The sequence below is a fragment of the Prunus avium genome, chromosome 1, assembly GCF_965620075.1.
Source record: "Prunus avium chromosome 1, drPruAviu1.hap1.1, whole genome shotgun sequence".
Lineage (NCBI taxonomy): Eukaryota > Viridiplantae > Streptophyta > Magnoliopsida > Rosales > Rosaceae > Prunus > Prunus avium.
The window spans coordinates 13387108-13509003 of record NC_142284.1 but is presented as its reverse complement, the minus strand read 5'-3'; the positions used below and the strand labels follow the sequence as shown (position 1 = coordinate 13509003).

Here is a 121896-nt window from a genome sequence, read left to right as displayed (position 1 = left end):
AATAAGCTTATATTCAAACACCAAAAAAAAAAAAGGCTATATAATAATTATAATTCGTTGGGCCTTTGATCTGAAACGTGAATATCAGAAGGTGTTCATCTTCTCTAACAGAGAGAAAGAGAGAAAAAATCGCATGTAAAAAGTCTTAATTGAATACCACATGACTTATTTATTCCAAAATAGGTTTTTAAAATCTCAATTGCATACATCCCAAAATAGTCTTCATGGAATATAGATGATTATATACAAGCGATAGTCTAAACTAAATGGAAGGGATTTCTCACACACACAACTAAGATGCCATGAGGTTTCAAATCTCTTGTCTGCAAATCAAGTCTGTTTTTCATTCGGCTAAAAAACGTTTAATAATAGCCTTTTTAACGTCTCTAAAGTTAACAAAATTATCAAATTGCATTTTTTTTATTTTCAAAGTTTAACATAGGTGCTTACAAATAGCCCATATCGTAAGCTTCCGTCCAAAAATATGTTAAATTTTGACGTGGCACACAGATGGTACTCGCATATCCAATAAAATCAAAACATGTACTAAAAGACAAAACTATAAGTCATATTTTTAGAATTTTTTTTATTTAATTCACATATATGAGTTTCACTTAATGTGTCACATCAACAATCTAACAGATTTTTGAACACAAACTTATAGCATGGACTATTTGTGAGCACCATTAATCTTCAGATCACGAATTACAAAAAAAAAAGAAAAAGACGTAACATGGTAGTTTCGTTAACTTCAAAAACATTTTATGATAAAAAGCCCTTAATAATAATTTTCGTTCTGATATGCATGTTCAAAATGCTTCTTTCATATTTTGTATTCTGTTTTATTTTTATTTGTATAGAATTTTTGTGAGACATAAATTTGTGCTTTCGGATATTAAAATTGATTTGAACTTGCCAAAATTGAAAATTATAGGATCGGATTCGGAATTTTCAATCCAACTTACACTCCTAAACCAGTTGAGCTATTCTAAACCAAGATATTAAGCTGGGTTAATTAATGAAAAAGTTGGGTATAAATAGAGGCCACCGATGTATTTTCAGAGATTCAATGACCGAAATTAAAGAAAGAGAGTGGCAGTTGAAGTGGACTGTGTAAGAAAGAAGCTCAATTTCTCAAACAATGCGAAGGTAAATCAACTACCATTTTCTCGCTCCGATTCAGAACTTTCCCGATAACAAAATACAAGTAGTCATAATTTTCTCTGATTGATTTGATGCAGACCGGGGCTTTATAATCGGCAGCATGCGAAGCAAGCAGGAGCGGTGAAGGGCATGGTTGGGAGGCTATTGATCGCTGTTGTGGTTGTCATCTGCACCATTTCGTTCCTGGTTTTGTGGACGAGCAATGGCGGTGGTCCATCCGGCTTTCGCTCTGAGGTTAGTCTGAAGCTGGGTTTAGAATCATTCTGTTCAATTTTAGTTAGTATAGATTGGTGCATTAGTTCAGTGTTCGCTTTCTATTTGTTTGCCCGAATTAGTGATAACGATGAAAAGGTGCTTTGTCTTGAATCATGATTTACTTCAACTATGCTAATTACTAGATAAATGCTACTGATTCTTGGATACATTGGAATTAGGAATTTTATCTCAATAAATCAGTATCTTCGGAGAGGTTAGTGGTTATGTATATCAGGTTGAAGCAGTGATTTAGTGCTAATTAAGATTTTAGGATGCAGTCAAATGACCCCTGGAAATTAAATTCCTTTGCTTTTCTGTTGCCGCCTATTGACTGAACATTATCTTTGATATGAATGAGATTGCTGAAAATTCAAAATTTGTAATGTCAAGGTAATGGTATTGATAATAACCGAAAATTGATATTTTGTCTATGATCAGTGAAGAAGATATGATGACTGGTTATTGGGAAAAAAAAAATTGGTGTAAAACATAAAGCAATCAAGCATAAAGTACTCATACCATATCCAATATTACATTTTTTAAAAAGAAAAAAAAAAGACATTCGAAATTACCCTTCTGAGATGCTTTTGATGATAATAAATCAACATCTCAACGTCACTAGGAGTTTCCTGTGGTGTATTTTGTAATGGCCCAGTTAAAATAAGGTTGTAAGAAGGAAGCTAAGGTGGAGTTTAATGTTTTTGTACAATAATCTCTTGCTAAAAAAAAATGTAAAAGCGGAACTGCTTGTTATGTATTTGTTGAAACTTTGACTCTGAATTTTCTTACCATGTATATGCAGTTGAACTTGGATAAACTTTGGAGAGGTGCTGATTCTGGTGGTTGGAGACCATCATCAGCTCCACGATCTAATTGGCCTCGTATGTGTTTCCTTTTTTCTCAATGAATTGTGCTTTGGTTTTTGTAAAATTCATTTTAAAGTTGTTCTGGGGCTTCTACTTTGTCTTTGTGGCAGCTCCACCAAGGGAGACTAACGGCTACCTACGAGTGCGCTGTAATGGTGGTCTCAATCAACAACGTACCGCGGTCCGTAACTTTCTCTTTTTCTGTATGATCTGTAATTGCATATTTTCACCCATGTTCTTACGAGGGAAATATTTACCTTCTGTCACTCTCTTGGATGTTTTAGATATGTAATGCTGTTCTTGCATCAAGAATCATGAATGCTACACTTGTGCTGCCTGAATTGGATGCAAACTCTTTTTGGCATGATGGCAGGTATCTATTTTCAATGGTTGTCTGACCCTTATTTCACATATATACATTTTTTTCACCTATTCAAATTTCAATTTTTATATAGAATTATTAACTTTTATTTTCTGATTGAGGCTATTCAACCAAGAGAGACGAGGTAGGGTAGATAGAATTGTGACAAACATGTAGCTACATGATAGATGTGTCACACAGAAGAATTGGAAGATGTTTTCAGATAGAACTTGTTGCTGTAAGACATTACTTCTCTTCTTCTTTCATCACAGGTACTTAAAACCTACATAATAAGAGATTTCATTGGCATGGCCTTAAATTTTCAAGTTTATTCATTAGCTGATCTAGGACGACTCTTCTCTTGGGTACTTGATTAAGGGTTTCAATTGTTACAGACCAATCTTGAGTTTCTCTATTTAACAATTTTCTGATTTTGTTGACACATGTGGATCCTCCAATTGAGGATTCTCTGAGTCTGCAATTTTTATACTTACAGGTTTAGTTAAGAATTAGGATAAGTAAGTTTAAGGAAGGTCAACTTTGTTGCTTTGGATATCTTTTTCTCATTGATAGGAAAGTAATATGTTAATAAAAACAACTGCGAGGAAAGTTACAGCTTTAAGATAACTGCATGAATGCATTTTTCTGTAGATCTTTTTGCATATTTTCATAGGAATATCTCCCTCCATATTTTAATTAATCTTATATTTGCTTCGGAAAATAAAGGAATTTGTTTTGTGGAACTTTGAGTAATGTGTCCACTGCTCTCATTGATTAGTTGAATGCTTGTTTCTGTAAACTCTATAAAATATTAAATGCTTTTAACTGCAGCATGTTATCTTTAACATGTGCAGTGGTTTCCACGGTATCTATGATGTTGAGCATTTTATCATGTCATTGAGGTATGATGTAAAAATTGTAGAAAAAATACCAGAAATTCGCAAAAATGGGAAGGCAAAGAAGATAAAAGCTGTACAGGTAAAGCATACGTATTTGTTTTGATCACATTCAGAAATAAAATTTGAGTTGTTCAATAGGTTTGAAATGTTTACTCCTTCCTCTAAACCTTGTCTCAGCTTCGTCCCCCTAGAGATGCTCCTATCAGTTGGTATACTACGGATGCTCTTGCAAAAATGAAGGAGCATGGTGCTATTTATCTTACTCCCTTTTCACATCGTTTGGCAGAAGAAATTGACAACCCTGAGTATCAACGGTTGAGGTGCAGAGTGAACTATCATGCTCTGAGATTTAAGACAAATATAATCAAGCTAAGTCAGTCAATAGTTGATAAGCTTCGCTCACAAGGTCACTTCATGTCCATACATCTTCGTTTTGAAATGGATATGCTGGCATTTGCTGGGTAAGTTCTTATCTAATTATCTTTTTTAAATTCACGTTTGCATCTGCCTGGTGGTGGAGGGTCAGATGTAGAACAAATGGTTGACATTGTTGCATATGGGGAAATATCTGCTTAAAAGACAAGAATGTGATAGGAGTGAAAAATCCAACCAAGCCTCACACAGAGTCACATGTAGAAAGACACTTGTGTATACTTTGGGTTAAATTAAATCAAAGATTTGATGTGGAACAAGGAGAGAAATAAGGTAACTAATGCTGTAGTTTCAAGCATAACTAATGCCGTGAGTGACGTAGGATGTAGATCAGTGTGATACTAATTGATGTAGAACAAGGAGAGAAATAAGGTAAAATAAAAACTCGGATAGTAATTTAGCACAACAGCTTGAACTTAATTTGTTAACTTTAGTATCAATTGGCCAAAACTAAGATTCCCAGCACAAGTGTGGCCTGTCTATATAGTCTCACTAATATGAGTTAATTTCTTGGTGAAATCCTTATATAAAATGAGGAATGACTGGACTGTTCTCCTTTATATCATGTCAAGAATTCTCCTATTTCATAGCCACTAGCTATGTAAAGGGTACAATCTGTTTGTTTCATGACTGGAATAGTTCATGATTAAGATTTTGAAAAGTAATGTTATCTGAGGACTTCTTAAAATCTGGTATGATTATTCTGCAGCTGTTTTGATATTTTCAACCCCAAAGAGCAAGAGATTTTGAAGAAGTATCGGAAAGAAAATTTTGCACCAAAGAAGCTTGTGTATGAGGAAAGAAGAGCCATTGGAAAATGCCCATTAATTCCAGAAGAGGTAACATTATCTGTCTTGTTAGTGTTTTTTTATTTGTCGTTGGAAAGTGTTGTTTTATACTGCCGGTGAATGGTGACATTACCCTGGATGGCTGTTACCTTGCATCAGTATCTTGTTATGTTTTGCTTACCAAGTGATAACACTCATTTCCTATATAAAACACTAACAAAGTTATGTCCCTCTTTCTATGCAGGTTGGTCTTATTTTACGTGCAATGGGGTTTAGCAATTCTACCAAGATATACCTAGCTGCTGGTGAACTATTTGGTGGAGAGAGATTCATGAAACCGTTCCGGGCTTTGTTCCCTCACCTTGAGAACCACAGTTCTGTAGATCCCACAGACGAGCTAGCAGAAAATACCCAGGGATTGTTAGGGTCTGCGGTGGACTACATGGTTTGCCTCCTCTCTGATATTTTTATGCCTACATATGATGGCCCTAGCAACTTTGCCAACAATCTCCTTGGACACCGCCTATATTATGGCTTCCGGACCACAATTAGACCCGATAGGAAAGCTCTTGCTCCAATCTTCGTGGATCTAGAGAAGGGATGGACAACGGGTTTTGAAGAAGCTGTTAGGCAAGCCATGCTCAATACTAACCTTGGCGGGCCCCACAAGCGGATTCCGCCTGATTCTTTCTATACAAATTCTTGGCCCGAATGTTTCTGCCAAACATCTCCAAAGAATCCAGCACATAAATGTCCACCAGATAATGTTTTGGAAATTCTTAATAGCCAGTTGGGTGAAGCCACTGATGACCTGGAATCCGTGCCCCAATCAAATTCAACAATATATATGGCAGAAAGATGAGAAAGTAGTCTCAGGATTTATAGTGGGTGATTGTTCCACGCCAATACTGATGAATCCCTGTCTGTGTAATTGACAAGGTATGGCTTTCCATAATAATACTCTGCCTTCAGGTAATCATTATATCTGTACTTCTGTTGTGTTTAAATTTTTATTTTTTAAAAAAAATAAAGAAATTTCCTTGCTTGTCCTCTTTCACAAACAATCCCATATTGTTTTATTCATAATTTGGATATTTATGGATATTTCGTGTTCCTCTTGATCATACAAGTTGATGGTTTTTCAGTGACCCTGTTCTTGTGGTGATTTGAGACAGGATCCATGTTGGTTATTGGAGGCAGGTTCATGTTATCTTGGGGTTCACGCTATGGTGATTCAGTATATCGAAAAAGAAGTTGACACTGCTGGAGGACGCATGAGCCAAGCCATGTTGATAGTTGCAGATTTGTCACGCTGTGATCTAAAAATTTACTTCTGATTAGTGATATTGTATTATATTTGATTGACTTCCTTGTATGTTTCTGCCATGTCACATGTGTGACTAATCATATAAGATTTTCAGTCTTACCTTATAAAAATGCTACATTAAAAGTTAAATTACTAGGTAAGCTCATTCCGGTTTTGATCCATTTTGAAAAGCTCTAGCTTTGACTTTTGAGTGAACTCGTAAATGAACTGTTGTTTTGTTACATACTGATGTGCGATTCGAATCAAGGATTGGGAAAAAATAAAAATAGATTAGCAGACCTAGCCTCCAGTTTACCCTGTGTCTTCTGCAATATCAACATATATTTTGCTTCATTTTATTCTTCCCCAGAAGATCATTCTTGTTATTGAAAACATATGTTTGCTATTGTTGCTGCCTGTTTGCTTCGCTGTGGTTTGTGTTCCTTTGGGCGTACTTTTGGCGCTTTGTTGCTAACTCTTGTCTGGCCTCTCTTTTGGGTGGTTGTTGCTTTTAGGCCAGCTGGTCTTGTCAGTGGTTCTAATGCTGCCTGTTTTAGTTTTGTTGCTTTTCTTCGTGGATTTTATTTCTGCTTCTTATCGTTCAGCTCCCTTGTCCTGAGCCTATTCTCTTCTCTTCGTTTTGTTTTGGTCGGGGCCTAGGTGTTGGTGTATTATTATTGCCTTTTCTCAATATTTCGACATAATCCAAAACATAAGCTTTGTAAAACCTCAGTAAATAAATACTTATTTTTTTAGTGTTCCGGGTATTCACGTATTAAAATATGAGTAAACGAAATTCATGTCATGCACATAGGATATCCGAAAAATTACTCCAGAATACCCTTCCCCGGTTCAAATTCAATTCCTCGTAACAGGAGGAAAGATGGTACATTAATACTTAAATAGGCTCGTCTGCAAATACATTTGAAAATTGCCCAGCGTTAAAGCTGTGCTGTCTATTTCTGTAAGAACGTAAAGTATTTAGTAATGAACTAGCATGATCTTCGTTTTCTTCTATTTTCCTTTCTCTAATGAGATTCAGACAAGGCATCTCATGTTTTTATCAAATTCGTCTACTAGTTATTCTTATTCCCTTGTCCTCCCCAATATTCTTTTGTTCTACCCATTATCGATATAGCCACATCAGAATCAAAGTCCTACTAGCTTGACTACCAGTCGAGTCCAAGCCTAAAAATTCAATAGGTTGAAGGATTTATAGCCATATGAACAAATAAACAATGTGCAAAGTACAAACAGGGCCAAACTAAAACGAATTATATAAAATAATTAAATAACTGCAATCCATTTGTCAAACCAACGAATCAACATGTATGACTAGTGTTCCGAAACAATAACCCTCAGTAAACAAATTCACCATTCCAGAATTGGTGGGAAAGCGAAATAAATAAAAGATGAAGTCTATTCTATCAAAGATATCAATTCAAGGCATTAGTAGTTGTTACTCTAAGAGCATATACATCCGGTCATTTACAAACATGGACATTCGAATCACGAAATGGAGAAAAAAGGAAAAGGAATGACAGTGTAAGGTAAATTAGCCTGGGGATTGTACACGCAACTTGTTGGCAACGTACAGCAGATGTCTGATGTTTGTTGGAGGATAGTTCTGCAGTAGTTTGAGATTAGAGGTAAAATCACCTGCTAGTAAGCGCCTCCGAATGAGAATCAACATTGCACAGCATACTCGAAGAAGGGTTTCCTACAATTGTTAGTCAGCTACGTCGTTAGCCTAAATACAAACAAACAGAAGACAAAGCCAAAAGCAAACCCGAAAGTGCAGAGCACTACTTTTCTGGACACAACAAAGGCTTACTTAGTCCTCAGAACCTCAAACCATAGGCAAAAAATTCTATCTGATTAGTTTTAATATCTGAACTGAGTTGCATATTACCGACAATCTAAAGGGTGGTGTAACACACCCTGAAAGCAAAAGTAAAGTCAAGTCAGAAAGCGTATAACACTACCTGAGGACCTTCCGGGTCACTTAAAAGTGTGTCCCAAATGTGAAGGCTGTCTGCGAAATTGAATTCCTGGGTTAAGAGAAGGGTGATCCACCTAAATGCATAAAATTGGGGATTGACCTGACATTTTAAAGTAGAACCCAGTCAGACATTTATACCAAGTATTTTTGTGACCTAAATAGTATTTTAAAAAGAATTAGCAAATCATGAATGCTAAGCTAACGAGAACTGCATGTAGAGATGTAAAATATACAGTGGTTAGCACAGGCAGGTTCCTGTTGTGCCCCTGCCTGCCTCAATTGGGCTTGTGTTGTACTAGGCCACATGTCCAATGAGTTTTCTGTTTATTTATTTTTAAGGTCAGATTGAGTTAAAATTGGGGCACATCAGAAAATTTGGTCATTACAGTTTGCAAAAGCCAAACTTGAAGTCTAGTCTAGTGTGAATTTTTAAAGATCTAGTGAGTGTGCTACAGTGCTCCTCACATAATGCTCTATCTCTCTTGTCATAATGTTACTTTTATCTTCATTTGATTTATGATCTACACTTCTTTTGTCTGAATTTATAGTTAACATTGTTATCATTATTCGGACAAAATTTGTTTCAGAATATGTTTAACCAGGTTCTTTTTACTCACCATCATCAAAACTCAGTTCAATATTATTTTACAGTTATTTTACTCAACCATCAGGTTGTAATATAAAAAAAGATATATGTTAAAAATGTCTTACTTTGGTTGTGATCTCAAGATGACGCCATAGCTCTTCATCATGTTCCTTCAAAAGCTGTGACAATTTTGTTATAGTGGAACGAATTCCCACAACACTATTATCAAGTTGCTGACAGAAATGATCCCGGAAGCCACTCAATAATTCAACAAAACAAAAGAATGTGTCTGCTTCAGCAGAGGCCTACAAAACTTGACATTAGGAAACAATGAGCAAAATTAACCAATAACAATAAATAAAATGGCAGTGAAGAAGTGTTATGCACAAAAAGCATAATGACTAAACTGATTTATATCACTGTGTCCATTACTGTTATCCCTTTTCAAGAATTAACACAATTTCTTGTTCAAAGCCAACATCTAAATCAATCACTAAACATTTTATTTTGTTATAGATAAAACATAGGCAATGCTGAATAGTTTTCGTAACAAATTTCTCTCAATTCTTTTTTCAGGTGACTTAAATTGTACCACTTGTGAGTTGTGGTCAAGATTTGCCCCATCTTTTTCTGCATGTTATGATTAACACCCCCTATTGGTCATAATTAAGCCTACACATCCTAAGAAGCATGATCATATGGTGATATTGACCAGAAGAACATGCAATTCAAATAAAGTTAAGGACAATCAGAAAGTCAACACCAGCTCCCTACTACAGCAGAGCACCTAAATTTTGAACCTCACATTCAGATAACATATAAGAACATCTTATGGTCCGAATACAAACATCAAAATCTGAAGACAGCTTCTAGATTAAATTTTTATAGAAAAAGTTGAAATAGAATACAAAAAATATATGGCATTCTTACCGCATCTTCCTCATTTGGATCAGTTTTGAATACATAGAACAGTGGTGCCAAAAGTTCGTTCATCCCTTGAACATATCTTATACCGGGATTTAGCTTGGCAAATACAATCAGGATGTTCTTCAAAGCGTCCTGAAATTGTTATATACATTTAAGTCAGCCAAATTTCTAGTATTTGGCAAATCTTACAGATTGCTTGTACCGTAGTTTGAACCAAGGATCAAGCGCAAACCTGATTGGATTTAGCATCTGAAGAGTCCCCAGAGAAAAAGTGCAAGTCTGGATGAGTACGCTTTACATCTCGGTCAATCTGCTCTATGATCTCTGTGTCCTACATGATCAAAAGTTTGAGTTAGATATTTCATAAGAAGGTTTTGCGCCAGAAACTGCTACCACCATTCTATAATGGTACAACAGGACAAGGAACTAATATTTTCAAAGGGGAGAATTCTTCTTTCTAAGAGTGAAGATGTTGTATTGCATCACAACTGTGTCTTGTGTTTATCTGGCTGAAGGAGGGTTCCAGAGCCAAAAAGTAAATAAAAAATCACAGTACATCGGAACTAATTAGGTAAGGCATGACTTTTAAGGATGCATTGCGAAATATGATCTTTGATAAATTCCAATGGTAAAAGAAGAGTTGGTGTTGAAGAGCAACGTAGTTTGAAACAGGATTTATTTAGTTTATGGGGGTCCACTTTTTATTTTATTTTTTTCTCTTTAAAAAAATCTTAGTTGAGTTAAGGAAGAATTTAACAAAGCATCAACTATGGGCCTTAAATAAGTTAAGCAAGTAATTTCACCCAGCAATTACCTGGAAGAACTGATTCCAGACGCTGGACTGCCCAAGACTCAATGGATGCTCGCCATGAGTTATTTCTGATCTTGATAGCAACCCTTTGCTTTGACCTTTTGATTCATCAGTGTCACAATTTGTACAGTTATCCATCTTCCTTGTGATTTCTGACTGACTAGCCAAAGGAAACATTCAGAAACTCATACTTTAACAGAAGTTAAGAAATGCAAAAATGCACGAATCACATAAGCATATTGTGCCAACCTTTCATTTTTCACTTTATCTTAACTTTTCATTTAAACCCTACGAAGCTGGCTAAAGCTGTCGACCAACATGCAATATGAAACACTACAAGGAGAAGTGAAGATAACTGCATCGCTAAACTGGATGAAAAGGCTGGAACATCTACTGAAAAATTTTGTGGGTTACCCTCCGCTCAATTTTCAGGAATAAAAATTAATGAGCTATTCTTTCCTATACAAAATGTCTGCTAACACTCTTTGCACTATCAGCATTACCAGCCGATCATTCAATGGCATCAATTTATTTGCTCTTCAAAATCTCCATAGATTTGAACAATTGTGACTAAAACTTGTAGCAAATTTTGAGAACAGTGTTAGCCCATTAAAGAAAATAGTTAGCAGAAGTCCTTCAAATCAAAACAAACTGTGCTGTTCTTATACCCTGTATAATTAGTCTAGTTTTTTCAGTTTCATCTTCAAATCCCAAACATGAACATAAAAATGGAAAGAGAAAACAGTAAACATGACTTACAGGATTCATCAAAAGCTCATCTTTAAAATGCTTGTACTGTGACCTCTTTTTAGCTAACTCAGATGACCAAAGCCCCCGATCTGGTGGTAGATATCCAAGTAAAAGCTGCAAGCAATAATTATCAACGCTTAAAATTAAACCAAGTCCCTCGAATGCAACAAGAAAACTCAAAATTGCACACTTTATTCACACTGTCAAGCTCTATTGGCTAGTCTAGTAACTTTTGAGGTCCTCAAATTATCATTCTATCCATAATAAGCTAAAACTATTACCGCATTTTCTCTAGAAACAAACACAACATTAACACAAAATGAAATCAAATACAAAAACGAATCATAATCACCTTCCACACAGTAGAACGTATGCCGGCACCATCTGGTATGCCCTGGGACGCAATTCTCCGCAATTCGCGCAAATTAATCGTCTTTCTTGATAGCTACAAACAACAAATTAAAAAAATTAAAAAAAAAACCAGCATTCAACATCTCTACATGCAGAGAGAGAGAGAGAGAGAGAAAGAAAAGCTAACCTCGACCAAGAGCTGAGCCTGTCTGGAGATGTCTTCGGGGGAAGGAGTGGTGTTGTTCTTGTCTTCGTGATCGGGGAGTGAATCTGTGGATTGGGGCTGCGGAGGAGGCTTGTCTTCCCTGGTGGGTTTGGGAGGGGGCACAGGGATTGGTGGGTCAACCATGGACGGTGGCTCGTAGTCAGAGGTAGAAGAAGAACTGGTGATTGTGGTGGTGGCGGTGGGCTTGGAGGTGTAGGGTTGAACGCGATCGTCGTCGAGAGAAGGAGAAGGCGTGGAAGACCAGAGCGAGCTGTTGAGCCATTCTGGCACTCGTTTCTTCACCATTTGAGGTGAGTGAAACATGAAATTCTAGAAATCGATTGAATCTCTGGGGTTTCTGTGTGTTTCTTAGCTGACGCAGTTTCTTCCTCTTCTTCTTCTTCTTTCTTAATTTCTCGCCACGAGTCTCCGAGGAAGACAGGCTCGACAGAGACGGTGAGAGAGAGATAGAGAGATATTGATTGAGCTGAGGTGTGTGCTTTGACTTCTTGACAGACCAATCGTAAGATGCCGCGTTGCTGCCGCTAGTTTTCATTACATGTTTTGTTCAGTTGAGTGTTTTTTTTTAAATTTTTTATCCTTAATTATAAACTTAATTAAACTAAGAGTATGATTGCAATTTTCTTAAATACATGTGTGACGTGTCTAAGTTAAAATTAGCAAAACTATACGGACCAAAAGTATAATTCATGTTAACTACTTGATGTGATTAACACACTTAAGAATGTTGTTGAAGAATTTTATTTCTAATGTGATGATTAAACTCTAATTATAGATCACCATTTGGTTTAATGACATTAATCTCCACTCCGTTTGTTGAATGCCTGCATTTTTAAAATATATAAAAAAAACTATTCATCTAGTTTGGCTTAACCAAGTTGGCTAGAGCGATTGTGCTCCCCACTTTGCACTTGAGTTCGAATCCCCTCCATATAGTTTAGATTAAATTAAAGTAGAATATCATTTGTATATATAAAAAAAAAAAAAAACTCTAAATATTAGATTGGTAAGAACATGTTTGATAACATTATTGGGCTGGTTCTTTATTTCAATTTTTTTTTTTTTTATAAAAGATGGGAGAGGAAGGTTTTCTACACACTGAGACCACATGCTCAGCAAGTCAAAGATATTTTCTCTTGGCTAGGCCCTGTTATCTCTTTTTCAAATTTCAATTAAGAATACAAAAGGAAAATGAGAGTTTTGTTTTGTTGATGCAGAGAATAGAAATTATTACAAAGCAAAGCCTCTAGAAGACGGAGGCCAAAGATGTCAAAATAGAAAGGAGAGTTGATGATAAATGCAGGGGACCCAGATTCTTTCCTGAACTTACCTAAGCTTCTAACTTGACCATTGATAAACATCGAGCAATCACTATATAACTAGGCACGGTACGTAAATTTCAAATGAGGCAATCAAAATGCGAGTGAAAAAGAAAATTCTATGAGTTATAAGTGCAGAAACAAAATGTAATTAGATGAATTAGAACAAGCTGCTAGCAGAGCCCATTAAACATGTGCACAATCCAAAGCGCTGATGAGATGTCCGAAGAGTAACGATGTCGCGTAATGGTTTCATCCTCTAAATTGAAATTGTTTATTTCAGTCGGTCTACGAAAATCCATGTAATATATGGAATTGGGTTGGCACTGAGGAAAGTTTGAAGCTAAAACCGAGATACTACAATCTTCACTCAGGAACATAACCTCATCTCCAATACTTTTCATTTCAACTTGCTGCACGGATCCACCCGTCTCATTGAACACCAACTTGTAAACCATGAATCTCTCACCACGATCACCATGATCATCTTTCGGCAATCTTCGAACGTGCAACAAGTCTCCCTTGGTTGATTCCACGAGATAAGCTTCATCAGCCGAACCTGAGAATGAACGTTCTCTCTGGTTAAAATACTTTGTTTTCATTGACCACCTATTGATATCAAGGGAAAGAATTGTTCCGCACTCTAAAACTGCCAAGACTTGACTTTTATGAAATATAGCATCCATAACACCCGGGTACTCTCTGGATAATTGAATCCAATATTTTCTTCCTCCTTTGGTGAAAGCCAACTCAGAAAGATGTCTGTGAAGTGCTACAACCATGTAACTGTCTGGATTCAATGTGGGATCCTCAGATAAGATAATCTTCGGGAAGCCCTTCCGTACAATCTCCTTAGAGTACTTTCGGAGCGCATCCAAACATTGACTCACACCCGTGTGGCGGTAACAGAAATCCAAGCGAGCGAAACGAGAAATTATACAATGATACCGTATCACCACGTCAGCCTGTGATACTTCCATTTAAAATATGCCACGTATTATTATTATTATTAAATAATTAAATCTTTTTTATACAGCTGGACTTTCAATATGTTTTTATCTTTAAAATAAAATTGAGAAAATAAGAATATCCAAAAGACAGAAGAACCACTACCCTGGCTCCCTTGACTGACGCGCCCTCCCTATCATTTTCTTCCTCCGTCCATATCTCTATTCCATAAACAACGACCATATCTCTATTTCATTGGATCGACGTGCAGAGAGCATCATAACGCCTCTTTTTTTGGGCTGATTTTTCTCCACAATATTACCAAAGGGATTACGATTCTCCTTCTCCTCCTCCTCCATCACTCACTTCCTGATACATATTAAGACAAAAAAACACGAACCCAGTTTACAGTTTACTTTTTTTTCTTGAGCTATGCTTGAAAATGAAAACCCAAGTTGAAGATTTAGATTTTTTTCGAACTGGGTTTAAGTGGTGGATACTCCTGACATACTTAGAATATATGATATTGGTTTTGTTTTCTGCTCCCATGGTTTAAGAGATCTTGCAGATTTTTATGGAGAGAGAGAGGGAGGGGCGGCAAGCAGTGGGAGTAGGGAAATTGGGTTGGGTTGGGGTGGGAGGGAGGTGGTTACGGCGTCTTTTGTTTTTTGTCTTTCTAAAATTTTATTCTAAATGTAAATAATGAATTTTAAATACAGCTTGTAAAAGAAATAAAATTTATTTAAAAATAATTGACACTATTTTGAATGGAAGTATTATCAGTTGACGTGATGATACGGTACTATTCTATAATTTCTCGTGTCTTTTTTCCTAATTTGTTGGCATGTGATTCTTGATTTAACAGGCCCATACGTGGTTAACTCATGTTAGAGAAAAGAAAAAGAAAATCAGAACATAGAAAGACCGACTCGTCTTCTTTGATTCATGGAGTCTGTTTCTGTTTTTAGGTTTTTGAAATCTTCCTCAAACATTTTTCTTATTCTATATGTTTGCCCTCCATATTTTGACTTGTAAAAGGCCAAAAAAAAAAACATTCCCATTGCAATACAAACGTTTGATATTAATCACACCAAAACAAAATAATCCAAGTAGTAATGGGAAGCTTTGTTCTGCTTCCTCTTTCAATCCAAAAATATTTAACTTTTTACTATAATTGTTATTTTCCTTGGGCGCACATTGTAGTATTGGCAAGGGTCCCCTTGGGTGCACTCAATACCATGAATGCCCCAATAATTGGAATATAATTTCCCTTTATGATGTATTTAACATTTGTTGACCTATTGCCGGGTATAGCTCAGTTGGTTGAGCTCTTCCACCACATCCACATATGTCATGTAGGTAGATGTTCAAAAACCCAAGACACCCAATTAATATTTGTGTGTAAAACCCCATCCGCAATCACTTGTACTCAAAAAGAAAAAAAAAGCGAAAGAAATAGCAAACATTAGGATGATTACAAAAGAAAGTATAATTAATTTTAAGGTAAATGTTATGACATTCCGCCTCCCAAAAGTAAAAGATTGATCTAGCGAATGTTTCTTGTGATAAATTTCGTTGGTCATGCATAAGTAGAGTAAGGAAACTATGGGCAGCGGACTGACCTCAGCCAATTCAATGGCAATTTTTGTTTTCCACCTTTGCTCGAATTGGGGCAGATTAAATTTCACTCCATTTCTTTCAATTTAGCTAACACATCTTAACTGGAGATTTAAACAAAAGTAGAAAATATTCATTCCTCTTTTCATCAATAACACTTTTCAATTGAATAAAAGAGATGAAAACACTTATCGATCGAATAATAACAAAAGAAAATGATGTTAGTTAATGTTTGGTTTAGTGGCACACAATTTCAACTTTATTCATGAAAGAGATTGGTTAAAATCAAACAAAATGAAGGCGTTAACATTGATACTAGTTACACCTGCTAAAAATAATGTCATCACAGAAACCAATAACATCAAAACGATATCATCATAATATAATACATAATTAGGATCAATTCTTGTTCATATATAGCCTGTAGACAATTCTACATACCAGTACGGCTTTATTCGATCACTATATAAATAGGCACAGTACGTATATTTCAAATGAGGCAATCAAAATGCGAGGAAAAAGAAAATTCTGTAAGTGCAGAAACAAAATGTAATTAGATGAACCAGAACAAGCTGCTAGCAGAGCCCATTAAACATGTCCACAATCCAAAGCGCTGGTGAGATGTCCGAAGAGTAACGATATCGTGTAATGGTTTCATCCTCTAAATTGAAATTGCTTATTTCAGTCGGCCAACGAAAATCCATGTAATATATGGAATTGGGTTGGCACTGAGGGAAGTTTGAAGCCAAAACCGAGATACTACCATTTTCACTCAGGAACATAACCTCATCTCCAATACTTTTCATTTCAACTTGCTGCACGGATCCACCCGTCTCATTGAACACCAACTTGTAAACCATGAATCTCTCACCACGATCACCACAATCATCTTTCGGCAATCTTCGAACGTGCAACAAGTCTCCCTTGGTTGATTGCACGAGATAAGCTTCATCAGCCGAACTTTCGAACGGAAGTTCTCCCAGGTTAAAATACTTTGTTTTCATTGACCACCTATTGATATCAAGGGAAATAATGTTTCCGCGCTCTAAAACTGCAAAGACTAGACTTTTATGAAATATAACATCCATAATACACTGGCACTGTGTGCAAAATTGAGTCCAATATTTTCTTCCTCCTTTGTTGAAAGCCAACCTAGATTGATCTCTGTAAAGTGCTACAACCATGTAACTGTCTGGATTCAATGTGGGATCCTCAGATAAGATAACCTTCGGGATGCCCTTCGGTTTAATCCCCTTAAAGTACTTTCGGAGCACATCCAAACATTGACTCTCAGACGTGTGGCGGCGGTAACAGAAATCTAAGTGAGGGAGACGAATGGGTGCCGCTGCTTTTCTGAAAGGGTTCACCAGAGTTATAGTCCATAGTTCTTGTTTGCGCAGTTCTAGTTGTTGGTTCCAAAAAAATTTCGATTTGGGGACTATCATTTGTTTTTCCAATACATCCATTGTGGCTAACCAACCATGGCCATGGCACATACTAATCATATTACAGGGTACCGATAACTCAATGTCGGAGGTTTCTCCTCCAGGAAAGCTGTACAGTTTTAGCTTTCCTTTGGATCCTGTTGCGGTTGGAACCAGGAGCATAGGAAGAAGCTCACGCTGCCAACGCTGCCTTACGCGATTGTATTCTTTTGCAGCAACACGCCATTGCTTGCAAACGGCAGCAACCCGAATATGGTCAGTGCGTTCCCGCAAGTTATCCAGAATTAAAAAAAGAATGGGAAGACTTGCCCATTGATCTGACACTCGAGTGTCATTCTTATTATTCCTTGGTCTTGTGATGAGAGCGTATGAATATTGAACCCAAAACGCGTATAAATATTGAACCCAAAACCAACCTGTCCAAGACATGGCTGGCTAGCAATCAAACCTGGACTTCTTCAGCGCTAGTGAGGGTTTCTGCAAGTGTGTGTAATTGTGAGAGTAGGAATTGTATAGAATTTGATAATGGGTACACGCCTTTATATACAGCACAAGCCCTTACCTTGGGCTAGAAGGAATAGGATTCCTATGTGATCCTTGATTTAACAGGCCCATGTGGTTAGCTCATGTTAGAGATAAGAAAAAAAATCAGAACATAGAAAGACCGACTCGTCTTCTTCGATTCATGGAGTCTGTTTCTGTTTTTAGGTTTTTGAAATCCTCCTCAAACATTTTTCTTATTCTATATGTTTGCCCTCCATATTTTGACTTGTAAAAGGCCCAAAAAAAAAAAAAAAAAAAACATTCCCATTGCAATACAAACGTTTGATATTAATCACACCAAAACAAAATAATCCAAGTAGTAATGGGAAGCTTTGTTCTGTTCCGCTTTCAATCCAAAAATATTTAACTTTTTACTATAATTGTTATTTTCCTTGGGTGCACATTGTAGTGTTGGCAAGGGTCCCCTTCGGTGCACTCAATACCATGAATGCCCCACTAATTGGAATATAATTTCCCTTTATGATGTATTTAACATTTGTTGACCTATTGTCAGGTATAGCTCAGTTGGTTGAGCTCTTCCACCACCTCCACTTATGTCCTGTGGGTAGATGTTCAAAAACCCGAGACACCCAGTTAATATTTGTGTGTAAAATCCCATCCGCAATCGCTTGTACTCAAAAAGAAAAAAAAGCAAAAGAAATAGCAAACATAAGCGTGATTACAAAAGAAAGTATAATTAATTTTAAGGTAAATGCTATGACATTCCGCCTCCCGAAAATAAAAGATTGATCTAGCGAATGTTTCTTGTGATAAATTTCGCTGGTCATGCATAAGTAGAGTGGGGAAACTATGGGCAGCAGACTGACCTCAGCCACTTCAATAGCAATTTTTGTTTTCCACCTTTGCTCGAATTGGGGCAGATTAATACATAAGGATCAAATTCTTGTTCATATATGGCCTCTAGAAAATTCTACATACTAGTACGGCTTTAATCAGATTCATATGCACAAAGATAGACAGCATTTCTCTCATAGTAATCATCGCAATCTGTACAACAATCAGAAAAAGAACCCTCACACCTGAAATTAGTAATATGAGAAGCAAGAGTATATATTTCATCGTCGCCCCCGTCAAAACCTCTACAATCACTGAAATTCAAAACCACAAGCTCCTTGCAGCCCTGTAGTAACATGACAATATTATCCCGTCCGATGTCTGCCCGCCTCAAGCTCAAGTGCTTGAAATCAGGCACCAACTTGACAATTGCCAGTGCCTCAGCATTGCCAATATAGGCATTAGCCACATGTAAACGCCAAAACTTCTTGCAGTGAATGCTGATCTCTGAAAGGGTTTTCTTCAGATCAAGACTGCTCCCCACGGACAACTCCTCCAAATGTTTCCATTTTGCAATTAGTTGAGGAATTATTCTTGGTCTCTGGTGCACTAAATATATGGGCAAAGACAGAGCCGTCAGGCGAGGGCACCTGCAAACAATAGTTTAACCCTGCCATTTTAGGGTGACTGAACTGATATTATATATATGGATAAAGAAGATGAATGAATTCTTACATCAGAAGAAACTCTTAAGAGTCAAAATACATAAAAGCTAAAACCCAAAAACATGCACTAATGAAACACATTGAAAAACTTTTGAGAAAGCTTACACATCTGCAACATATTTCAATGCTTCGAAGGTACAGCAGCCAGGTAGCCTGAGAAAAGTAGCATGCCCTCTGCTACGATTGACGACAAACTTTATAAATACAGTGATAGAGAAACGACGCTCATCAATTTCATATTTACATCGAAATCTATTCATAAAGGTTCCAAAAATATTGGTTTGAATTTCATCCTCTGAACTCCAAAGATCATGAGTTGGAAGGTCAAAACCATCAGGGCCAGTTTCATGTTCAGGAAAAATGAGACATTGCCAGCATGAAGGATTGAGGGATGCTGTGTACCATGACTCTTGCATACAAAGAGAACATCCAAGAGTAGTGACTCCATCCCCACTCTTCCAAAAACATTCACCAAACAGTCCACGTTTAAATCCTCCCATCTTCGTTGATCCTCCATCTACAAGATATCAAATTATCAATATACAGAACCAAGTGAAAAGAAACAAAAAAACCGAAACCATTGCTAATATGGAAAACAAAAAGGGTGGGGCAGGGACAAGCGTATTGAACCAAAAATGGTAAATGTATCACCTTAAATGCAAGATAACTGGAGAAAGGCAATGCTAAGTTAAAGCAAAGTAGTTCCTATATTATAGATTCAGGAAGACAAGCCATGTTTAACAAAAGCAAAACGAAACGCAAAAACAAGCAGGATTACAAAAGAAAGTATACACAATTTTAATTATTTTTAAGTTATTATATATAGGGACCAACTACTAAGGTAAATGCTATGGCCTTCCACCTTGCGAAAGCAAGATTTTTTATTTATTTTTTTCCTTTGCTCAGGATTGGGGCATATTGAATTTCCAAACTACATTCAACAAAATTTTACTCCATTTCTTTCAATTTAACTGTTGTTTTCTCCATCTAAACTCCTACTTCATCAATATGAAATGCAACTGGGAAAAACATTTCATCTGAGAAGAAAAGACTAAGGTGCAAAGACCTCAGAACAGTGAAATGCAACAGAAACGGAACGATTCAGACAAAGAAAGCATTTTTAAACGATAATATCAGTAACGAGAGATTAAACTTACGTGGGTTGGGTCCTGCTTGCTCCAACAGAGTCGGAGAACTAAACCAAATTTAGTTTTAGAAGAAAGAAGAAAGAGTTGACCGCAGAAGATTGTTGAAGTGGAAGATTAAACGAGAATGGGTGGAGAGGAGTTGTGGGCTATAACCCACTTTTAAATTTGTTTGCTATGGGACGACCCGGGCTATATAGCCCAAGCTAGCCGAACATATGGGTATCTGACGCAGCATGACAAACTAAGTGTCCATTTGGCATCAGTTGCTTATTTGGAATGATAAGTGATTTTTTCAAAAAATTTGGAAGCCCAATCCGTTTGGTAAATTATGAGAAAATCACTTATTGTTAAAAATTGATGCGAGAAAAAGTTATAAGGGAAAGCAACTAATGAGGTATTTTCATTTTTTGATTATGCAGGAATAAGTTTTGAAGAGGCGTCGAGTTTAATGATTATGCAGGAATCAGTACAAACAACATTTTTAACAAAAAGTTTACCAAACACCAAATTGCTTTCTGTCACAGTTGATTTCTCTCATAGCAAATCTGACAGTGATTATTTTCACAACACAGCAATGCCAAACTAGCCCTAAGAGCACTTCTACCCATTTGCCAGAGTAAAGAGCAAGGGGAGGTAAGGGCAGATACTATTCACTTGAATAGTGGTAGCCCTTGCAAAAAGTAAGGTGTGTTTCCACCCATTGTCATGGCAAAGGGCAAATACTATTCACTTTTTGTTTTTGTTTTTACCTAAACAATTAATTCGGAGAATATTTTCGGATAAGATTTGGGTTCCTAGGTATTTATAGATAAAAATTCTAGAATTTTTTGGTAATTTTTTAAAATCTTTTTAGGCTAAAAGAAGGGCAGCCGTTGGATTTGAGGGAAAAAATGATCGGAGAGACCAGAACATGCCATGTGGTGTGTTAACATTAGTGGATGTCAGGTCTGAGGCCAGCTGCCTTTAGGCTCCAACTCATGCTGATTTCGCCTGCAGTCTGGCCCTGTCTCGTGGGACCCACGGCTTGCCCGGTGTCACGGGACGAGCGTGCGACGCGGCGCGGCGGAAGCAAATCACAGATTTCGCTCGCACAAACGCTCCCGTGCGGCCCAGGATCCCTTCGAATCCCAGTCAGCCTTCTCCCCACTTCATGACTCTCACAACTCCGCGAGAGGTTCACCATCATGTGTCGTCTCCCATAGGCGCCAAGCCCCATAGCTAGACAACGAGTCACACTTCCTTGTGACAACACAATCACCCCGCATCCGGCAACGAACCCTCGACGCCCATACATCAAGCGTTGCATAAGACACGTCAACTGCATCGACCACGTCGCATGCCAAACTCGTGGCTCGCTCATGTCCAAGTCGAGACATGGCGATCCAACACACCATCGGTTTACCCACACTTCTGTCGGTCATCCGTTAGCAACCACGATAGCCCACATCCTCAAGCTATCCACGCAAGCTGTCACGCTCGCATGTCGCCCAAGCCTTGGCGACATATGTATTCCGAATGTCCCACATAACCATCTATGCTTTGCATGGGGTCGCAACCCATGCGTACCGGCATCCGAATATCTTCCTTCCATCTTGGACAAGGCCGAACCCAAGCCAAGTCCATCGAGTCTCGTCAAATGTCTCGCTAGCCGACGGCATAGCGAATGCCATACGTTGACCTCACTCTTTCCAACGATGCGCAATACGAACGGCCCCGCGTGTTCGTACTGTCCTCGGGAAGTCCTTTCCCTCGGAGACATAGATTATCCTTCAACAATCTCATGCCCGCCCTTATGACTACCTCCAATGTCATAAGGATGCTCGCTTAGTGCCACAAGGGTGTAAGCACCAGGGGTGGTGGAGAGCATGACACCATGTCACCCCCTATATAGCATTTTATGCATTTAGCCTTCTGCCAGGAGGGAACATCACCTATGCACGAGGAGTCATAATTGGGCATAACTTCTTCGTACGAACTCCGAATGGCGAACCGTCAGTTGCATAGCGTGTATCTCGTCATTACGAACATCTTTCGTGTTCTGAGTTTCTTCAGGTTCCTCCCGTAACCTTCCGAAATACCCAAAATACCCCTCACACGCACAACCCGGCCAACACCAACCATTCTAGCTCTTAAGTCCTTGCCCCTTCCACACTTGGACTACCTCATAAGCGCATGGATGTCCCAACGGAGTCACGAAAGCACACGCTCAAGTGCGATCCGTGACATTCTCCCCCACTGATAGTGTCGACGCCCTCGTCGACGTGCCCACTGCACTGCCGCATAACAACACCATATAGGAATATCCTCTTCTCTTCGCTCCATGGACCACAATGCACCACTGTGTTCACCCTTTTGAACTTCTCTTTCAAAGTCCTACGTCTTTCCCTCTTTGGGCCGAGACCTCCGTCTCTTGTCGCACTCGACCACTGAACAACCACATAGCTCGCTGGTCAAGTACATCCATATTTTCCCCATTCAAAGAGATGCACCCCACCTGGGTGTGACTCGTAAGCCAACCGTGTGTCCTCCACGGCACCTCCATTTGTTTGTGCTCCTGTACTGCCACTTCCTGGCATTCGAGGTTCTCCCCCTACTTGTCTCGTTGGCACACCCCCACCTCGAGGTGCCACCACAGCAAAGCCCCGCAACACTTAGGCCCTCTGCCATCGAGTGCGGACATACCCCATGTCCTCGGAACCCATGCCTTTAGTGAGACTTCCGGATCCACCTCTCTGGAACACTCTCTTCCAAATCTCAGTTAGCAACCATATGTCGAACCTTGTGCCCCACCCATCTGTTCTCAACAATTGTAGGAACAACCACTTAAGTGACTCCTTCATTAAAGCCTAGTCCGTCAGCGACTTACTCCCTCAATAGAGCCTAGTCCGTCAGCGACATACTCCTTTCGAAGACTGCACCATTTCGGTCTTGAGCTCCTACCAGTTTTCCCCCCGAACAAGGTCCCGCACCTCCTTGTCCAACAATCGTCACCAACTCCCTTGCGCATACGCGCTGCCATACCTCAATGGCGTTCGTGGGTCTCCCCCACTTATCTCGTCAACGCACCCTCACGTCAACGTGCCTCCGAAGCTTAGCTCCATAACACTTAGGCATTCACAATTCACCATGGTAAGACATCCTCCCTACTACGAGTAGAACCACCTAACCAACGCCCACACTTGGACTTGGCAGAACCTACTTCCGCAGCATCCACAAGGGAACAAGTAAGACATCCTCCCCAAAGCTACTCCAACTCTTTGCATGCCCATAAGTGCGGACATCCTACGTCCTTAGCCACCATCCTCACAAGAAAACTCTGGGATCCACCTTTGGAACACACCAGCATTCCGAATATTAGTTAGCAACCTTGTGTCGAACATTATGCGTAACCCACACGTCCTCCACAATTGTAAGAGCAACCACTTAAGTGACTCCTTCATTAAAGCCTAGCCCGTCAGCGACTCACTCCCTCAATGGAGCCCAGTCCGTCAGCGACTTACTCCCTTCGAAGACTGCACCATTTCGGTCTTCAGCTCCCACAACTCTTCCCTGAACAAAGGTCTTGCACCTTCCATCCAACACACGTCACCAACTCGGTTTACCACAACCTTCAATGGTATGCTATGGTTCGAGTATAAGCCAATCTTTGACACTCTCACCAAACTCGCGCTCCCATCCTCCCCACATCCTGAACTGAACAAGAAACATCACTTCGTCACAAGCCAGAACCCCTGCCTACCCGACTTCCGGGCGCTTGGTGCACGGATTAGAAAACTAGGCAACCGAGCAGCAAAACCAACCATCATCCCCCATCTTAGAGTCATCCTGCTTGATGTCTTCTCACAACTTCGAGACAAACTTTTGGATACCTTCACCCTTCCATAGGATCCAGCACCAGGACGGGTTTCCAACAACCGTCACACAACCTGATTCCAACAATCATCCACAGTGACGTTGGGGTCTTCTTCCAACTTCGCAAGTCCACTACCCATCACAGGCAATGACATGCTACCTTGCTATCAAAGTTCCTCCATCACCAATCTCTTCTAGGTACGAGTCCCTCACACAGAAACCACCTTTAGAATCAATCGGCTCTGATACCACTTGTCACGGGATCAGAGCTTCACTGTTTGTACCCAAGGTGCGAATCGTTTGAGCAGAAGCCACCATCTAAATCGATCGGCTCTGATACCACTTGTCACGGGACGAGCGTGCGACGCGGCGCGGCGGAAGCAAATCACAGATTTCGCTCGCACAAACGCTCCCGTGCGGCCCAGGATCCCTTCGAATCCCAGTCAGCCTTCTCCCCACTTCATGACTCTCACAACTCCGCGAGAGGTTCACCATCATGTGTCGTCTCCCATAGGCGCCAAGCCCCATAGCTAGACAACGAGTCACACTTCCTTGTGACAACACAATCACCCCGCATCCGGCAACGAACCCTCGACGCCCATACATCAAGCGTTGCATAAGACACGTCAACTGCATCGACCACGTCGCATGCCAAACTCGTGGCTCGCTCATGTCCAAGTCGAGACATGGCGATCCAACACACCATCGGTTTACCCACACTTCTGTCGGTCATCCGTTAGCAACCACGATAGCCCACATCCTCAAGCTATCCACGCAAGCTGTCACGCTCGCATGTCGCCCAAGCCTTGGCGACATATGTATTCCGAATGTCCCACATAACCATCTATGCTTTGCATGGGGTCGCAACCCATGCGTACCGGCATCCGAATATCTTCCTTCCATCTTGGACAAGGCCGAACCCAAGCCAAGTCCATCGAGTCTCGTCAAATGTCTCGCTAGCCGACGGCATAGCGAATGCCATACGTTGACCTCACTCTTTCCAACGATGCGCAATACGAACGGCCCCGCGTGTTCGTACTGTCCTCGGGAAGTCCTTTCCCTCGGAGACATAGATTATCCTTCAACAATCTCATGCCCGCCCTTATGACTACCTCCAATGTCATAAGGATGCTCGCTTAGTGCCACAAGGGTGTAAGCACCAGGGGTGGTGGAGAGCATGACACCATGTCACCCCCTATATAGCATTTTATGCATTTAGCCTTCTGCCAGGAGGGAACATCACCTATGCACGAGGAGTCATAATTGGGCATAACTTCTTCGTACGAACTCCGAATGGCGAACCGTCAGTTGCATAGCGTGTATCTCGTCATTACGAACATCTTTCGTGTTCTGAGTTTCTTCAGGTTCCTCCCGTAACCTTCCGAAATACCCAAAATACCCCTCACACGCACAACCCGGCCAACACCAACCATTCTAGCTCTTAAGTCCTTGCCCCTTCCACACTTGGACTACCTCATAAGCGCATGGATGTCCCAACGGAGTCACGAAAGCACACGCTCAAGTGCGATCCGTGACACCGGGCAAGCTTGGCCCGCTGGAAGCTCACGCCTGGGCTTGGGCCTTATCCTGCCAGGTCTGGGGGCAACGAGTGGAGTTACTCTAAGAGTCATTTTATAGTAAGGATTTTATTTATGAATCTTAGGTGAGGTACTATCGCTTAACTGTTGAATTAGACTAATCAATATGATCCAAAGGCTAACCAATTTGACCCAACGGTTAAGAGATAGGGCCTCACTTAAGGGCCATAGATAAGGCCCTCACTATAGAATTCTTAGACAAAATAATGGAAAGCTATAGCTTAAAACAAACAACTCTAAGAAAGAAGGAACCTCAAGTTTATTGTTAATTTAAATATCCTAGAAATCTTAGGAATCGAAAAGGAAATAAAATAGGAAAATTAACAAAGTTTCCAAAATATAAAACATAAAAAACACTTTTCGGCTGCTAAACGATCTCGAATGCCCGATAAATCCCATACGTTATGGCAATGCAATGAGTTTTGCTCGTGAAATCATTCCCTTAGAAACGAGGGGTTATGGGCTCGAATTTGAGTTCGGGGCCTAAACCTGCAGTTTACTGGGTTTGCTTTTGCATGAGCGTGTCTCCAACTCCTCTTCAATTGCCTTCACCATCTATTCTACATCAGTATCCACTCATGAGTTCTATAGTGAGGGCATTATCTAAGGCACTTAGATTATGACCTATCTTTTAATGGTTAGATCAAATTGGTTAGCCGTTTGATTAAACTAACTTATCTATTAACTGTTTGATCAAATTGATTAGTTTGATTCAACAATTAAGAGATAAGACCTCATCTAAATGTTTTCGATAAGGCCTCACTATAGAATGACTCAGAGGCCTCAAGCTCTTCACCCGGCAATGGCTACCCTCCTCTCCCCTCCCTGTGGCCTCATCTTCATGGTCCACAGCTACGGCAACGACATCAATTGGACCTTCCAAGCCACCCCAATTTACCTCGCCCAACAGGGTTTCGCCTGATTCGCTCTCGACCTCGAAGGCCACGGTCAATCCCATGGCCTCAAGGCCTTTGTCCCCGACGTCCATCTCGTGGTCCAATACTGCCTTGCTTTCTTCAACCTGGTCAAGCAGCAAGAACCCTAATTTCTAAATGTCCCTTGTTTTCTCTACGGCGAGTCCATGGGCGACGCCATTTGCCTTCTGATCCACTTCGCGGAGCCGAAAGCTTTTCAAGGTGCGATTTTGGTGGCACCCATGTGTAAAATTTCTGATAAGGTGAAACCCAGTTGGCCAATTTTTTAAATTCTAACGTTCATGGCCAGATTCTTTCCCAGCTTTGCCATTGTGCCCACTGCGGACCTCATATACAAGTCTGTGAAGGTGGGTATATCTTCAAGTCCTCCTTCTTCTCTACCTCCGCTCCTGCTCTTTCACTGGAAAAAGCTTGTGGATGCGGGATTGCAGAGAGAGGGTCTGGGGTGGGGAAGACGTTGATTGCTAGGGTTTTTTATTTTATTTTTTGTTTGTTTAAGTTGTCTAAGCAACAAGAGGGAGACATGAATCGAACAATGTTGGGGACAAGGTGAGAGAGTCAGTATCAGATCCGGTGGACTCCATTCTTTTTTGTCAGGGGAGGAAACCTTGTTTGATTGTCAACAGTTTTTCAGGCAAGAGTCGTCTTTTGAAACCTACCCTTTCGCTTTTTTAGTTTTTAAAGATTTAATTATTTTTAACGGAAAATTGGATGAAATTACATCGAAACTAATAGCAAGGGCTAAATTGACAATTTAAAATAGTTTGATGGTTAAATTGGCTGAAAAAAAAAATTCATGGTGGACATTTCAACAAGCGTTATAGTTCAGAGGGGTTTTAGGCAGTTTACCCTAGAAAATTAGAAAATTAGAAATAAAAAAGAAAAAAAATTAAAAGACTGCAACCTTCCGCCTCTGCTCTCTCTGCATCCCTCTCTCTCTTTGCTCTCTCTCTCTCTCTCTCTCTCTCTCCCTCCCTTTTTTCCCTCTCTCTTTGCTCTCAGCCTTATGCTTGGTACAGAGAACCCACCGCCATTGTTAGCATCCGATTGGGTCATAATGGCGGCTGGGAGGCGTTTGACAAAGAAGACACTCCACTTCTAGCCAGACCTCACAAGTTCTCATCCTAATCTTTGAACCTTTGGGGTTGTTTTCTATTTCAGCTGGGATTGAATTCGATTCCCACGCTGACCCATTTTGCCCCTTTAAGCCTTTTCGCTGATGTTGTTGATCTTGGAGCTATGGGGGTTGTGATGGTTGAGGATGTAATAATTGTTCTGCAAAATAGGCCAGCTTCTACGTGCTTTTGGAGACTTCTCTGTTTTCTTTTATGGTCTTGGTCTGGCTGTTTTCTTCAATGGCCTTGTGTGTGGTGTGGGTTTCATTGCTTTGTTGTATGGATTATTTGGATCTCTTGGTTGCTTTGTTTTGGTGAAAGGACCAAAGACATAATCAATGCCAATTTTGGGCAAAGCTTGGTGAGCACTCTGGTGCAGATGGATCTCTGTACCAAAGACATAATCAGCCGCCATTATGACCCAATCGGATGCTAACAATAGCGGTGGGTTCTCTGTACCCAAGCATAAGGCAGAGAGAGAGAGAGAGAGAGAGAGAGGCGGACGGTTGCAGATTTTGTCTTTTAATTATTTTTCTTTTTCATTTCTAATTTTCTATGAATTTTAAACTGTTTATTGGATATGTGGGTTCTACTTAAATTCCACATCAGGAATTTAGCAGAATTTTTTACTGAAACTAACGGTAAGACAATTTTGATGTGTGAGGTGTAACATAAAAGACCAATAATGTCATAAAACAAACATAAAGGACTAAAGGTGGTAATTTGACAAATCTCATAAACCATTTGTAATAAAAATCCTAACAAAGAAAGTGCAAACACATGGATGGAGGGAAATTAAACTACACTTCAAATTAGGAGTAATTTTCCAATGTGATTAAATTCACACATGGATGGAGGGAAATTAAAGTAGAGGTTATTATTAATCAGAGTCAAAATTTCGAAAATCTAGATTTCAAAGTAAAATTACAAGGATCAGCTTCAATGGACGCAAAAAATGAGACAGTGCGAGAGCATACTACTACTCTGTTTTAATCAGATTCATATCCAAAAAAATAGACAGGATTTCGATCAAGGTAATCATCAGAATCAGAAGAATATTTAGAAGAGGAACCCTCACACCTGAAATTAGTAATATGAGAAGCGAGCTTATATATTTCATCATCGCCCTCGTCAAAACCTCTACAATCACTGACATCTAAAGCCACAAGCTCCTTGCAGCCCTGTAGTATTGTGACAAGATTATCCCGTTCAATGTCTGCCTGCCTCAAGCTCAAGTGCTTAATATTAGGCACCAACTTGACAATTGCCAATGCCTCAGCATTACATATATAGGCATTACCCACATGTAAACGCCAAAAATTCTTGCAGTGAATGCCGATCTCTGACAGGGTTTTCTCGATACCAACGCTGCTCCCCAAGAACAACTCCTCCAAATGTTTCCACTTTCCAATTAGTTCAGCAATCATTTTGTCAACGTACAGAGTCTTCAGGCGAGGACACCTGCAAACAAAAGTTTAACCCTGTCATTTTAGGGTGACTGAAAAAATATTAAAGAGATAAAGAACATGATTAAATACTTACATCAGAAGAAACTCTTAAAAGTCAAAATACATAAAGCTAAAACCCAAAAAAATGCACTAATGATACACATTCAAATACTTTAGAAAAAGCTTACACATCTGCAACATATTTCATTGCTTCCAAGGAACAAAATCCAGGTAGCCTGACAACAGTAGCTTGCCCTCTGCTACAATTGACAACCACCTTTAGAAATGCAGTGACAGAGAAACGATCCTCATCAATTCGATATATACATCGAAACCTATCCATAAAGGTTCCAAGTTCACCCTCAGAACTCCAAAGATCGTGAGTTGGAAGGTCAAAGCCATCAAAGCCACCAGGAAAAATGAGACATTCCCAGCATGAAGGACTCAGGGATGCTGTGTACCATGACTTGCACACAAAGGGAACATCCAAGAGTAGTGACTGCATCCCTACTCTTCCAAAAACATTCACCAAACAGTCCACATTTAAGTCCTCCCATCTTCGTTCAGTCTCCATCTACAAGAAAGGACATGATATCAAATCATTAATATACAGAATCAAATGGGAAATTAAAACACCCAAGTTATTGCTAATATGCATGAAAAACAGTCGGGTAGGGAGAAAGAAAACTAATGAACCGAAGATGGAAAGAGAATCAGCTCACCTTAAACGTAAGATAAATAGAGAAAGACAACGAAAAGCGAAAGGAACGGGAATTCCTACAAAAAATAGAAGCAGGAAGGCAAGCCATATTTACCAAAAACAAAAAGAAACGCAAAAACAAGCAGGATAACAAAAACTTGGGTTTGTTAGAAATGAAAAAGTGCAATTAGTGTACAATAACTTGTATTTTGTAGTTAACATATATAGGACCAAAGGTAAAACTAACCTTTGCCTCCCAAAAGGAAGATTGATCCAGCAAATGTTTCTGGTGATAATCTATAAATTTCATTGGTCAAAGTGAGTAAACTATCAAGTAGGGAAACTATCAATACCCAATTCAAAATAACTGGTCCAATAATATTTGGGATCGGCAGCAGACTTAATTGAGTGAGCCAATTCAAAAACAAATTTTTCTTCTTTTCTTTCCTGAAGATTGGGGCAGATTGAACTTCCAACCCACCGTCAACAAAATTTCACCCCATTTTTAAAATTTAACTACTTTTTTCTCTATCTAAAGTCCTGATTCATCAATCAAAAAGGAATTTCATATGGGAAAAAACATTTTATCTGAAAACAACCAACTACAGACATCCTTTTTTTAAAAACAAAAAACAAAAAACAAAATTAAGGTGCAAAAAATCAGAACTGTTCAATGAAACAGAACAGGAATGAATGCTAAACAGAAAGCATATTTAAACGACGATAATGAGCAGCAATAAGTAACGAGAGATGAAACTTACTTGGGTCCTACTTGCTCCGAGAGAGTGGCTGAACCAAACAAAATTTACAAGAAAGAAAAACTGACCGCAGAAGAATGAAGAGAATGGAGCGGTACTTAACTGTAGAGGATTCATGGGCCAAAACCCAATTTGAAATTTGTTTGGTATGGGCTAATCTCGGCTATTGCCCAAGCTTTCCAAACATGCGGGTATGGCCCACTAGATTCGGCAAGAGGGTTTTGCATTGCTTCTATGGATAAATGTCAGTTTTCTATGACTGTTGTATATTGTTGGCTTTATAATGTGTTATTGAGTTCACAGATTATGGTAAATTTCACATTATTATTCGAAAATTTATGCGCATGCCACGAGAAGTTACCATAGCATAATGTTTCTCACAATTTTTCTTACAATGAAAACACCCAATAGGACCCCAAAATACAGCACAATGATCGAATATATATATATAAATAAGTTTGATACAGGAGCAAGCAGTGTTCTTTGTATTAAAAGTTGAAACGAATGCCCCTAGTACCAACTTTCAGAGCAAATAGAACAAAACAACTTCTAAATGAACAATTCTGCACCACGATCAATCAGAATTGCCTCCACCATAGTAGTACCCATCAGAGCCATCATACTCATCATGGTCATAATCATCGTCAGAATCATAATAATCATTGGAATCAGAATCAGAATCATAGTAGAGTCTAGGTCTAGAACCCTGACAGCTGAAATTAGAAATATGAGAAGCAAGCTTTGATATTTCCTCATCTTCCTCATCAAAACCAATACAACCACTAACATCCAAACATACAAGCTTCTTACAGCCCCGTAAGATTGTTATAAGACTGCTCCGAGGAATACTTGCCCTTCTCAAGCTTAAGTGCTCAATATTAGGCACCAATTTGACGATCGACAACGCCGCATCTTCACCTACTGAAGCACCACGTATATCTAAACGACGAAAGTTGTTGCAGTGAAGGCTGATCGGTGAAAGGAGTTCAGCAATATTTATGCGACCTTTCAATGACAATGACTCCAAATTTTCCCACTTTTGAATCAGTTCTATTATCATGCTGGGTTCCAGAAACACTAGTTCACTAGGCAAAGACAAAGCCTTGAGGCCAGGACACCTGCCAACAATATAAAAATAAACGCAGATCCAAAAATATGCACTAATATTGAAACACATTGTAAAACTTTTTGAGAAAGCTTACACATCTGCAACATATTTGAATGCTTCGAGGGTACAGCATCCAGGTAGCTTGAGAAAAGTAGCCTGCCCTTTACTACGATGGATGACGAGCTTCATAAATCCGGTGACAGTGAAAAACATCTCATCAATTGTATATTCATCTACAAATCTTTTCATCCAATCATAGTAGTACTCGGTTAAAATTTCCGTGAAGTCGAGACTTAGCCAGCAGCAAGGACTGAGACTCGCTTTGTACCATGACTTGCACACAAAAGGGATATTCAGGAGCAGTGACTCCATACCGACCTTTGCAAAAACAGTTGCCAAACAGTCCATGTCTAACTCCTCCCATTTTACAAGACGATTCTCCATTTACAATAAGTAATGAAATGCAGAGAAATAGTTTGACTCCATATACCACATTTATACGGTCAGGATAGCACAATTTTTGACACATATTAATTAAGACACATTCTAGCCATTAGATTGAGCCACTTTCAATGGCTGTGATTGAATTTTATATTGAGTGAGTATTGCATTTAAAAAGTTAATCAATATGGGGAAAAGCACTAATAAAAAGTTGTTCACTATTTTCATTCTCTCTCCCACGCATAGGAAATGAAAGGACTCAACCACCACGCATGCACTACATCCAAGAGATGAGAGAAAGGCAATATGAGTATAATACAAATGGAATTCCCAGATAATTAACAACAAGAAAGACTAATAAAACCTTTGTGCTTCCCTCATTTCCCAAGAGAGAGGACCCTAATATGCAACGTTTAGCTTTCTCGGTCTGAAAAGTGCATTGTTGGAACTGAACGCCACCCATCGAATAGAAACATTAAACTAAAAAGCCCATACAAAATGAGCACTTAAGAAGAAACAATATCAATATTATATAAAACAAAACAATCTTGACCCAAAAAAACCAACAACAAAACAATTGAATACATATATAGGGGTCGCCACGAAATAAATAAAGAGATATTTAGTCATATACCAACTCTTAGCACTAAAATTATAAATAAATCATACACCATTTAATTTATATAAAAAAAATCCAAAAAATGATAGCTGACCATATTGAATTTAATTTTGATTATTAAATTACTTTGATGCCCTATTGAGTGTTTTGGGCTTTTTTATAAGGTTTTGGGGTTGGGTTTGTTTTAAGACATCAATGGTAGTTTTGTAATTTAAAAGAAGTTAAAAGCCCTTTTGTTATGTTGTAAATGAACTTTGGGTGTGTTTCTAAAGTCCATTTCATATAAGGTTTTTTTAAAAAAAATTTAGACTTCTATATTGGGTATAATAGTGAATCTCCCATAAATAAAAGCTTCATCAAGACCCATGAGTGTTCTTCGTATCAAAAAGTTTACATAGCAAATACAAGAAAACAACCTATAATAATTAGAGTCATAGTAAAAACTATCTCCGTCTGTGTCGTAATCAAAGTAATCAAAGCTATCTGTGTCGTAATCAACATCAGCATCAAAATCAAACGGCCTAGCTAGAACCCTTACACCTAAAATTAGAAATATGAGAAGCTAGCATTGATATTTCATGGTCACCCTCATCAAAACCAGTACCACTGACATCCAAAAACACAAGCTCACAACATCCCTGCAGTAATGTGATGAGATCACACCGACGAATGATTGCCCTCCTCAAGCTTAAGTATTCAATATTAGGTACGAACTTGACAATCGACAATGCCTCATCTTTACATAATGAAGCACGAAAGACGTCTAACCTACGAAAGTTCTTGCAGTGAAGGCTGATCTGTGAAAGAATTTCAGTAATATCTGTGTTGTTTCCCAAAGACAATGACTCCAAATGTTTCAACTTTTCAGTCAGTTCCATAATTATGCTTGATTCCCGTAACACGAAATTTCTAGGCAAAGACAAAGCCTTGAGGCTAGGACACCTGCAAACAGCAGTTCATCATAAATATTGAATAGTATAAATTGAAGTAAATGCCAAAGGGAAAACAAAAATAAAAATACACACATCCAGCAAAACAAACCATTGAAATGCCAATAATAAAAATAAAATAAAATAACTTACGTATTTGCGACTAATCTCAGTAGTCTGTTTGAACATTCAGGTAGGCTCAGAGAAGTAGCATTTCCACGGCTACGACTAACAACAAGCTTTACAAAACCAGTCATGGAGAAACGGTACTTACTAATTCGATACTGACGTATGAATTTTCTATAAAAGGGAGTAGCGATCCAAGGTTGATTTTTTGCGAAATAAGAAAACCGAGTAACCATAAAACCATCATGAAAGTCCGGTAAAATGAGACATTGCCAGAATGAAGGATCGAGGCTTGCTTTGTACCATGACTTGCACACAAAAGGGACACCCAAAAGCAGCGACTCCATTCCAACTCTTCCCAACACAATCAACAAACAGTCCACGTCTAAGTCCTCCCATCTTCTTTGATCCATCTACAACAAATCAAAACATAAATATTAGTCCAGCTATAAATATGATGAGGACATCTTTGTCAAACCCATTAGGGTTTACAAAAGAAAGAGATGGAAGAGGAAGTCATTTATTTTGGTCTTTACATCTGGCAATTTTTTTATTCTTGGGATTAGTTTTTAACTTGTTCTCTAAGTTTTCCAAATTTTAATAGGATTTCTAAGTTTCCTATTTTATTTTGGTTAGTATTTATGTTTTAGCAAGGGAATTTTTATCCTATTGTCTCTAGGCTCTCACGTAATTCATTATGGAGTTGAGTTGTTGAGATATAAGAAAAGTTTATTTCTAGAGATTGGAGACTACTTGGTGTGAAGCCAAACCCCTGGAGTGATTCCAAACCTATCCTTTTTGTTCTATTTTCTATTTTCCATTGTTTTCGCTTATGCTAAATTACCCAAATACTCAATTCACCCATATCCTACATCAAAATATATCAACACAGAACTAGATACATACATAAGCAAAATGCAAAAAACACAAAGAAATATTAAATATCAGTAGAAAAAACTAATAATCTAAATTAAGAGAGAGCTGAGAAAAGAATCACTGCAGATAAAGCAATGAAATAAGAAGCGACTGTAAACCATATTGACTACATATAAATAGAAGACTTACCTTTTCGCTTGTCATAGAAGTTGTGGAAATACCAAGAACATATACAAGAGCTCTTCTTCTCAATATGATCTCTCTAATTCTAGATGGGGTGAATACTTTAGTGTAGGTCGCGTGATTTTGGTTGAGTAGGGGCTCTTGTATTTATATGCATCCGTCTAGAAATCTTACCCATCAAGAAACTCTTTAGCTTTCCTTATTACATTAATGAAACCTTAATCCACAAGAAAGTTTCCAATCCTTATATGATTAGGAGAGTGGTACAAGACAATACAGCGACAGCGCCAACCATGCTAACCCTTTGTGGGAAATTCTTTTACTGTAATACATACCTTATTAACTTTTACCCTTCCCGAGTTACTGTATTCAAATGTAGGAAAAAAGCTATAATGGCTCTTTTGCCTCCCGCTTGACTTCCATTAATAATACCGGTAATGTTCATAATTAATAATACCCATTCGTTTCTTCATAAATAAATAAAAAAATTACCGAATCGTTTTTCTCGTGTGTTCCTCTCGTTTTAATTAAGTTCTATTCTGTTTATTGAAATTTTGGTCCTCTCCATTTCTATATCAATTACAATTCTTGATAGAAAAAGTGGGTGATATCAAAGATGGATTATCAAAAAAAATGTTCATGGCTTTATCAAATTGACAGAAAATAATATTTATATTAGGCTTTTTATCACAAATGGTCCTTGGTGTTTACGAAATTATCACGAATGGTCATTGAGGTTTTTTTGTGACACTAATAGTCCTTAACGTTTGGACTTTTTATCACAAATGGTCATTGCCGTCAAAAATTCTGTTAAGTATATGATGTGGAAGATAAATGGAGCCCACATGTCCAATCACATCGTGACATGTGGATTAAATAAATAAATAAATAAATAAATATTTATGAAAATCCATTAAAAAACCATTTAGCCTTTCTCTCTCTCTCTCTCTCTACTCTCCAAGTTAAGCAGAGTAGATCAAGAGCATAGCAGATCAAGATCAGTCTAGCATATTAATATAAATAATTAGTTCTAATTTGGATTATACACTAGTGCTTATTCAAAACTATTCTCATTCAATTATCATTACAGGTATCTCTAAAATTACTTGACTACTTGAGTTCATTTTTTCTTTTTTCAAAGGTTTAGAATATTGAATCTTTGGTTGCGGACATCAATGGCCGATCGTTTATGCACCCCGGCGAGCTTCTTGACTCAGTCCAATGCTTTGCTTAATTAGAAAGAACATAACCTTTAAGGTCCATCTCTCAATTTTTTTTTAATCCTAGTTTCATTTTTCTTTTAATATAAATTTTGGACAAGCACTGATCACATTATGTTGATTATTTTGCAGAAACGAAATATGTGCTCGAATGTATCGCTGGTCACGATGTCACGAGAGAGAGAGAGAGAGAGAGAGAGAGAGAGAGAGAGAGAGAGAGAGAGAGAGAGAGAGAGAGAGAGAGAGAGAGAGAGAGAGAGAGAGAGAGAGAGAGAGAGAGAGAGAGAGAGAGAGAGAGAGAGAGAGAGAGAGAGAGAGAGAGAGGCTAAATAGTTTTTTAATGGATTTTCATCAAAAAAAAATTTATTTATTTATTTAATCCACATGTCACGATGTGATTGGACATGTGGGCTTCACTTATCTTCCACATCATGCACTTAACAGAATTTTTGACGGCAGAGACCATTTGTGATAAAAAGTCCAAAACGTTAAGGACTATTAGTGTCACAAAAAAACCTCAAGGACCATTCGTGATAATTTTGTAAACGTCAAGGACCATTTGTGATAAAAAGCCTTTATATTAAGAAATATAAAATTAAAGTATATATAGCGGTAACCATTTATTTTTCAAAAATCAAAATGCAGGAAGATAATATTACAAGCACACTCACTAATTAAAATTCAGTTAATTAGAATTATATCCATCGTTTACCATTTCGTCACAACTGTTTCCCGAGTCATCCTCAAAAGCATAATCACAAGAGCCCTTAAAGCAGAAATTACCAATGCGAAATCTCCTCATCAATCCGGACTAAAACCTATACAATCACTGCCTTCCAGCAGCAGAAGCTTTTTGCAGCGCAGCAGTAACGCCATAAGATCATCCCGACCAATTTCTACCCTCCTAAAGATCAACTGTTTAATCTTAGGCAGGAAGTTAACGATTGCCATTGCCTCTCCAGTACAAAAAACATCATTAGACACACATAAGCCACAAAAATCCTTGCAGTGAATGCTGATCTGTGAGAGGATTTCTTCGAAATCATCGCCGCTTTCCAACATTAACCACTCCAAATGTTTCCACTTACCAATCAGCTTTGGGATTACATGTGGTTCGTCCCCATGAAATGCCAGAACCTTGAGATCACCACACCTGCAAACAAAATTTTACAATGACTCAGTTATATGGTGGATACATTTGAAAAGGAAAATTAACAAAATGCTCAAGCAGAAACTTACACATCCGAAACATATTTCAAGTCTGCTTCTGAAGCAAATGGAGGTAGGCTGATAACAGTAGCATGTCCCTTGCTACGACTGACGACAAACTTAATAAAAGCACTAGTCGAAAACTTCCAGTCATCAATTCTATATTCATTGACAAATCTTCCAAAAAAGGAGACGTTGGGAAAAATGAGACGTTGCCAGCAACAAGGATCGAGGCTTGCTTTGTACCACGACTTGCATACAAAAGGCACATCCAAAAGCAGTGACTCCATACCAACTCTTCCAAAAATATTCGTCAAACAGTCAGTGTTGAACTCTTCTCATCTTCTCTGAAACAAATTAAATTAAATTATAAAAAAGATTCAAATATGTAGGGATTTCAAAGGAAAATCAGAAAGAAAACTAATTATTCCAAAGAAACCGAGCCGAAATTACCTCAGCAATTCTTTTCCTCTTCGGCTCACGACTCTCTCCCCGATTCTCTTTTCCCCCAAACACTCCAATTTCATACATTTTAAAACCCTAGATTGAGACTCCAGAAATCCGGGGTAGCTAGGGTTTATGTATAGTTTGGACTTCGGTTGGTTGTTGTTGGGCCGTTGGTTTTTTTTGTTGCTTTTGTAGGGCTCACCAATATTGTGAATGAAGGAACTCGACTGAAAACGGAACGGGCCTAGATTTCTCCAATTTGATCTTATTGAGCTTACTTTGTGTACATTCTAGGGGATATTTGAGGGACACTATTGTAGGGCCCATCACACATTATATTTCAATGATCCGAACTGTCTAATTTTTAGATATTTCCTCAAAGATCATATCTGCAAAAAATCACTTGAATCCGAAATCATTTGACCACTTAATTAGATTATTGTTATTTTAGTTTTTTCTTGAAGCATCGTGTTCATCTATTTTGTTGCTAACAATTAGATGCCTTAATGATTTTCAATTTTTCTGTTTTTTTTCAAAGGACTATGAATGAAAACTTGAAAAATATACGGTTTGGATTGTTGAAGAAAGAAAAAAAAATCGTACGGTACCCTAAATGGTGTCCCTCAAATAAAATTATTTAAGGGATCCCTCAATGCAAGTGCTCAATTCTCATTCTACCAAAAAAATAAAAATAAAAAACTTCCTTATTGTATTTTAATTTGACATATAGGGTGTAATGTAAAACTCTATTATAGGTCAAATTTCCACATAATCAAATTCAAATTTAATGTTTGATATTTGATCGGAGATATTCTAAGAATTGAAATATGAAATAGAAATGAGATGGGAAAAAAACAAAGAGAAGACAATTCCAAAACATCAAAATGCAGGAAGATGGTATTACAAGCACATGCACTGATACATCAGACTTCTTTCATATTCATATATAATATTTAAAAAGTTGCATTGATGCTAACCATTGCAGATGCTCTTAACATAACTAAGGAGAGCTTATTTAAGTGTATCAGAAAGTGGTATACACATAACTTTGGTACCATGAGACCTATAAATAAATAGTTTACCGTCACTCACTTTTGGTAATTCAATTTTTCACCCACCCATGTATCTTTATTACTTGTTTCAAGTTTTTATTTTTGTTATCCTCTCCTTTGGTTGATCTCAATCCTTTTTCTTGATTTCGTTGCCATCGATGGCATATACCTCCTCAAACACACTTCTCCCTAATTTGATACAGCACACCCACATTGTGGTTTCTCAAACCTCTCAAGACACTCATGCACCTTAACATCACTCCTCCAGAGTACCTCAAGATAATTTTTTATACAAAAACGTATTCATATAAATCTCCTCAAAACAAAAACAAAAACAAAAACGGTATTCATATATGTTTGATATTTCGACAAAAAAAAAACACAAAAGTTTGATATTTGTTGTTTCTGGTATTTGAGAGACCATGACAAAACCTACGCGGCACAGTCTGCCATTAGCCTGCAGCACTGCAGACTGAATGTTACCTTATATGGTATTGACCGCTTTTCTCCCCACGCAAAAACGCATGCCTACCCCTTGCTTGATTTTAATGCAGAGGATGAGATCTTTGCTGCAGCACTAGATAAAAACAAAGCTGCTGTCTCACCATGATTCCTATTATATTCCAAAAGCAACGGTAACTTTTCTCATTCTTATCCTCAGATATTCGAATTCGAGCATGCATTATTTACCCTCAGCTCTCAGCTAGGTAAAACTCTTTACCCTATATAAAAGTAAGCCCTCCTGTTCATGATTTCTCATATTTTGTTTACTCTTCCTTTCTCTAGGTTTTTCCTAGCTAGCTACCTACTGTCTTCCTCTTTCTTTTTTGCTTATATTAGTTTCCCTCCTCTTCCTAGTCTACTTCCACTCCATCCTCACCGTGAACGACAAGGCTAAACACTTAGTCATCATCATGCTAGGCCTGTTTTTGGCACATTTCATTCTTTCCGATAGTATTGCAGAGAGTCCTGGTGATGTTTATGTCGGGCGTGCATTAATGGTGGGTGTTACTTTATGGCAGTGCGTTGCAACTTTTTGGCTGTGGGTTGCATGGTGGTGGCTTCTACTTATTTCATATCATCTTCCATACGTTTCCACCACTTGGGTAGTTCTATTCTGCCTGTGGACATTTTATTGGGTCAGATTGCTTGCCATACTTCCATATTCCATTTGGCTTCCGATGTGCCTAATCTGTAATATTCCCAGTTTCATCATGCTAGTGGCTGCTAGGCTATGGTTCATACGCGTATCCAACGCTATGTGGGCCAAACTCATGAGAGGAAACTAGGTATATATATTTTCTTCCCTTTCTTTTTTCTTGTTTCTTTCTTGAATTTAAAAAGAAAAAAAGGCAAGCTTTTTAATGTTTATTTTATTCATGGCAGTCTCCAAGGTTGTTGTTGGATCGAAGGAGAAGAAGAATCGTATCAAAACAACAACAGAAGAAGGAGGGAAAGAAGTGGGTGCAAGTTCTTTTGTGGGTTTTTTTCTCTTGTATGCACTGCTATTTAGGAGTCTATTTAGTTATTTAGTTTTGTTTTTGGGATCCAAATTCGAACTACATTCAATTTATACTACTACATATTCATGTTGGAATGGAACTTTTAATACAAAGAACTCTGTTACACTGATCCAAGGTCAAGGTGTATACCAGAAAACAACCTCTAATCATCATCAGAACTCTCTCCATATATCAGAGATCAATCTGTCATGGTTATCTTCAGAATCATAGAGTTCGGAACCCTCACAGCTGAAATAAGCAATATGAGAAGCAAGCTTTAATATTTCATCATCATCCTCTTCAAAACCTAGACAATCACTGGCATCCAAATACACAAGCTCCTTACAGCCTTGAAGTAATGTGATAAAATTTATACGACGAATTCTTGAACAGCTCAAGATTAAATACCGAATATGGGGCACCAATTTGATGATTGAAGATGCCTCATCTTCACCTATTAAACAATCACGCAATTCCAAACCACGAAAGTTCTTGCAGTGAAGGCTGATCTGTGAAAGGATTTCAGCAATATTTCTGTTATTTCCCAAAGACAGTGACTCCAAATGTTTCAACTTTTCAGTCCGCTCCATTATTATGCTTGATTTCTGGAACAATATTGATGTTGCCGGTCATTGCTCATCTCTCTCTATATTTTTCTGACGTGTTTCTGTTATATATATATGGGAGCTTTAGTTTTAAACCATAATATAGTTTACTAATTTAGTAGAAAGAAATACAATTTAGTCTAATTAGCAAAAGGCCAAAAACCAAAATGTAACAAAATGTAACAATTTAGTCTGTTATATATATATATATATATATAATTTTTTAGCTGCAGTAAAAATAAAGGTAAAAATGAAAGAACAGAACAATTGAATGCGAAGGTCGTGACTCGAACCCAAGCCACTCTGAGATACCAAAGGAACTAGATACCAGCTCAACAGGACACAGGCTTTTGTTCCTGTGCTGCACGCTTGATTATATATACGTTATCTACAATATTAATATATTATTGTATTATAAAGGCAGTGATCGAGAAATGACTCGCGTCAATTTGATATTCATGCACAAATCTTTGCAAAAAGGGATCATAACACCAATATTCAGTGTCCAAGGTATAACCAAAATAGCTGGTTGTAATGTTTGGAAAAATGAGACATTGCCAGCATGAAGGATCGAGGCTTGCTCTGTACCACAACTTGCATACAAAAGACACATCCAAAAGCAGTGACTCCATACCAGCTCTTCCAAAAATATTCACCAAACAGTCTATGTTTAAGTCTTCCCATCTTCCTTGATCCATCTGAAAGAAATAAAATATGTCTATATAAATGACAAAACGCAAAAGATTTGGCTTCATCAAGGATCAAGGACTTCTAATCTCAGCAATTGGATTGCATGTATGATATATTAAAAAATTATTTAACCCACTGATATATCTATTATAGAAAATGATTTATTCTCATCTGTTTATGTCTTTCCATTTTTAACATTGATGAATTGTTATGCAGACCAAAAATAGGTTAATGTATTCATTTGGTTCGTTCTCTGGAAATATCTATAGCTGTACTGTTTCTGCTCATGTTCACATATATCTTATTATCCATATTACTAAAAAGAATGAGAGATCAGCAAACATTAACTACCATCTAAAAAGAAAATTACACGACGTACCAAAAAGTCAAGTGTGGACCCTATTAGACAACCCAAGAAAGAGGATCACCATTTCTAGAACCCTCACAGCTGAACTTATCAATATGAGAAGCAAGCTTTAATATTACAACATCACCCTCATCAAAACCAGAGCAATCCCTCGCATGAAACAAATCATCAATTAAGCAAATTCCTTCCAAGAAAGAGTAAACAAACCTATTGATTGAGTGCTTGAGTTTGATCTGCAACTGTAATAAAACAAGTTATCACACCCTATGTGGGTGAGTGGGAGATGTAATAAAACAAGTTATCACACCCTATGTGGGTGAGTGGGAGATGTAATAAAACAATGATTATGCACTAATCCTTGTTTTATGGCACTACACAAATTAAGGCACTTAGCCTTGTTTTATGGCACTACACTAATCCTTGTTTTAAGGCACTAAACCTTGTTTTAAGGCACTACCAACTTAAGCACTAGTGTATGTTTTATGCTCTCTTGAGATGAGCTAAGACAACTCCTATAAATAGATGGAGTGTGTGCAAGTGAAGAGATGATGAGAAGCATTAGTGCATACTCTCTAAGTTGGTGTGTGTGAGACAAGAAGTGTGAGTGCATATCAAAGAGTTGTAGTGAGTTTTACACCCACAAAGAGAGAAACCTCATATCTCCCTAAACACTCTCCTTTAGGCAATTCACCAAGAGCCTTGGTCTTGGGTACGTGGAATCAATGGAGTAACTTTCATAGCCAATCCAACGACCTTGGAGACGAGGAACGTGTAGAATCTTGTTGGCGTGTTCGTGACGTGGAAGCATCTCGGCGGGCTAGTAATTGCAAGCGGTTTTTCACTTGGAATCTTCCGCAAGGTATGCAGTACCTTATTCCGAATATATATTAACGATTATTAACAGTGGTATCAGAGCTTGTATGCTTGCTTTTCGCCATGTTATGATGCATGAGAATGTGTTTTTTTTCTTCCACAAGAACTACCATGAAAGCATGAACCAAGAAACTTCGTTTTTTGTTTGATTGTTTTTTGATGTTTTATTTCCATGAAGTATGTTCCTCTATGTGATGAGAACTTACCTTTAAATTTTCGTACAATTTAAAGAAGTGGTTTAGGAGAAAAATTGAAACCAAAGAGCATGAAAAACAGTTTGTTTTCGAGTTTTTTAGAGCATGTTTGTATGCTGTTAAATTGTTTTTCAATGCTGTTTCTTTGCCTTAGCATATTCTCTGTTGCATGAGCTTTCCAATGATATATCGTATGCGTCATTTGGATGCATAACGAAGGAGATAAAGGTCTCCAAAGATGGCCAAATGATCATGAAAATCTGGAAATTTTTTTCTGGAAATTTCAGCATATGAACAGTGTTCTTCGTGAACAGTGTTCTTCGTGAACAGTGTTCTTTGTGAACACATCCTCTTTGAAGGCGCGTGAGAGCACGTATGCCCTTTGTAGAGCTTCATCTTAGACATACGGAATCCAATCGTGGACTCCTCCCGTCTATTTTCTAAAAATCATTTGGCTAAAGTATCACTTGGAATAAATGAATAATTGTTTGTTTATGAAGTTGCAACATAATGACATGTCATTTAGAAACTAAATATGTTATTAAGTTGTTCATATTTAGCATGCCAAATATGGACTTAAGATTGGTTGAGTTAATTTATGGGTCATACTAGTGGAATTGACTACCCAAAAATGTGTGATGTCTAGGCAAGTTATTTAGGAAACACCTTTGGTGTTTAAGAGGAAATGGTATTTAAGCGAGTTCATCTCCACCACTACTCCCGAAACTTACCTGGTCACATTTTTTCGGTGGACTTTCATTGGTTAACCTATTAAATGGATTCCCAATTTTAGATCTATGAGAGGCCCATGCGCTTTTATGAAACTGCGCAAACATTTGTTTGGTTGGAAACTTTGTGTTTTCTAAGTAGAAATTTGTTTAAAAGTAATTGAAAATGTTTATTTAGACTTGCTTTTTTGGGTGATGATTATAAGCATAGCAAATTTTCGAGTCCAAATTTGTAAGGAAGGATAATTCTTTTCAATTTATTTTTGAAACAAATAGAAATGTGCAAAACACTAATACTAAAGTCAATCCTTGTGTGTTATAGATAATGGCCACCAAAAATGTTGTTGCTGACCTAAATAAGGGAGACAAACTTGAGGGTACCAACTATGATATTTGGCATAGGAAAATTCAATATCTCTTGAATGAGCAGGAGTTATTGGAAACATTAACCAATTCAATGGTCGAACCTGAGGTTGGGCAAACGGCCCAACATCGCCGTGATCTTGAAGCTTATCAGACTTGGTTCAAAAAGGATCGTTGTGCGCGCTTTACTATGCTAAGCAGCATGCACAATGATCTTATTGGGGGATATGAAAGCTACCCTACTGCCAAGGCTTTATGGGATCAACTAAAGTTTGATTTTGGTGGTACGTCCACCACTCGACTTAGAAGTTTGGTCCTGAAGTTTGAGGTATACCGCAAAAATCCTAAGCACACGATTCATGAGCACTTAAGGGTGCTTTCTAGCATGATACGTGACTTAAAGGCTGCTGGAAATACCCTCACTGATGAGCAGCAAGTGCAGGCAGTCATCAGATCCCTGCCAGATTCATGGGGCTCCATGAAACAAATCATGACACATAATGAGAATATCAAGAATTTTTCTGATATTTCTCGTCATGTTGAGCTAGAATCGGAGCGCCAAGAGGCGACCAATGCTACTGTCCTTTTCGCCCAGGGTGGCACGTCTAAGACTAAAGGGTCTAAGCGTAAAGGAAAAGGAAAGACAGATAAGCAGGATGGGGCAAACAAACTTGCACCAAAGGATGACAACAAAACCAAGCGCCGTCGGGGCAAGCGTGGTGGGAAGAAAGACTTGTCCAAAGTCAAATGCTATAACTGTGATAAGAAGGGTCACTTCGCTCGTGATTGTACTGAGCCGAAGAAGGTATCTTTCTTGACTAAACCTTCCCACATATATGTATGTGAACATGTTTTAGTTGCTAATACGTCCTCTGGGTGGATTGTAGATACGGGAGCAACCAAACATGTGACTCGAGATCGAGAAGGTTTTTTGGATTATCGACGAATTCCAAAGGGCACCTCTGGTGTGTTCATGGGTGATGGAAGCCGTATAGAAGCTTTGGGAGTTGGTTCATATCAACTTCAGATGCGCAATGGGCGCACATTGCTCCTCAATAATGTGCTCTACGTTCCTGGAATTCAGCATAATCTATTTTCAGTTTTAGAGTGTTTGCGTGATGGATATTGTTTTAAGTTTTCTTCTTTTGGTTTGGATGTGTTATTGGATGGTACAATTGTTGGTCATGGTTTTTTAAGGAGTAACTTCTTTTATTTGGATTTGAATGATTCTGATTACTCATCTTCTTATATAGCTTATGCTGATGTACATGTTGATTCTGCAACTTGGCATGCTAGACTAGGACATATAGGACGTGACAGGATGACAAGGTTAGCTAGAGAAGGTCTTTTAGGCTCACTCGCTAAAGTTGACCTACCTATATGTGAATGTTGTCTGGCTGGTAAAGCTATAAGAAAGCCTTTTGGTAAGGCTAAGAGAGCTACTCAACCGCTAGAGTTAGTTCACTCGGACATTTGTGGACCTATGAGTGTGAAGGCACGCCATGGCGCCTCTTATTTTCTCACATTTATTGATGATTACACGCGATATGGTTATGTCTATCTGATCGCTCACCGCTATGAAGCCTTGGATTGTTTCAAGCGTTTTATAGCTGAGGTTGAGAATCAGATAGAGAAGAGTTTAAAGGCTCTTCGCACAGACCGCGGACGCGAGTACTTATCTGAACAGTTTAAAGAACTATGTGAAAATAAGGGGATACGCAGACAACTTACTGTTCCTTATACACCGCAACAAAATGGTGTTGCGGAAAGAAGGAATAGAACTTTATTAGACATGGTTAGGTCTATGATGGCGCAAGCTAATCTCCCAATTTCGTTTTGGGGAGATGCAATATTAACTGCTGCCTACATTCTTAACCGAGTGCCTTCCCAATCAGTCACTTCAACCCCTTACGAATTATGGAAAGGCGAAAAGCCCAATTTGGGGCATTTGCGCCCTTGGGGATCAGCTGGTTTTGTTCATAATACTTTCCACAAGCATGGAAAGCTTGGCCCTCGAGGTAAAAAACATATCTTCATAAGGTATTGCGAGCACTCGAAAGGCTATGTGATGTATGGTGAACATGCTGATGGAGGAATGACTGAAATAGATTCCCGAAATGTGAATTTCATAGAGAATGATTTTCCTAGCATTGGTGATGCCCAAAAGAATCTTGACCTCCATGAGTTGGAAGGAAGTGAAGATATTTCACAATCTTTAAGCGAGGATGGGGAATTGACTCCTAATCCAGTAATCGCTAAAGAAAGTGACAATGATCTGCAACCTAGTGGGAGTATACCAAAGGATGGTACACCGCTAGAAACTCAAGATTTAATGGTGCGCAAGAGCAAACGAGGAAATATTCCCCGTCGATTTTTTGAAATTGAAGGGGAAACTTTCTTGTGTACTCCAATAGATGAAGAAGAGCCTGCTTCTTATAAGGAAGCGCTATCATCTTTAGCTAGTAAAGAGTGGATGACTGCTATGCAAGATGAGATAAGCTCAATGGACAAAAACAAGGTCTGGGAGTTAGTTGACCTTCCGCCTGGGCGCAAGACCGTTGGAAACAAATGGGTCTTGAAAATCAAACGCAAAGCGGACGGTTCAATTGACAAGTACAAGGCACGTCTTGTGGCGAAAGGCTATACTCAAAGAGAGGGTATAGACTATGATGATACTTTCTCCCCTGTGGTGAGATTTGCATCTATTCGCCTAATCCTCGCTATTGTCGCACAAAAGGATTTGAACCTTTTTCAAATGGATGTTAAGACTGCATTTCTCAATGGAGATCTAGACGAAGAGATCTATATGGATCAACCAATGGGTTTTGAGGTCAAAGGACAAGAGCGCAAAGTTTGCCGTCTCAAACGTTCTATTTATGGCCTCAAACAAGCGTCTAGACAGTGGAACATTAGATTTCATACCTCAATCATCTCCTTTGGTTTTGAGATGGTTGAAGAAGACCACTGTGTGTATCTAAAACGATCCAAGGAAAATGTTCAGATTCTTTCATTGTATGTTGATGACATTCTCATAGCAGGAAATGACATGGATTCCATTGTCGCCACTAAAAAGTGGTTGTCCGCAAAGTTTGAAATGAAGGACATGGGTGAAGCAAATTATGTGCTAGGAGTGAAAATCATAAGAGACCGTTCAAAAGGACTTCTTGGTTTGTCTCAAGAGACTTACATTAAGAAGATACTTGAACGTTTTCGTATGCATCACTCCAAACCCATAGACACACCAATGGAAAAAGGATGTGTCCTAACCCTTGACCAATGTCCTAAAAATGATGAGGAAAGAAACCAAATGACCAAAGTTCCTTATGCATCTGCGATAGGAAGTCTAATGTACGCTATGTTGTGTACACGGCCAGACATCTGTCATGCAGTTGGTATGGTGAGCCGTTATCAAAGTAATCCTGGACCTGCTCATTGGAAAGCAGTAAAGAGAATTTTTCGATATCTGCAAGGCACCGCTAATCTTGTCTTATGCTACCATGGTGGCGATTTGAGACTTAGAGGTTACAGCGATGCAGATTGGGCCAATGACAGAGATGAACGCAAATCCACCTCTGGTTATGCTTTTATACTTGGAGGTGGAGCTATCTCTTGGTGTAGCAAGAAACAGTCTTGCATAGCCCTATCCACAATGGAGTCGGAATATGTTGCTTGCTCAGCAGCAGTTCAGGAAGCTGTTTGGTTAAGAAGATTCTTGCAACGACTAAACTATACAGCCAAAACCTGTGAGGCAGTACTTGTTTACTCAGATAGTACATCTGCTTTGGCATATGTAAAGGATCCGAAATACCATGGAAATCCAAACACATAGATGTCAGATATCACTATATCAGACAGAGGGTAGCACAAGGAGAGGTTATATTAAAGCATATCTCAAGTGGCAATATGGTTGCTGATCCTCTCACTAAACCCATTGCTAGAGATGTGTTCCTTTCTCATATTAGGAGTATGGGACTACGAAGGTTTTAGTATACCTATTTTGTAATTGACTTTATTATTAATGCAATGTTAATCGTTTTTTCCATGGTACTTGTTCTAGAATGATTGATATGGTTTTTGCACAAAGATTTGTCACCAGGCTTGAGTCAGCCCACTCACATGGGAGATTCACCTTGGCGCTGAGATAGCGAGCAAGATGAGACATTTGTGTTATGTTCTAAGAAGCTTAGACAACATATTATGACATATATGTATATCTGCGCCCAAGTAGGCAGCAAGATAAAACACTTCTCTAAATGTCGCCTTAGTTGGAGCTAAGATGAGACCTTGAAAAAGGAAAGAGGTCGATCATAGAAAATTGCCATAAAATCTATGAAGCCTGTATTGAGCCGAATGTGAGATTCCAGACAGGCACCGAGAGGGTGACTGAGACTAGAACTCAAGTTAGACATTTGTGTAATGTCTAGACTAAGATTCGTATGACGTATGTCCAATTCTTGGACAAGTGACATGCTCATTTTATGAGAATACGTCATAGCATACATTTTATACTGTATGTGCTAGATGCGATCGACAGTGGGAGCGATGAATGAATCCCTGTTTCATCACTATGTGAGCCACTTGGATCATTAATTAAGATCCTAAAAATGTACCCTTAGTTGACTTTAGCCTATGTCATGAAGAGGATGCTTGATGTTGCTACTTTAGCTTGTTTCCCTAGGATCAATTATAAGGTCTCAAGGGGCATGTCTAAGAAAGCAGTTAAGTCTAGTTGGATTGATATTAGCGCTTAAGGAAGACTGTTCGACAATACACCATGTTTTTGTGACTCATAGCTGGCCAGCGTCTATGTCATATTTGTTGATGACATGTCATGAGTACAATACATATTTGGGGTGAAGCACTGCTTTTATGAGGGGTTAAGAGTGCTGATACCGGTGTAGTCTGAATAAGTCTGGGGTATGTACGAGATGATTTCAAATGATGCACTTTTATTAGTTTGGTGATGACTTAATAAAATGTGCTCTTGTAGCTGTACGTTTTTTCTCGCAAGGTCGCACGACCCATTTCCTGTATGAGAAGAAGAGTGTATACAAGAGGTTTAAGATGATTATGAGGTTATCACACCCTATGTGGGTGAGTGGGAGATGTAATAAAACAAGTTATCACACCCTATGTGGGTGAGTGGGAGATGTAATAAAACAAGTTATCACACCCTATGTGGGTGAGTGGGAGATGTAATAAAACAATGATTATGCACTAATCCTTGTTTTATGGCACTACACAAATTAAGGCACTTAGCCTTGTTTTATGGCACTACACTAATCCTTGTTTTAAGGCACTAAACCTTGTTTTAAGGCACTACCAACTTAAGCACTAGTGTATGTTTTATGCTCTCTTGAGATGAGCTAAGACAACTCCTATAAATAGATGGAGTGTGTGCAAGTGAAGAGATGATGAGAAGCATTAGTGCATACTCTCTAAGTTGGTGTGTGTGAGACAAGAAGTGTGAGTGCATATCAAAGAGTTGTAGTGAGTTTTACACCCACAAAGAGAGAAACCTCATATCTCCCTAAACACTCTCCTTTAGGCAATTCACCAAGAGCCTTGGTCTTGGGTACGTGGAATCAATGGAGTAACTTTCATAGCCAATCCAACGACCTTGGAGACGAGGAACGTGTAGAATCTTGTTGGCGTGTTCGTGACGTGGAAGCATCTCGGCGGGCTAGTAATTGCAAGCGGTTTTTCACTTGGAATCTTCCGCAAGGTATGCAGTACCTTATTCCGAATATATATTAACGATTATTAACAGCAACGAACAGCGGAGAAAAGACCAAAGGGTAAGAAATCCAAGTAGAGGTTTATTTATTTATTTTTGGGTCGAAAATATCGAAGTAAAATCCAACGTGGCAAGATGAAATCATGACGTGTGAGATTTTTATTGTGTCTAATTAAAATGTTTGTAGCCAAATCAATTAATAACGTGAATATTTAATTTATTTTTCTTAACAATGTTAGACTTTCGGACTTAACAAGAGCTAAAGTGAAAAATGTGACTTGGATTGTTTCTACGTAGACAGAGTCACAGAGGAGGATGAAGAAAGATGGGTTATTGGGGGAGTTAGCCATGGACTGTTGAACGAATGGGTTTAAAAGAGTTGGAATTAAGTCCAGTCTCTTTTGTGGAGGAGCCGTTGTACATAGGAACTCACTGCCAGGACATGCTTTGGTTTAACAGAAGAACTCGGCGATTGTTTTGCTAGGTACTATAAAGACAAAATTAAAGACAAAATTATGTATAAAAAAACTCAATCATGACTTGCAGACAAAGGGACTTATTATATCCAGGAGCATATACTTCACAGGAAGATAGTACGTACTAGTAATACATAGTAATACATAGGGCTTCTTTCATATTCCTATTGGGGTGCCTCATGGCTAACGCAAGGTAAACAACAGTAAACTCTCCAAAGAAAATTCAGTCCGGAACGCCTAATCAGAAGAATAAAATCCATAATCATGTGCGGAAATCGGGCCTTCCTCATAGAAATCATCATCATACTCGCTAGAGCCCTTGCAGCTGAAATTAGTAATATGAGAAGCAAGCTTTAAAATTTCCCCATCATCCTCACTAAAACCAATACAATCACTGACATCCAGAACCTGAAGCTCCGTGCAACCTTGCAGTAACTTCATAAGAGCATCCCGATGAATATGTGCATCCCTCAAGATCAAATGCTTAATCTTAGGCAGGAAGTTGACAATTGCATTAGCCTCATCATTAACAATATCAGCATTAGACACACGTAAGCCCCAAAAGTCTTTGCAGTGAATGCTGATCTGTGAGAGGATTTTTACCAAATCATAGCTACTTCCCAACGTCAACCACTCCAAACGTTTCCACTTACCAATCAGCTCTGTTATTACACCTGATTCGTCATCAACTAATTCGCCAGGCAATTCAACATCCTTGAGGTCACCACACCTGCAAAAACAAACATTTTACGATGACCCAATTATATGCGGGGGGAGCAAATTAGAACCCAATACAACATTCAAAAAGAAAATTAACATAAATGCTGAAATACTGGAGGAGAAACTTACACATCTGAAACATATTTCAAGTCTGTTTTTGAAGCATATGGAGGTAGCCTGAGAACAGTAGCATGTCCTTTGCTACGATTGATGACGAACTTAATAAACGCAGTGGTCGAGAAATGACTCTCATCAATTTGATATTGGTGGACAAATCTTTGTAGCAAGGGGTCATCAACCCAATTTTCAGCTTTAAAATCATAGTCCAATAACAAATAGCTAGTTTTAATGTCTGGAAACAAGAGACGTTCCCAGCATGAAGGATTGAGGCTTGCTCTGTACCACGACTTGCATACGAAAGGCACATCCAAAAGCAGTGACTCCATACCAACTCTTCCCAAAATATTCGCCATACAGTCTATGTTTAAGTCTTCCCATCTTCTTTCATCCATCTGAAAGAAATGAAATTAAAATTTAATAAAGCTATAGATGCAAAGACCAAACCACTGCTAATCTGCTTTAAATAAAAAAAAAAAATTAAATAGAAAATGAGAAAAGAAAATGACCTTAAATCAAAGAGTTTCTGTTGAGATATATATATATATATACATGCAATGCAAATGGAGTGTAAATAGAACTCCCAGATTATAAGAGGCAATAAGCACAGCCATGCTCGCCTCTTTATATAACTTTTTCAAATGCAGAGTGATATGAACTTTTTCTTAATGAGAGAGAGCTAGACCCAAAAGTGTACTATATAGACTAGACTGATGTGGCATGTTGCCTATTAAATTACCCCTTGCGAAAAAATTGCTCACTCCAATGGACTAGGCAATGCAATATTATATTACTGGGAGAGTTTTGAACTGCCAAATACTTGTCCAAATCTGCTTTGAGATGGTATGAGAAGGTTGTGGCAAAACATTGTTCCCCCTTCTATTAGCAGAAAGAATTACATGATAGCCAGACTTCACACTATAGTTTCCATCAGAACTCCATGGCCAAACCCAACGGTCCAACTCAGTGGTGGCCCCAACAGGAATAGATTGTATGCATCTGATAGTGTCCCGATCTAAATAGTCTCTCAGCATATCAAGCCTCCAGGAATGAGTGACAGGGTCCACAGAATGGAGGTAGCCTGTCCTCTGCTACGGTGGACTACAAACTTTATAAATTGAGTCTCAGAGAAGCAATTATGATCAATTTGATATTCACGTTCAAATCTGTGCATCAAGGTTACAAGCTCAGTTGTTCTGACAACCACAAATTCAATTTCATTGTCAGAACAGAACTCCAAAATCCCTGATTTCCAAGGTCAATCTTAGTCTCGACATCAGGGAAAATGAGGCGTTTCCAACATGCAGAGTCGAGGCTTGCTCTGTACCAAGACTTACACACGAAAGGGACACTCAACAGCAATGCCGTCATACCAACTCTCCCAGACACATTTGCCAAACAGTCCACGTTCAGGTCTTCCCTGTTGACTATTGTCTCAAAAGCAAAGTTGCTTTCGGCCAAAAGTAGAATATATTATTTGACATTGGCAGACAAAGTGGAATGGGAAGCTGCATGTGGGAGACAAAAGGCTAGCATTTATTGCTAACTTTTGACTTGATGGGAGGCCTTTGGCCGTTGGCTTCTTTGAGAAGCCACTTCCTTTGGCTTTAAAAGGAGAAGCAGCAGCAGCCCAGAGCATGAGAGACAGAAGTTTGCAGAGAGAAAATTGAGAGAGGAAAAATAAGAGTTGGGCAGCAAAACAAATTGTTGCTGTCGTTGGTTATTTTTCCCTTTCTCTAAATTGTACTCAATTTGTATTCTCTTTATATTCTTGAGTGTGTGAGCTTGGGTATATTTGGGGCTTGGGTTTCTGAGTGTTAAACACTATTGTATTCTCTCATTGATTATAGTGGAATACTCCGTCGTCTCCAAACTGGATGTAGGCATTGCCGAACCAGTATAAATCTTGGTGTTAGTGTTGGTGTTGTTTTGTGTTCATTATTTTTTATCTCCTGCTAGTTGTGTTTATTTTCACTCGCACTTGGTTGATGCTTCCGCACAACAAGTGGTATCAGAGCTCCAGTTTCGACTGGGGAAATTGGCGTGCTACAGTACTATGAACAGTACCAGTTCTATAGTACCGTGAATAGTAGCTGCGCCACAGTGCCGTGAATAGTGATTGCTACAGTAGCTGTGAATAGTGCCGAGTGGATTTGATGGCTGGAGATAAAGACGAATCTGGGAAGGAGAAGGAGTCGGCATCGTCTTCGTCGGCACCTACATCCAATAGACATCCGATCGCTACTACAAGGTTAGAGGTTGATAAATTCAATGGCTCTAATAGTTTTGGTATGTGGCAATGTGAAGTTATGGATGTGTTGTATCAACAAGAGTTGGATATGGTTCTGGAGGATAAACCAGAAGATATTGATAACAAGCAGTGGATGCGAATTAATCTTCATGCTTGTGCCACTATTCGATCGTTCCTTGATAAGGAGTTGAAATACCCATATATGAAGGAAACTTCTGCTAAGGAGTTTTGGACGAAATTGGAGGAGAAGTATATGACCAAGAGTGCAGAAAATCGGCTCTTCTTGAAGAAGCGACTCTTCCGATTTCAATATCGTTCAGGTATTTCTATGCACGAACACCTCAATGATTATAATAAAATACTTGCTGATTTAGCAAACCTTGATGTGAAAATTCCTGACGAGGATAAGGCACTATGTTTGTTAAATTCATTGCCTGATGATTATGATCATTTGACAACTACTTTGTTGTATGGAAAATCCAAGGTGAAACTTGAGGAGGTGTCTGCGGCATTGGTGAATCATGAGTGTCGTAAAAGGGATCAGAAGACTCACAATTCACAAACCGAGGCACTTGTTGCAAGGGGTCGAACAGAGGAAAGAAAATCTGGGAAGCGGGGAAAATCTCGTTCAAAGTCCCGAGGGAAGTTTCCTGCTAAAGATGAATGTGCCTTTTGTCGCCAAAAGGGCCATTGGAAGAAAGACTGCCCCAAATTGAAGAACAAAGAGAAGGAGAAAGCGAGTTCTGAAGCAAATGTTGCAAAATCTGGAGATGATGATTTCGAGTTTGCTTTGGCTAGTTCATCTGCTGATGGTCACTCCGATGAGTGGATTTTGGATTCAGGTTGCACTTATCATATGTGTCCCATTCTGGAATGGTTTTCTAGCTTCAAGGAGCTGGATGGTGGAGTTGTTTTGATGGGCAATAATAATGCCTGCAAAACACAAGGGATAGGCAAAATCTGTTTGAAGATGCATGATGGAACAGTCAGAGAATTGAGTGATGTTCGGTATGTACCGAATATGAAGAAGAATCTCATCTCATTGGGCGCTTTGGAATCCAAGGGTCTCAAGATCACCATGGAGGGTGGAGTTCTTAAAGCTGTGCACGGGGCACTGGTGGTGATGAAAGGTACAAGACGAAATAACTTGTATTTCTTGCAGGGGAGTACAGTTATTGGTGGAGCAGCTGTCACCGAAGCTGCTGACGCAGATAGCACAGACACTACGAGGTTATGGCATATGCGTCTTGGGCATGCTGGTGAAAAAGCGTTGCAAGGATTGGTGAAGCAAGGCTTATTGAAAGGTGCAAAGGCATGCAAATTGGAATTCTGTGAGCATTGTGTGTTGGGTAAGCAAACTAGAGTAAAATTTGGCACTGCTATTCACAACACTAAAGGCATTCTTGATTATGTTCACACTGATGTTTGGGGACCTTCCAAGAATGCATCTTGGGGAGGTAGCCATTATTTTGTCTCCTTTGTTGATGACTTCTCTAGAAGAATATGGGTGTACACCATGAAGCGTAAAGATGAAGTCTTGAAGATATTCCTGAAGTGGAAAAAGATGATTGAAACGCAAAGCGGTCGAAAGATCAAGACTCTCAGATCAGACAATGGAGGTGAATATAAGTCTGATCCTTTCTTGAAAGTTTGTCAAGATGAGGGTATTGTGAGGCACTTCACGGTTAGGGAGACACCGCAACAGAATGGGGTGGCAGAGCGCATGAACCGTACTTTGCTTGAGAAAGTCCGGTGTATGTTGTCTAATGCTGGTTTAGGCAAGGCGTTTTGGGCTGAGGCGATTGCTTATGCAGGCCACCTTATTAATCGGTTGCCGGCTGCTGCGAACGAGGGCAAAACGCCCATGGAGGTATGGTCTGGTAAACCTTGTACTGATTACAAGCATTTACACATATTTGGTTGTCCTGCTTATACTATCATGTCAGGGAAAGCAAGTTGGATCCGAGAGCAAAGAAAGCTCTATTTATGGGCTTTAGCACTGGCGTGAAGGGATACCGACTCTGGTGTCCAGATGAGAAGAAATTTGTTGTAAGCAGAGATGTGACCTTTGATGAGGCTGCTATGGTTAATCAGAACAAGCATGAAGGTGAAATTGAAGCGACCAAGACTATGAGTAGTTCAAAGCAGCTGGAGTTACTGAAGACTCCAGTTGTTCCAGTAAGGTCTGATGTTACAGACACTAGTCCTACAATTGATTCTGATAATGAGGACGATGAAGAGGAGGCATCTACCCAAGAGCCTCCACAGCAACAGGATTTTATTGCAATCAGAAGACAGAGAAGGGAAATTCGGAAGCCTGCTCGGTTTACTGATATTGTGGCATATGCACTTCCCGTTATTGAAGATGATATTCCATCCGCCTTCAAAGAAGCTGTCAGAAGTTCAGAGAGCGTGGAGTGGAAGAAATCTATGGATGAGGAGATGAAATCTCTTCATAAAAATGAGACTTGGAAGCTGGTTCAGTTACCAAACGGGAAGAAAGCAATTGGTTGCAAATGGGTTTATGCCAAGAAGATGGAATCTTTGGGAAAAGACAATGTAAGATTCAAAGCCAGATTGGTAGCTAAAGGCTACGCTCAGAAGGAAGGCATTGACTACAACGAGGTATTTTCTCCTGTAGTAAAACATTCTTCTATTCGTATTTTGTTGGCTTTGGTTGTGCAGTTTGACCTCGAGTTAGCTCAACTTGATGTCAAGACGGCGTTCTTACACGGTGATTTGGAGGAAGAAATTTATATGTCTCAGCCGGAAGGTTTTAAGGTTGCTGGCAAGGAAAATTGGGTTTGCAAATTGCAGAAATCATTGTATGGCTTGAAGCAGTCTCCAAGACAATGGTACAAGCGATTTGATAGGTTTATGATCGGGTATAAGTACACAAGAAGTCATTATGACCATTGTGTATACTTTCGCAAGCTACAAGATGGAACCTTCATTTATCTGCTTTTATATGTTGATGATATGCTGATAGCATGTAAAAGCAAAGTGGAGATTGAAAGGTTGAAGACTCAATTGAGTAATGAATTTGAGATGAAGGACTTGGGAGAAGCTCGGAAGATACTGGGTATGGAAATTGAAAGAGATAGAGCGAAGGGCAAGATTAGTCTGTGTCAAAAGCAGTATTTGAAGAAGGTACTACAACGTTTCGGGATGAATGAAAATTCAAAACCGGTTAGTACGCCTCTTGCCCCTCATTTCAAACTTAGTGCTTCTATGTCTCCTAATACTGATGAGGAGAGTCATTACATGGCTCAAATTCCATATGCAAGTGCTGTTGGTAGTTTGATGTATGCTATGGTGTGTACTAGGCCTGATATTTCACAAGCTGTTAGTATTGTCAGTAGATATATGCATAATCCAGGAAAAGGACATTGGCAGGCTGTGAAATGGATTCTACGGTATATTCTGGGTACTGTGGATGTTGGTTTATTGTTTCAGCAGGATAAAGTTAATGGTCAATGTGTTGTTGGATATGTAGATTCTGATTACGCAGGTGATTTGGACAAGCGTAGGTCCACTACAGGTTTTGTATTCACTATCGCTGGAGGCCCAGTGAGTTGGAGGTCGATTCTGCAATCTACAGTTGCCTTGTCGACTACTGAAGCAGAATACATGGCGGTAACAGAAGCTATAAAGGAAGCCATCTGGCTTCAAGGGTTGCTTGATGACTTGGGGGTTCAACAGGACCATGTGGATGTTTATTGCGACAGTCAGAGTGCTATTTATTTAGCAAAGAATCAAGTTCATCATGCACGTACGAAACACATTGACGTGAGGTTCCATTTTGTTCGTGAGATTATTGAAGAGGGAGATATTCTTCTTGAGAAGATTGGAACCACCAACAATCCTGCAGATATGTTGACAAAGCTAGTTTCGTTGCTCAAGTTTAAGCACTGCTTAGACTTGATTGGCATTTGTAAATTTTGTTGATTGCCCCATGGGGGATTGGGAGACGACTATTGGGAGTTCTACTTTGATAGTTTGAGCCAAGGTGGAGATTGTTGACTATTGTCTCAAAAGCAAAGTTGCTTTCGGCCAAAAGTAGAATATATTATTTGGCATTGGCAGACAAAGTGGAATGGGAAGCTGCATGTGGGAGACAAAAGGCTAGCATTTATTGCTAACTTTTGACTTGATGGGAGGCCTTTGGCCGTTGGCTTCTTTGAGAAGCCACTTCCTTTGGCTTTAAAAGGAGAAGCAGCAGCAGCCCAGAGCATGAGAGACAGAAGTTTGCAGAGAGAAAATTGAGAGAGGAAAAATAAGAGTTGGGCAGCAAAACAAATTGTTGCTGTCGTTGGTTATTTTTCCCTTTCTCTAAATTGTACTCAATTTGTATTCTCTTTATATTCTTGAGTGTGTGAGCTTGGGTATATTTGGGGCTTGGGTTTCTGAGTGTTAAACACTATTGTATTCTCTCATTGATTATAGTGGAATACTCCGTCGTCTCCAAACTGGATGTAGGCATTGCCGAACCAGTATAAATCTTGGTGTTCTTGTTGGTGTTGTTTTGTGTTCATTATTTTTATAGATATTTATAAAAATGCCCAATCCTAGACATGTATTTATAAAAATACCCAAGCACTATTTAAACATAGAAACATACCCAAAATGGGTTTTGGGTATGTGTGTAATGATGGGTTTTGGGTATGTTTATAAATGGGTTTTGAGTGTGTGTAATGATGAGTTTTGGGTATGTTTATAAAGTGTTTTGGGTGTTGGGTATTTTTATAATTTCAGCCCCCATTTTGGGTATTTTAGTGAAACTCCCTTATTTTTATCTCCTGCTAGTTGTGTTTATTTTCACTCGCACTTGGTTGACGCTTCCGCACAACATTCCCATCTTCGTTGAAATTGATCCGTCTACAAGAAATGTAAATTCAGATATATAGTTTGAGATATACTAAAATATAACACATAACAAAATGAATACCAAAGACATACAACGAAATTCAACAAATGCAATCAAATCCCAAACTCTAATTTAGATTCAAAGTAATCATTCTTTTCATTCTTTTCATTCTCAGATATGTAGTGTGATTGATACCCCGTTGCACACAAGTGTTTTTCCACTCCAAAAACAGCGGTGGGTTATAATTTCTGGTGAGTTTCTCTTCTTCCTCGTTTCCCGCTGGTTCTTACTCAGGGAAGTTGCTAACCTCCCCGTTTTGAACCAAGATGGAGGAATAAAACCCTCTTTGTTTGAATTGGGGATTCTTGTGCTTAGTCAATTGCAGCATTATACAATAGTACAATACAACCAAAAAGTTCTGTTATACTTCCTGATGTTGCTCCTACATCAAATGCCCTTTCATATCTTGATATCAGCTCACCGGTCCCTCTGTTGAGCGTAAATCTTGACATGGAGCTGTATTCACTCATTGTTTCGATATAGAAATTGCACTGGCAGACCTGACATGCTTTATTGAGTTCAAAGAAACTTGGAGAAATTCCAATTTGACTTCTAAACAAGCTTTTCTCTTGTATCTTTACATGTATGAGTGGAAGCCTAAATTGTTGACAACACTTGCTTGATGACCATAATTTTTGTTTAAAAAAAATACATTTGGGATTGGATGGATGATGGAAGTTATGATTTGATGATGCAGAGTGATTGTGTATAGGATTTGGAAAATTTATGACACATTTATTATTTTCGAAAAATAGAAACAGCTACAGTATAAATGGACTGCACTAGTATTCTGAAGGTTCTTCTACTTTGCATTTCAGGGGTGTTTACAGAAGTTATTCCGCAGATGCAAGTAAAAGGCGTGCAGGTAAGCCTTCTTTGTTTCCTTTTGTATTTTATTTTTATGCTTACCCTGCACTGATCTTAGTTTATGGGTTGATTTCTACTGTTACTGCTTGAGCTTAGGCTGCAAGTGCTTCTTGGAAATGTCTTCGCTCCTTTTGTTGTGGTATTGATTATATCCAACACTTCATCCTTTATCTTTAACTAAAAAATGTAAACTATATCCAATACTTAACCCCTTTTTCTTCACTAAGCTATGTTGAAGTTTTACTTTTCAAAGAAATTGTTTACTTAATTTTCATGGTAGTCAGAGTCCAAGTGTTATGTTGTGACTTGGATTATAGTTCACTTCTTTCACGTACGCCATGATGCCCTTGGTGTGGCCTTGCAGGTTGAGGAGTTGTATTCATTGGACCTTGATTCTCTGAACAATCTGAGGTACATAAGGGCCGTTTAAGCTTTCATCTCCCGGGGAGATATCCTCATTTCCATTATAGCAACTTACAGGCCGGTGTACGGTTTGATTTTCCTATTCAAATGACAACAGCTCCAATTGTTTACACTTTCCAATCAGCTCTAGGATAATGCAAAATTAAAACATCAGTAAACAGCGGTGCCAAGACAAACCCTTCAGTCCAGGACACCTGCAAACAAAAGTTACAATGACTCATTTTTGGGGTGAGTACAAACTGTTGCTTTTACATAGTAAAAATTGATGTAGCAACAGTACAGAGAACATATAAATCTAGAGAGATTTAGAGAAGAAGGTGATGACACAGAAGAATAAGAGGGCAGACTTGTATCGAAGAGGTTAAAACACAGCTGAAACTCACTCAGACATAAACACCATTAAAACCTAAATACAATACTTAAAAACTAGAAACCCTGGATAAGAACAACAATAATAAATAGTTTAAAGAAAAGGTCGAACTACAAGTTTAATGCACAGAACTCATAACAAATTAACTTTTGTACTTTTAGATGTTAAAACAACATAAAATAAAGCTTAACCAAGGAGTCTAGTTCTCTCCATCTATAGATATAGGACCATATTGATTTTTTTTTTATTGAGAAAACTTACACACCTGCAACAATTTTTATTTTTTTTCCCGGACGAAATGCATCTTCATTCAAGAACAGGGGAAAAACACCTTGGGCAAACAACAGACAAGAACAAAGCCAAGAAAGATACCACCTAACCACAAGCCAACTAGGTGGAGAATTTATCTAAACTTGACAGCATAACAAAGAAACTCAAAAACCTGGGGTCGAAATAATCGAATTAAAATCCAACGTGACAAGATGAAATCATGACGCGTGAGATTTTTATTGTGTCTAATTAAAATGTTTGTAGTCAAATCAATTAATAACGTGAATATTTAATTTATTTTTCTTAACAATGTTGAGACTTTCGGACTTAACAAGAACTAAAGTGAAAAATGAGTCGAACTACGCAAACAAAAAATGTGACTTGGACGTGATATAACTTCGTTTCTACGTATGGGCATTTCTGGTAGACAGAGGAGGATGAAGAAAGATGGGTCATTGGAGGAGTTAGTCATGGAGTGTTGAATGAATGTGTTTAAAAGAGTTGGAATTAAGTCCAGTCTCTTTTGTGGAGGAGTCATTGTACATAGGAACTCACTATCAGGACATGCTTTGGTTTAACAGAAGAACTCGGCGATTGTTTTGCTAGGTATTACAAAGACAAAATTAAAGACAAAATTATATAAAAAAATTCAATCATGACTTGCAGACAAAGGGACTTATTATACTTCACAGGAAGATAATATGTACTAGTAATGCATAGGGCTTCTTTCATATTCCTATTGGGGTGCCTCATGGCTAACACAAGGTAAACAACAGTAAACTCTCCAAAGAAAATTCAGTCCCGAACGCCTAATCAGAATAATAAAATCCATAATCATGTGCGAAAATCGGGCCTTCCTCATAGAAATCATCATCATACTCGCTAGAGCCCTTGCAGCTGAAATTAGTAATATGAGAAGCAAGCTTTAAAATTTCCCCATCATCCTCACTAAAACCAATACAATTACTGACATCCAGAACCTGAAGCTCCGTGCAACCTTGCAGTAACTTCATAAGAGCATCCCGATGAATATGTGCATCCCTCAAGATCAAATGCTTAATCTTAGGCAGGAAGTTGACAATTGCAATAGCCTTATCTTTAACAATATCAGCATTAGACACACGTAAGCCCCAAAAGTCTTTGCAGTGAATGCTAATCTGTGAGAGGATTTTCACCAAAGCATAGCTGCTTCCCAACGTCAACCACTCCAAACGTTTCCACTTACCAATCAGCTCTGTTATTACACCTGATTTGTCGCAAACGAAATGCTCAGGCAATCCAACATCCTTGAGGTCACCACACCTGCAAAAACAAACATTTTACGATGACCCAATTATATGTGGGGGGAGCAAATTAAAACCCAATACAACATTCAAAAAGAAAATTAACATAAATGCTGAAATACTGCAGGAGAAACTTACACATCTGAAACATATTTCAAGTCTGTTTCTGAAGCATATGGAGGTAGCCTGAGAGCAGTAGCATGTCCTTTGCTACGATTGATGACGAACTTAATAAACGCAGTGGTCGAGAAATGACTCTCATCAATTTGATATTGGTGGACAAATCTTTGTAGCAAGGGGTAATCAACCCAATTTTCAGCTATAAAATAAGAGTGCTGCTAAACGAACCCTAAAATTAACTGAGTACACCCTATGATCTAAGTACACCCTAATATTTAAATCAAAATGTAAAATTAACTAAGTACACCCTATTTAATTACCAAAAATACCCCAGATACACCCTAATCCACTCTATCACACAGAAGCAAACCCATTTGAATCTGGTAACAGCATTCATCAAGGTCAAGTGGCATACTAAATTATTCGGATTTCATGGTTGAGAAGCTTTGATTCAAAGGCAGCAGAAAGCCCCTTGTTTTCTCTTTGATTTATTATTCGCCAAAACCAATACAACCACATCGAGAATACATATCGATCAACGAGTTACTTATCCTAATATTGTCTCTAAAATCTTGCTTCATAATAAACCGATTTATCCACAAGCCTAATCCAAAGCGTTCCCAAATCCGCACAAGCAGCAATTACAACAATTAAGGTTACATAGTCTGGTTCCACACCCGAGAGCTGCATCTCTCGAAACCACTCCAATGCTTGCTCGAACTGACCTTTCTTGACAAACCCACCAATCAAAACAATCCAAGAAACCGCATCTCTCTGTGGCATTTGTTCAAACAGCTTGACCGCATCGTCAACCTTGCCATTTTTCATATACCCATCAATCATCGTATTCCAAGACATTGAATTCTTCACATACATTTATTTCATAATTCAAAATATCCTTTTTGGTAATTTTATATTAAGATAAATTAGTAATTCAATAAATAGTTTGATAGTAGGGTGTACTCAGTTAATTTTAGGGTTCATTTAGCACCTACTCCAATTCCAAATAGCTACTTTTAATGTCTGAAAAAATGAGACGTTCCCAGCATGAAGGATTGAGGCTTGCTCTGTACCACGACTTGCATACGAAATGTGTTGTAAAATTGGCTCACATTTAGTATGCATGCGAAGGAGTGAGCGACCGGTCGCAAGGTTTGGGCGACCGGTCGTTTAGAAGCAGAGTCGAAGTCTGAAAAATTCGCAGGAAGCGACCGGTCGCAAGGTATCAGCGACCGGTCGCTATGTATCCAAATGGTCTTAGCGACCGGTCGCAAGGTATCAGCGACCGGTCGCCCCTGTGCTGTGCTGATGTTTTCCTTACGTGTTTTCAACTACTTTTTCGGTGGCTATCGCTTTCCACAAGATTGCAGGTGTTTAATGGGTCACTTCTGAGGTAAAAGAAGGTGGACTACCTGCTGTATAGTTGGGAGAGCACTCATTGCCAATTGGTTGTCTTGGTTTGGAGAATCCATTCTCCATTTTCTGGTTTTGTGGAAGGTGGCTGAAGTGGGATTTGTTTACTTGCATGATCTGATCTTTAGTCTAAGTGGGAGACTAAAGGAAGGAACGTGGAAGACAAGATGGTGCCTTATCTTGTGTCCATTGGTTTGTGTAGGTAATGGAGATAAAGCAAGACATTATAAGATGAGAAAGCAAGTTGAAGTTAGGTGTGGTTAATCTCAAGGTGGTCAAGTAGTTGGGTGCTATTGTGTTCAAAGGAGGTTAACTTACCAAGGGAGAACGTGAGGGAGAGCAATCAGTTCAAGTTAGGAGCTGAGTTGGGGTCTTGAGAGTCTAGACACCAAGGAGGGAAACACCAAGGGTTGTGAGAGTTTTCACAAGTGCATCAAAGTGTTGAGCAAGGGGTGTGAGAGAAAAGAGAGCTTGGGGAGAGAATAGAGTTCTAAGGGGGTTTTTCTGTGTAAAACCAAAGTTGTAACTTATTCTTTCATGAAGTGAATTTCTCAAGGGGATCACCAAGAGGATGTAGGCAATTGCTGAACCTCTATAAATTCTTGTGTCACTTTGTGCTTGGTTGTTGTCTCAAGCGTGTGTGTGTGATTCATCCATCATTGTGTGTGTCACAAAGTCCATCAACAACAAGATCATTAGGGGAGTGAGTGAAAGTGTTTGTCCATTTTTCACAACAAAATGCACATCCAAAAGCAGTGACTCCATACCAACTCTTCCCAAAATATTCACCATACAGTCTATGTTTAAGTCTTCCCATCTTCTTTCATCCATCTGAAAGAAATGAAATTAAAATTTAATAAAGCTATAGATGCAAAGACCAAACCACTGCTAATCTGCTTTAAATAAATAAAAAAATTAAAGAGAATGGGAAAAGAAAATGACCTTAAATCAAAGAGTTTCTGTTGAGATATATATACATGCAATGCAAATGGAGTGTAAATAGAACTCCCAGATTATAAGAGGCAATAAAGCACAGACATGCTCGCCTCTTTATATAACTTTTTCAAAAGCAGAGTGATATGAACTTTTTCTTAATGAGAGAGAGCTAAACCCAATCTTTTTTCTCCTTTTTCTTTGCCCTTTTCTTTTTGCAATGTCTGGAAAAAAAAGGAGAGGTTGCTTTGCCCCTAAGCAATTAGAGGATCCCCAGGGGTATAAGCAAACGAAGTAGGCAAAAGTGTACTATATAGACTGATGTGGTATGTTGCCTATTCAATTGCCTCTTGGAAAAAAATTGCTCACTCCAATGAACCGGGCAATGCAATATTATATTATTTATTTTCATCTTTTACATTTACCTCATTTCACTTATCACCAAAAAAAAATGTATTTTATAATAATAAAAATATATGGGGTCCAGTATACCTATTCATACCCTGCAATTGTGTTAATTTCTGTGACATAGTATTAACAGTGTACTTCTATGACATAGTATTAACAGATTTTCAATAACAAAACATGCTCTATATTTTGCTCATATAGCTGTGCTCTTGAAGTTTATGATATGCATAATATGATTGTCACTAGAAAGATAGTTCTATGATATAGTATTAACAGTGTACTTTTTTTTCTTCTTGTGGAGGGTCTTTGCGATTGCTTCTTGTGAAACTATGGATAATTGGAGGTGGTTTTTGCAAAGGATATCAGATGTCTTGCTGTGATTTTTTGGGTTTTTTGTATGAAATGGTATTAACAATGTTTTTCTATGAAATGATATTAACATTGTATTTCTAGGACATGATATTTACAATGTATTTCTATGACATGGTATTAACAATACAATTCTATGACATGGTATTAACAATGTACTTCGGGCTTGCTGGGCTTATTTTGGGTTTTTTTTGAGTTTTTTATATTGGGCTTGTTTTAAGTTAATCAATGGTAAAGATGTAATTTATAGGAACTTCAACACTCATTTTTTAGATAATAAATGGTTTTTGGGTATGTTTCTAAAGTCTATTCCATATAGGTTTTTTTTTATAATTTCAGGTCCTATTTTGGGTATATTACTAAAGCTCCCTAAAAATAGCAAATTAGTTAAAATATGTTGGGCCCCTATTCACTTTGAAGTAAGCAATGTATATTTTGCCTACCTATTATTGCCTCTTCTCTTGGAGCATGAAAATACTGATGTGGCAAGGCAAATGAGATTTGCCTACTCTTTTGCCTCTTCCCTTAGAGAAATCTAAAGTTGTCACTTTCTAATGTTGTTTTTATCACTAAATACTAATAGTAATAATAATAATAAAATAATCACTTGCTAAAGGGAAAATTTGAGTTTTATGGAGTGCCAATATCAACTCCAAGAAGGTCTTTCAAATTTCAGTATTTTATAAGAATCCCCATTTTTAGCATTAATATTATAAAGAAACCCTACGATAGTAATTGGAGAAAGAAACCCATTATACACTAGCTGGCATTCCCTTGGAGAGAATATTATCAATAATTATCCACTTAGATTGAAGTTCCCCATCACCCTTTTTAGTCTATGTTCTCAATCAAATCCTACTTCCAAAACTCGCTCCCTAACGCCACTTATGTTCTCTAAATTTGATTCTACATTGTCTTTGATTGAGGTTGCTATAAATCACCCAATTGTTCTTTGGCAAAGTTGTTGTTTTCGTTTATTTGTTCGCTCTTATGCGCATGTAGATTGCTGAAAAGCATATTTTACCCAGATCTGTTACGGATACAGTGGTGGGTATGGTCACGACGATGTTTCTTCAAATGGTGGTAGGATTCGTTTAGGCTCATGGGTTATTTTATGGTTGGTTATGTTGGGTTTGTGAGCTTTATTTGGGCTTATGGCTAATTGTGGTGATGTGTGCTAGAGTTTTAGTGCGGGTTTTGTCCGATTTAATTTTGCTTTTAGCATGTTAGTTTGTTGCCCTATTGGGATTCGTATTTTAGATGTCTTGTTGATTTCTTCGATTGTACCGTTGAAGTTTATCTAACGAAGTTTCTATTTGATTTTTTTTTTATATTTAAAAAAAAATGTACAAAATGAACCACTTGACCGTACTGAAGTAGTATTCTATAATGGTATATATATATATATATAGTCAGTCTCCATCATTTGAGGGATCTCTTAAATAATTTTATTTTAGGACACCATTTAGGATACCCTACAAATTTTTTTTTTCCAACAATCGAAACCATATATTTTTTAAGTCTTCATTCATAGATCTTCCTTGCAAAAAAAAAAAAAAAAAAAAAAGACAAATCGGAAACCATTTATACATCTAATGGTGTCCTACAAAATCAATTAACATGGTGCTTCAAGAAAGTACTAAAATTTCAATAATTTAATTAAGTGGTCAAATGATATTAGATTCAAGTGATTTTTTGTAGAGATGATCTTCGAATGAATATCTACAAAATAGATAGTTTGGATTAATGAAATACAATGTATGGTGGACCCTATAAGGGTGTCCCTCACATAAACTTATTTGAGGGATCCCTAAATCGAAGCTCATTTTAAATGGACAATGCTTCTCTCCTTGCTCATAAGGAGGAAGTACTTATTGCCTTATTATGGCTCAAGCCTCAACTATAAAGTGACATGTGTCATTTTTTTTAAAAAAATTGTCAAAAGTGCATTTTTCCTTCAACTGACAAAAAGATATGCTTGGTAGGGAGTTTACGGTCTCCACAACTCAAAATTTACTTGATCCTATATCGCTTTTCCAAAAAAAAAAAAAAAAAAAAAAAAACCTCCATATCAATGTTGTCTCTGACAACTTTGTTTTTAGGGGGATTATTTAGATTAAAGTTGGAAAGGGTCACAAAGACTCAAAATTTTGACTGAGGAAAGAAATTTAAAAAAGAAGAAAAGAAAAAGAAAAGTGAGTTGAGGCAAATAAAAGTGAAAGCTATAGAGATGTGAGTTTCGTAAGAGATGAAAGCTATGGGTTTTTTGCTTTTTGATAAAAAGCAATGGGTTCAATTAACAATAATAAAGGTTGAGTGGTAATGCTCGCAAATCCATAGCTGCACCAATTAATTTTTTTCCCCAACATAACTACACCAAATTGATGATAGGCCTTTTGTTATAACTCATGCCAGATTGATTAGCAATTTTATGCCAACTTTTATTTTATTTATTTTTATCATTCTTGTTGAAACCCTTAACAATAATAAAAGTGAAGGGAAAATCTACCTTTGACAGTCGAAAAAACAGATGTGGTTGAACCATAATAGAAAGCATTGAGGAATTTCTCCTAATGGGTAATGAGGGAAGTAAGTATCGTATCACAAATAATTTATGAGACTAATGCTGATTGCAAAACACACCTCAAGATTGTCTCCTACGTGAATCAAACTGGGTACAAAACACACCTCAAAATTAACAAAAAATTAGGATGATAATAAACAACGGAACCAGGTTGACAATTGCCAATGCCTTCTCTTTATTAATGCAATACAAGCACTGAACACGTGTAAACCACAAAAAATCTTGCAGTGGACGTTAAACACGTGTGACTTATGTTCTGTAGTAATATGTCATCAGTGAAAATTTGGACATGGCATGGAAAGTTCAGTAGTTCAATCTCAGTTTTGAAACTGCAGTTAATTAAACACTCATCAAGACTTACCAATACCAAAAATAACTTCACCCGGTGACCATGATAGTTACTCTCAAACATTGATGCTTCTTCTGGGCATACTCCGGGTAGCCTGAGAAAGTGGCATGTCCTCTGATACGATTGACTACAAACTTTATACATCGAGTGCCAGAAAAACAACTATCATGGATTCGATATTCACATACAAATCTATTCATAAAGGTTTCAAAACAGCAACGATCAGTTCCCCTGTCAATCTAAGCTTTAGATTCATCGTCAGAACCCCAGCCTGAGTGTCAATGTCAATCTCAATATCAACCTCAGGGAAAACGAGACGTTGCCAGCATGCAGAGTTTAGGCTTGCTCTGTACTGTACCAAGACTTGCACACGAAAGGAACATTCAACGGCAATGACGTCATACCAACTCTTCCAAACACATTTCCAAGAAAGAGCATCATGAATTCCAGTCACCATTTCTAGAACCCTCACAGCTGAACTTATCAATTTGAGAAGCAAGCGCTAATATTTCAACATCACCGCCATCAAAACCAGAGCAATCCCTAGCATCCAAAAGCACAAGTTCTTTGCAGCCCCGGAATAATGTGATAAGATTATCCCGATGTATGTATGACTTCCTCAAGCTCAAGTACTTAATATTAGGAACCAAGTTAACAATTGCCAATGCATCTTCTCTACCAATTACAGTATTCAACACAAGTAAACGACAAAATTTTTTACAGTGAATGCTGATCTGTAAAAGGAGTTCCTCCAAATTATTACTGCCCCCCCTCAATGACAACAGCTCCAAATGTTTACACTTTCCAATCAGCTCTAGGATAATGCTTGATGAATAGATCAGTGAACAGCGGTGCAAAGACAAACCCTTCAGTCCATGACACCTGCAAACAAAAGTTACCATGACTCGTCTTTGGGGTGAGTACAAACTTGATGTAGCACAGTTCAGAGAACTTAGAAATCTAAAGAGATTTAGAGAAGAAGGTGATGAGACAGAAGAACAAGAGAGCAGACATGGATCCAAAAGGTTAAAACAGAAAGCTGAAAATGACTCAGGCATAAACAACGTTAAAACATAAATACAATACTTATAAGCTAGGAACCCTGGAGAAGAAGAAGAAAAAAAGAATAAATAGTTTAAAGAGAAAGTTGAACCACAAATTTAATGCACATAACTCACAACAAATTAACTTTTGTACTTTTAGATGTTAGAACACATATCACAGAAAATAAAGCTTAACCAAAGAGTCTACTTCTCTCAATCTATAGAGATAGGACCACATTGATAGTTTTGATTGAGGAAACTTACACATCTGCAACACGATTCAATAATGTGATTTGACAGAGTGGAGGTAGCCTGAGGAAAATAGCCTGTCCTCTGCTACGTTTGACTACAAACGTTATGAATTGAGTATCAGAAAGGCATTTATGACCAGTTTGATATTCCTGTTCAAATCTGGACATCAAGGTATCGAAACGGAAAAGCTCTGGTCTTCTGTCAATCACAGCTTCAATTTCATTGTCAGAATTCCAAAATCCTTCATTTCCAAGGTCAATCTCAGTATCAACATCAGGCAAAATGAGACGTTGCCAACATGCAGAGTCGAGGCTTGCTCTGTACCAAGACTTACACACGAAAGGGACACTCAAGAGCAATGCCGTGATACCAACTCTTCCGAACACATTTGCCAAACAGTCTACGTTTAGGTCTTCCCATCTTGGTTGAAATTGACCCGTCTACAAGAATCGAAAATCCATAGTAGTAGTTGTAGATATGCTAAAATATAACACATAAACAAAATGCATACCAAAGACCTACAACGAAATTCAACAAATCCAATCAAATCCCAAAATCTAATTATATTCAAAGTAATTATTATTTTCATTATATTCATTTTCATTCTTGAAATCTCAAACCCACCACGAACTGAAACCAATAATTTCAGCAATTCAGGAACTTTAATCATTAAACAATGATTAAACCTTGAATATTTTAATATAGGCACGGCTGATTACTACTAGAGTAGAGTGTTAAAAGAAATATATAATTCATACCTGACGAAGCTTCTTGGGTTGGGGCAGGTCGGGATTCGCCATTGGAGTGGTTTGGGGACACAGAACGAAAATCTTCCTCTTATAGTCCTAGCAGAAGAAAAAAGAAATCACAAAATCAAGAAGAAATGAAGCGATTGAAATTGAAATGGGTTTTTAGGTGGAAATCAAAAGACCCAGAACCAGACCTAGAGCGAGACAAGTAGAATCATCAATTAAGAAAATTCTTTCCAAGAAAGAGTAAGCAAACCTTTTGATTGAGTTGAGTGCTTGAGTTTCATCTGCAACGAACAGCAGAGAAGGACCCAAGGGGGACTGAACTCGACACCTGAATGCGTACGACTTCAAGTATATGACTCCTTATCAAACTTTCCGGGAATGCCAGGTCAGGAAACCCCTGTCCAGTTATACTCCAATAAGGTTGTGCCACCTGTCAAATCGTAAAAGAGTAAGAATTTCCACTTGGATTTTATATTGATAAACTATTCCGTCCTCCGACATACAATTCAATTATGGAGAGTTTACACAGATATTCATTTTTGATGAACTTGAGATAAACTTTCCGTTTTCACCCATGTCATTTTAATTTGTGTAAGTTCATTTTAATTTCTGTCAAATTAATAAAAAAATTTGACGTGGCAATATGCAACTACGACACATGAGCATTCCGTTTATTTTTCTTCACAATGTTAGATTATCGGACTTAATTACCAAAACTAGATAATTGTCAAAATTGAAATAACAAGAAGTAAAGAGAAGTTGACGACGTGATATAACTTTGTTTCAAGTGTTTGCATTTCTTGTAGACCGATGATGAGGATGAACAAAGATGGGTCACTGGAGGAGTTAGACATGGACTGTTTGATAAACGCGCTTAAAAGAGTTGGAATTAAGTCCAATCCCTTTTGTGGGGAAGTCATTGTACACAAGAACTCTCAATTTTAAAAGAGTTGGAATTATATCCAAAATCATATACTTTTAATACAATTTGAGCTGCACTATTCAAACTAAGATAAAAGAAGAGACCATCAGACAATAAGATCTACTATATTAGACAATTCCACAAACCAAAGGTCAAGTCTGGATCCTATTACATAAACCCTCCAAACATACCTGAATGTAATCTCACCAGATTTAGAATTCTCAACTGTCACTTTCTGATGGAAACAATTCTCAACCGTTAATCACTTCGTTGGTCACGGAACGGGGGTTTGAAATATCAAACTCCATTAACAGAGAACTGGACAAGAAACACCTAAGCTAAGACTATGCTTTGCTTTGCTTGAAAAGCAAACACTCACATTAATGTCTAAATACTTATGTGAGTACGCAACCACAAAAGAGGGTCATCAACACACTTAGAACCCTCACAGCTGAACTTACCAATATGAGAAGCAAGCACTGATATTTCAACATCACCTTCGTCAAAACCAGAGCAATCCCTTGCATCCAAAAGCACAAGTTCTGTGCAGCCTCGCAGTAATGTGAGAAGATCATCCCGATCAATGTATGCCTTCCTCAGGATTAGGTACTTAACATGAGGAAGCAAGTTGACAATTGCCATCACATCTTCTCTTTTGATTAAAGCACCCGACATATTTAAACGACAAAAGTTCTTGCAGTGAATGCGGATCTGTGCAAGGATTTCCTCCAAATTATAGCTGCCTAGGACGCTAATATTAGGGATCAAATAGGGAATCTTCATTGCCCCTTGTCTATTCATTAAAACAGCTGGCACATTTATGTTTAGAAAATTCCTGCCACACCCCATGCTGAACTGTAAAAGAATCTCCTCCAAATTATGGCTACCCCCCAGTGACAACAACTCCAAATGTTTGCACTTTCCAATAAGTTCTTTTACGATGCTTGATGAACAAAGCAGTAAACGTCTGGGCAAAGACAAACCCTTAAGTTCATGACATCTGCAAATAAAAGTTTACCAAGACTCATTTTTCAGGTGACAATACAAAGGTTTTAATATCAAAGTGCATGTCATAGAAAATACAGCTTAACCAAAGAGTCTTTTCTCTCCACCTATGAGTTTGAGAAAACTTACAAATCCCCAACATATTTCAATGCTGCTTCAGGACAGAATCCAGGTAGCCTCAGGAAAGTTGCATGTCCTCTGCTGCGATTGACTATAGACGTTATAAATGCAGTATCAGAGAAACAACTATCATCAATTTTATATTGAGATACAAATCGACTCATCAAGGATTCGAAACAGCGACGATCAGATTGAATGTCAATCTCAGCTTCAATTTCACTGTGATAACGCCAAAGTCGATGAGTTTCAAGGTCCATCTTAGTTTCAGTGTCAATAAAAATGAGACGTTGCCAGCATAAAGGGTGGAGGCTCGCCCTGTACCATGACTTGCACACAAAAGGGGCATCCAAGAGCAAGGACCTCATACCAACTTTTTCCAACACATTCACCAAACAGTCCATAGGTAAGTCATCCCATCTAGGCTGATCAGTCTACAAGAAATGAAATCCAGAAATAAGGCTTATAAATATATACTTAATAATACAGAACCAAAATGCATACCAAAGACAGCACAAGGAAATTCAATACAGCCAATCCAGTCTCAACTCCCAACCTCTAATTAAAATTTTCTTTAAAGATTCTTTTCCTTTTTCGGTTCATTAAATTCATTTTCATCCTTGCAATCTAAAACCCACAATGCTGTAATCAATGCAAACTTTTAAGAACAGTGTGAAATGAGAAATCCAACAAATTTAATCATATAAAATCATACCTGGCCAAGCCTAGGGCACCGAGAATAGAGAGAAGACAAAAACGGTGAAATTAATGCTCTTGCTCTTGCGCAAAGTAGACAAAGCTTCTTTGCACAAAAACCTAACACATACTCGATAATCATTCCCTCAGCCTCAGAAAAATTCAAAGAAAGAGAAAACGAACTTCGATTGAAATGCGAGTGAGTTTGATCTGCAACCAAGCATCCAGGTAAAGGCAATCAATTAGGTTAGGAGAAGATTTTTAACTTGAAATCACGCAAAGGACTGATGGAAGAGAAAGGGCAAAGAATTGCAAACGAAAACTGACGAGCAATTTGTTAAAGAAACTACCTGAGAGAAGAAGAATGGTCGCCGAATTTTTTATTCTTGAACGAGAGTTGAAGTGTGAGAGCGAGAGAGAGCGAGAGAGCGCGAGCGAGCTTACCTCCTATTTACTGAGTAGTGGGCTACGCACATGACTTGGACCAATTTGAGTATTGGGCTGGACAATATTAGTGCTACTGTATTATTTCTTTGGGTCTTGAAGTAAATTTTTTGTTTACCAAAAAAGAAATCTTGAATTAAAATTTTGGATTTAAAAGTGTATAAACTCACAATAGGTGGCATTAATTATGGATGCATACTCTGTTATAATTTCCGTCAATGTGCTGACGTCAGTTTCGCTAATGTGGGTGTCACATTAAAATAAAAAAATCCTTTAATAGATATTCTAAAAATTGTCTTTTAAAATAAAAAATAAATGAAAACCAAAAAATTATTCCTCCTACCCCACCAAAAAAAAATCATACCTGGCCAAAAATATAAACCTCGAAAACAAGATTGATCATCGACATAAACAAGCAATAATTAAAAAACAAAATGAATTTGTCACACTCAAACCAACATTTAAGATTTAACATAAAATTCAAAAGATAAGGTTCATTCTAATTCTGCTGCACTTCATTGATACTTGTAGCACATATCATAACAGAGTTGGTGGTTCAATCCAAACTCTGAGCATATGAGGGCTGCGGTCCTCGTAATGTTTGCAGGACTGGCGTATTAACGAATGGCTGCGGATTTGGCCAATCCCAGACTTGACCGGATAGAAGTACGATCTCCTAAATCCATGGTAATAGATACGATCAGACAAATCCTTTATTTCCCCATCTGCAGAAATCAAGAATGAGATATCACCAAGGAATAATACTCTGTTACCCAAGCTAACTTCCTTCACCCATGTCATTTGCAACCAGTCTAGCCTGAAAATGTGCCAAGGCTTATAGCTCCGCTTAGAGTATACCAGTAACACCTCTCCATCGGACTCAACAAATCTAGCTTCAAATGAGTCTGCAAGGCTTCGTAACTCCGATGAATTCGTGTTTTCTGAAATAAGCAGACTCCACTTTTTGGTAGCAGGTTTGAAGGAACCTAGCATTCCAGTTTTGAAAATACAATAAAAGATGCCCTTGATATAGACCACACCAATTACTTGCTTCAAATTACCTTCAACAGCTAGAGACTCAGTCCATTTTCTATCACCAAGGCTGCAGGTGCTTATGCACATTACCTTTTCCCTTTCCTCATCAGCATGTATGGCAAAAAACAAACAATCTGGGGACGTCAGATTGGAGGTGAAAGTGGCTTTAAATTCCTTGGTTCTTAAACGGGGCAAATTGATACTCGCATCATCAGTGAAAGGATTGTAGAGGTAAAAATCAGTGTGACCAAAGAAAAAAAATGGTGTAATTTCAGCTAGAAGCAACCAACCGTTTCTTGCACCGCAAACTTGTAGTTTGACAACCCCAGTCCAGCTAGAAGATGTTAATTCATGATCAAGCTTATATGCTTCAAGGGTACATGGATCATAGAGGCTAGATGGGTACATATCATTTTTAAAACTGAAGTTTAATGTTAGAACCCAGGGCAGTTTATCTTTAGGCCTAATACCAGCAACCAGTCCAAAATTCTTGCAAACAGCACGAAATTGAATTTGGTCCACATAGCAAAGGTGCCCCATTATGCAACACAATATGTCATGTGGAAGATCAGACCATGGCGGGCTTCCTCTCCTGAGCCTTTTATCAGTAACGACTGACATTTTCTGTACAACAATGATAAATGTCAAGCAAATAATGGAATTCATACAAAACAAAGGTTCCCCCCATTATACAAATTTCTTCTTTAAGAGCAGGACGATGAACAATTGGGTTTGTTGGAAATCATAGAGGGCGATGAAAATATATAACCAAATTTTGCTCTTCCCTATCCATTGTATCAAATTGTGCTAAAACCTACAAACTCTCTTCTGCTAACCACACCCAATACAAAAAAACCCTAAAAGCCATAGCTTTCTTCTTCTTTTTCCCTGTTTATCCCTTCTGCTAATCACACCCAGTAAAATCCCAACACACCAAATGTCAAGAATTTGCAGTGTAAATTCTATAATGAAAATGAAAAGGCCTTAACTTTAGGCCATACCTGGGTAATGGTAATGGAGGCCTCCTCCACCAACAATGGAGGACTAGGAAGCAACAGTGGGCCGAATATTCATGAGAGTTGGAGGGTCTTCCTCTTTTGCCTTGCCTGGGTCGTGACTCGCGAGGGTTCCAAGTCTAAGAACAACACTTACCAACACCCAAACGTTTCTCTCTCCCTTATAAATCGGTTTATAATATCAAAAAATTGTATGGGCCTGTTGGTTTGGTTTAAGAAATATAATCCTCACCCTTCATTGAAACCAACGGGCAGGGTTTATCTCTGTTTCTTTTTCTCAGGGTTTATCTCTAATTGGTTCATGCTCCTTTTTTAAGAGTTTCTTTTATCAAAAATTGTTCTCCATGAAATTTGAATTCACAGTCTCCCCTCAAAAATACATATGCTTTTCATATTATTGAAATACAACATGCTTATGTTAGTTTTTTTATCCGGTCAAAATATAATTAACATGTGGCTTTTTTAGAGAGAAAAAACTCTCTTTGCTATTGCTACATATTGTATGGATCATTGAGTTTTGGATATCATGTCATTTTATTTCTAAAATATGATACTTAGTTTAAATACTTTAGGTTAATTGTATCTTCTTTATAAAGAGATATATAGGAATTTACAAGGGTGCTTTACAATGAAATATATATAGTAATTAATTAGGAGAATATCTCCTAATTATATAAGGATGTGTCAACTATATGAAACAAGGAAGTAAATCACCTAATTAACTTAGGAAATAAATCTTCTTGATTTAGTAGGTTAACTCATGTCAACACTCCTCCTCAAGTTGGTGCATATACGTCACCATACCCAACTTGGTAAGTGAGTCATAAAACACTTATCCACAGACAGCTTTTGTCAAGACATCTGCTAACTGATCTTCTGATTTAAGAAAGGGTAGGCAGATGATCTTGTTCTCAATTTTGTCTTGGATGAAATGACTATCCACCTCATCATGTTTTGTTCGATCATGTTGAACTAGATTATGAGGAATATCGATCGCTGACTTGTTATCACAATGTAACTGTATGGGCTTCTCTGGTTTAAAACTCAATTCTATTAAAAGTCATATGATCCATAATAATTCACAAACTCCTCGAGCCATACCTCGATACTCTGCTTCTGCACTAGACCGAGCAACCACATTTTATTTTTTACTCCGTCAAGTAACTAGGTTACCTCCAACGAATGTAAAGTACCCCGAAGTAGAGCGTCTATCTGTAATGGAACCAGCCCAATTGTTCGGTTCATTTTTACACATGATTTATCATGTTATTCACCTAATATTTTGAGTTAGTTCTTGAAATTTTATAGCGTTTTACTTCCTTTTTGTGTTTTCATAAGTTTTACCTTGGTTAGAATGAAAATAAGCTAAAAGTGCATTATTGGTTATAAATTCTGATTTTGTTCATTTTCGTAGGTCAACTTCTTGGCTTTGGATCAGCATGTTCTGGTGCTCGGATGAGGTGAAGATCTTCATGAAACTTGTTCCAATGGATGTTAACTACAACATATCAAAATTTGAGATCCATTGGACAAGTATAGCCTATCCAACTGATCCAACAATTGATGCTGGCTCTGGAAATCTGTTTTGGGCCAGTTTTACCTCCATTTGGTGTCATCTTATTTCTACTTGTTACCATGCCATTTCGTAACAATAAATTAATTGATTGAGTGCAATTTTCTGAGAGTATCTTTGTGAAAACAAAACTTCATCATGAGGAGGAGACAAGGAGACAAGGAGACAAGGAGGCACATTAAGGTTCAAACCAAAAAGCACGACTCTGCAAGTTAAGGACCTTTCTAACTACACCTCATTAGCATTAATCCAAGCTAGAAAATAATTAAATTGTAATCAAATAAAGAGTGCAGATGGAAACAATAAAGAGTGTTTCTATTTCCACTCCCTTATTCTATTTTTCCCACCCACCTTATCATCAAAATTTGAGAGACAAATTTACCCCTTTGTAAAATGACTTATAAGGACTTAATGAAAAGGATCTCCATGATTTTAACCTTCATTTTTTGTCATTTCATGTCCATGTGGCAATTTGACATATCAGTTATTATTGTTAATTATTATTAGTGTAAGGCAATTGGTAAATAAATTTGTTCTTCCCTCTTTTTGGTTGTTGCTGGGGAGAGAGAGATATATTTTTTAGTAAATAAATTTGTTCTTCCCTCTTTTTGAATTGTTGCTGGACAAAGAGAGATTGAATTTGCTTGAATTAATAAATAAAAGGTATTTTAGGAATAATAGTGGGTGGAAAGATAAGATTGTGTTGTTTCAAATTTACATGGTGGGTGGAAAGATAAGACGGGTGAAAAAATAAGATTGTGGGTGGAAATAACAATACTCAAAAAAAGTATTATTTAGTTGAACAGTGTGCCAAGGGAAAAAGAAGAACCAATATTGGAACTGCGCCCCTAGATTGAATTAAACTGTGTGCCGCCTAATTAAAACAATCGATTTCTTCAGTAGTACTTAATTTTCAAAAGAAAACTAAGAACGTAATTATCTTTCGAGATATATGACTACATTCAATGAATTAAAGTAAACACACAGATAATCTTGCATGTCCAGTGCTATTGTAAAAAGCAACAATAATGTTGCACTGTGGGCTCACAGAGTCACGGTCTTCTGTTTTTCACAAGAGAAAGAAAAGGAATGTCACTGGATTTCTATACATAGAACCATTGACAAATAATACGAAGAAATGGAACAGACAAAGAAACAGAGAAAACATATAATATTAGCTTTAGCTTTATAGATAAGGAAGCCGATAAGAAACTGACTTAGAACTGAGACACCTGTATCTCATGCAATGTTTCCGTTTCTCTCTCTCTCTCTCTTTCTCTCTCTCTCAAACACACAAACACAATCTAGCTATCCTAAAACCAACCCCTTTGCTGGTTTTGCGTGAACTCTCTCTCTTTCTTTCTTCCTAACTTGTACGTATATATATAAGCTGCAGAAGCAGCTTCAAGCATTATTATACCAATTAACAAGTTTGCTTAGACTTTTAAAGATTGAGGTCATAGCTAGTAACTATGGCGAAGCAGGGCTCCTTGGCCACAGAAAGTACTGCAGAAGATCGTGTTGTATCCAAGATCACACCAATTGTCATCTTTTCATGTGTACTGGCTGCTACTGGAGGCCTCATGTTTGGTTATGAGGTTGCCATTTCTGGTCAGCCCCTCTGTTTCTCTCTCACACATATAAAAAAAAAATACCCACAATTTTTTTTCTTTCTGTTTTAGTTAAAATTGACAATGATTTTTGTTTTTGTTTTTGTTTTAATTTTTGGGTTGTTCTTATTGATGCAGGAGGTGTGACGGCCATGCCAGGTTTCTTGAAAAAGTTCTACCCTGATGTCTACGCTAGCACTCAGAAACAAAATACCAACAGCAATTATTGCAAATACAACAATCAAAGCTTGCAATTGTTCACATCTATGCTGTATCTTGCAGCTCTGGTGGCAAGCTTCTTCGCATCATACACTACCAAAAGGCTAGGTCGAAAGAAAACCATGTTAATTGCTGGGGTTTTCTTTATAGTTGGTACAGTCCTAAACGCTGCGTTTAATCACCTTTCCGTGGTCATCCTTGGGAGGATCTTGCTTGGCTGTGGAGTTGGTTTCGGCAATCAGGTTTTCATTTTTAATTTCGGCAATCAGGATCTTGCTTTGTTTTGAGAGTTTGAGAATGTTGCATTGCTGTTATCAATTTCTAGCAAGACATTATTGTTTTCTCTTTCAAAGAGCTAGGCAGGGCAAAGGATAGTAAAACACAGTACAACTCTAACACAATTTCATGTAATAGTGATGACATGTAGAATTTAGAGGAAATGGTAATCTGTTGATCTTTTTAGTGCTGATGTTATGAACGGAGAAAAAATTGCAGATGCCCATAGAGGGAAAATTATTGCGTCTCAAAAGCAACACGATATGTGGTAATGTGACTGATAACACCATGTGACATTATAATAGGCGCATTGGAGGTACGCGTATTGGAGACATAATATGACGCAGCTCTGTTTTTCTTCCTACCATTTGAATAGGAGCTTTCAGCCTCCATTTTCTAGAGGCATATGCATTATCCCTCGCCCCCTAACATGCTCATCAAGCATTATTTTCATGTTTTGCAGGTTGTCCCACTTTTCCTTTCGGAGATAGCCCCAACAAGAATACGTGGAGGACTCAACATACTTTTCCAACTTAATGCAACCATTGGAATTCTTTTGGCAACCCTTGTCAATTATGGTGCTGCTAAGTATGTCCCTTTCCCCTTGGTTGAAATAGCAATATACATGAAAAATATCAAGAAAATGAAACTAGTTTCTTAATCAATTAGGCACATGAAGATAAACGGTCTATGACAGATTGATGGGAATGACTGAAAATAATTATGGCTACCCTTATGCTTAACCTTCATCCACTAATTAACCTCTAATAACCATGTGTTCTGTCGACACAGAATTAAAGGGGGATGGGGTTGGAGGCTATCACTGGGTCTGGCAGGTGTTCCTGCCCTTATTCTAACCTTGGGGTCCCTCATTGTGGTAGACACTCCTAACAGTTTGATACAACGCGGTAAGTTGGATGAAGGAAGATCAGTGCTTAAAAAGATCAGGGGAACAGAAAATATTGAAACAGAGTTTGCGGAGATAGTGGAGGCAAGTCGTGTAGCAGAAGAGATAAAGCACCCCTTTAGGAATCTCCTTAAGCGTAAAAATCGCCCCCCACTGGTCATTGCAATAGCAATGCAGGTCAGCATATACATTGGTTAATCAGTAACTTGAAAAATTATGTGTCACATTTTGTTAACTTTGTTTGATTGTCAATGTTTGCTTTGCAGATCTTCCAGCAATTCACAGGAATCAATGCAATTTTTTTCTATGCTCCCATTTTGTTCGCAAGCATGGGTTTTGGCAGCAATGCCTCCCTTTACGCCGCAATTATAACAGGAGCTGTCAATGTGCTTTCCACAATTGTATCTGTCTTCTTGGTTGACAAAGTTGGGCGTCGAATGCTCTTATTGGAAGCTGGCATCCAAATGTTCCTTTCTCAAATAGCCGTTGCAATAGTGCTAGCCTTGAAGGTAACGGATCATTCTAATAATTTATCTTTTGGTTTGGCAATTCTTGTGGTGGTCATGGTGTGCATTTTCGTCTCCGCCTTCGCGTGGTCCTGGGGACCCATCGGATGGTTGATACCTAGTGAGACATTTCCACTGGAGGCTCGGTCAGCAGGGCAAAGTGTGTCAGTTTGTGTCAACATGCTCTGCTGTTTTGTTATAGGACAAGTCTTCCTCTTAATGCTTTGCAGCTTCAAGTATGCCATCTTCTTGTTCTTCTCTGCTTGGGTCTTGGTCATGTCACTCTTTGTGCTACTTCTAATTCCCGAGACCAAAAATGTTCCTATTGAAGAAATGACAGAGAGAGTGTGGAAGAAACATTGGTTTTGGAAGAGATTTATGGATGACCACTATGAGGGTGATGGAGTTAAATAATATATTGTTAACGAATAGTCCCATTCTCGTTTGTGTTATGTTTTAAGTTTGTAAGACTAGATTCTATTGATGGGACCCTGGTTTTCGTTATGTCAAGTGTGGTTAATGTTCCAATATTTAAATGGATATTTGAGATGAAAATTTCATTTTAGTCGAGCATCTTATATAGTGAGATAAGTTAAATATGTATGCAGGTAGAGATGCTTTATTGAAGCCCACAAGAAGTCATATACTTTAATACAAACAAATCATCTCTTCATGCATAGGTGAACTCATGAAATAGGACGGCAACTACTTTAAAATTATTATTTCTTTCACAATTTATCACCCATTAGGAAAAATAAAATAAAATAAAAATTAATTTTTCCAACAATACCCCACACATGGATGTAAAATTGGTCGAAAGAAAAACACAAAACAATGCAAACACTTCGAAAGAATTCGATTTGGAAAGATATTGCATCAAGATATAGGTAGGTTTTGGCCTTCAACCTTCCCTAGCTTGTGAAATACTATCGGATTTATTTGGCTAATCATTGAACCTTGAATTGTTCAGCTGTTTTTGTAAATCCAAACAATAGTAATATCTGGTTCTAGGATGTCCTTACGCTCTTGTACAACTTTCGAATTCATGAGTAGTTTAGAGAATTTAGCCTTAAAAAATTGGGAGATTCACTATTATACCAAATATAGAAGCTCAAATTATATATAAAAAAACCTATATGAAATGGACTTTAGAAACACACCCAAAACCCATTTACAACATAACAAAAAGGCTTTTAACTTCTTTTAAATTACAAAATTGCTATTGATTTCTTAAAACAAACCCAACTCCAAAACCTCATAAAAAAGCTCAAAACACTCAATAGGGCATCAAAGTAATTTAATAAAAAAAAATAAATTCAATAGTGCCAACTGTTATTTTTGGGGTGTTTTTTTGGGTTTGTTTATAGAAATTAAATGGTATAGAATTTATCTATATTTTGGTATTAAGAATGGATATATGACTAAATATCTCTAAAAAATTCTCATACAAAAGGTCACATTTCACTCGTATAGGTGACTTCCTAATAAAATATCTTGCTATATCCTACTTGGATTTCCAAGCTGTTGAAATCATTAAAAACAAAGCTTATCTTAAAACACGCTGCAGGCAACACTATTTCATCATAGTCCTATTACTTGGTTATCCGTAATTTAGATGTCCCTTTTGAACCTAGATTTTAGAATCTCCAGTCAGCTAGATTGGGTATCCACTATGACGACTTTAAATGTTTATGTTTATAACCCATTTCCCTCGATGATCAATTAACTCTCTAGTCAAACCTTTGAAAATTAGATCTATTAGGTTGACTATTTATAATGTAAGCAAACACATTTCAGCTTTGTATTCACTTGAGAGTAATTGTTTACAACGTTAAGTCTATAATTTACATTGTCAAGACTTAATTGTGCACGCTAAGTAACCTTCTAATGCTTAGTCATGCACACTCACATTCAACGTCATATTAGGAAGGTACCTACCCTTTCCATACCAACAAAAAAATTTCCAAGAAATTTAATTTCGGTTTGTGGGCGACCCCTACAATTACCTCATAATGTGGGTGCCAATAATTCACTCTATCATATGCCTTGAGAAGTAGGGCACTTTTACTTTCCCTGACAGAATGAAATGACTCCACATGTTAGTTTATATTTATTATTTAAATCATTTTAATGTTAACTATATGCTAATATAATTAACATACTCTAATTTACTATACCCTCATTAAATGATTAAAATACATAAACATGTAATTCATCCAAAATGAATTTCAAGCTATACAATTTGACTAATGACAACATCACTTTAGGTTATTGAAAATGCTTATCATTTTGGAATTGTTTTAACTCAGTGACAATGAGTTTAAAACGTATTCAAATATCAACGTTATATTTTGTGCTTTCAAATTAATTTCTTATTATAAAGAAACTATTGCTAACTTGATCCTCTTATAAAAATACGACATAATTGAGAAGCATAAAAACTGATTTATGGCAAATGATTCATTAGTGTAGTTGTTTAGAGTAAGTGCTCTCCCAAGCAAGGTCTTGGGTTCGAGTTCTAATATCCGTGTAGTGTGTATAAGTTTACTATATTATCGCCCCTCTTAATAAAAAAAGTTTTCAAAAAATAAATAAATAAAGTTTAAAAATATTCTTTTATATTTTCTCTGGCTATGACAGTACAAATGAAAACGGCAACTACCTAATTAAATACCCAGCCATTTGGAACACGGCATTGACTCAATGACTCCAAGAGGAAGGCAAAGATCAATTTGCTTCATTCTTTCTCATGAAACGTATTGTGATATGGCAGACTTATGCAAGCACAGAGACAGAGGCAGTAAAACGAAGACACGAACATTCTCATAAAAAACAAAAAACAAAAAAAAAACAAAGACACAAACATTGCATCTATTAAGCCACCATCTCACAATATGAGATCTGTTGTGTCTCAACTTATTCAAAACAGACCCAACCACATCCATTGGATCCAGACCAAAACAGGCTCTCTAGGCCAATTTATGCACGCCACATCGAGCATGCCATTTTTTTTTTCCTTTTTAAAACACAACAATTTATCCAATAGAAAGAAAGAGGACAAGCAAATAAAGTGAAATGTCAAGCATTTTCACGTATTTCAGATACTCTTTGCATCAGTTTTATTTCCATCAATCAGCAGCCAACATGCAATATGATATGATGATTTTTGTATACACGCGACGCACATCTTGCTGTCTTCAAATTCACTCTACATGTGATGCAATCGGATTATATGCATACATGATAATACATTTTTTTTTCTTCCTGAATTTAAATGACATGAACCACCACCACCCACCACCATCATCACCACATCCACATCCACCTCCACCTCCACTTCCACCTCCACCTCTATCACCACCACCACCACCACCAACTCACCTCCATCACCACCACAACCATCTCCACTTCCACCTCTACCATCACCACCACCTCCACCGCCAGTGGCAGAACCAGGAATTTAAGTAAGAGGGGGCACCCTTAAAAATTCAATTAAACACTTTCTTTTATAACAAATCAACCTAGTTTTTAAAAATGCCTAATTTTATCACTTTTTTCTAATTTTTTTTTCTTTACTTTTTGTATGAACAATCTATCACTCTTTTATGATAACAAAATACATGCAATTCAAACGAAATTTAGACATGAAAATGAAAGAGAAACAAAGAAAATAGTGGCCATTAAAGAATTTGTGAGGAATTTTATAATATTTGTACAATTTACTAATATAAAATTGTATGTATAACAATATTTGAGAGGGGGTCAGTGCCCACCCTAGGCATGCACACTGTCCACCACGACCACTAATACCCCCACCACCACATGGTTAGCACATAACACTTTCAACATCATGTCTATTTTAGTCATTATCCACAGTTACAATAGTTTTATATTAAAATTTACCAATGGTTTTAACATTTCTTTTTATACAAACTTTAAAAATATTGTTTACCAAACATAAAACTGCTTTACTTTACATCATATTATTTTCAAGGGCTAGTCTAATATAGGCGCCCTACAATTTCTATTTCCCAAACATCAACCAACCCATTAATTTTGAAATCTATGTATACAACCCAAATTCAAACTAAAATGCCTCGCAATATATAAAAGGTAATAGTACTCCTACATATTTATATTGTTTTCCAACAGACTTCAGATAAGTCAACCTGACGGTTTTCAAGCATGTCATTAAGTCCCTCATTTCTAATTAACACTTCCTCATTTGTAGCATATCAATGACTTTGGATTTTTTTTTTTTGGCGTTCCCTCTAATCCCTAAAATTTCGACCAATAAAAAAAATTCCTTAAATTTTAGAACAATAAAAAACTCCTTCATTTTTATAATAATTTTTTCACATAAAAAAATCCCTCAAATTTATCCCAATAAAATATTATAGGTAAATTATTGTCAATACAATATAATGTACCTACAAATTTACCTATCTTGTATATATCTAATACGGGTAGGTAAATTATTTTCATAATAAATATATATATATATATATACACACACACACACAGAAAACTTCCATTGAGAGATCCCTCAAATAAGTATTTGAGGGACACCATTGTAGGGCTCACTCCGTATTGTATTTTACTAATTCAAATCATCTATTTTTTAGATAATCATTCAAAGATCATTTCTACAAAAAATCACTTGAAATCCGATATCATTTGACCACTCAATTGAGTTATTGAAATTTTAGTACTTTCTTGAAGCACCGTGTTCATTGATTTTGTAGGACACAATTAGATGTTGAAACAGTTTTTGATTTGTCTAATTTTTTGCAAGGATGATCTATAAATGTAGACTTAAAAAATAGATGGTTTGGTTCGTTGAAGGGGTTACACTAAATTTACTATATTTTTCAAAACACAACAAAAACAACTTTTTTTAAAAATGACAATAATCCCAAACTAGTCCTTACTCATTAATCAAACTAGTTTCGTAGATATATTGAAACCAAACTCATAAAGCCACGAAATTGACATGTCTTCTGGAATAACATAATCAAGAACTCTATTGGAACATATCTTTCTAATATAGCAAATAAACAATTACAAAGGAAAAAATTTCATCTTAAGATTGTTGGAAAAATAGGCATTTAATTGCTATAATTTTAGGGAAAAAAAAATATTTTCAAGCAAATAAGGCCAAAATTAATGTATAAAATTAATCAAACAAAAGTATAGAGAGAAGTTTAAGGAAAACCCGAATATGATCGAGTCTAGAATTTGATTCTATCACCTCCCTGGTGCTTCAAGGTTCCAATGGCAAATGTCTCTTAGGAAACAACAACCTCCTTCTTATGGTACGTAGTAGCACTCCAAACCACAAGAATAACTAATACAGACTTGTGTTTGAATTCTTTCTTATAATTCTCATGACACAATCTAGCATATTTTGAAAACCATAACACCATTTTTCTATTTTAAAAGAAAAACCTTAATAAATTGCAGTATTATATAGATGCTTTGTGTCCTTACGAGTAGAGATGTACGTCTGTTTATGGAAGCCCACAAATCATATACTTTAAAACAAACAAAGCATCTCTTGTATAGGCGAACTCGCATGAAAATAAGACTGCAACTTTAAAATTATTATTTCTTTCACAATTTAGCATCCATTAGGAAAAATAAAATAAAATAAAAATTAATTTATCATCCATTAGCAAATGTGATGGTGAGGGTGGCTTAGGTTTGGAAGGTGGTTTGGTCTGAGTGTGAAATTGGGGGAGGAGAAAGTCTAATTTTAACTTTCATTTTTAGATTGAATTTGAATATTTTATAGTTAATTACAATTTTTCTATTAATTTTGTTAATATTAATTTTTTAGTTTTAATGAATTTAGACGAATGAAACATATTTGTCTTGGTTACGTATTGGAGGAAAGAAACCCCTTGGGGTTTTCGAACCTGAGTGCCAGGGGGAGGGGAATCCATCACCACTGTGTTGGGAACCCATTGTTACGAATGAAACATATTGACTAATAGATACAAACACCATAATTATATTGATGGAGTTAACCACATAGACATTTAAAAATGTACCTTTGATTAAATCAATTGAAGTAAAAATACATATAAAGTGATAAGATCACCATATCCAATGCTATTATTAAGTGCAACAATAATCTTGCGCCGTGGCTCGCAGGTCTCTTGATTTCGACAAGACAGGATATGTCCCTGGATTTCTCTACACAGAATCATAAAGAAAGAAGAAGAAGGAATGGAACAGACAAAAAATCCACAGAAACCATATTAAATATATGAGCTTCAGTTTGGTGAAGAAGCTGACATTTATAGAGCTGTAAGTGTCTCAGAAGTGTTACACCTGCTTACTGGTTCGGCAGAAACTCTCTCTCTTTCTTTCTTTCATAATCAAGGAACTTCAACAAATACTAATTCATAAGGCTGTTTAGACTGTTTCAAGACTGAGATCATAGCCAGTAATTATGGCGAAGCAGGGCTCCTTGGCCTCAGCCAGTACTGCAGAAGATCGTGTTGAAGCCAAGATCACACCGATTGTCATCTTTTCATGTGTACTGGCTTCTACTGGAGGCCTCATGTTTGGTTATGAGATTGCCATTTCTGGTCAGCCCCTCTGTTTCTCTCTCTCACATGTAAAAGAAAATACCATCAATTTATTTATCTGTTTTCGTTTAAATTGACAATGATTTTTTTTTTGGGGTTCTTGTTGATGCAGGAGGTGTGACAGCCATGCCAAGTTTCTTGAAAAAGTTCTACCCTGATGTCTACGCTAGCACTCAGAAACTGAAGACCAATAGCAATTATTGCAAATACAACAATCAAAGCTTGCAATTGTTCACATCTTTGCTGTATCTTGCTGCTCTGGTGGCAACCTTCTTCGCATCATACACTACCAAAAGGCTAGGTCGAAAGAAAACCATGTTAATTGCTGGGTTTTTCTTTATAATTGGTACAGTCCTAAACGCTGCGTTTAATCACCTTGCCATGGTCATCATTGGGAGGATCTTGCTTGGCTGTGGAATTGGTTTCGGCAATCAGGTTTCCTATCTTTAATTTTTAATTTTGCTTGTTGGTGTTCTACTTTGGTTTGAGAGCTGAGAATGTTGTATTGCTGTTATCAATTTCTAACAAAATATTATTATTTTCTTTTTTGAAAAGCTAGGCACAAACAGTACAATTCTAACACAAGTTAATATAGGCTTAATTACTGTTTTACCCCCTGAAACAGACTCTCGGTCTCACTTAACGTCTTGAAATTGAAATTTTCTCACTTAACCTCAGAATCTCTAAAATTTGCTGAAATTTTCTCACTTAACCCCCAAAATCTCTAAAATTTGCTGAAATTTTCTCACTTTACCATTTCCGTACATTTCCATACACAAAACCGTTAAGTGTGCTAACATGGCATGGGTATTTTTGTAATTTTAGCTCATGTATGCCTCTCTCTCTCTCTCTCTCCCAACCCCCATCACACCCCACCCCACCCCCTCTATCTCCTCTCTCTTCTCTTAGTAAAGAAAGAAAAGATAGAGGTGAGTGCTAGTTAGCTTACGAGGAGGGGAAGAAAGGGGTTTGTTAACCCTAAATTTCTTTTTTTAAATGTTTAAAATTTGTTTTTTAATTTATAATTTGGATTTTAAAGTTTTTTAATAGCTAAAATTACTAAAATGGTTATGTTACGTCAGCACACTTAACTGTTTTGTGGATGAAAATGGACTGAAGTGGTAAAGTGAGAAAATTTTAGCAATTTTTAGAGATTCTGGAGGTTAAGTGAGAAAATTTCAGTTTTATGGAGTAAAGTGAAACCAAGCGTCCGTTTTAGGAGGTAAAGCAGTAATTAAGCCTTTAATGTAATTGTGATCACACGTAGATTTTAGAGGAAATGGTATTCTTTGTTGATCTTTTTAGTGTTGATGTTTTGAACGGAGAAAAATTGCACATGCCCATATAGGGAAAGTTATTGCCTCTCAAAAGTAACATGATGTGACATTAATTATAATACATTAATTATAATATTGGAGGTACCCATATCAGAGACATAATATGAACCAACTCTGTTTTTCTTCCTACCATTTGAATAGGAGCTTCAGCCTCCATTTTCTTGAGGCATATGCATTATCCCTCGCCCCCTAACATGCTCATCAAGCATTATTTTCATGTTTTGTAGGTTGTCCCACTTTTCCTTTCGGAGATAGCCCCAACAAGAATACGCGGAGGACTCAACATACTTTTCCAGCTTAATGCAACAATTGGAATTCTTTTGGCATCCCTTGTCAATTATGGTGCTGCTAAGTATGTCCCTTTCTCCTTGGTTGAAATAGCAATATACATGAAAAATACCAAGAAAATGAAACTAGTTTCTTAATCAATTAGGCACATGAAGATAAACGGTCTATAACAGATTGATGGGAATGACTGAAAATAATTATGGCTACCCTTATGCTTAACCTTCATCCACTAATTAACCTCTAATAACCATGTGTTCTGTGGACACAGAATTAAAGGGGAATGGGGTTGGAGGCTATCACTGGGTCTGGCAGGTGTTCCTGCACTCATGCTAACCTTGGGGTCCCTCATTGTGGTAGACACTCCTAACAGTTTGATACAACGCGGTAAGTTGGATGAAGGAAGATCAGTGCTTAAAAAGATCAGGGGAACAGAAAATATTGAAACAGAGTTTGCGGAGATAGTGGAGGCAAGTCGTGCAGCAGAAGAGATAAAGCACCCCTTTAGGAATCTCCTTAAGCGTAAAAATCGCCCCCCATTGGTCATTGCAATAGCAATGCAGGTCAGTACATACATTGGTTAATGAGTTACTTGAAATATAAGAGTCATATTTTGTTAACATCGTTTGATTGTCAATGTTTGCATTGCAGGTCTTCCAGCAATTCACAGGCATCAACGCAATTTTTTTCTACGCTCCCATTTTGTTCGCGAGCATGGGTTTTGGCAACAATGCCTCCCTTTACGCCGCAGTTATAACAGGAGCTGTCAATGTGCTTGCCACAATTGTATCTATCTTCTTGGTTGACAAAGTTGGGCGTCGAATGCTCTTATTGGAAGCTGGCATCCAAATGTTCCTTTCTCAAATAGTCGTTGCAATTGTGCTAGCCTTGAAGGTAAAGGACCACTCTAATAATTTATCTTATGGTTTGTCAATTCTGGTGGTGGTCATGGTGTGTACTTTCGTCTCCGCCTTCGCATGGTCTTGGGGACCCATTGGATGGTTGATCCCTAGTGAGACATTTCCACTGGAGGCTCGGTCAGCAGGGCAAAGTGTGACAGTTTGTGTCAACATGCTCTGCTGTTTTGTTATAGGACAAGTCTTCCTCTTAATGCTTTGCAGCTTCAAGTATGCCATCTTCTTGTTCTTCTCTGCTTGGGTCTTGGTCATGTCACTCTTTGTGCTATTTCTAATTCCCGAGACCAAAAATGTGCCTATTGAAGAAATGACAGAGAGAGTGTGGAAGAAACATTGGTTTTGGAAAAGATTTATGGATGACCACTATGAGGGTAATGGAGTGAAATAAAATTGTTACCTAATAGTCCCATATCATTTGTGTTATGTTTAAGTTTGTAAAACTACGTTCTAATGTGGTTAATGTTTCCAATATTTAAATGGATTTGAGATGAAAATTTCGTTCTAGTCAAGTATTTTAAATAATGAAATAAGTTGCTTATATATATATATATATATATATATGTGTGTGTGTGTGTGTCCGTTTTTATACTGCTGGTTTGTTTGTTTGATTCGCATTTCTTGATATAATGAATATATTATCATCTGTTATAGCTCACACAAGCTTCCGATTTTTTTTTTTTTTTGCATCCTTTCGCAACCTTAAGCAAGGCTTGTAAGTTGTAGCACATGTGGTTAAGAACATAATATTTATTCTTACACAAGGCTTGTAGAACACATGGTATCGATTTTTATAACAAGTGCAGTACGACTTAATTTTTATTTGTGTAAGATCCCTCATCGACCAACGGAAAGGGGGTGATGTATGTACATGCCCACCTCCATCTAGCACAAGGCCTTTTGGGAGTTTGTTGGCTTCGGAGTCATGAGAACTCCGAAGTTAAGCGAATTGGGGCTAGAGCAATCCCAAGATGGGGGACCTACTGGGAAGTTGCTCATGAGCTCCTAGAAACAAAACCATGAGGGTGGAGAGGGGGGCCCAAAGCGGACAATATCGTGCTACGGCAGAGCGATCCCGGGATGTGACAATTTGATTGGAATTGCTTGATCTATTGAGTATATTTACATTTGTAACATTGTTAATACATCAAGCGTAAGGGTAAACAAATTTGACAAACCTTGTGCTGGGTTTTGGTGATTTTAATGAAATTCTTGCTATAGATGAAAAAAGTGGTCCTCGTACCCGTTCAACCAATCAAATTGAAGAATTTCAACGGGTTGTTGGAGATTGTAATATGCTACCATTTGATTTTGTGGGTCATCCTTTTACTTTGACAAATAATCGCAAAGATGACGCCAATGTTCAAGCACGATTAGACTGGGGTTTTGGTAATTTAGCTTTGCTTCAGTAATGGGGTACCTTTACTACATATCATCTTGCAGCTTACTCATCTGATCACCAATCAATTTTCTTATGTCCTGATGCACCATCTGGTGTTGACGTTTGGCATTGTAGAGGTCCGCGTTGTTAGATATATGCCATAAAAGCTAATATAAAAATGGAATATTCTAAGGATATAATATAATATAATTAAAGGGGCATGAATGTTACTCTAAGATACATAATGTACATATAGTAACAAGTCCATGGATAAAGATATGGATGTAAAGCAATCTAAAGAAGTTAGATTCACAAGACCTTTCCATCATAGTAGTGTTGCATTCCTAAGAGGACACAAATTAATGTGCAAACAACCAATTAAAAATACCCGCAAGTGCACGAATCTAACGAAGTATAGATTATGTAAGTACGGGGTCGATCCCACGAAGAACTTGTCGGTTTCCTATAAGTTCTAGTTTGAGTACGTAAAGAACACTTAATTGACACACCACAAATGCACAAATGCAAAATGGAAACTAAAAATAAGTAAAGAAATGTAAAAGAAATGAAACAACACAAGAAAACTAAAGAAAAACACAAACAGCATTTTCTATCACCATTTTATCACCTATTTATCACCTGTGAACAGTGCTGTGAATAGTTTCGTGAACAGTGAAAAATGAACAGTGACGACCGGTCGCATGAACAGTGACGACCGGTCGTTTTTGGCAGAGTCGAAACTCAAATTTGGACGTGATGAGCGACCGGTCGTTTTGCACAGAGTCGAAATTCTCTGCTTTTCAGTTTCGACCTCTGTCCAGTGTTTTGCCTATAACTTTCCAACCGTTTGTCCAAAATTCACGTTCTTTATACGGTTGGATTCAGCACAGAAAATGCAAGAACACAGCGTGGACCAAAAGTCCAAAATAATTACAGAAAGAAATAAAATTCAGTAACAAAGACACGTAACGTGTCAAACACGCAACTCACACACACATTTGGGGGGGGGGGGGGGGTTTGATTTGTTTGAAGTGACCTATTTCTATTGCATGAAAGTAAATGGACTTTAAAATTGAATAACAAAGGCAGAGATGAATTATCAAAGAGTGGAATCAAGATGTAACAAACACTAGGGTTTCGGAATCCACCCTAAACAATTCTACCAATGTTCATGGATACTCAAGTGATGAACTCTAAACGTGTTGTTGAAGATGTTCGCAATCAAGACCAGTACGAGTGGCTCAAGACGCATTGATTCTCTCTAATGTACGTAAAGTGCAGTACGAGTGCTACAATACTTGTGCCTTCCCTATAATCGAATCTAGGTGTGCTTAGTACTTTGATTCAATTACAAGAAAAACCCATTAAGTTCAAAGAGAATATGAACATCACAAGAACCCTAATAGTAGGCCTCATCATTTGGCCCGCGGGCTCATGGGCTTACGGGGGCCCGCCCGGCCCATCGAAAAAAAGCCCGGCCCGGCCCGTTATGGGCTTTGAGAAAGCCCGGCCCGCTTGGGCTTGGGCTGGGCTTGGGCTTGAGTGTTTGAAGCCCAGCCCGGCCCATAGGCCCGGCCCGATGAAGCCCGATGAAGCCCGATGAAGCCCAGCACGGCCCGCCCATAAAAGCCCGGCCCGATGTATAACTATATCTTTATATTTATGAGAAAAAAAAGAGAACTATGAATATGAACAAAGAAAAAAAAAAGAGAACTATGAAGTTATGAACAAAGAAAAAGAGGAAATATAAAAACACATCAAAATAGGCCTCATATTTATGGAAAAAAAAAGACAAATATCTTTACATAATAATTAATACACAAACACCTAATCCCACCTCCTTTGACAATAATGACACTTGAAACTAACATTTCCTCCAGCTTGATTGAGCATTAGAGCACTCTGGAATTTCATTAATGTGAGCATTGGCTCTCATTAATGTGAGGCTTGTCACAAGGTCCTCGTAGTTAGAGCACTTTGGAATTTCATTAATCAGGTCACATTCCTCCATATAGGCCTGTAAGTCGTGTGCACTCTGATCATTAGGGTTTGCTACAGCATATGCTTGATCCTTGAGGAAAGCTAACTGTGCTTGTAAGTTGACCACCTGAAAAGTTCAAACCAAAAGCATATACTCATCATTTACTTCAACAATATGTGAATAATACAAAGGGTACTAAATGATTAACCTGCTGTTTGAGAGCAATAATATGTGAAACACAGCCATATATGGGATCTTGAAGCCTGGCTACAGCTTCATGCCATATTGTCGTTGCGGCCTCACATCGATCGCTCAACGGAAGGTGAGCTAAAAGATTCGACACATTGCTTGCGCCAAAAACCTTGTGGATGGCAGAAAAATGGGTAGCTCCCTCTTCATAGGAGAAATAAGGCTCAAAAATACACCCTATCACACATTTTCTTCTTAAGAACCTGCAGGCTCCACAGAAAAATGGTTTTTTTTTTTTGTCAAGACCAGCCATGGTTTTGATGATCTTTTTTGTTGGTGATTATTGCTGGCTAATCTCCTAGAGAAAGAGAAAGTGTGGGTGAAGGGGAAGGGGAAGGGAAGGAGAAAATTAAAAAATATCAGTCACAGTGGAAGGGAATAATTTAGGGAAAGCATTTGAAGGCATCCAAAGCGAATAATATCAGTCACAGTGGAACCGATATCATTTGAAGGGAATAATATCAGTCACAGTGGAACGGATATCATTTGAAGGCATCCAAAGCGAATAATTGAGTATATTTGAATTTGGGCCCATTTCGGCCCGGCCCGGCCCGATGGGCTTTTTCAAGCCCGATTCATGGGCTGGGCTTGGGCTTTGAATTTTTTTAAAAAGCCCAGCCCGACCCGGCCCGATATTTTCTCTCTCCTCTTTAAAGCCCGGCCCGACCCGGCCCAAGCCCATTAAATTTGGGTCGGGCTTGCCCGGCCCGGCCCATTGACGAGCCCTACCTAATAGCATGGTGTTTACATTAGGTATTCAAGAAACCAATTCAAATGGATGATTCTTACTTCATCCATTTATTGCTTAGGATAACATGAAGATACACATAATCCCAACAATCTCAAGAAGCATGCTTCCAAAGGTGATCAATCAAAGAAGAACATACATCAAGGATAGATTAATTTGGTGAATTGGAATTCATCAACAATATCTAGAAATTCATACACTCAAGCATCAAAACAATAAGGTAATCATGTTTAGGGCCTCAACCTAAGCCCTAGCTATGGAGTTTAGTTCCTCATACTTATTTCAAATACAAACTCAAAACAAAACTAGAAAGAAGTTACAGATTTTGTGAACATGGGAGCTCAAGGTCTTCAATGGTGGAAATCTCTTCCACTTCTTGCTTTGTTGCCCTTGTCTTCCTCCTTGAGCTCCCTAGCTCCAAGCTTCATCTCCAGCTCCAAAATCTCTGCAAATTGTGGAATAATCTCATTGCAATGGCTGATGCTCTTTGCACTCCTCTCTCCTCCTTTCCAGCTTTTCCAAAATATCTTTTAATATAAAACAATTACTTTTGTTAAAGCCTTAAGCCTTGTCTCCTTGCCATGATGGGCTCTTTTGTTATTGTCTTCACCAAGATGCTCTTTGTTTCAGATAATATCTCTCATTTACTAAGGTAATTTCTTGTTACCAAGTGTTATGGTAACAAGAAGAATCAAGATGACACAATGGAGGTAAAAGCTGGCCAATTTCGGATTTCCAGAGCTGCTGTAACATATAGGATCAGTTGGATAGGCTAAACTTGTCCAATGGAGCTCAAATTTGGATATGTTGTAGTTAACATCCATTGGAACAAGTTTCATGAAGATCTTCACCTCATCCGAGCATTGGAGCATGCTGATCCAAGGCCAAGAAGTTGACCTACGAAAATGAACAAAATCAGAATTTATAACCAATAATGCACTTTTAGCTCATTTTCATTCTAACCAAGGTAAAATCTAAGAAAACACAAAAAGGAAGTAAAAAGCTATAAAATGTCAAGAACTAACTCAAAATAATAGGTGAATAACATGAAAAATCATGTGTAAAAATGAACCGAACAAGTAGTATCGAATCCTAAATTGTTCCTAGTCATAGGATCACTAATTGGACAATGGTAATCTACAAAGACTGATACACAATATGTCTACTCAATTTAAAGGATGACTAGTCTCAAGTCATTAATGTAGAGACACTAAGACATGTGTGTAGGTGCTCTATAGAGATGGAGTTGATAGAACGCGATCAATTCAAGAATTATTGTATGGAAGTCTTACTCACAAGTGTCAAACAAAGAATTCTAAGTTATGATAATGCAAATTAGTCCTTAGACCTGAGACATCATAGTTGTCTTTTGTTTGAGATGTTTGTTTTTTAGAACACTATACAATCGTATCAAAATGATGTGACTTATAGGTGTTCCTCAGGACACTCAGCATATACACAGAGGCATGTGAATGTACAACAAAGAATCTCTAGTCTTAGTAAGAACATAAAATACTTTAAAGATATGATTCGTTGAATCTTTGACCAAAGTACACAATGGGAATAGAAACAAGAACGTTTTCAATTACATCCAAGTGAATCATATAACCTAAAGATCTCATGTTAGGGATTCAACACAAGTTAACCATATCCCAACAACATGACATAGAGTGTTGTAATAGAGAATGATTGAATTGCATTATAATCACAAACTAACTAGGTTCTCAAAATGAATTCTATTTAGCTTGGCTAGCCATGACATACTGCTAAGTGTCAATCAAGGTTTGTGGAAGCCCTGTAAGGACTAATCACAATTAGCCTTCGCCAATAGGGAGAATTGTACAAAGGTATACAATTCACATTCGGTTTAGAAGTAATCATTCTTACCCACAGCCTCGCTAATTTGAACCTATAAGATCGTACACTGAAAAGGTATGGATCGAGAATTGAAAAAGAAATAAATGATTTTGCGGCTTGGTCAAAATCAAAGACAAGGTCAAAGGTCAAACTATTGACTGAGACTTGACTCAGTCAACACAAGGTTGACTAGGACCAATGCTTGTTAGACAAGTTAGTGATTTAATTTATTAAGTCATTAAATCAATTAAACTAATTAGATTAGCTTAATGAATTAATTAAAGTTTTGGAACTTTAGTTTTGGTCTTACATGACTTAAACATTTAAAGGAAAATGGACCTTATAGACTTAGGCAAAGTGTGACATATTATAAGGTTAATGTGGTATACCAAAGTAGACCAAAAAGGCAAAGGAAGAGGAGGGTGCGTGATCGGTGCATATTTACATATCATTTTGTACCCTTCTAGCTTATGATTTGGTTATGTTTTTGAGTTAAACTTGTGCTTTTAATCTTTTTTGTGTTTATCTTTCAGTTCATTGAGCTTTAGGTAATAATGAGGGCTTTGGATAGTAAATGATGCAATCCATGCATGTTAGGGCCTAATTTGGATGAATGGATGAAGAGCTTAAAGACAAACTCAATTTTGGCTACAGTCCCCTGCCAGCCCAGTTTCGTAGGTCATATTGCAAGCTTTGTTTCAGCAATCTACATAGCTCGGATGAGGCAACATTCTTCATGAAAGTTGTTCCAATGGGTATGTAATATAACATATCCAAAATTCAGCCCCATTGGATAAATATGGAGTCTGTTACCTAGCAAACACAGAACCATGCTCAGGATGGATCTTATCAGCGCGGAAAATGAGTTAACAATTTGTTTTGGCCTTAACTTCCTCCTCCGACCTTGGATTGGCCCAAATGATATATGGCTGGAAAGAAGACATTCTAAACTTCAAGTTTGAGTGCTTAAAGTCTTAATTTGCTTAAGGGAAGTCCAATTCGTAAGCCCTTGAAGTTGCTGGTCATGCTGACCTCAGGATGAGCTATTATTTCTGGTTGGAAGCTTGGTCATGGTGACATGAAGATGAGCTAGGGCTGCTGGTGGGATTTATTAGTGAAGTGCATCAACCATTTCAGATTTTATAATGGAAGTGTTGTATGCATTAGTGAAGTGCATCAACCATTTCAGATTTTATAAAACAAGTGTTGTATGCATTAGCCATACTTAATTCAGATTTTCAGCTTCCTTAGGCCTATATATAGTGAGGTTTCCCAAGCTTGTAAACACACCCCAAGGGGGGGAGCTCTCAAACACTTCTCTAGAGCTCCCTTCCCTTCTCTCCCTCAAATTCCCTTAGTTTCTCTTTCTAGTTTTCAATTGTTATAATGAGATCTTTGTGCTGAAATTCTCCTTAAGTTTTTCCAAGTTCTATTTAATTTTCATTGTTATGTAAATTCTTTTCTTTAGTTTCAAGTTTGATTAGTTTCCAAGTTTCAATTATGATTTTTGTTCTTATTCATTATGCTTATAAGTTAATATGCTAGTTTGAATGATTGATCACCATTTAGGCTTGCATGTTAGCTATCTTGGTTTGAATTAAGAGTAGACACCATACTTTAATTCGAATTGAACTATGAATAGGAAGAGTATGTATGGACATTCGACAACAGGGATTAGATACATGCTTGGTTGTTTAAATTGTTCTTCTATGCTTAATGGGTTCCTAATGCTTAATTTTAGGTTAGACAACAAATGATCAAATTAGGGAATTAGGAACACAAGGTTATGACCACACACCATGGCTTAATCATACATTAGCTAGAATCAATCCGTTAATCTAATTGAACTTGGGAACTTATCTGCTTGAGTTAGTTATTTTCTTTCTTCCTTGTTTTATTTATTTCCCTTCTTTTTCATTTCTGTTTTGTGTAGGGAAAATGAATTGAATCATTCAATCACCAATCCTCGTGGGATCGACCTCGCACTTACATATGCTATACTACCAAACGGCTCGTGCACTTGCGAGTATCACAAGTTGAGGATGCAGTTGAACCCATTTTGGTGCAGCTGTATCTACGCAACAGTGCGTCACATGGGGTCTCTTTAGTGGCACATGTGTGACAATATGTCTCTATATAATTGTAGTCATAGCACAACACCTACTTAGGGTTTCAAGTTAGGCATTTTGGAAGAGAGGAAAACATCAAGCATCTCTCTCAAATACTTCCTTGGCTGGCCACCATAGAGAAGAAAGGCTAGCACTTCTACTTCTTCTCTTGGTTCCTTATTCTCTCATTCTCATTGAATATACTTTGGGTCGGCATAACCATATTGTGCCTTTTTGGAGAACAAGGCGGAGAATCAACAACTAAGGGACAACTCCCTCTTCTTGAATACCATTTTGGGATTCAAGATATGCTCCAAAGGTAACCTCACTTTCTACCTTCTTTTTAATATGTGATAGTAGTGTCAAAGGTGCAAACTTTCATAAACCTATAAAGATTGGGACCTAGGTTGAGACTTGCATGAATCTCTAGTTTTTTCTTGCTTTCGCTTTTATTTGATTTCATATTTGATATGCATAGGCTAGATGATTTGTTTTCTCATAGCTTCTAGGGATTTTAGAATTCCCTACACCTAATTTTCCCTTCACGCGTCACTTTCAGTTTGAAGAACAATGGACAATCGATGAAGAATGTGAAAAAATAGTTCAGGAAGGGTGGCAAACTGGGGATTCTCCTACGGCCAATATTTCTCTTTGTGCTCAACGTTTATCGTCCTAAAAGCATCAAAAGTTTTGCCAAATGAATTCTAAAATCCAGTCTTTGCGCGCTTCTCTAGCTTCGTCTCAAACCATTGCTCATCATAGACTATTTTATAGAGCAAAAAATTGATTGAAAATGAATTAGACAGATTATTGGAGCTGGATGAAATTTATTGGCGGCATCGGTCTCGTGTCAATTAGTTAAAGTCTAGTGAGCGGAATACCTCTTATTTCCCTAAGATAGTCACTCATATAGCAAAAACTAATTCCATGACAAGGGTTTTGGATGCCAACAATGTCCTACAGAGTGATCCTGCGAAGGTCGGTTATGTGTTTTTGGAGTATTATAATAGCCTATTTTCTTTTACTGGTACAAATATGAGTAGCGAGATTTTTGAGACAGTCTCCACCTTGTCCCTCAAATGAATCAGCATTTTCTATCCCTGACTTTCACTTGTGATTAGGTGGAAAATGCCATTAAATCTATGGGACCGGCTAAAGCTCCTAGTCCAGATGAAATGCCAACTTTATTTTACCAACGCTATTGGAATATTATAAGCTCTGATGTCTGTCAACTCTATTTGAACGTTCTTAATGGGAGTGAAGGGGTGGCTGCTTTCAACCATACTCTGATTGCCCTTATTCCAAAAGTTAATTCACCATCTAGGGTAACTGAATTTCGTCCCATTAGTCATTTTAATGTTCTCTATAAAATTATTTCCAAAGTTCTTGCTAGATGTTATCTCGGAATATCAAAGCGCCTTTATTCCCCACCTTATGATTTTGGATAATGTTCTAGCAGCGTTTGAAACCATTCATTGTTTGAAGCATAATGGGAAATTGAGAAGACGAAAGATTATCTTGAAACTTGATATGGCCAAGGCCTATGATCGAGTGGAGTGGATATTTTTGGAATGCATAATGCACACAATGGAATTTCCTGATCACTTTATTCAATTGATTATGGGATGCATTATCACCATCTCCTATTCCTTATTACTACATGGGAGGACATCTGGGCATATTGTCCCTTCTCGGGGTTTTCCAAGGAGACCCACTGTCATCCTATCTTTTCCTTATAGTGGCTGAAGGTTTCTTGGTGTTGCTCCAAAAGGCTCCCTTTGCACCATTTATTAATCATCTATTTTTGGCTGATAACAATCTTTTATTTTGTGATGTTGAGTTTTCAAAGATTATGGAGTTGAAACGCATTTTTGGTCTTTATGAAGCGACTTCGGAACAACAAATTAATTTTGACAAGTGAGCTTTTGTTTCAGCCCATCTACCCCTGAAATAGTTCAAGCTTAAATCCAATCATTATTGGGTGTACCGGTTGTTCCTTGTCATGAACGCTATCTAGGTCTCCCTACTATTGTTGGTGAAAATAAAACAATACATGTTTCGTGCTGTCAAAGATTGTGTTTGGAGAAAAATCTCTGTTTAGGAAGGCAAACTTATTTCCAAAGTTGGGAAGGAGGTGCTTATCAAAGGTGTGTGTCATGCTATGCCTACTTATTCTATGAGTGTTTTTCACCTCCTTACTGGTTTATGTTCTGAGATAGAAGGTATATTCACTCGCTATTGGTGGTCGAAAAGAGGTGAGAAAGGCATTCATTGGAAGAATTGGAAAGCCCTCAGTACACATAAGACTAAAAGAGGCCTAGGCTTTTGCGAGCTTGTTAATTTTAATCAAGCCTTACTTGCCAAACAAGGGTGGCGTTCGCTGGGATTTCCCAATTCCCTTATTGCCAGAATGTTCAAAGCTTGCTACTTTCTTGATTCTGATTTTGTGCATGCCCAAGTGGGTTCAACACCCTCTTTTACATGGCAACCGATTATGTGGGGGTCGCGAGCTCCTTTCTCGTGGTCTTCAATGGCACGTTGGCGATGGATGCTTAGTAAAAATATATGGAGATCTGTGGGTTCCTCATCACCTTGATTTCACTATCCAGTCTCCTCCCCATCTCCCTGTCGATTCTAGGGTAAATGCTCTCATTACTACTAGTGTTTTTGAGATTTATCGCCTTTTTTACTTTTCCCGAAGATGAGCTCTACCTTTCTATTCCTCTAGCTTGTGATAATTGTGATCGTCGTATTTGACATTTTTCTAGTAATGGTTGATATACAGTTAAGAGTGGGTATTAGACTGCTTTGGAATTCCAAAAACAGACAGCTTCTTTGTCTACCTCTGGGTCTTCGGGCTCGTTTGGGAGTGCTTTTGAAACAGCGAAAAGCGCTTCTAAATGGGTGAAAGCGCTTCTGTCTTTTAAAAATGGTGTTTGGCAAAAATTGCAAAAGCGCTTTGGGTGAGATTCAAAAGCACTTGGAGTGGTTTTGGAAGAAGCACTTGAGAGGTGCTTCTTCTTAAAAGCGCTGCAGGACAAAAACAAGGGAAGCACTTTGCTTTCTTTAATGAAACTTTTAAAATGCCAAAAATACCCATATTTAATTTTTTTAAATGCCAAAATACCCTTTCTTTCTTTCCTTTTCTCTCTCTTTTTCTCTTAACGAAAGCAAAGTCATTTCCTTTCTTCTTGTACTGTTCTTATTTACGAGCTTGAAGACGGTGTTATTCAAAATTTTGAGGTGGTTCTTGCCAATTCCATTTTAATTTCATATATTACGCATCAAAGTATGCAAGGGACAATTCGGTTGTTGGAACTTGGGTTTCCTTTCTTGCTGTTGCTGCAAACCTCATCTTTCCTCAAACTTTTTCCTTTTTTTTTTAATACCCTCTTGACTCTCACTTATGTCTACATATTATGTTGTTATTTTAGATTTCCTATGAATTTAATTTGGGAAGTTCATACTTTTTTAAGTCGTGTTTTTATTTTGGGATCCTATGAATTTTTATTTCTTGTGTTTATTATAATATTTTGGGATTCTTTAAATTTTTTTTAAAGTACTTTTAAAAGCGCTTTTACTGTGTCAGCCAAACACTCAACAAAATATCAAAAGGGCTTTTATGTAGTGTAAAAGCACTTTTAAATGTGACATCCAAACGACAAACTACTTCTTTGTAGAAGCGCTTATGTCATAAGCGCTACTGACATAAGCACTACTAGCATAAGCGCTTCGGGAAGAAGCACTCCCAAACGAGCCCTTCGTCTTCTAGGTCTCAGAAGTTATGGAAACATCTTTGGAAGCTAAAAGCTCCCACTACTACAAAATTGTTAAACAACGACACAAGCTAGACGACAGTTAATCTTAAAATCGTCATTGTAAAACAGTCGTGGTATGTAATCTAGTACACCACTAAAAGCAGTTGATTTTAAAAACACTACGGTGTGGAATTGACAAACGTCGTCCTTTGAAAACACGCTAAAACAAAAGGACACTTAAGTTATTCACCCTCGACCAAAACATTTCAGAATTCGCCCTCCTTTTGAAAATGGAACATCCCTCTCTCTCCCTCCTTCTGAAAATCGAAACCCTAAACTCTCTGAATCTCCCTCCTTCTGAAAATCGAAATCCTCAACTCTCTGAATCTCCCTCCCATTTGTTCTCTGTGGTCGTCACCGAGCTCGCCGACACAGGTCACTGTTTGCGACCCATCTTTAGCCCCTTGGTTGTCGTCGTCTCCGAGCTCTGCCTCCAATCTCATATCTCTATTACATATCTGAAGCACCATCTCCCCTCGTGCCGTCCACGTAATGGAACTCGCCGAGATCGCCATCTCCCTTGCGCTATCTAGGTCACCGAGCTCGCCCCATCCATCTCATCGAGCTTGCCAAGCTCGCCATCTCTCTAGTGGATGAGAAGCGTGAGAAGATGCTTCAAATCTTTTACGACTTTCAAGATTTCTTCCTTGTGAGTATTATCACGCCCTAATGCTATAATTTTAATGAATTCATTCAATTTTTTGTAATTTTAATTTGCGAACCCTATTCGAATTGATTTCAATTGAGTTCTGTAATTTCAAATGTGGTTAATCTCTTTGTCATTGTGAACAATGTCAATGGTTTCAGCTTATATTGTACTTCTACAGCTCTGTTTATATGTTTATTGGTGATTTTAGCTAAAGGAGCTTGAGAAGTCAGGCCCAAAGAAAGGTGTTATTTCTCAATCTGTAAAAGATGTGATCCAAAGTTTAGTGGATGATGACCTTGTTTTCAAAGACAAGATAGGAACCTCTGTACGTAGATGTTTCCATATACAGCTTTGCATCGTGGATGATGATCAGTTTAGTTCAGTTATTAGAGGTAGTAGAGAAGCCCATGCTTTATTATGTTTGAAATCTTGATTTTTTTCGGACAACAATAATAAGCAATTAGTCTTCATATCACTCTTTAAGCTTTCTGATTCTGTTCTGTTCTGAAATCCTGTGGGAGCGTCTTTTAAATGTCTATCTACATATTGTTACTAAAATTGTTCTTTTTTTCTTTTGGCCATTGGCCAGATTATAACTTTACTTGTGATCAGCTTTGTTTGGAAACATATTTTTTATGGGACATAATATAAAATTTTATATGAAGGAGAACTTAAAATCTGAATGCTTAATTCAACTTTCATTTATTCTTTCTTGGTTTCAGTAATATCTCTGCCGGTTAATCTAATTGATAATACAATTATTAAATCACTTGCAGAGCAGAAGCACTTAATAATCACTTGGCTGCTGTCCAGCGAGACCATGAAGTCAGATCTCAAATAGAAGAAAGAAAAATAAGAATTGATGGAGCTTATGAAGATGCTAAAAGAAAGGAAAATTCTCTGCAAGAGGAAAAACTTCGACAAGACAAGAACGAGCTAAAGCAGAAGCTGAGGTCTTTTTTATTGGCCTTTTTATATAATTACTGTTTTGTTGGTAAGTTTCTAGATATGGTGTGCATGCAATGGCCTCTTTATGGTACTGCTTTCAATATTCTTTGCTAATGTGTCCGAAAGGTTTTTTTTGCATTTCAAGTTGTTCCACCCCAACATGCTCATTGTATATACTTTTCATTGCATTTGTCTTACATGCTCGACTACTAACCTATGCTATCTCAATTAATCGTGGTTAACCATTTCTACTCATTTGCGATGCAAAATTTTTCTTTGCTTGAATTCATGTTGAATTCCTCTTTAGGCATGTATCCTGTCTTTGATACCCCATAACTGGTTCCCACTTCCCAGGCAGGTATTTCTCCTATAAATGAGAAATAAAAGAACTTTCTTGCACCTCTTTCTTTTCATGGGCTTTTCAATTGTTTCTTTCCAAAAGTTTTCCACCATCTGATACATGAACTGGGCAATTTAATGGCAGGTAACATACTCAAGGCAGCATAAAGTGCTCTGAATCTAGAGCAGGGGAGACTACAAAAGCTTAAACAGTCTGATGATGAAAACCAGGCACTGAAATTACGCTCCATTGAGGTCTGCTGGCACCCAAACATTAAGCCTTGAAGGCTTTATTCTATTGGTTTTGTGAAACAATGCTTCTGTTTTTTCTATTTGTCTACAACTTCATGATATCTAATAGAATTGATTAATTTAATATATGTCGTTTGAATATCTGATTCTGGAACTCAATATTAGAATGCATGCTTCCATTGATTCTCTCCTTTGTTCTGTAATGTATCGTTTGCCTTCTGATATTATTACTTTATATTATTTCTTATTATTACTGATGATTACTATCATGATCTTTTCTTGTCATTGTGATTATTGTAATGTTTGGATAAGTCATGTTATTCTAATCCACTTTTCAACATGTTTTTTTTCTTCCTTTATGTTAGTTTGTCATGCCGTGCTTTTTCTTTTTGTTAGGATTTCAAGAAGTATGAGAGGCAAATTTCTAAGTTGATTCAACAGATTACAGGTCCTTCTGACACCACCAACTTGGAAAATGTGCAAGAAGGCAGAGCTAAGTCAACCCAAGAACAAATTGATGAAGTTAAGATCAAATTAGTAGAATTTGTGAGCTCTATTATTTCTAATTATAGGTAGGAAGTATGTACGCAATAGAATAAAGATTGGTTGACTATGTAATATATTGAGTCTTCAAGTTTTATGAAAGAAATCATTTTTGAGTGTATATATTCGTTAATAAAGCATTATAATTGGTTTTCTGATTAAAATCGTTATATAGAATCATAGGAAACAAAAAACAAAAATGTAATAGCTTGGGAATTTATTAGACGACAAATTTAAAGACAATAAAACGATGGTTTTATTGGAAAAACCGTCGTTTGTACATATAATCAATGACCTTTTTAACACTATGTCGTCTTTTTTATATACAATTAACGGTGATTTTTAACAAAATACCGACGTCTTTACAAATAAGTGATGACGGTTTTTAACGAAATACCGACGTCTTTACCAATAAATGACGACGGTTTTAACAAGATACTGTCATCTTTACCCATAAATGACGACGGTTTTTTATAAACCGTCGTCTTTACCCATAAATAACGACGGTTTTTAACCAAAAAAACTATTGTTTTTACATAAGAACAAAGACGGTTTTACTAAAACCCGTCGTCTTTACATAGAATAGACGACGGGGATTTACCGTCGTGGTTTTATGCATCAAAAGATGTCGGTCGATTTTACGACGGTTGAAAAACACGAAACCCGACGGTGGATTACCGTCGTCTATTGCGATTTTTGTAGTAGTGTATATCTTGTGAATTTAAATGTGAAAAATTGCTTATGGTTGAAAGGTATATTGATCTTGATTTTGAAGTTGCTTTGACACGTGTGACAAAAAAATTTAAAGTTTTCAGATTTGATTATGATAAGTGCAAGTGGATTAAGAAGAAAAGTTTGGGTGATTTTCCTCTCTTTTTGGGTGATAATTGTGTTAGCTTCAAGTATTTCGGGATGTCAGTCAGATTGCATATATTTCAACCATGATGATGAGCGTGTGACAAAAATTACCTTCAGCAATCGTGGGCCTCATAATTTTGGAGTGTATGACCTCGAAACTCGCACATTTAATTTTCGGCCCTACAGAAAAGTTGCTATGAGCATGATGAAGAGAAACTTTCGACCTCCAATCTGGTTTGTAACGAATTTGCAAATATGAAAAGCTTGTTCTATTTCTTTTTTGCTTTTTCCTTCTTACTATGTAACTTCAAGATTTTTAAGATATTTGATTTGATTTAAATTTTCTTTTAAACATATAACTCAACATCTGATATTTACTCTTCTTCTTTTTTTTGGGTCATAATTGTGTTGATGAGTTATGTGAATGGACAAATTATAAAGGACATATATTATTGAAGTGCAACAACATTCAGAAAAGGGTATTCAAATTGAATCATACCGTGAATGAACATATGGCCCTGTTTGGTGGGCTGGACTGGACCAGACTTTTTCAATTAAAATGGACTATAGTCCTAGCTGTTGTTTGGTGAGCCTAAATGCACTTTGGGACTGGTTAGGACTCATATTTTAAGTAGGATACCAATCCAGCGAAAGAGGGTTTTGTAAACCCAAGTGAAACCATGGGTTTCGAAGCCTCCGCCTCCGGCTTTCACTGCGTACGCAGAGCACCTCCTTCTCATCGTCTCTTTTTCTTCTTTTCGTTCTCCCTGTGACTTCAACACCTCTTTGTGCCATTATGAAGGTAGATTTATTTCCTCAATGCATCTGTGAAGCTGTGATTCTTTTTTTGGATTCTCTCTTCTCTCCTCTCCTCTCAACTATCATCTCTCATCTCAGATTTCTTTGTAAATTTTTTATTTAAATGTTAAATATTGAGATGTTTTGATGATTGCCATCACTTTCTTCTGGGTTAGAGGTCGAGATCTATGGTTTTTTTGGGGGTTTTTTCTTCTTCTTCTGAATGTTGTCTTTCATATCTGAGATACTTTCATTCTCCGAATTCTTTTCATTTTGTTTCGAATTACCTTTTTTTTGCTAGACTACAATTTTGTTTCTCATGTCTCCTGTCTCCTTTCCTCTCTCTGCCTACGAGAAGCCATGGATCAAAGGCTTCAAGAATTCAAATCAGAATTTTCGCCTTTTCTTTACGAAAGAATCCCAGATTTGTGTTTTTTTTATTTATAAATATTGGTTATGTAATTCATTGTCCCTTTTCTTTATGATGATGGGTTCTATATTTTATTTATTTTTTCTATCAAAGATGATGGGTTCTGTTTGTTTGTTCAGAAAATTTAGTAAATGAAATAAGCAATAGCAAAAAGTTTCTAAGTTGCAGTTCGTATTGTAGTTTTCTTCTCTGTGTGTTCATGAACCAATCTCTCTCTTTTTTTTTCTTTTTTTTAAATTTAAATTTTTATTGAAGTCCCAATCTCGGTGAATGTATTGGTTCTATAATTTTTCGTATATGAATATTGGTTCTGTAATTTGATGCGTTTTAATTAATTAATTTTTAAAATTTTTATGATTCCAACCCGAAAAACAATTAATTTTTTATGATGTTAAATAATCTAATAAATAGTAAATTAATTTTGAAAAAAAAATTGAAGTCCAATGTTGTCCAGTGTGGCCTTGTACCAAACAATGGACTGGACTTAAGTCCAATCCAGTCTAGTGCTTTACCAAACAACTCAATAGGACTTGAAGTCTAGCCCAATCCAAGCCAGTCCAGTCTAACACTTCAAGCCCAAATCCTAACCAGTCCAGTCCAGCCTACCAAACGGTAAAGTGTTAATTCCATGGGCGCTCAAGGACTTGACTTCACTCGTAGCTTTTTATTCAATTTCAAGTGGTAGCTCAGAACTGAGATACCTCTACCTTTGACCGTGTTAACTTATTTACAGATTAACTGCAATTATCTTCTAAATACAAAATATCATGTTCTTAAATGTAGAATTAGGAAACTAAGAACTAAACAATTTCCTTAAGAGAGATCAGAGCTAGCTGGCCCGCACCAAAACCACCAAGTCCACCAGCATTTCAGAAGCAACAAGCAAGATGAGTTGCTCCTCCATGGCCGGAAGAATCAACGCTGAACATTGTGTTTTTTAAGATCGATTTTGTACCATTCAATTTTTTGGTTGGAAGAATCAAAAAATTGTAACTTTCATGCTTAACATAAGTTTCTCTCTCTCTAAAAAAAAGGGTAAGTAATGTAGTTTAGAGGAAAGGAAATATCGCTTGGCATATTGTGAGTTGCCTTTTTCTTTTTTCTTTTTTCTTTTTTCTTTTTTCAAATAATATAACAATATATCCCGATTACTTTGGGTTTTCTATATTAATTTAATAGGATAATATTAATGTTGGTTTTCCTATTTAATATTGATTTCAATGTAGAGCCCAATATATAAAGGGCCTTCAACATACAAACCCTTCTTCGTATGCAATTTTTGGTCAACCAGAACCGCCGCTTCCGCTGCTACCGTTGGAAGGAGAAAAAGAGTGCGCAGGGCAAACCCAAACACAAAGGAAGAAGAGCCATGGCCACCACCAACAAAAAACACAAGCCTTACTTGCCTGACGATATTATCTACAAAATTCTCCGACGTCTTCCCACCAAAGCTGCAGTCCGCATGAGCTCTCTTTCCAAGCAATGGGAAGGTGTCTGGTCTCTCCTTCCCTCGCTAGATTTCGACGAGGGCGGCAACCCTGATGATTATCATCACCACAACTTCGTCGTTGACACCGAAAACTTACTTCGACATAAAAGGTTCGTCAACAACATCTTGGCAAAGTATTTGGAATATCGTCAAAAAGACAATAAGCAGAAAGATGTCTTAGATAAACTGAAGATCCGCATGGCAAGGTTTCATACAGGCGACGTAACTCTTATAAATAAGTGGTTGGATTTTTCATTTGAGACAAGTGTGAAAGAGTTAGATATCAGCCTCAGAATTAGTAAGTTGCATTGGAATATTGAGGATGGTGGGTTCTGGTTTTACTACTGCATATCTCGGAGGACCTTTTTTAATGCAAAATCTTTGACTGCTCTAAATTTGGAGCACGTGAGAATAAAAAGCTTTGACCACACAATACATGATACAAGCCTTAGCCTTCTTCCCTCTTTGAAAACCATGTGCCTCAAAAGTGTGGTCTTCGATAACCATGCTCTCTTCTCCTTAATTCGGGAGTGCCCTTCCATCGAGTCCTTGTCACTAGCTTCATGTTCTTTTGAGGATTCCCTTTCAAGTTCCAGTCTCAAATCCTTGGAGGTCAAGGATTGCATGGCTCCCAAAGTTGAAGTTGATGAAGCTGTGAATCTTGAATGTTTTACCGTCGTTTCTTCACAATTGCCTCTCCAGCAGATTTCCCTGAGGAGATCTAATAACTTGAGATATATCCACATTCGTGCTCAGCACTTGCAATGCATTTCTTTAAATGGATGCCATCAAACTGTGAAGGCCACAATCGATACTCCAAATCTAGTTTCTTTCTATTTCAATGGTTATGTGAGCTACTCCAATTTTCATGTGAAAGCTCCAAATTTAAAGGTAGCCAGCATTCGACTTTTGGACCATTGGGACGAAGAGTTATCCACCATCGATCGTCCCTGGAAACATTTTCCTACCCTAAGAGATTTTCTGAAAGAATTCGGTTGCAGCAAACAATTGAATCTCCTTGCTTATGAGTTTAAGGTATTTATATCTAATGCCTATATGCTTGATAAGTTGGTTCTGGAATTACTCCTTATGACATGATGCTTTCCTTCTTTCTAATTGTTTGTTCTGGATGGTGCAGGGTATCATCTTTCCAGAGAATTTCAGAAAGATCTTCTCTTCACCTCTGCCTTATGCGAATGTTTTAATCCATACAAGGAATAGCCCAACCGAAGCGACAGAAATTTCTGACTTGAACGACTCCTTGGATTGGATTGCACCGACAGAAATTTCTGACTTGAACGACTCCTTGAACGACTCCTTGTTTTAATCCATATAAATTCTTTTGAATGTATTAAGATGACTTCTTACAAGGTACAACATACCTCTTGAAATTAGTTTGCATATAGAAGTTGGGTTTTCTTTGATTCACTCCTTGTTGTAGTTGGACTTATTTGAGGACTTTCACTGGAAAATTGAGCACCAAAAGTGTGCTGTTTTGAAGAATCTGAGCAAAAGCCTCTGAAAATACAGCATTTCTTATGTGATTGGCCCAAAATGTTCTCCCTACTAGGGATGTGCTTTATTGTTTGAAAATCACCTAAGATGTTCATTGTTTTTTCTGTCTTGGCCAGGTTGAAACATCCCTTCATGCTCTCTTCAATTGCACGGTTAGTTCTTCACTTTTGGAAAAACTGGGTTGGACTTCACTTCTTACTGCTTTACCTCGCGATGACACTGCAAGCTGGCTGCAGGTTGTATGGGAAGTTCTTCCTAATTCCCAACATTCTCTGTTTGCTATTGGTCTTTGGTCCCTATGGAATGTAAGTTCTATATCACACGTAATCTATAAGCACTAACCTTGAGAAGCCATTAGAGCAAGCACAGCAACAGCAGCAAAACCCACGAACTAGCCTTGGTCTTCCTCTCTCTATGCACTCTGATTCTCTCCTGTATGGGTAGGAATGTGAGTCTGTTTTTCAGTGCATGAGAGTGGGGACCGAAGCCTTAGTTTTATATGGTGAGTGCCTTGAGGTTCCTAGCCCATAAAGGATTCCTCAAGGCTTATCCTTATCACCTTAAGAGTCCATAGCCTAATATAATAGATATTCCACAAGTGAGATAGAGCTCCAACTCTATCAAACTTATCCGTGTATATCCAGCTTATCTCTCCCTTGTATCCCTGATCAAGTTGGATTCCTAAACGGATGTGAACTCAAATAGAGTTCTTACATTCTCCCACTTGAGTGAAACATCCATTTAAAACTCTTCTTTAAAGATCAAGGATCATAACCTTATGTGCACAATTTGGAAAGACAGCTTGATAACAATATCTATATCAAACTCACTATCAAATATTACCAACTCAAAGGACTATAGACACGATAACCATTTCATGGTATCATCCACCTATAATCACAGCAAGCAGTAACATATACATAGAGTACCAACAAGCTATGTTCAACATCACATGATGAATAATCAAAACTTTGAAGTTATTCATTCATCATACGAATGGTCCTCTTTATGATCAATATGTTTATACATATGATCTTACCTGTAGCTTAAATAATTTTACAACTTGAACTGTAAACTGTAATCATATTGCAAAATCAATGAAATTGAATCAATATTCATTTAAGAATCTAAAATGTTCCAGAATAATTTAACTAGAAGTCAAGACATAACACTAGCTCAAACAATAAACAGAAAACTTAAACAAAAGGCTGAAATGAGAACAAGCCATCAACTCCCACTAGACCAAAGAATCTTCGAAACTGGACAGTAATCCCATATTGGTCACATGCCTATGAAAAGCATTGTTTGGAATTGCTTTATTTAAGGGATCTGCTATCATTTCTGTAGTGTTGATATAATCAACAGTGGTGAAGCCTTCTCGAACCTTCTCTCTTACTAGCAAATACTTCACTTTCATATGCTTGAGTCCAGCAGACCTTTTATTGTTCTTGCAAAAGAACACCGCTCCTTTATTGTCACAAAATAGCTGAATAGGCTTCTATATAGAATCAACTACTTTTAGGTCTTTTATGAAAATTTTCAACCACATAGCATGTGAAGTAGCTTCATAACAAGCCAAGTACTCAGCAAACATAGTAGATGTAGCTATAGATGGTTGTTTTGCACTCTTCCAAGCTACTGCACCTCCTCCCATCATGAACACAAAACTGGAAGTTGATTGAGAAGTGTCTTTGCATCCTGCAAAATCTGAATCTGTGTAACCAACCAACTCCAAGCTATCTGTTCTTTTGTAGACTAACATATGTCCTTTTGTTCTTTGCATATATCTCAACACTTTCTTTGTAGCCTTCCAATGTGCAATGCCCGGATCAGATTGATACCTGCCTAATACACTAATGGAAAATGCTAGATCAGGTCGTGTGCACACCTGTGCGTACATGATACTTCCTACTACAGAAGCATATGGTTTGTCCTTCATTTCTGCCCTTTCTACGTCATTCCTTGGACAATCTTCTTTGCTTAGTTTGTCTCCCTTTGAAACTGGAACCTCAGCTCCATTACTTTGAAGCATGTTAAATTTCTTCAACACCTTCTCAATATATGCCTTTTGAGACAAACCTAGCAGCCCTTTTTCTCTATCTCTGTGGATTTCGATTCCTAATACATATGATGCTTCTCCAAGGTCCTTCATCTCAAAACTTATGGAAAGAAAACTCTTAGTCTCATGTAAAAGACTTTCATCACTACTAGCCAGCAAGATGTCATCTACATAAAGGACTAGAAAAATAAATTTACTCACACTGAATTTTAAGTATATGCACTCATCTAATCTGTTTTCGACAAAACCATTTGAAGTAATGATCTTGTCAAACTTGAGATACCATTGTCTAGAGGCTTGCTTCAAACCATAAATTGATTTCTTCAATTTACATACCAAATGCTCACTGCCTTCTTCTATAAAACCCTCAGGTTGTTGCATGAAAATGTCTTCACTCAAATCTCCATTTAGAAAGGCTGTTTTCACATCCATTTGATGTAAAAACAAATCAAAATGAGCCACAAGTGCCATTATGATCCTAAAAGCATCCTTGGTTGAAACTGGTGAGAAAGTTTCATTGTAGTCTACTCCTTCTTGTTGTGTGAAACCCTTGGCCACTAACCTTGCTTTGTGTCTCTCAATGTTGCCCTTAGAGTCTTTCTTGGTTTTGAACACCCACTTGCAACCAATAGGTTTAATTCCTTGTCTCGGCTCAACTAGCTCCCACACATTGTTACTTTGCATGGATTCCAACTCAGATTGCATAGCTCAAACCACTTCGCAGAGTATTCACTAGACATAGCATGTTTATAATTTGAAGGGTCCTCAAATTCAATACCATCAAAATCAGCTTCATTCAAATATACAAAATCTGGCAGCACAGTTGGTCTTCTATCCCTTGTAGATCTTCTCACCTCTTGTTGTGGCACCTGTTGATTCTCAACTGCCTCAAGTTCATTCTCTTCCCCATTCAAAACCTTCATATCTTGATCATGAATCACAGGTTCAGTTGGTGCATTAATCTGAGAAAACATCTGATTTAATGGTAAAGGCAACACTTGATCTGTGACACTTAAATGTTCAGTTCCTATCTTTCCTTCTTCTTCAAAGACAAAGTCTTTATTAACTCCTTCATTGTCATCATGCTCTATAAACCTTGCCTTGCCTGTCTCCACAATTCTATTCACATAATTAGGACAGTAGAATCGAAAACCTTTTGATCTGTCAGCATATCCAATAAATCTGCAACTCACTGTTTTTGGATCAAGTTTAGCAAGTTCAGGATTATAGACTTTGGCTTCAGCTCTACAACCCCAAACATGTAAGTGATTAAGGCTAGGTTTTCTTTTATTCCACAACTCGAAAGGAGTCTTAGGAACTGACTTGCTTGGACATCTATTTAGAATGTAGTTTGCAGTCTTGATTGCATCACCCCACAAAAATTTTGGAAGATCAGTGTTGCAAATCATGCTTCTCACCATGTCCTTTAAAGTTCTATTTCTTCTCTCTGAAACTCCATTCTCTTGAGGTGTTCCAGGGTTTGTGTATTGAGCAATAATTCCACGATCTTGTAAAAATCGTGCCAATGGTGAAGGATGTCTGCCTTGCTCATCATACTTGCCATAATACTCTCCACCCCTATCTGACCTTAAAACTTTAATCTTTAAATCTAATTGATTTTCTACTTCAGTTTTAAAGATTTTAAAAACCTCAAAGGCACTAGACTTGTTCTGGATTAGATAGATATAACAAAACCTAGAGAAATCATCAATGAAGGTGATGAAATACTTATGGCCTTCTATGGTTGGGACTGGGAATGGGCCACAGATATCAGTATGAATAATCTCAAGAAGGTTTTGACTTCGAGTGGAACCTAATTTTCTTGAGTTAGTCATTTTTCCTTTAATGCATTCAATGCACTCTTCAAAATCTGAAAAATCTAAGGGAGGAAGGATTTGTTCTTTCACAAGGTATTGCATTCTTTTCTTAGACACATGGCCTAGCCTTTTATGCCATAGCCTTGCTGAATTTTCATTGTTTTGAGATCGTTTTTTACCTATGGAATCAATGGCAAAAACATTGTTTGAACTGGAACAGTTTAACTTGAAGAGACCATCAACTAAAACACCATTGCCAACTTCACTTTTATTAAAATTCAAATTGAATCCTACCTCAGAAAAAACAAAAATAAATTTCTCCCTAACCAATCTAGAAACTGAAATCAAATTCCTTCTCATGGAAGGTACATAGGCAACATCTTTTAAAACTAAAGAAAATCCTGAAACTAGTTGAAGTTGGACTGATCCTACAGCAAGAACTGCCACCTTCTTGCCATTTCCTACGAAGACATGGTCATGATCTCTACTTGGTTTGCTCTGGCTTATAAAGTCCTGCAAAGAATTGGCAATGTGGATTGATGAACCAGTATCAATCCACCAAGAATTAGAAGGTATATTGACAGAACTAGACTCAAAACAAACTGAAACAGAATTTGATTTACCTTTAGCCTTCTTTTTCTCTACCCAACGCTTATACTTATGACATTCCCTCTTAAGGTGACCTGCCCTTTCACAGAAATAGCACTTAAAAACATTGGTTTTGTTAACAGCTAGAGCATTGGAACCTTTGGGTGGAGAGTTGGCCTTATTGGCAGCAGCAGATGAGTTTGGCTTAGGATGGTGCCTTTTTGGAGCATTGGTTGTGAGATGGACTGTGTTCACTTCTTTCTCCTTCTTCATTCTTTCCTCCTCTTGAACACAAATTGAAATCAATTCATTGAGGCTCCATTTGTCCTTTTGAGCATTGTAGATCACCTTTAGTTGGGCAAACTGAGAGGGAAGTGAGTTTAGTGCAAGGTGAACTAGAAAAGGGTCAGCTATAGGGATCTCAAGAGCCTTCAGCTTGCTTGCAACCTCTATCATGCTCAAAAGATAAATCCTCATGTCCATGACACCATCATACTTCATGGTTGCAAGTTTGGTCATCAAGGTACCAGTTTCTGCCTTCTCGGATTCTTTAAACTTCAGTCCTATAGCCTCCAAAAACTCCTTAGCATTCTCAGATTCAGTGATGCCTCCACAAATAGTTTGTCATGGATTTCTTCATGACAAGTAGGCATATCCTATTTGCCTTCTCCTACTTCTCGAGTTTCTGCTTCTGTTCAACATTGCTATTGGCAGTGACCTCTGGTTTCTCTTCTCTCAGTGCTAAGTCGTGATCTAGAAGACCTAGAACTATCTCTAAGTCTCTCTTCCACTTCTTAAAATTGCTACCAGTCAGTGGTTCAATTGAATTGAAAGCAGAGGGATTCACAACTGAAAACATAGAATTTTTCAATACAATTAATCTTTACCCCAAAAACTTTATGCACATATGACACACATCTGTGGACAGTATATCAAAATGCCTTTAATTTCCTTCACAAGTCCAGCAACATGAACTGTGTGATTTTCCTTTATCAAAACAATTTACTGTCTGTGGACAGTAATGCTTGATCGATCACAACAGCTAATGAACCCTCTTGTTCTATCATAGAGCACAAACAATTGGAATTCACACTTGTAAGCAGAGAAAAACAATTGTTGTACCCTATGACACAATTTTGCCATTGGTATTTTGAGATGATATATAACAATCAATTAATACTCATCTGTGGACTAAGCAATAACAAATTGTTCTCTATCAAAATATGGCAACACTTTATGGGATGTTATTCTTTATGCGGAATCATAACATATTTTATTAAGGAAAACCAGATCTGATTTCTTTTATCCTAAGCATACTTCTATCAAAACAAACAACACAATCATAGTCCAGGATCTTGAAACAAAATGTAAGATTGATTTATTAACATGCAAGCCTGAAACAATTTAAATCAACACATAACAAATATGCATGCGTCTCAATTTTACTTCTCAATTTTATCCCCTTTTTAGACCTATAGATGCATATGACTGCTCTGATACCACATGTAAGTTCTATATCACACGTAATCTATAAGCACTAACCTTGAGAAGCCATTAGAGCAAGCACAGCAACAGCAGCAAAACCCACGAACTAGCCTTGGTCTTCCTCTCTCTATGCACTCTGATTCTCTCCTGTATGGGTAGGAATGTGAGTCTGTTTTTCAGTGCATGAGAGTGGGGACCGAAGCCTTAGTTTTATATGGTGAGTGCCTTGAGGTTCCTAGCCCATAAAGGATTCCTCAAGGCTTATCCTTATCACCTTAAGAGTCCATAGCCTAATATAATAGATATTCCACAAGTGAGATAGAGCTCCAACTCTATCAAACTTATCCGTGTATATCCAGCTTATCTCTCCCTTGTATCCCTGATCAAGTTGGATTCCTAAACGGATGTGAACTCAAATAGAGTTCTTACATGGAATGCTTGTAATGCGGCTTTGTTTGGTTCTCTTGTTTTGCCCCCTGAGCAAATTGTTTTTTGTGCCAAGAACTATGATGTTGAGTATCAGAAGATTTTATTACTTCATCATAGGCAGTCTTCTTTGCTAACTCCTGAGAAATAGTGGCAACGTCCTCCTCCTGGTTAATTCAAACTTAACGTTGATGGTGCGCTTAGTTTGACTTCTGGTTTACATGGGGTTGGCATCGTAGTGCAAGAATCCTATGGCCGCCTTTGTGGCGTGGTGGCGATGTGCGCTCCTTTTATTGTCGGTTCTGGCCACTGAGTTGTTTGCCATAAAGATTGGTATCTCCTTTGCAGTGGATGCATCCTTTTCACCTTTAATGCTATATTCATCTGCTTCTCACGGAGGAAACCTATTATGAAGCAAAATGGGTACTGGTTGAGGAAATTAGATGACTTCTTGATTCACTACCTTCCTACTCCACCTATTTTGTCCCTTGTACTGCTAATGGGGTTGCGGATCTTCTTGCACGCTTGAGTCTTGGTTAGGAGGATTTGTCCTTTTGGTTTGCTGACCCACCTCTTTGGCTGCGCTGTTGTTTGCTTGAGGACTCTTTTGATAGTATTTGATGTTTGACTCTCTCATAGTCACAGGTATGTGTGGTACTCTTTTGATAGTATTTGATGTTTGACTCTCTCATAGTCGAGAAATTATAGAATAGTACCGTACCACCACGTCAGCTGGTGATACTCCCATTCAAAATTTGACATGTGTATAACTTTTTGACAACTAGAGTATTCATTTTACCCTTTTAAAAAAAAATAAAAGAATTTTAAACACTTACAAATAAAAAGAAAGAAAAATAAAAACCCAAAAATCATTTGCCTCATCGACGGCGACGAAGCCCCCTGTCATGACTATCTGTCTCTCTATCTGTGAATATGATGACAGCCCATGGCAAATGAGTTTGCTCTTGATATATGTTGAAAGCTTGGATTCCTCAAAGACCATAAACTCACCCCCAAGAAAGTTTCAATCTAAATTCCTTGAACCCTACCCGTAATAGAGAGGAGGGAGGAAGAGGGAGGAAGAGGGAGGGGGAGAGAGAAAAACACAAAGACATGAAAAAAGAAAGACCAGCGGCAGCCATGGCAGAAAGGTGGGGGTGGGGTGGGGGCTTTGTCGCAAGTTGAAAGAAGGGGTTGATGTTGCTGAGGAATTTATTTATTTATTATTATTTTAGATATTTCCATTTTTGTTAAATTAAATTTAAATTGAAAAAAGGATTTTAAATCTAGCTGTTTAAATTTTAAATTTTTCTTTAAAAAGTTGTACACATGTTAAATTTTGAGTGGGAGTATCACGAGCTGACGTGGTAGTACGGTATCATTCTATAATTTCTCCTCATAGTCACAGGTATGTGTGGTACTCTTTCCTCCTTGGGGTTTTATTCCATTGGGTTTTCCTCAGAGAGGTTTTAACGAGGCCACATTATATATGTTTCTCATCTTGTAATGTTTTGATTATCTAATGCTACGTAATTTTCTCTCTAAAAAAAAAAATCTTAATATTCTTGATTTTTAACAATAAATCGATTGCATTTAGAATTGAATTTTCACTAAACTCTCCTCCTCTTTGTAAGACTATCAATTGTATTTCAAAAAAAAAAAAAAAAAAAAAAAAAAAACCAAGCGAAATTCAGAAATTAAATCCATTAATCAACCGAACTCCAATTATAATTTCATTAATCCATTAATCCTTTAATCACGCACCCCTATATTCAAGCAATGTAAATATAGGGGACCAAAACCTTACACACGCAATCTTAATATTCCCAAATTTTAACAACTGATTGCAATATTGAGAATTGAATTTTCACTAGGCTTCCATCCTTTGTGTAATTTAGGCCCAGTTTGGGATTGCTGTCACTTTTAAAAAAAGTTGCTTCTGCTGTGCTTTGAAAATAATTAGCTGTAAAGTAAAGCAGCTCCATATTTGGTAAACAATATTTTTAAAGTGCTGTTAGTACAAAAAGCAGTGTAAAAAACGTTTGGTAAATTTTAATATAAAATTGTTATAATTGTGAATAATGACTAAAATAGACATGATGTTAAAAGTGTTATGTACTAATCATGTGGTGGTAGTTGTAGTGATGGAGTGGAGGTGGTGGTGGTGATGAAGGTGGAGTTAGTGGTGGTGGGGATGGCGGTTGTGGAGGTGGTGGTGGATTTGGAAGTTTTGGAGGAGGTGGTGGTGGTGGTGGTGGTGGTGGAGGAGGTGGTGGTGGAGGTGGTGGAGGTGGTGGATGAGGTGGTGGTGGCGGAGGATGAGGAGGATGAGGATGTGGTGGTGGATTTTGAGGTTTTGGAGGAGATGGTGGTTGTGGTGGTGGTGGTGGTGGTGGTTGTGGATGTGGAGGTGGAGATGAAGGAGGATGTGGTGGTTGTGGTGGTTGTGGTGGTGGTGGTGGTGGTGGTGGTGGTGGTGGAGGATGTGGTGGTGGTGGTGGTGGTGGTGGTTGTGGAGGTAGTGAATGTGGTGGTGCAAGTGGTGGAGTTGGATGTGGAAGTGGAGATGGTGTCATTTTTTAAAATGAATGATGGTATTTTGGGAATGAAAAAAATTCATTAAATGTTCATGTCTGCTTCTTTTGAAAGCAGCTTTGAAAAGCAACCCAGAGCCTGCTTTTAAAAGGTCATTGCTTTTAAAATAATTGGGATATTTTCTTTTTACCAAACACTTTAAACTGCTTAACTTTAAAGTGAAGCAGGTTTTTAGCAAAAAAAGCAATCCCAAACGGGGCCTTAAAGGGTTAAATACTTTTTTTTGTCACTGGGTTTTACATGGAAATTCAATTTGGTCACTGAGAATAAAATTCAGCCAAAATTGGTTACTGTGTTTTCCAAAGTTAACAATTTATAGACATTCCGTTATCTTCCGTTAAGTGCATTTTATTTTTATTTTTTTAAGAAGCACCTTCAATCTTCTTCCTCTAACTCAACGAGAGTTAGGGTATATTGTGCTATTATGGTTTAACAATTTAGAGAAATATTGGGTTGAAATTGAATTGTGAGGTATAAAAAATAAAAAAGGCAAACCAAATTAAAATGAAATCAACAATTCCAATATATTTTGGTGCTCTATCACCTTGAATTGATTATGTCTCCTTGCCATCCGAAGTCACAAATATGGTTGTCACTTAATCGATTCAAGCTTCAATATAGCATCCAATTTGTGACCTTATACCTCACAACCAATTTCAACTCAAAATTTCGCCCAATTTGTTAAAAGCTAATATATAGCACAATATCCCCTAACTTATTAAAAAAAACTGCAATAAAAGGAAGTTAATGGAAGATAATAAAATGTCTATAAAATATTGTAAACTTTGGGAAACATAGTGACCAATTTGGCTTAATTGTTTTCTTAGTTTCCAAATTGAATTTTTGTGTAAAACCCAGTGACCAAAAAGGTATTTAACCTTAGTTTAAACTATTGATTGTATTAATTCCAAAAAAAATAAACCAAGCGAAATTCAGAAATTAAATCCATTAATCAACCGAACTCTCCAATTATAAATCCATTAATCCTATAACCACGCACCTCTATATTCAAGCAATGTAAATCCAATATATATATGGAATAATTATGCACCTTAAGGTAACAAATTTATGTTATACCACTATTGAGTAACTTCCATGTGACTCTGTTGTTTTGGTTGTGACACTCTGTACTAACAAAACCTTTTTGTTTAGTCGGGGGAAGTCTAGGGGCCGAGGACAGTCAAGAATACCAAAATTAGCTAGAAAGAAACTTGGATGGTAAATATGGTCTATTTTTGGGATATTTAGTTTCATTGATTCCTATCATTGATTAGTGGTTATTGAAAAATCCGTTCCGGAAAATACAAAAAGAACGACATTCCAAACTCATATTAGCCTTGATCATTATCCAAATTTCCAGTTAGATCTTTCTCGCTGGCTAACCAAGTAACAAGAATGAACACCAACCATATCTTGTCATGCGGGAATATCTTGTCCATGTCGTTTGCTCTCTATATAAAGCTCCTCTAATACTAATAATGCACACTTCAATCAGCAGTCTCTTCTTCATTGCCTTCCCGTTAGACTTCCTTTTACCTAAGTTTGAGTGAGGGGCAGAAATCATGGCCGGGGGCTTTGGGGCGCCGACATCTGGCGGAGGAGACTTTGAGGCAAAGATCACGACTGTTGTGATCATTTCTTGCATATTGGCCGCCAGCGGAGGCCTCATGTTTGGTTATGATATTGGTATCTCAGGTACTTTCTATGTTAAGCAAGCATATAGGTTAAAATGATCTGATTGGTTGCAAGGAATTTGTATTTGATTCTTTCACTTGTATAAGAAAATGATCGGATTAGTGACTCACTTTCCTAAACTCCTTCAATCATGAAGATTGAGTACTCTCTAACATTAGTTTTCTCATAATAATATGTGCGAAAAGTGGTGTATACAACTATTGCATCTATAAGTTTTTCTTTTTTTCATTGAAGATATCCCACAACCTAGTATACCATCTGAACCCCAGAGTTTTTGCATCTCAAATTTTAGTAGATTTACGATTTTTTATGGATGTGAAAATACCACAAGATCAAATGCTAGTTGGTTATAATTTAGTGCAAATTAGTTTCATGGTCACATTAAGTTATTTTATTGTATAAAATATCATGTTCCTTCCTTAGATTTACTTATACACATGACTTTATTAGAAGAAAAAAAATGTAAGCATTAGTTTCGAAAAATGAGTCCAAACAGGAAACATTTTATTTAAAAAATAACCAAATTTAGAAAACAAGTTATAATATTGTTAATTTGGTGCAGGGGGTGTTACATCCATGCCCGAGTTCCTGAAGGAATTCTTCCCAGTTGTCTATCAGAAAACTCAACAGCCAGGGCTTGACAGCAATTACTGCAAATACAATAACCAAGGCCTGCAATTGTTCACATCTTCTCTCTACCTCGCTGCTTTAACCTCAACCTTCGCTGCTTCTTACACAACCAGAACGCTAGGCCGAAAGCTAACCATGTTCATTGCTGGGATTTTCTTTATAATCGGAACGGTTTTCAATGCTGCAGCTCAGAACCTTCTCATGCTTATTATTGGCAGGATCTTGCTGGGTTGTGGAGTTGGTTTTGCCAACCAGGTATAATTTGTTAATCTTTATCTTAAACTTCCACTATTGCTTACTTTTCGTTTTAACTTGAGAGCCGGTTTGGGACTACTGTTTCTGTAGCAAGTACTTCTTCTGCTCATAACCGCTTTTTTTGGAAGCGCTTTTATTAGAAGTAGATCAAAAAATTTATTAAAATCATGAAGATACACTAAAATTTACTTTTACAACCTACAAACACTAATTTTTTTTTTCCTGACAAATTATCTGATATGCCATTTATGTGTATTATAAACAATTAATAGTTATTCTTATAAATTTGTTCATGTTGCATTTTCTAATGTATATATCAGGCTGTGCCACTGTTCCTTTCGGAGATTGCACCAACAAGAATCCGTGGGGCACTTAACATTCTCTTCCAGCTCAATGTCACCATTGGCATTCTTTTTGCAAACCTTATCAATTATGGCACTTCCAAGTAAGTTATTTACATAATGAGTACGCATATTAATATATATAGCTAATTTATAATGCTTGGTTTTATTTTCGACCGTTCTTATTACTAATGTTTTGTGCACCACAGAATTGCAGGGGGATGGGGATGGAGGCTATCATTGGGTTTGGCTGGCGTTCCTGCAGCTATGCTAACCTTGGGGTCTCTGGTTGTGGTAGACACTCCTAATAGTTTGATTTCTCGTGGTAAGCTGGAAGAAGGCAAAGCTGCCCTTAAAAAGATTAGGGGAGTTGACAATGTTGAACCAGAATTCTTAGAGATTGTTGATGCAAGTCGTGTGGCTAAAGAAGTAAAGCATCCCTTCAGAAATCTCCTTCAGAGGAGGAACAGGCCTCAATTGGTCATTGCCATTTGGATGCAGGTCATTAATCAATTAATTATTTCATTGATATATACCTTGCTTAATTGATTCCGATATTAATTTAGTGGTATTTCTCATTCCAATATTGAAAGCAGCCCATTGATAATATTAGTGTTGTACGTATATTTGGTACAGGTGTTCCAGCAATTTACTGGCATTAACGCAATCATGTTCTACGCTCCGGTTTTGTTCCAAACCTTGGGATTTAAGAGTG

General features: G+C 37.6%; 19 protein-coding genes, 1 long non-coding RNA gene and 2 pseudogenes across 27 annotated transcripts in view; 8 read left to right on the top strand and 14 right to left on the bottom strand.

Moving 5' to 3' along the window:
- The first annotated feature begins 774 nt into the window (after nucleotides 1–774).
- On the top strand, nucleotides 775–6381 carry LOC110771029 (O-fucosyltransferase 1-like). Of its 4 annotated transcripts, none has more exons than XM_088247673.1 (10): nucleotides 775–1149; nucleotides 1242–1398; nucleotides 2222–2300; nucleotides 2396–2466; nucleotides 2570–2658; nucleotides 3501–3624; nucleotides 3723–4006; nucleotides 4687–4816; nucleotides 5010–5704; nucleotides 5937–6381. In XM_088247673.1, exons 1-9 carry the CDS (start codon nucleotides 1142–1144, stop codon nucleotides 5625–5627), a joined length of 1560 nt encoding a protein of 519 aa, XP_088103799.1. In that variant the 5' UTR covers nucleotides 775–1141; the 3' UTR covers nucleotides 5628–5704; nucleotides 5937–6381. The 4 variants fall into 4 exon arrangements, with proteins under 4 accessions (XP_088103799.1, XP_088103800.1, XP_088103801.1 ...); XM_088247674.1 differs by having other exon boundaries at nucleotides 5010–5737; nucleotides 5941–6381; XM_088247675.1 differs by having other exon boundaries at nucleotides 5010–5737.
- A 950-nt stretch (nucleotides 6382–7331) lies between these two features.
- LOC110771036 (Ypt/Rab-GAP domain of gyp1p superfamily protein) lies at nucleotides 7332–12158 on the bottom strand. Its single transcript, XM_021975277.2, has 9 exons — nucleotides 11686–12158; nucleotides 11500–11592; nucleotides 11157–11261; nucleotides 10401–10553; nucleotides 9819–9917; nucleotides 9590–9718; nucleotides 8785–8964; nucleotides 8057–8173; nucleotides 7332–7791 (listed from the first exon to the last, which is right to left on the bottom strand). The coding sequence occupies exons 1-9, from the start codon at nucleotides 12025–12027 to the stop codon at nucleotides 7627–7629; spliced, it is 1383 nt and encodes a 460-aa protein (XP_021830969.2). The 5' UTR covers nucleotides 12028–12158; the 3' UTR covers nucleotides 7332–7626.
- A 1058-nt stretch (nucleotides 12159–13216) lies between these two features.
- Nucleotides 13217–14023, bottom strand: LOC148297365 (putative F-box protein At3g25750). The gene has a single exon (XM_088246626.1). The coding sequence runs from the start codon at nucleotides 14021–14023 to the stop codon at nucleotides 13217–13219; it is 807 nt and encodes a 268-aa protein (XP_088102752.1).
- A 2160-nt stretch (nucleotides 14024–16183) lies between these two features.
- Nucleotides 16184–17482, bottom strand: LOC110764496 (putative F-box protein At3g25750). The gene has a single exon (XM_088246625.1). It carries the CDS (start codon nucleotides 17480–17482, stop codon nucleotides 16184–16186), a length of 1299 nt encoding a protein of 432 aa, XP_088102751.1.
- An 857-nt stretch (nucleotides 17483–18339) lies between these two features.
- LOC110764503 (F-box/LRR-repeat protein At3g48880-like) lies at nucleotides 18340–26014 on the bottom strand. Its single transcript, XM_021967490.2, has 3 exons — nucleotides 20274–26014; nucleotides 19222–19633; nucleotides 18340–19041 (listed from the first exon to the last, which is right to left on the bottom strand). Exons 2-3 carry the CDS (start codon nucleotides 19614–19616, stop codon nucleotides 18546–18548), a joined length of 891 nt encoding a protein of 296 aa, XP_021823182.2. The 5' UTR covers nucleotides 19617–19633; nucleotides 20274–26014; the 3' UTR covers nucleotides 18340–18545.
- Nucleotides 20654–27307, top strand: LOC110764494 (caffeoylshikimate esterase-like; annotated as a pseudogene).
- Nucleotides 27308–28616: 1309 nt separating this feature from the next.
- LOC110764486 (F-box/LRR-repeat protein At3g48880) lies at nucleotides 28617–30802 on the bottom strand. Its single transcript, XM_021967474.2, has 5 exons — nucleotides 30674–30802; nucleotides 30160–30209; nucleotides 29935–29989; nucleotides 29401–29786; nucleotides 28617–29225 (listed from the first exon to the last, which is right to left on the bottom strand). The coding sequence occupies exons 1-5, from the start codon at nucleotides 30785–30787 to the stop codon at nucleotides 28754–28756; spliced, it is 1077 nt and encodes a 358-aa protein (XP_021823166.2). The 5' UTR covers nucleotides 30788–30802; the 3' UTR covers nucleotides 28617–28753.
- Nucleotides 30803–30895: 93 nt separating this feature from the next.
- Nucleotides 30896–32414, bottom strand: LOC110764493 (F-box/LRR-repeat protein At3g48880-like). Its single transcript, XM_088246449.1, has 2 exons — nucleotides 31873–32414; nucleotides 30896–31788 (listed from the first exon to the last, which is right to left on the bottom strand). Exons 1-2 carry the CDS (start codon nucleotides 32220–32222, stop codon nucleotides 31245–31247), a joined length of 894 nt encoding a protein of 297 aa, XP_088102575.1. The 5' UTR covers nucleotides 32223–32414; the 3' UTR covers nucleotides 30896–31244.
- A 788-nt stretch (nucleotides 32415–33202) lies between these two features.
- On the bottom strand, nucleotides 33203–35051 carry LOC148297364 (F-box/LRR-repeat protein At3g48880-like). Its single transcript, XM_088247116.1, has 3 exons — nucleotides 34959–35051; nucleotides 33921–34306; nucleotides 33203–33780 (listed from the first exon to the last, which is right to left on the bottom strand). Exons 1-3 carry the CDS (start codon nucleotides 34971–34973, stop codon nucleotides 33360–33362), a joined length of 822 nt encoding a protein of 273 aa, XP_088103242.1. The 5' UTR covers nucleotides 34974–35051; the 3' UTR covers nucleotides 33203–33359.
- A 1922-nt stretch (nucleotides 35052–36973) lies between these two features.
- Nucleotides 36974–37671, bottom strand: LOC110764492 (F-box protein FBW2-like). The gene is made up of 2 exons (XM_021967480.1): nucleotides 37412–37671; nucleotides 36974–37325 (listed from the first exon to the last, which is right to left on the bottom strand). Exons 1-2 carry the CDS (start codon nucleotides 37669–37671, stop codon nucleotides 36974–36976), a joined length of 612 nt encoding a protein of 203 aa, XP_021823172.1.
- A 6493-nt stretch (nucleotides 37672–44164) lies between these two features.
- Nucleotides 44165–44889, top strand: LOC148297363 (uncharacterized). Its single transcript, XM_088246619.1, has 2 exons — nucleotides 44165–44828; nucleotides 44885–44889. The coding sequence occupies exons 1-2, from the start codon at nucleotides 44165–44167 to the stop codon at nucleotides 44887–44889; spliced, it is 669 nt and encodes a 222-aa protein (XP_088102745.1).
- A 5572-nt stretch (nucleotides 44890–50461) lies between these two features.
- LOC110764506 (F-box/LRR-repeat protein At3g48880-like) lies at nucleotides 50462–52630 on the bottom strand. Of its 2 annotated transcripts, none has more exons than XM_021967493.2 (3): nucleotides 51992–52630; nucleotides 51265–51647; nucleotides 50462–51145 (listed from the first exon to the last, which is right to left on the bottom strand). In XM_021967493.2, the coding sequence occupies exons 2-3, from the start codon at nucleotides 51645–51647 to the stop codon at nucleotides 50653–50655; spliced, it is 876 nt and encodes a 291-aa protein (XP_021823185.1). In that variant the 5' UTR covers nucleotides 51992–52630; the 3' UTR covers nucleotides 50462–50652. The 2 variants fall into 2 exon arrangements, with proteins under 2 accessions (XP_021823185.1, XP_021823184.1); XM_021967492.2 differs by lacking the exon at nucleotides 51992–52630 and adding an exon at nucleotides 51762–51910.
- An 8379-nt stretch (nucleotides 52631–61009) lies between these two features.
- Nucleotides 61010–62606, bottom strand: LOC110764491 (F-box/LRR-repeat protein At3g48880-like). Its single transcript, XM_021967479.2, has 3 exons — nucleotides 62352–62606; nucleotides 61782–61978; nucleotides 61010–61662 (listed from the first exon to the last, which is right to left on the bottom strand). The coding sequence occupies exons 1-3, from the start codon at nucleotides 62604–62606 to the stop codon at nucleotides 61170–61172; spliced, it is 945 nt and encodes a 314-aa protein (XP_021823171.2). The 3' UTR covers nucleotides 61010–61169.
- Nucleotides 62607–67592: 4986 nt separating this feature from the next.
- LOC110764505 (F-box protein FBW2-like) lies at nucleotides 67593–70290 on the bottom strand. Its single transcript, XM_021967491.2, has 4 exons — nucleotides 70120–70290; nucleotides 69873–69959; nucleotides 69127–69554; nucleotides 67593–68701 (listed from the first exon to the last, which is right to left on the bottom strand). The coding sequence occupies exons 2-4, from the start codon at nucleotides 69912–69914 to the stop codon at nucleotides 68257–68259; spliced, it is 915 nt and encodes a 304-aa protein (XP_021823183.2). The 5' UTR covers nucleotides 69915–69959; nucleotides 70120–70290; the 3' UTR covers nucleotides 67593–68256.
- A 514-nt stretch (nucleotides 70291–70804) lies between these two features.
- Nucleotides 70805–73099, bottom strand: LOC110764484 (uncharacterized). The gene is made up of 4 exons (XM_021967473.2): nucleotides 72960–73099; nucleotides 72629–72819; nucleotides 71926–72347; nucleotides 70805–71791 (listed from the first exon to the last, which is right to left on the bottom strand). The coding sequence occupies exons 2-4, from the start codon at nucleotides 72749–72751 to the stop codon at nucleotides 71179–71181; spliced, it is 1158 nt and encodes a 385-aa protein (XP_021823165.2). The 5' UTR covers nucleotides 72752–72819; nucleotides 72960–73099; the 3' UTR covers nucleotides 70805–71178.
- A 360-nt stretch (nucleotides 73100–73459) lies between these two features.
- LOC110764499 (F-box protein At3g56470-like) lies at nucleotides 73460–75251 on the bottom strand. Its single transcript, XM_021967486.2, has 2 exons — nucleotides 75090–75251; nucleotides 73460–74712 (listed from the first exon to the last, which is right to left on the bottom strand). The coding sequence occupies exon 2, from the start codon at nucleotides 74707–74709 to the stop codon at nucleotides 73591–73593; it is 1119 nt and encodes a 372-aa protein (XP_021823178.2). The 5' UTR covers nucleotides 74710–74712; nucleotides 75090–75251; the 3' UTR covers nucleotides 73460–73590.
- Nucleotides 75252–77825: 2574 nt separating this feature from the next.
- LOC110764498 (sugar transport protein 13) lies at nucleotides 77826–80760 on the top strand. Its single transcript, XM_021967485.2, has 5 exons — nucleotides 77826–78288; nucleotides 78426–78748; nucleotides 79246–79370; nucleotides 79575–79866; nucleotides 79956–80760. The coding sequence occupies exons 1-5, from the start codon at nucleotides 78150–78152 to the stop codon at nucleotides 80607–80609; spliced, it is 1533 nt and encodes a 510-aa protein (XP_021823177.2). The 5' UTR covers nucleotides 77826–78149; the 3' UTR covers nucleotides 80610–80760.
- A 5631-nt stretch (nucleotides 80761–86391) lies between these two features.
- LOC110764497 (sugar transport protein 13-like) lies at nucleotides 86392–89834 on the top strand. The gene is made up of 5 exons (XM_021967484.2): nucleotides 86392–86791; nucleotides 86904–87226; nucleotides 88356–88480; nucleotides 88685–88976; nucleotides 89065–89834. Exons 1-5 carry the CDS (start codon nucleotides 86653–86655, stop codon nucleotides 89716–89718), a joined length of 1533 nt encoding a protein of 510 aa, XP_021823176.1. The 5' UTR covers nucleotides 86392–86652; the 3' UTR covers nucleotides 89719–89834.
- Nucleotides 89835–92572: 2738 nt separating this feature from the next.
- LOC148297362 (LOB domain-containing protein 29 pseudogene) lies at nucleotides 92573–93191 on the bottom strand (annotated as a pseudogene).
- An 8418-nt stretch (nucleotides 93192–101609) lies between these two features.
- On the top strand, nucleotides 101610–104321 carry LOC110764487 (uncharacterized). 4 transcript variants are annotated; one of them, XR_015835133.1, is made up of 4 exons: nucleotides 101610–102118; nucleotides 102327–102443; nucleotides 102895–103660; nucleotides 104054–104321. It is a non-coding gene; the product is annotated as an uncharacterized LOC110764487 (long non-coding RNA). The 4 variants fall into 4 exon arrangements; XR_015835135.1 differs by lacking the exon at nucleotides 101610–102118 and having other exon boundaries at nucleotides 102125–102443; nucleotides 102895–103071; nucleotides 103551–103660; XR_015835131.1 differs by lacking the exon at nucleotides 101610–102118 and having other exon boundaries at nucleotides 102125–102443; nucleotides 102895–103112; nucleotides 103551–103660.
- Nucleotides 104322–107655: 3334 nt separating this feature from the next.
- On the top strand, nucleotides 107656–109821 carry LOC110764490 (F-box/FBD/LRR-repeat protein At1g78750-like). Its single transcript, XM_021967478.1, has 4 exons — nucleotides 107656–108810; nucleotides 108914–108973; nucleotides 109407–109595; nucleotides 109756–109821. Exons 1-4 carry the CDS (start codon nucleotides 107656–107658, stop codon nucleotides 109819–109821), a joined length of 1470 nt encoding a protein of 489 aa, XP_021823170.1.
- A 9223-nt stretch (nucleotides 109822–119044) lies between these two features.
- Nucleotides 119045–121896, top strand: part of LOC110764500 (sugar transport protein MST4-like) — a 3635-nt gene continuing 783 nt past the window's right edge. Inside the window, exons 1-5 of the mRNA XM_021967487.2 lie at nucleotides 119045–119955; nucleotides 120518–120840; nucleotides 121161–121285; nucleotides 121391–121682; nucleotides 121818–121896. The exon at nucleotides 121818–121896 is cut by the window's right edge and continues 783 nt beyond it. Coding sequence (XP_021823179.1) covers nucleotides 119823–119955; nucleotides 120518–120840; nucleotides 121161–121285; nucleotides 121391–121682; nucleotides 121818–121896 — 952 coding nt within the window. The 5' untranslated portion in view covers nucleotides 119045–119822. The remainder of the gene's footprint in view (nucleotides 119956–120517; nucleotides 120841–121160; nucleotides 121286–121390; nucleotides 121683–121817) is intronic.

Excerpts from the sequence above, each read along its gene's own strand:
- LOC110771036 (XM_021975277.2), bottom strand. The coding sequence starts at position 12,027 with ATGTTTCACTCACCTCAAATGGTGAAGAAACGAGTGCCAGAATGGCTC. Across the intron at positions 9,918-10,400 it reads TCTGGAATCAGTTCTTCCAG|GACACAGAGATCATAGAGCA; the intron begins GTAATTGCTGGG and ends TTGATCATGTAG. Across the intron at positions 8,174-8,784 it reads ATCTTGAGATCACAACCAAA|GTCAATCCCCAATTTTATGC; the intron begins GTAAGACATTTT and ends TTAAAATGTCAG.
- LOC110764506 (XM_021967493.2), bottom strand. The coding sequence starts at position 51,647 with ATGGATGAAAGAAGATGGGAAGACTTAAACATAGACTGTATGGCGAAT. Across the intron at positions 51,146-51,264 it reads TTGAAATATGTTTCAGATGT|GTGTGGTGACCTCAAGGATG; the intron begins GTAAGTTTCTCC and ends TTGTTTTTGCAG.
- LOC148297363 (XM_088246619.1), top strand. The coding sequence starts at position 44,165 with ATGGCCACCAAAAATGTTGTTGCTGACCTAAATAAGGGAGACAAACTT.
- LOC110764505 (XM_021967491.2), bottom strand. The coding sequence starts at position 69,914 with ATGGCGAATCCCGACCTGCCCCAACCCAAGAAGCTTCGTCAG. Across the intron at positions 69,555-69,872 it reads AACCCAAGAAGCTTCGTCAG|ACGGGTCAATTTCAACCAAG; the intron begins GTATGAATTATA and ends CGATTCTTGTAG. Across the intron at positions 68,702-69,126 it reads TTGAATCGTGTTGCAGATGT|GTGTCATGGACTGAAGGGTT; the intron begins GTAAGTTTCCTC and ends TTTTGTTTGCAG.
- LOC110764486 (XM_021967474.2), bottom strand. The coding sequence starts at position 30,787 with ATGAATCCTCTACAGTTAAGTACCGCTCCATTCTCTTCATTCTTCTGC. Across the intron at positions 29,990-30,159 it reads CTTCCTTTTGGGAGGCAAAG|GAATTCCCGTTCCTTTCGCT; the intron begins GTTAGTTTTACC and ends TATTTTTTGTAG. Across the intron at positions 29,226-29,400 it reads ATGAAATATGTTGCAGATGT|GTGTCCTCGCCTGAAGACTC; the intron begins GTAAGCTTTTTC and ends TTTTGTTTGCAG.
- LOC110764499 (XM_021967486.2), bottom strand. The coding sequence starts at position 74,709 with ATGTCAGTCGTTACTGATAAAAGGCTCAGGAGAGGAAGCCCGCCATGG.
- LOC110771029 (XM_088247673.1), top strand. Across the intron at positions 2,301-2,395 it reads TCCACGATCTAATTGGCCTC|CTCCACCAAGGGAGACTAAC; the intron begins GTATGTGTTTCC and ends TCTTTGTGGCAG. Across the intron at positions 2,659-3,500 it reads TCTTTTTGGCATGATGGCAG|TGGTTTCCACGGTATCTATG; the intron begins GTATCTATTTTC and ends TAACATGTGCAG.
- LOC110764491 (XM_021967479.2), bottom strand. The coding sequence starts at position 62,606 with ATGATTGATGGGTATATGAAAAATGGCAAGGTTGACGATGCGGTCAAG. Across the intron at positions 61,979-62,351 it reads TTAGGCTTGTGGATAAATCG|CACTCTTATTTTATAGCTGA; the intron begins GTTTATTATGAA and ends TTCGTTTAGCAG. Across the intron at positions 61,663-61,781 it reads TTGAAATATGTTTCAGATGT|GTGTGGTGACCTCAAGGATG; the intron begins GTAAGTTTCTCC and ends TTGTTTTTGCAG.
- LOC110764497 (XM_021967484.2), top strand. The coding sequence starts at position 86,653 with ATGGCGAAGCAGGGCTCCTTGGCCTCAGCCAGTACTGCAGAAGATCGT. Across the intron at positions 87,227-88,355 it reads GAATTGGTTTCGGCAATCAG|GTTGTCCCACTTTTCCTTTC; the intron begins GTTTCCTATCTT and ends CATGTTTTGTAG. Across the intron at positions 88,977-89,064 it reads TCATTGCAATAGCAATGCAG|GTCTTCCAGCAATTCACAGG; the intron begins GTCAGTACATAC and ends TTTGCATTGCAG.
- LOC148297365 (XM_088246626.1), bottom strand. The coding sequence starts at position 14,023 with ATGGAAGTATCACAGGCTGACGTGGTGATACGGTATCATTGTATAATT.
- LOC110764484 (XM_021967473.2), bottom strand. The coding sequence starts at position 72,751 with ATGATTATCGAGTATGTGTTAGGTTTTTGTGCAAAGAAGCTTTGTCTA. Across the intron at positions 72,348-72,628 it reads GGTGCCCTAGGCTTGGCCAG|ACTGATCAGCCTAGATGGGA; the intron begins GTATGATTTTAT and ends CATTTCTTGTAG. Across the intron at positions 71,792-71,925 it reads TTGAAATATGTTGGGGATTT|ATGTCATGAACTTAAGGGTT; the intron begins GTAAGTTTTCTC and ends TTTTATTTGCAG.
- LOC110764496 (XM_088246625.1), bottom strand. The coding sequence starts at position 17,482 with ATGTCTTGGACAGGTTGGTTTTGGGTTCAATATTTATACGCGTTTTGG.
- LOC110764490 (XM_021967478.1), top strand. The coding sequence starts at position 107,656 with ATGGCCACCACCAACAAAAAACACAAGCCTTACTTGCCTGACGATATT. Across the intron at positions 108,974-109,406 it reads CACCTCTGCCTTATGCGAAT|GTTGAAACATCCCTTCATGC; the intron begins GTTTTAATCCAT and ends TGTCTTGGCCAG. Across the intron at positions 109,596-109,755 it reads GTCTTTGGTCCCTATGGAAT|TGCATGAGAGTGGGGACCGA; the intron begins GTAAGTTCTATA and ends TCTGTTTTTCAG.
- LOC110764498 (XM_021967485.2), top strand. The coding sequence starts at position 78,150 with ATGGCGAAGCAGGGCTCCTTGGCCACAGAAAGTACTGCAGAAGATCGT. Across the intron at positions 78,289-78,425 it reads TTATGAGGTTGCCATTTCTG|GAGGTGTGACGGCCATGCCA; the intron begins GTCAGCCCCTCT and ends TTATTGATGCAG. Across the intron at positions 79,371-79,574 it reads GTCAATTATGGTGCTGCTAA|AATTAAAGGGGGATGGGGTT; the intron begins GTATGTCCCTTT and ends CTGTCGACACAG.
- LOC110764493 (XM_088246449.1), bottom strand. The coding sequence starts at position 32,222 with ATGGAGAATCGTCTTGTAAAATGGGAGGAGTTAGACATGGACTGTTTG. Across the intron at positions 31,789-31,872 it reads TTCAAATATGTTGCAGATGT|GTGTCCTGGCCTCAAGGCTT; the intron begins GTAAGCTTTCTC and ends TATTGTTGGCAG.
- LOC110764503 (XM_021967490.2), bottom strand. The coding sequence starts at position 19,616 with ATGGGAGGATTTAAACGTGGACTGTTTGGTGAATGTTTTTGGAAGAGT. Across the intron at positions 19,042-19,221 it reads TTGAAATATGTTGCAGATGT|GTGCCCTCGCCTGACGGCTC; the intron begins GTAAGCTTTCTC and ends TATTGTTTGCAG.
- LOC148297364 (XM_088247116.1), bottom strand. Across the intron at positions 33,781-33,920 it reads CTGAGATTAGTCGCAAATAC|GTGTCCTAGCCTCAAGGCTT; the intron begins GTAAGTTATTTT and ends TGCTGTTTGCAG.
- LOC110764492 (XM_021967480.1), bottom strand. The coding sequence starts at position 37,671 with ATGGAGTCACTGCTTTTGGATGTGCCTTTTGTATGCAAGTCGTGGTAC. Across the intron at positions 37,326-37,411 it reads TTGAAATATGTTTCGGATGT|GTGTGGTGATCTCAAGGTTC; the intron begins GTAAGTTTCTGC and ends TTTTGTTTGCAG.